Here is a 144,179-nt window from a genome sequence, read left to right as displayed (position 1 = left end):
TGCAAATGTAGCCAAACAAGGCTGAAATATTATGCCTTATGTAAATGTTTTTATATGCCCTGAAAAGTGGGTGTGGATGAATAAAAAATAAAAGATGATGTGTTCCTGGAAAACACAGCAGCAGTCTGGGAAGGATGACTTAATCTGTCAAAGTGTCCAATTAGTCTAAGTGATGCAGTGTGCTGGACTGAACTGAGCTCAGATTGCTTACTCCTGAAGGGTTTTTTTTTTTGCTGCCGATCCTACAAGGCCTAATGAAAACTAAATAAGAGATGATAACAGCTCAAAATTGCATTCATGCCTTTAATAAGGGACTTTCATGCTCAGTAAGATTTTTTTTCTTCTAAGCGCTATCAGCTTTTCTTTGTCTGATCAGGAAGAGTTAATTGAGCAGTCTTCCTGTCTCCCACTGAATTTCAATTACATCCTGCAGCTTCTTGTCCTGCCGCATTGGGATCCATTAGCAATGCTGTATGGACCTGCAGGACGTTTAATGACGCTTAACAATCCCTCACACACATCAATGTACCAAAGTTGGGAAAATGGAGAAAGACAGTGAGTAACAGCTATTGTACTGCTATGAGGAGAGCCACAATAAAGAACTCGAATAACAAGGAATTTCTCTAGGAACAGTTATTTAAAGGTTTAAAGATAATATGCATATCATCGATTCATTAATATGGTGTACAACAAAAGAATAAATACATAACTTACTCACATTTTGAAAACCAGAGACATGTATAGTTAATGTGTATGTATGTGCAGTTAAATGATAAATGCAATGGGTCTTGTGTTTGTATAAATTCTAGTTGTGTGTTGTGTGCACATTTTAATACAACTCTAGTCTCAGAGTTTGGATGTAGGAAGGGTTCATATGAAAGAGAGCAAAGGCCAAATTTTTATTTCTCCTAGGTTTTAAGTCTCTGGTTCTTGGTTAGACATAGTCTTTAAGGATCTATATTCGGTTTGTCTCAGCCTTTAAGGTACTAACTCTTGGTTTTGTCCATTATTTATGGCTCTCACTTTTGTTTACACCATTACTAAAGATGTTCATTCTTAATGATAATGATAATGAGTCTTTATTGGTCACATATACATTAGAGTACAGTGCAATTCTTTTCTTCGCATACCCCAGCATGTCAGGAAGTTGGGGTGAGAGCGCAGGGTCAGCCATGATACAGTGCCCCTGGAGAGAGAGTTAAGGGCCTTTCTCAAGGGCCCAACAGTGGCAGCTTGGCAGTGCTGGGGCTTGGATCCCCAACCTTCCGATCAGTAACCCAGAGCCTTAACCGTCAAGCCACCACTGCCTCACTCTCACAGCTCTCACTCTCACTCCCTTTTATTCTTAAAAGCTCTCACTCTTAGTTAATCACTCAGTCTTTAAGGGTCTAACTATTCCAATATATAAATATATGATTCTTGGTTATTCACTGTTTATAGGCTTAAAATCGCTTGATTAGATCACATATGAGGGTTTTTATATGTTCACTGATTGTGTTTTTATGGTTCGTTGGTAGTTCCAGTCTATAATGTACTTAATCACTTCATACATTAATCTCTAATTCCTGGTTAGTTTCAGTCTTTAAGGCTTTAACTGTAGGTTAGTACTACTCTTCAAAGCTCTTTACTGCTTCTCCACAGAACAGCATGGCTCACAACAAATGCAAACCCAGGGTTATCCATATAGGGTGCGTTTGTGTGTTTGTGTGTGTGTGTGTGTGTGTTTGTGACACTGTCCCATAGCGTAACCCTACCCGAGAAAGTAGGAGAAGTTTATCTGGACACTACCAGGTTATGACTTAAAAGGTACACTGTAAAATCTAACAGTGAAATTTACTAAATGAAATAAGTTAATTTTATTAAAATATTAGTCAAATGTTTAATACAAAAAAAAGCTATGTGAACTCATTAACATATTATATTAAGCGTCTCTCTGATGTTTTTATATGGACAACTGCAAATGAGCATTTTTTAAATTCACTTGGGTGGTGCTCACAGTTGTTTAGTGACATTAAAGTATTGTCAAATTGTCAGTTACTGGCTGTACTAAACATAGCCGTGTTACTGGCAGTACAAAACATAGCCATGTGCAAATTTTCTTTAGTAAAAACAAAGAGAGTGTGAGCACAAACCGAGTGCAGATGGTGTTAAAAACACACATAAGTGGCTGTGTATTTTCTGTGACTGAATCTCATATGTATTTCTACATTATTCATCAGCTCCATTATGTTTTATCACAAGTAGAGTGCAACCAAAGTAAATATAAAACCAATTTGGATTTGCCCCAACTAGAAAATAGCCAGGGTTTTGCTCAGATCACAGGGATGAGGGATGATAAACTGTTACTGCAGGTATATGAATAAAAATTAATCTGAAACATTACATTTCAGTTTAAAACTACTTGAATTATTTAAATCACTAGCATCGTCCATAAAAAAGGACTTTTGAAATGTGTCAGAAACTTTGGTAGGCACTACACTTGTCTGATATTGAAGATTTTTATATCGGTAGAGAAACAGTTTCAGCCAGAGACATTAATCAGGACAGCTGTGTGGTGACCAGGTTTGATATTCAGTGGTCTTCAGTATTTGTATCTCCACCTGTAGTCCCACCTTGGCTCACATGGCAACTGGGCAACAAGCATAACCAAATTCAGCATGGTTACTTTACTATGGCACAGCTCACTTGCTGGTTAAAACACAATATATGGCAAAATGTGAATTTGCTCATTGAACCAAAAGAGCATTAGTGAGTACAGCTTGCATGATGAGCTACAGCCTTAGTAAACTGAAGGTTAATTTCAGGTGCACAACATGTGCTGCACTTCCTGATGTACATACATCTAGCCCTGAGAGCTTTTTGCAATGAGCAAAAAAATTAAGAAAAATAACCAGATAATTCAATAGACAGAGAAACAATTGTAGCGAAGTAAAGCAAAGGGGAAAAAGTAAAAAGAGAGTGAGAAAAGACAGAGAAAAACACAGATAGAGAAAGAAGGAGATGGGCAGATAGCGAAAGGTACAAACAAGAAAATAAAAACAGAATAAAGAATATACAGAGATTTAGGAATGGACACATAAAATAGTAAAAGGGAGAAAAAGAAAAGACACAAAGGGAGAAAAAAGTTATTTGTACTGTGTAGACATTATTAGATTAAATTCAGATAATTCACAGTTCAGATCATTTTGGAAAATACACATAATAATACACAATGTGACTGGATGCTATGGACACAGTAAAGGCACACAGACAATTAAATGTTGCATTACGTTCATCTAGCGTTCTAAACACATTCGCATGCGAATTATGTAAATTGGGAGGAAGGGCGCGTCTCGTTATCCATGACGTTGTTAAATCTCCGGCTCTCAGCCGCTCACTGAACAGAGCAGACGCAGAGAGAGGTGTGAGTGCAGCGGGAAAGCAAGACCTCGCGCTTGCAGGACAGTACTGGTGATATTTGGAAAGTTGCTAATGTTTGTCCAAAAAGTCGCTATGCGCTTTTTTTTTCTTAAAAAAAGCCGCTAAAGGGGTCTGAAAAGTCGTTAAGGTGGCATCACTGGTCTGCACTGACCAGTAGATAAAAGGCAGGCTAAGCTCCGCCTCTCCCCAGCAAAACGAAAATACAGAGGGAGGGGGACTTTTTCAATTTATGCACATCCTATTTTAAAAGCAATAAAATACACCGAGGACCCAAATGATGCAATGTCTGTGAAATTTTTGCGCCCCCTTCCAACCTTTGCGCGCCCGCCTGGTTAAGAACCACTGCTCTAAATTACAAGTGTTCAAGTTCAAGTGGGTTTTTATTGCCATTCATGTACATAGCATGTATACATTGGAACAAAATTGTTTCTTCAGGACCATGGTGCAATACAGAACAGCTAGACTACATAAAGTCCAATGCACAAGAGCTCCGTAATATAAAGTGACTGATGCAGCTATGTAGTGTGCAATGGTACTGAGTCTTACTGGGTTAGTGTGTGTGCCATGGTATTAGTCTTACTGGGTTAGGTGACATATATATTAATTACATATAAGTGAATGCACAAAACTATTGATATTTTGTTCAAATGAAACACACAATACTTCAAAAACTTTGCGAGTGTTATCAAGTTTGCATGTCATTACATTTGCATGTGTTTTTACGCACAATATTTAGTAAGTCAAGGACCTATTGAAGAGGCATAGTGTCACTTTAACTGTACAACACTGCCTCCTAGTGGAAGCCCATAGTTGTTTTGGTATAGCCAGGTTGGTTATGGAGAGAAAGTAGGTCCTTTTGGTGCTAGTGTTACTGAATGTCTGTCCTGCAGGTAAAATTGGTAGGATTCAATTAAATGGGCCAAATTACAGTTGCCTTTTTGCCACTATCGATTCTGTCCCTATCGCCTGTGGAAGCCCAGTGAAGTTTTTAATGAAACTTTTTTCCCCCCATGGCCATGTAGAGTGAATTTCTGAATGATTTTGTGAAGAAAATGTCATGTCACTGTGAGTGTATGTGTGTGTATATATATATATACAGTGGGGGAAATAAGTATTGGACACGTCAACATTTTTTTCAGTAAATATATTTCCAATGAGGCTATTCCCATGAAATTTTCACCAGACATCAGTATTAACTCAAGAAATCTGGAAATATAAAGAATTCACAATATTAAAGTCCATAAATTAAGTTATGTGTAATAAAGTGGAATGACACAGGGAAAAAAGTATTGAACATGCTAAGAAAAAGCAGTTCTCCAAGGCAAGGTAAGGCAAGGAACCAGCTGAAATCCATAAGTAATTATACCCTATCTGTGCAAAATAATATCAGCTGGGCTAGTAAATTGTTCTATAAAAGGCTTTTCGTTAGCAAGGTGTCACACAAGAAACATCTCATGATGGGTAAAGGCAAAGAGCTCTCCCAAGGCCTTTGGAATCTTATTGTTGTGAAACATATTGATGGAATTATATACAGACGTATTTAAAAACTTCTGTATCCTCCAGTAAGCACCATTGATTTCTGACCAGAGAGTCAGAAGAATAGTCAGAAGAGTAACCGAAAAGCCAAGGACCACTCGGAAAGAGCTCCAGAAACACTTGGAGGCAGCAGGTGCCATCGTCACAGAGAAAAAGGCAATGCAATCCACCGCCATGGCCTCTATGCACGCTCACCCCACAAGACTCAATTACTAAAGAAAAGGCATGTCGAAGCTCGTTTAAAGTTTGCTACAACTCATTTGGAGAAGCCTATGAAATACTCATAGAGTGTTGTCCGTTCCGAAGAGAGCAAAATTGAACTTTTTGGCTGTCATTCTACACACCATGTTTGGAGAAGAAATGGCACTGCACATCACCCTAAAAACACTATACCAACAGTGAAGTTTGGAGGAGGAAGCAACATGGTGTGGTGCTGTTTTTCATTGCATGGTACTGGCAGACTTCATATAATTGAAGGAACAATGAATGGAGCCCTTTACCAGGAAATTCTTGAGAAGAATCTGCTGCCATCCACCAGGATGATGAAGATGAGATGTGGGTGGACCTTACAGCAGGACAACAATCCAAAGCATACAGCATTGGTTTCAGATAAATGGGTTTCAGATAAAAAAAAATCAAGGAATTAGAATGGCCCAGTCAATCACCTGACTTGAATCCAATTGAACAAGATTTAAAGACAATATGTTTAGAAGAATGGAGTAAAATCACACCTGAAAACTGCGGCTGATTAATTTTTTTCATACAGGAAGCATATTGAACCTCTCACTACAAACAAAGGCTTCTCCACTAAGTATTAAATAAATTTCAGTTAGCATGTTCAAGACTTTTTTCCTGTGTCATTCCGCTTTATTACACATAACTTCATTTATGTACTTTAATGTTTGGATTTCTTTATATGTGTGGATTTCTTGAGTTAATACTAAAGTCACGTGAAAATTTCATGTGTTTAGCCTCATTGGAAATATATTTACTGAAAAAAATGTTGACGAATTCAATACTTATTTCCCCCACTGTGTATATATACAGTATCTCACAAAAGTGAGTACACCCCTCACATTTTTGCAAATATTTGATTATATCTTTTCATGTGACAACACTGAAGAAATGACACTTTGCTACAATGTAAAGTAGTGAGTGTACAGCTTGTGTAACAATGTAAATTTGCTGTCCCCTCAAAATAACTCAACACACAGCCATTAATGTCTAAACCACTGGCAACAAAAGTGAGTACACCCCTAAGTGAAAATGTCCAAATTGGGCCCAATTAGCCATTTTCCCTCCCCGGTGTCATGTGACTTGTTAGTGTTATAAGGTCTCAGGTGTGAATGGGGAGCAGGTGTGTTAAATTTGGTGTCATCGCTCTCACACTCCCTCATACTGGTCACTGGAAGTTCAACATGGCACCTCATGGCAAAGAACTCTCTGAGGATCTGAAAAAAAGAATTGTTGCTCTACATAAAGATGGCCTAGGCTATAAGAAGATTCCCAAGACCCTGACACTGAGCTGCAGCACCGTGGCCAAGACCATACAGCGATTTAACAGGACAGGTTCCACTCAGAACAGGCCTCGCCATGGTCAACCAAAGAAGTTGAGTGCATGTGCTCAGCATCATATCCAGAGGTTGTCTTTGGGAAATAGATGTATGAGTGCTGCCAGCATTGCTGCAGAGGTTGAAGTGGTGGGATGTCAGCCTGTCAGTGCTCAGTCCATATGCCGCACACTGCATCAAATTGGTCTGCATGGCTGTCATCCCAGAAGGAAGCCTCTTCTAATGATGATGCACAAGAAAGCCCACAAACAGTTTGCTGAAGACAAGCAGACTAAAGATATGGATTACTGGAACCATGTCCTGTGTTCTGATGAGACCAAGATAAACTTATTTGGTTCAGATGGTCTCAAGTGTGTGTGGCGGTAACCAGGTGAGGAGTACAAAGACAAGTGTCTCTTGCCTACAGTCAAGCATGGTGGTGGGAGTGTCATGGTCTGGGACTGCATGAGTGCTGCCAGCACTGGGGAGCTACAGTTCATTGAGGGAACCATGAATGCCAACATGTACTGTGACATACTGAAGCAGAGCATGATCAGTATGCAGTATTCCAGCATGATAACGACCCCAAACACACCTCCAAGATGACCACTGCCTTGCTAAAGAAGCTAAGAGTGCAGGTGATGGACTGGCCAAGCATGTCTCCAGACCTAAACCCTATTGAGCATTTGTGGGGCATCCTCAAAAGGAAGGTGGAGGAGCACAAGGTCTCTAACATCCACCAGCTCCGTGATGTCGTCATGGAGGAGTGGAAGAGGACTCCAGTGGCAACCTGTGAAGTTCTGGTGAACTCCATGCCCAAGAGGGTTAAGGCAGTGCTGGAAAATAATGGTGGCCACACAAAATATTGACACTTTGGGCCCAATTTGGACATTTTCACTTAGGGGTGTACTCACTTTTGTTGCCAGTGGTTTAGACATTAATGGCTGTGTGTTGAGTTATTTTGAGGGGACAGCAAATTTACACTGTTACACAAGCTGTACACTCACTACTTTACATTGTAGCAAAGTGTCATTCCTTTAGTGTTGTCACATGAAAAGATATCATCAAATATTTACAAAAATGTGAGGGGTGTACTCACTTTTGTGAGATACTGTAACTCTGTACTACATGGTCAAAAAGTGCAATTGTGTATCCAGGAAATTCATTATAGTCTTCACATGAAGTCTATGTGAGGCCATCCTCAGACACACCAAGTAATTTCCAATTGATGAGAACTCCAACCAGAAATAGGGCATCAGGATTGATCAGGCAGGTTGACACCATCCAAACATCTCAGTCCACCATAACACTCTATATAAATGAACCTCTAGATCTGCTTCTTTACAGATAGATTTTGGAAAAAATCTATTCATAAAATGCTTGACTAAACAAATATGTTTTCAGTCTAGACATAAACACTGAGACTGTGTTTGAGTCCCAATCACTAATTAGAAGGTTGTTCTATAACTATGGGGCTAAGGAAAACTAAGAAATAAGCTCAGACCCCTGGTGTAGCCTTCGCTATTCAAGCTACCAACAAATAGCCTGCACCTTTTAATTGAAGTAGGCATGCGGATCATAAAAGCCCAAAAAAGACCATTCAGTGTCCAAAGGTAGTATTTTATAATCAATGCAAAATTTGATTGGGAGCCAATGAAGGGTGGATAAGATAGGGGTCATATCTTCTGATTCTAGTAAGTACTCTCTCTGCTGCATTCTGGACTGACTGGAGCTTGTTATGGAACTAGTTTTTAGCATTGCATGACATTATATTTCTTATCTCACCAATATTTCTGAGGAGAAAGAAGGCTAGTAATATTATCTACATGAGCTTCAAATGAAATTCTGGTGTCAATAATCACACCAAAGTTTGTTTTTTTTTTTACTACTGCACATGATGAAACAGAAGATCGTACATAGATACGATGTAATCAGAAAGCTTACATTTAGCTGCATGTCATTCTAATACAAGTACTTCTGTCTTGTCAGAATTAAGTAGAATGAAGTTAATAAGCATCCAATGTCTAATGTCCTTTACACATTCCTCAACTTTATTAAGCTTGTGGTCATCTGGCTTTGCTGAAACATACCTAATGCTAATATGTTAATTTACCCAAAAGTGTGAATGAGTGTGTGAAGGGGTGTGTGAATGGTACCCTGTGATAGACTGGTGATGAATTGCATTTGTGATTATATTGGGGATTTTAATACAAATGCTATAGATGTATTGCAAAAAAAAAAAAAAAAAAATGGGACACATTATTTCTTTGGAGGTTGGGATGTTCATCCTGTTTTCCCAAACAGGTACTGCTCATTTGCAAGCCATCAAACTACCTTTGATGTGTTTCCTTTGGACCAAAGAGGTCAAACCATTATAAAATAAAGTGTGTAGTCAGGTGGGCTGCTCTCCAACAAGTCATTATTACTTCTTATTTATCCATCCTTATTATTTTATGTCCAAGATCAAAGCTAACCTTACACTAACATCTGGGAGTGACTGTATAAATGAGACAGAGAGAGAGAAATATATACAGTAAGCAGAAGGAGACAGAGAGTGAGTAATGAGGAGAACAACACATTAATTTGCAGTTCTGTAAAAGTTGGCATATGGATAAAGAAAATATGTGATGAAGACTGATTGAGGATATGCAAGGCATTTTCAACATTGTGTAATACTACATCCTGGAACTTAAAAGGATGTAGTTTGGATTATACATAAGGAAACTCCACAAAATAATCCATAAAATTTAAAATGGGTATGGAGGAAGTGAACAAACAGTTGTCATCAAAAGTAATGCTGAATTAAGTTAATTAAAGTGATTTCAATTGAACTCTCTGCTGCATAAATTATTACCATTACCTCAAAAATGTTTTTATGTATTATTATTACTTGAATTAGTTCAAGTAAAAAAAAAAAAATGCGATTAAAACAATTTGCAATGGTGAAAAATATCATATAGTCAAAAATAACACAAAATGCATGAGAAGATTACAATTGCAATTACTGCATTTTCCATACTATAAGTTGCAGAGGTTTTTTTGCCACCTAGTAACCAGGTAAAAGTGATATCTTCTAGAAAGGAATTACAGTTGTAAAAAGTATGTGAATGGGTTTACTCACTCAAAATACATTAAAAAAAAAATTAGACCCACACATATTTTAGGTGAAGTATCTTTTTTAATTATTTCCCTTGAATTCTTAATTATTTCTTTTGAAACAAACAAACAAAAAATAATTAGAAAGTAAGGTGGAATTGCAAAATGTCTGAAATTACAGTTTTTCTTACTTTGAATGTAAAAAATGTAAATATAGAGAATATAGAGAAGTCTAGTGTCTTTTTTTGCTATGCAGACTTGTTTCAATTCATGAATGCACATATCACAGTTCCATTATGGTATGTTGTTGCCATATGGCACCAATTACATTTTACAATTTAACAGAATGCTCAAAATATATTAACTTGTTTAAATGACAAAAATAACTGTTAATTTATCTCAGATTTTTTTCAAATTTTCCCTTTAAGTAGTTTTGCCCAAATATTGAAAAATTCATCCAATTTTGAGAGCCCTCACCATGCCATGTGATTGCAGAAAAGGAAGTGCAAACAGCAGTTCCTGGTCAGTTGACATGCCATTTTTTAAAATTATTTATTTATTTTTATTTTTGCTATGTCAAAGTTAAAGTCCCCTTTTTCCAGTTACATAGTACAAGGAAAATAGTAGTTTTATATTATTGCCTATCAAAAAATTGGAGATAAATTAATTGCTGCCATATGGCAACACCATGTGGTAAAGGGATAAAGACACCATTTCCTGGAAGAACCCAGAGTTTGTTGGAGAGCATACCTAAGCAAACAACAACATAAAGACCAAGAAGCTTTTTAAACAAGGCAGAGACAAAGTTCTTTAAAAAAAAAAAAAAAAAAAAAAAAAAAAACAGCTTTTTTTTGTCCTGGTTATCCTATTATATATTATTTGCAAACACCTTAAAATTTTTTATTCAAAATTATGACTTAATCTGTTTTGATAAAACATGGTTCCAAATTAATCAGTGCTACTACACTTAAAGTTTAAGTGGTGTGAATTGTTATGCAAGGCACTGTACAGTCTGTGGACTGGACAGATATGAAAACAGAAACAAGACAGAGTAAAAAGCAGTATAGATGAGATGCAGATTATCTAAAATCTTTCTCAAAAATAAAATGCTGAATTTGGACTAAAATTAATCATTTGTGTAATTCATCAAATGCCCTAGTGAATCTAAGCTCTCAATTTTGAAAATAGTGCCTCTGAAAATCAAATAAATTCTACAATGTTGTACAATGTACAATGTTGCCAAATGCCCCTACATTGCTCATAGCTAACTGTGTTTAATGATACATAGTAAATAAACAATGAATATGTTATTTGATTTGTCTGTATTTATAAATGGAAGATATACAGCAACAATTGGGGTGGCAATGTTTTAGCTGTGAAAATGCTGACTGGAGGCTAAACTTAAAACAGCTAACCACAGTGAGCTACAATGTTCATTTAAAGCTCTGGCTCTAACATTTGGGCTGTTTCTTAAACTGGCTGATGCATTAGTTTTGAACACTAAATTCACATGATTTTGAGACAGTGCCCATGACTGTGATGATGTTGCTCCTCTTCAGAACATTCAACAGGACATGCTCTTTTATAATGTTCTAAACATTAGATAAGCATTTGCAAACCACTGGGATGAAAATAAAATCTATGACACAGTCACAGAAATACTGAAACAATATTCCTAAGAAATTCCTAAGAAAATCAGGCATGATAGGATGCAAGAAATAAAAAAGTCAGTCTGAAGGGATAAGAGTTCCATGGAAGATAATGGAATGTTCATGATGAGTTATTGAATCGAGGAGGGCAGAAACAAGCTATTGATGGGCTCCAGCATGTCAATCTATCTCCAAAGAAGGATTTTGTTCTCCACTCCTGATTAGAAAGCTTAGACCTGCTGATGGATTTTGATTTGTACAATATAGAGAACTGGCACATCAAATTGAAAAAAAAAAATTAACTGAATGATATGTGAACAGGATAGTTATATAGATTTTAGTTTCATTTGATGATTCCTTTAAGTAACAGAACTTTGAACTACAGTAGTTACCACAAAGCAGGTTTACAGAAATTAAGGCTAGACCATAGACATACAAATTAGAGACCTACTGTTAACTCCAGAATTATTGGCACTCTTTGTGAAAATGATCAAAAATGAATACCCAGCAAACAATTCGACGTCGAATAGTTGGCGAAAAGTCGCAAAGATTATTGTCGATATGACGTATAATCAAGCCGCTTTCAAGCCGTAAAACGGGGACACTTTTATACGCATTTTATTGTCGAAATCAAGCCTCTAAATGTAACGGCTCTAAGCGGACATTATACGTCGAAATGAAGTGCAATTTCGACAAAACCATCGTGTACCCTATTATCGCTCACATTCAAGCGCGATATTGACCACTATCAGATCATCTTTCATATTTATTAAACGCGATTTCGACCACGTATTAGCAACGAAGGGATTGCGACTTCAGAATTTTTTATTCAGGTATATAAAATAAACAACATTTTTCATGTCATGGAAATGCCTAGGGTATAATTTATTTAACAATCCTTTCATATATAACACAAACATACCAGTTCAAGATATAGCCTATATGTACAATGAAATCTAATGTGGTTTAGGGATGATATCTGTGCATGCGCATGCTTAGCTTCGTATGTTTGGTTTCGTATGTGCAGTTTCGTATGCAAGAGATTTGGTATTCCCGTAAATTGGAGAATATGCTATCAAAAAATGAAATAAAAAGAAATCTTAGTGAACAATGAACAATCACATCTAGATATATTTCTTTGAAATTACACAGCAGTAACTTCATTAATCAGTTTTTTTTTCGCATAATTTCAAAGTAATATAGAGTTTCAAGAATGTTAACATTGTTCAAGCTTCTTTTCTATGTATATTAGACGTCGATGATTTTTTTTCGTCGTGATCAGCCTGTAAGCTACAGCCATCAACTGTAGCTTTCATTTCAATGGCAGGGGTTCGCTTGACTTTGTCGAAAGCGCGTTTGTGTTTGCTGAGTATGCAGTATGAAAAACAAATACAATGAGTGTTATTTTCATCTTAACATATGCAGATGCATGTAGCTTTATTTTATTTTACTAGCTTTATTTAACGTCTTTGAAAACAATTTAATAAATTAGTACTTTTACAAAAATACTTTTAAGATTCCCCATACCCTTAAAGTTAATCTTTAAATTTTATATTGAAAGATTTTATTAAATATTTTAACAGTTCATGGTATTTTCTTGATGATATCCCAACAAATTTCTCTGTAAAAGTTTTTTTTTTTTATCTTAAGAGTGTCTTCACAGTGAAATAAATATTTCAATTCTAACAACAGTAAAGTCTAGATTTTTGGTTTTATTACCTAAGCAAATCACTGTAGCCAAATAAATAAATAAATAAAAATACAGGTGAAAGTGTTCTGCATTCTTTCAATTCAGTCACAGATCTTTAAGAAAAATCTTTTTAAAAATCAGGGAAAATCAGTATGAGACTTACTTACTTCTAGAGAGTATGCACCTCTTTCCACCATTCTAGAACTAATATGTAGATATTTGGTCTAACACATAAGTTGAAGGTAACAGTGGGGAAGAAACACTCCCTGACACAATCATAGACTCAAAGAGGGAGAACATGGATGTCACAGATAGTAAGAATACAGTAGGGAGAGTACAAGTATTGATTACAAGGGATATAAACAGAGTGACTCAACTCAAACAAGATAAAGCTCACTGAAGGACAAGGTTGGTGTTAGAAGTCTGGATCCAACAGTGCATTAGTGTTTGATAACAGTTCAAATAAAACAAGTTTATACTAGAAGACACAAAAGAGAATTTTTGCAACCTATTTTTCTTGTATTTATTCATTTATTTATTTATTTATTTATTTATTTTTACCAATGAATGAATTATGTTAGAAGTGCATGCCACCTCTGCCACAAGAGGAATGTAAACAATAACAAGAATGCAAAACAAGGTAGCATGGCCTCAACCTGATGGCCAGCAGCTCAACATCAGATTCTTGTCTTTGTAGTAATATGCCCTGGGTTACACCATTTGGAGTCAACAAAGACAGCAAGTCTGCCACACCCAATGTCTTACCACTCTGTTTCTCCCTGTGCACCCAAACTAGCGAGAAGCTGGCTAGTTCCACTGAACAGTCAGGAATTTTCCTGTTCAGCCATGTCTCCAACATTAGACATTGGCTTATGACTTCAATTATCAAATATCGAACTCCATTACCTGTAATATTAAATATTAATCTGATTTGATAAACTATATTGCAGTGTGCACATGAATTGTGTACATCAGTCTGAAAAACCAGGATGTCTGGTTACTTTAATATTAGTGGGAGTTCCATTCCTGGTCAGTCTTTTATAGTCTATCTGTGTACATTTAACTGCCATTGGGGCATGGGAAGAGCTTTTTGGGTTCCATTTAAAAAATCTATACCAAACTGATCCCTTGACTGGATATTTGGTAAAATTAATAATGTTATTTTAAATATTATAATACATCTGGAAATTATAGTTATTAATTTAAAAGCAATGAATAGAAAAAGTACATAAAGATTATATTTTGGTTTTGTGCTGGCAACTCTGGATACTGTGGAGCAAACGCAGTTTGTGCAAACACAGTTTATAGAGTACTAAACCTGACATTTATTAGTTGTGCATTTAAACAGAAAATCACATTTAACACTCTTGTGTGTATTGTCATAACTTCAGTTTGCATATTTGATTTTGAGACTGCATATTATGATGTGTTTTTTTGTGAACTCATTCCAGTGTCTTCCCCATGTACTGCACTCAATACAGAACAGCTTATATAGAAAACAGTGAAACTTAGTAAGGGTGCCATTTTAGACAAGGCATTAGTGTTCACCAGACACACATACACGTGCAGTGCACTGAGCTAAGTTGTACCTTACTTAAACATGTTCAAACATTTACGTTTATTTTATTTATTATTTCAACCTGACAAAATGTTTGTTTGTTTGTTTTTACATTTATTATTATTATTATTATTATTATTATTATTATTATTTTATTTTATTTTATTTTATTTTATTTTATTTTTACAAAAACTGCAGCTTTTGTTTAAAAAACTAAAAGAGCCTCTTTTTTTTTTACTGATGTTAAGGTTAGGGTTGATTAAGATTATAGTTTTGATTTGCTGAGTGTAATATTTTAATTGTGGAAATTCAGCTTAAATGAGCTTAAATGTAATAAATAAAAATGACAGCAGGAATAAACAAAAAGCAACACAAAAACACTTTGCTCAAAAATATGTATTATCTTTGTATGGCACCATGATCTCTGACAAAGCTTAAATTTTCAGTGCTGCTTCTTTTTTCCAGCGTTTCACCACTCCTTTCTTCTTCTGTTTTTTTTAGCCCAGTAATGAGAGGCACCTGTTAGGGACCCAATTTGGAAATCTTTTCTTCAGGGCCCATTAGGGTATGATGGGAATTTTGCTCATCAGAATTTTGCCACGCTTCATTAACTCTTCTCACTGTGGCACATGATTTGACACAGAGTGGACTAGATCGTCCTACAAACATGCTGCTCATCTACATTGCAGATTAATTGATTATTTGTTTGTTTACATGACCACAATAATCATAAATGAATTTCCCACAACATTCATTTCAATCTATTTTTTTTCTGTAAGACTGACATGCTCAGAGAAATTATAATAAATGAGTAGTTTTAGAGAAAATCTCATTTACATTAATTTTCCACTCAAATGTGGTCAATCAACCAAGACATGACTGGTGTACAAATTATGTTTCTATACTGGCGCTAGGAGGCCCATGGAGCTAACATTTCATTGAAACTTATGTTGAATTATCTGCATAGCAACATCAGAATCTCATCATTTTGTTTTGCAGCTGTAGCTATGAATGCAGACACATACATACAGTGCACTGATCTAAACAATCCAGGAAATTGTACATAATGTCACTTAAATAAATATGTTAAAACATTTCAATTTATTTTACTTATTATTTCTACCTGACAAAATGTTTTTCCATTCCAGTATGGAACTTACCTGGCCTGCATTGATATCACAATGATCCACTTTCTGATTGATTTTATAATCATGTGCCATTTTAATATTAATTAACAACTATAATTTAACAAGTAAGCTAGCTAGCTTTAGCTTGCTAGTAATTATGATATTAAAAGGAAAGGCTTGGACTATGTTGTCTACTGATAAAAAGCAAAGTCACAGCATTACAAAATAAGGTTAAATATTCCTAATATTAAATACACTTGACAAGGGATCAATGAAGTACCTAATTGTTAGAAAAAAGTTCATTCTAAATGAATTATATAGTAAGTCAGCATGGTCAACACTATAACTTGCATGGATCCTCTGGGATCCTGGGGGAGCTATGAATGCTGACATATGTAATGAGACCCATTAGCATTACTGTGACTGTGTTAAATCAACATCAACATGTGTTAATGCTAAATAACCTGTTTGGCTTCATATTGTCATTTGTACAGCCCATTTATTGTTCTAGATAATAATGACTCCAAACAAGAAAGCATACAGGAAAGACTCTAAACCTACTGTTTAAGGGTGGGTATGTGATTTCACTATGACCTTGCTACTAATTTATGTAAGTAAGCTTACTTCCATAGCAAAATTACGCTTATGTGTACGTATATGTTAGAGATGCACAGATGTATCGGTCGATAATCGGTATCGGTCTCTAAAGGCTATTTTTCCCGCTATCGGCCGATAGTATAAAAACATCCGATGATCAGTGCCGATTATAACCTGTCAATCAAAAGAGGGCAGGAAAACACAGCGATTTGGCGCACAAAAAGGAAAGAGCGCTCCTCCCGCGAGTGCCGCTGGGGTGCTGAAGAGACAGCACCGCTTCAGCACCCCCAATGTTTTGGACAGCCAGCGAGCGCATGGTGGCGGGGCGGAGCCGCCGAAACACACACACGGCTGGCAGCCGATATGCAGCGCGTTCGCTCTCCACCATCCAGCAGACGAGGGGAGAATATAAAAGGGCGATCCTCCGCTAGCAAAGAGAGAGAGAGGTCTCTCTAGGCGCGTATACTAACTTCTGGTGTGTTTCTTGCAGACAGCTCGCACGTGACCGAAGGCTCCCCCCCTTGGCTGTGTCCGCGACGAGGATGAAGGACTGAAGCCGACCCCGGGCACTTGGCAAACCTCCAGTGTGGCACTTACCACCCGCGGACGACCACGGCACTCCACATGGAGATGTAGCTTGCACCGAGGTTCCATCGGTTACAATGTTCATTGTACACTTCAGGCATGTACCATATCTAACCTTAACCAGTCATACACAGTTCCCTTTTCGGTACATCCAATCACAATCTTCCACACATATCCCAGTTGCATAATTTCCCATTATCTTTAACAGGCCCCAAGTTTTTCCATTTACTGTGGCCATAAGTTTCCAATTAATTTTTTCTTGGTTTACCTTTCCTCCTGCAAGCATCACTGTTTGCATCATTGCACTAGGGCTTATATGTTCTCTACCATTTTGCTCACTCTTTACTTACCTTTGAGACCTCCTTTCACCATGGATGGGTGAATACATTACCTTTACATTTTCCTACTGTGTGCCTGTACCATAGGTGAGTCTTTTTCCCCCACATTATCTACTCCTGTATGGTGTACTTATGGACTCTCATGTTTATTCTATGTGCTTTTAAGGTCAAGCTCGCATTTTTAACAGTCTTCATCTGTTTTCTGCTTCTGTGACTAGATGTAATGACCACTCATGTGTACATGTTTTCTTGACTGTTCATGGGGCCCCACTGCTCTCACACTTCAATGCACACACATGTTGCACAAACAGTTCACCTTATTCTTCCTTAAACACAGCTGTTTCCAAAGTGTCAGGTGATGTTTCAATTATTTTATATTTTATTACTCTAAATTTGTACATAATTTCCCAAAATGGTGGAAATGGGCATTTTCAGTGCTTTTGTTATATTCGAATAGACACTTCTCATTTTGTGAAGCTCAACAACCTTTATACTCCTGTGAAACACGAAGTCATGGTTGAACAATATCCTGTTCCTATTCAACCAGGTTTAATAAAGAAAATTTTAATATCAATGGGAATGTAGTTCAAATATATTTCTCTTATATGAATTCATAGGGGTGACAATAATTCATAATCTCATGAATTCATAGGGGTGCCAATAATTATTTAACAAAGTTTTTGCAAATCTTTGATATCCATGCGAGCAGAGTAGTTTTATGATTATTTTTAACAAAAGATCAAAAGGTTTAACAATAAAGACACTTTTTCACAGCCTTCTTTGCTCATATTTACCAAGGGTGCCAATATTAGTGGAGGGCATGTATGTATGCTGATCACCCTGATTGAATGTCCATACTTCAGGATCATTTGTAGGTTACTGTCTGTTGCAGTGGTCACTCTAATGGTCTCAAGCCATTGTGGTGTTGCAGGCATGTTGTAGCATTGTACATCTGAGTAGGTGTGTCAGTGTTCACATCCAGGGATTGGAGCCTCAGCTCAGTTGAGTGTGTTTATTTAATGAGCATTTTTGGCTGTTGCAGATTAACAGCAACCAGGGTTCAATTCTCAGCTCAGGGGGAGTTTCATTTTATTCAGGGTATTGAAAATATATGATCAAATCATGTTTGATGTACAAAAACTAATTATGTTAACGTATTTCAATTCAATGACATGGAACCGATGTATGCATTTGAATTAAGTAAATTCAGTTAGCTTTTTTTCAGTGTGTGGACTTCTGTGTTCACTTTAAACCAGTTTTTTTAATAGTGAAACTTTAAATCTAAGAAAAGTACAAAAGAAAGGAGAAAGTGGAATTCATTCAACACTACTTTACTTTATTTACACGTGTACACACAAGTCGTCCTTGTACACGGAGAAGAAATGCTCATTAAATGGGTACTATCAACTGAGCTGAGGCTCAAACCCCAGTTGCTGGTGTACCACTCCAAGGATATTACCACTGTGCTATCCTAGCACACATTATTTTTTGTACCTGTACTACGTGACTCGATCAGGCTTACTTTTTATAATCCATCCATCTTCTATAATGCTTATCCTCTTCAGGGTCACGGGGAAACTGGAACCTATCCCAGGGAGCATGGGGCACAAGGCGGGGTACACCCTGGACAGTGCAGGGCACAATCACATACACATTCACACACCACGGACACTTTGGACATGCCAATCAGCCTACCATGCATGTCTTTGGACTGGGGGAGGAAACCGGAGCACCAGGAAGAAACCCCCGCAGCACAGGGAGATCATGCAAACTCTGCACACACAGGGCCACAGCGGGAATCGAACCCCCAACCCTGGAAGTGTGAGGCAAACGTGCTAACCACTAAGCCACCGTGCGCCCACTTTTTATAATCGAATCTTGTAATTAAAAACTTGTTTAAATTAGTTTTAGAATACGTTTTGATGAGAAACTTAATATTTTTATGTGAACCATACATAATATTTTTTATTAAATCTAACTAACCACACATTCCATTTTTTTGTGTAATATGTGTTCAGATACAGTATGTTGTTCCATGTGCCACCTGGTGGTTTTTGTGTGAAGCACAACAAATGAATTTAAATTTAAGAAACCGGCCTGCAGGGTACCACATATCACATGTGACAAATTGTGTGAAAAAACATGAATTCTTAAAGGCCACATCTGTGTTCACCAGCTGGTTTGAATCTCTTAAGCCTCATGAGAAGTTGCTAGCAAGTACATTTTATTCACCTGGGGCACTAGACACTTGTGATCAGTCATGACCTTGAAAGTCTCCAGACCAGCCAGGTATTTTTCAAATCTCTTGCAGGCCTAAACACTGGCAAGACACTCCTTCTTGATCTGGGCATATCTGGTTTCAGCCTCAGACAAGAGTCTCTTTGATTCTGTGACATTCTGTTGTGGTAAAAGTTTATGGATAGCTCATACCTTTTCCGGGTCAGGACTCACACTTGACTCATAAGGTCAAGGTCAAGGACGTGGAGTTGGCATTGTCTCATTGCACACTTTTCTTTATTCAGCTTCAGTGGCTTTTTATGCCAAATGGAAGTTGGTTAAAGGATTATCTCCCAGAGTGCGTTGTGAAATTAATTGAACTGTTGCTTTCTGTATGTAGGGGTATTTGCCAAAACCCGAATGCTGCATCCAGTAATGTAAACAGTCTCAGTCATTTCACTAACTGACTTGGTATGGCACATCCATTCCCACTCCTGCCCACCTTTTTGCATTTGTCACAGGTAGACTTCATCGCTGTTGTTTACATTTTAGTTTTCCACATCTCCCACAGGTCTGGTTCACTCTCTGCTTCTGGTATTTTCGAATTACTGCTTTGATTTGCTGCTGCTGTCACACATAGTGGCCTGGACCTTCTTAAAGGGTCATACACTTTTATGCAATAGGTATTATATGACACCTGGGAGTTAATTTGTGCCTCTTTCCTGAACAATGCAATGTCTGTGTTACCAGAGTTACTACAGACTCCTTGTCAGCATTATAAAGTGGATGGTGAGTGTATAAAATAATACAATTATTACAATATCTAGTAGTTAATATCTGATAATGGCAATATAATTACTGTTAATAGATTTTAGGAGTATTTGTTTGTTTGTATCTGTCAGACTTATAGACTTGGAATTTTGAAGGACATTGTGTCCAGCATGATGTTTTTTTCTTTCTTATCATTTTCTCAGTCACTCTGTTTTCAATCAGCCACTGTCTGATTGCACTGGGATTACCAGGAGTCTACACACACAAACACACTCACAGACACACACACACAGAGAGACCATGCCATTAACAGCCTCCAAAATAAAACACTTTTACATCCAGCAATAAGTAACTGTACAGCAAACACCTTGCCAAACTAGATGTCTCACACATGCACACAAAAGAGTTATAAAAATACACCTATCACAGACAGAAACATGATTTCCACGAGGTATGTTCAATAAGTACAATCAACCTTATAATTCCTGTATTCCAATAAGAAGACATTTGACGGCAAATGAAGACATTTGCGAGGGCATTTTATTTGTATAGCTCTTTTACTAATGGCCATTGTCACAAAGCAGCTTTACAGAAATAAATATATTCAGTACATTCTATATAGCACATGGTCAAAAAGTGCAATTGTGTAAAAAGGAAATTCATTACAGTTTTCACATGTCTATTTTGTTGAACTTATCCACTGTTAACTGATGGAGATTTGGATGCAAAACTTTTCGTGGCAATTGCAGTCCTAAAGCTATCATAGTAATTGTATTCCTAACCCATCATCCAAGCATCCAAACATCCCATTTCACCACAACACTCTATGCCCATGAACCTTCCAGATCTGTGCCTTTAACTAAGAAAAAACTATTCACAAAAGGCTTGACTAAACAAATATGTTTTCAGCCTAGACTTAAACACTGAGACTTTGTCTCAGTCCTAATTGGAAGGCTGTTCCATAACTGTGGGGCTTTGCAAGAGAAAGCTCTACCCCCTACTGTAGCCTTCACTGCTCGAGGTACTAATAAATAGCCTGCACCTTTTGATTTAAGTAGGCGTGGAGGATCATAAAAGACCAAAATTTCACTCGGGTACAATACAGTGCTTTATAGGTCAATAGTAGTATTTTACTGCCAATGCAGTGTGGCAGTGTGGATAAGATAGGGGTGATGAGGTCAAATCTTTTGGTTCTAGTTAGGACTCCTGCAGCTGCATTCTGGACTAACTGGAATTTGTTTATGCAACTACTGGAACAGCCAGACAGTAAGGCATTACAATAATCCAACCTAGAGGTAAGAAAAGCATGAACAAATTTTTCTGCATTGTGTAGTGACATAGTTGTTATTTCAGCAATACTTCTGAGATGAAAAAGGCTATATAATATTATAATATTGTCTACATGAGCTTCAAATGAAAGACTGGAGTCAATATTCACACCACAGTCTTTTACTGCTGCACATGATGAAACAAAAAGGCCATCCAGAGTTATTATGTAATCAGAACGCTTACTTCTACCTGCATGTGGTCCTAGTACAAGTACTTCTGTCTTGTCAGCATTAAGTAAAAGGAAGTTAATAAGCATCCAATGTCTAATGTCCTTTACACATTCCTCAACTTTATGCAGCTGCTGTCTGTCATCTGACTTTGCAGAAACATACAACTGTGTGTCATCAGCATAACATTGAAGAAAATGCCATGTTTACAAATAATTGTTCCCAGAGGTAGCATATGTAAAGAAAAGAGAAGTGGGCCTAAAACTTTACCTTAGTATGCGTAGAGAAGTCACCATTTACATCTACCTGGTCTTTTGATTTTGTTATTCCCTCGATGTTGATTCTCTACCTTACTTAGTTTGGGTTGTTTGCATGATCGTTTGACCCTTGCCTCTCTATGATTATTGATTTCTGCCTAACCCTGTGGATTTGCCTTCTCATTAAACTGCCTTAACTGCATTTGTTTCCATTTCAGCCTCCATTACATGACACTAACTGTTGATCATTAATTATAAAACTGTCTGGTTTTAAATTAATAGTCTGAATTTTTTTGCATGATATTTAAAATTTTGATATTGAAAAAATTCATGAAGTCATCGCTGCTATATAATGATTGTGGGCATGTGTCTGTTGTGGCCTTATTCCTAGTTAATTTTGTTACACTATTAAATAACAATCTAGAATTGATTTTGTTATGTTCAATTAAGGTGGAGAGATATGTTGATCTAGCAGCACTAGATTTTCTATAGTTTAGGAAGCTCTCCTTCCATACAGTTTGAAATACTATCAAGTTAGTTTGATGCCATCTACGTTCTAATTTTCAAGTGGTCTGTTTTAAGATGCATGTGTGATGGTTATACCAGTGTGCTATAGTATTTTCTTTTTAAATGTTTTTGTTGAGCTACCTAACATAGCAGAACATTGTTTCCAAGCATTCAGTCACCTGATCAAGTTCTTTGGAATCAAATGGTGATCCAATCATAGTTGATAACTCTGGGAGATTATTGATAAAACTTTGTGCAGTAGCTGACATGAATGTATGTTTGACGCAGTAGCGTGGCAAGGTGCATAAACTACATTAAGACACATTTTATGAGATGAGATAATGATCTGAGATAGCTTCAGAGTGTGGAAATGTGACTAGATTTTCTACATTTAATGTTAGTACAGTGATGTGAAAAAGTACTTGTCCCATCCTAGTTTCTCGTGTTTTTGTGTGTAACTCATAGTAAATTGTTTTAGAAATTAAAACAAAATACAGTGGGGGAAATAAGTATTGAACTCGTAAACATTCTTTTCAGTAAATATATTTCCATTCATACATATGAGGCTATTCACATGAAATATTCAGCAGACATCAGTATTAACTCAGGAAGTCCACAAATATAAAGAATTCACAACATTAAAGTCCATAAATAAAGTTATGTGTAATAAAGTGTAATACATTTGGCATAAACCAAACACAGAATTCCACAAAAAGAACATCATACCTTCAGACAAGCATGGTGGTGGAAGTGTAATGGTGTGGGATGCTTTGCTGCTTCAGGGCCTGGGCAACTTACAATAATAATAATAATAATAATAATAATAATAATAATAATAATAGGGAAACATAAATTCTACTCTCTACCAGAAAATCCTAAAGGAGAATGTCTGGTCTTCAGCCCATAAGTTGAAACTCAAGCACAACTGGATTATGCATCAAGACAATGATAGGTGCATAGGAGTAAATCCTGGTCCTAGAAGTAAGTGAAAAACTGATCTCCAGTTATCAGATCAATTTATTGCAGTTATTGCTGTTAAAGGTAGCACAAGCAGATTTTAAGTTTAAGGGGGCAATTAGTTCTTCACATGGGTTTTATGTTGTATTTTGTTTCAAGTGTGGGTAGCTGCAGGTCAGAGTAATGGGTGTGTCGAAAGGTCTTTTCAATTGGTAAGCTTAAATGCTATTTTCCAACAGGTTTATTAACAGAAAGTGACAAGTCCGACATAGACCATGGGTGTGTACCTTGTAGTCATTATCCCTAAGCTTATTTCCCTTCTTTGACTGTAAGAATGGAGATAATGACAATAAAAATATTAAATCTAAATTTATCTTTGGAACTTCTGTCTGTCAACTGAGACGGCATGGCCAGGGGTTACTGATGTCATCACCAGCGCGTGTTTGATTTGGTCTTGGTGTACTAGCAGTTAATTCGGGCACCGTTGATCAGGATCATAAATAATCAAAACAGAATACAATTATTATTTGAAGTATACTAATATGTCTTAAAAGAAGACATAAGTTCGAAATTTGCTTTCTTGTCTATTACCATTGTATTGACTGCACGTGATAGCAAAAACATATCTGTTATAGAAGTGGCAATTTCTACTGTTTAACTTGTAATACATCTATGATTTACAATTGTATGTTTCTCTGTAATTTCACTGCAAGTGCATGCAAACTAAAAACTTGAAAGTTTTGTCTAATAAACCAATGGAAAAACTGGAAGTGTTGAACATAAAACATTGCAACATTAAGCACAGAATTTTTTAAAGGTAGACTGCTGCTTCTAGGTGACTAAGAACTATTTAGTAGCCTTCTATTAGTTGGCATTAAACAATTTAGCAAACACACACACAGTTTTAACCAATAAAGCATTTATTAACTTATTAGTGGCAGTAGTGTGGGCCATGTGTTCAGAAGATATTTTGAACAATTTTAGACAAATTCAACATTCACACACATGCACTGACATTCACACTGTACTAGCAGTCCATAGTACAAAAGCCATCACATTCTATCTTTGAATAAAATGCTGTGAACTGCCTTTCTTTCTATGGCCACAGTATCCCACTGTGTTTTTGTAGATGCATTCACATCCAAAACACTTGGTGAGCTTAAACTCTACTTTGTATTCTTGCCTTACTTCTGGGCTGACATACTTCCAGTCAATGATACCTACACACACTCAAAAAAATTTTTTAGAAACTGACAACCTCTGTAAAATGTGTCTGCCAAAAACAATAAAATAACTCTAAAGCAGCAGATATAACGCAAATGAACCAATGTATTAATTATGTTTGTATTTTAAACAGCTTTTTTAATATCACACCACTTACCTCCATTTTCTTCGTCTTTAATTTATTTATTCATTTTCATATGGTTTATTTACATGTGATTCATTTACGTATGATTCATTTACATGTGATTCATTTTCATGTGATTCATTTACGTATGATTCATTTACATGTGATTCATTTACTAATTTGCTTCTCTTTAAATCCAGTTTTAGACTGTGATATTACAAAGGTCTTTTCAGATTATTACTTGCTACACTGTATGAGATAACCCCAGTAAAATTGCCTGAATTCTATAATATAATTTGTTCACCATGTTAGGTTTAAATCCTCTAAAAACAGATTCGCAATTAAATAACATTACATCCTTCAAAGCATTGGCATGTTCTGCTTACTCTCACAATCCTCCAAACACCCACACACCCAAAGTCTCCATAAACAAATGAGACAGCAGTGTATCCTACAAAAACTGAACGTTGTCCACAATGTGAAAACAACTCGGAGAGTAAGCTGAGAGTAAGAGAGTAAGAGAGAGTAAAAGAGTAAGCTCCATTTTCTTCAAAGCAAATAACGTATCTATATGGTTAACGCTGACTGGCCAATGCAGTTCCAAGCAAGGAGCTCCTTTCACCAATGAGAATCCTTTAGACATGCCTATACCTTTAGACACACCCCTACCTTCAGATGCACCAATTTTCTCTGACCTACAGCTATCCATATCTCTTTTGTTTCAAGGTCTAAAACTATTTAGTATGACATATAGAGAAGAAATCAAATACATTCTGATTAACCCCGACTGAATATAGAACACAACCACCAACAATTAATGCTTTGTATAAAAGAACAACCAGGTTTGAGAAGAAATCTGCAAATTCACAAAGGAATTCAGAATTCAGCCCTGGGGGATCTGTAAATAATAATTAGTGGAATCAATTGGGTAGACTTATTATTTGCGGCTACATATATTAGGTTAGTATATAGAGCTTCAATTTCTTTAAAATTATATATATATATATATATATATATATATATGAATTCATATATGAATTTATCACTAGGTTTTTTTTTAAATGGCTATATTATCATTATAAACGATTATATATATATATATATATATATATATATATATATATATATATATATATATATATATATATATATATAATGCCAATAGTGGTAGTAGTGTCTTTTTCAGTGTATTAAAATCTGCATTCATAGTAATACTCTTTTGAACGTTAGTAAGACACTGAGAAAAAAGGTGTCCTCTTTTTGGAAAAGCAGAATATAGTCACCCTAACTTTGTGATGTTATCTTTTATTTATTCATTTATATTAATTTATTTATTTTCTTAAAACAAACATTAAACATGTTTTTATGCTCTAAAATAAGCTCTAAATAAAAGTATTTTAATTACATTTCAGATAATCAGATTGCATTACTTTCATATTGTAATACTGGATTACATTACTGATAAAAAATTTTATGAAGTAATTTGTAACTGTAACAGAATACATTTTTAAAGTAACCCTCCCAACCCTGAGCTTGTGTAATTGTCTAGAAATTCCTACTTTTATTTAAGTAGTTACTTGCCAAACTACTCTTACTTATACTTGAGTCATTATTTGTTAAGAAACTTTTGCTTGAGTAAGTTTATTTGGCTACGCTACCCACCTCTAAAGATGAATAACTTTGAAGACTGCTAAGACTGATGCCTCCAGAATAAAGTGCAACTGTTTTTTGTTTTGTTTTGCAAAACATCTATATATGAAATATATAAGACCTGTACCCTTGTGTCAGGACGTTGCCAATGCAAAAGAGCAAGACAGTGTGTGTGTGCCAGGCTGAAATAAGCTTAGCCCGCCAAGAGAATCTAAGCAGCAGCCAAAAGAAGGGGAAGACAAATCGGCAAATAGAACACACACATACCACAGAGATATGCATGCCTGCACACTCACACAGGTGATAAACATAAACCCAGGAGGAGGTTTTATCAGTGCAAGAGCAGCCTTGTTCTTTCTGCAGCCATAAACACAATTCATCACCTGCATAAAAAATGTGCCTTCACACTGGCTACATCTAATTAAGAAAGAAAATTTGATGACAACAAAGAAGTGGATTGAGCATGAGACTCCTGAGGATGAGGCTGGCAGTAATATAATAACTGACAATCTAGGCAATGTGAATCTCTCCATACCTTCCATCTCAGTCAATCTCCCTTTCCTCTGAACATATATTTACACTGGCAGCAACATGATGTGCTAAAAAGGCTAGCAGTCATTTGTTTTTAGTAAGACTAATCAGTTTCCATCAACAAGGGGTTTAACTTTGCCAAAACATCAGTGATTCCATTTGGCAACTATTAATTAGCAAGGGCATGAGGACATTAAAGTGCTTAAGGTACTACAAACAAGTACCACTCTGATTGGTTTCTAATTAAGATGGAGGAGGAACTGACTGTTGCCAAAATAAACTTTCCTGTCTTGCATTGTTAGTCAAAACAATGTGTTTTAATTTTGCTGCATTTGGCAGACAAAAATGCCTTGACCATGGATGTAAAGAAAAACATTTTCCTTTCCAGAATGTGAGACAACAAGACATCAGTAGGTTTTGTATGGACAAAAATGTTATCAGTGAAAATGTCTGGTAACCCTGTTCCCTAAGAAGGGAACTCCATGTTGCGTTTAGCATAACACTATGGGGAGCGCCCTTGTACGCGACCAGCATCTGAAGCTTGTGTAAAATCATGCCTATTTATAGGCCTGCCGTGATCAGGTAACGTGCCAATTAAGTGTGTCGCACGATATATATGGCACCTGTGAACCGCGCTGTCAGCCTCTATTATCTGAAGCGAAGATGCAATTCACAGGCCTACCCCAGTATGACAAAGCTACATAACATCTTGTTCTCTTCTCAGGGAACAGGGTTACATGCGTAACCCAGACATTCCCTTTCAAAGGGAACTGCATGTTGCGTTTAGCATAACACTATGGGAACGAGAATACCCACTCCGTCATTCCGAGGGTACGGCCTGTTCAAAAAGACCCATGCCCGAGGGTCACTGCAAGACACTCGAGCCCGGGGCAGAATTAATATCTAGGCTGTAATATCGAATGAATGTGTGTGGCGTAGACCACTCAGCAGCAGCACACAGAACCTGTTAGGATACCCCGTTGGACAAAGCCTTCGAGGAGGCGACCCCCCTAGTGGAATGAGCCCTTATGCCCAGAGGCGTAGTGAAACCGCAAGCCCCATAAGCAGTAGAGATTGCTTCCACTATCCAATTAGAGATGCGTTGCTTTGACCCAGCATCTCCTCTACTGTCGCCACCAAGCAGACCAGCAGCTGCTCCAACTTACGCCACTGGCCGGAGTGGTAGACATAGGTACAGAGAGCCCTTACTGGACACAGCAGGTGCATTCTCTCATGATAGGATTGACCCTGCGCATGTTGGGGATAGAAACACCCTCATCATAGTAGAATCCTAATAACCCCTAGAAAAGTTGTCCACTGCACTGGAGAAAGCATACTTTTCAGAGGTTCAACCTGAGTGCCAAGCTCTTCATGTGGGCGAGAACAACATCTCGATGTTGAACTGCCAGTTTCTTGGATCGTGCTAGAATTAACCAGTCGTCCAAGTAGTTTAGTACACAGATGCCCTGGAGTCACAATGGAGCCAGAATGACATTCATGCACTTTGTGAAGGTGAGAGGGGATAAAGCTAGCCCAAAGGGAAGAACCCGTTCTTGGCTATGTGGAAATATGAACCTTTTTGATCTATCGTCACAAACCAGTAACTGAATCTGTGGAACGATAAGTTTGGGCATCAGCATCTTGAACCTGTATGTCCGAAGAGTACAGTTCAGATGATGCAGATCTAAAATTGGGCAAATACATCTATTTTTTGTGGACAGGAAATAACAGCTGTAAAACCATCCCTCCCTAGGGGAACAGGGTACATGTTCTACGGCCCCTTTGTCCAAGAGGGATCTTACTTCCTGCATTAACATCGGGCTCTGGTCTGTACTGACTACTGTGGTAGTCACACCTCTGAACTGGGGGGCGGGGGGGGGGGTCGAGTTCTAAACTGGACCCAGTAACCCTTTTCTACAATAGACAAAACCCATGGAGACACATTTGGCAGTAGTTTCCATGCTTCCAGATGGTCTTTTAGTGACGTTAACTATTCCACATTCTATTGGAGGGAAAGCATCAGATTTTCGTTGTCCTGTGACAGCTTGGTGACCAGAGAATGCTGAAAACTTGGGACAGCCTTGGCTAGGGGAGGCCCTTCAGTAGCACTGGGGCTTTACTGCCCTAACAACCTCATGTCCCCTGATACGTCCCTCCACGGCCCTTCAGGACCGCTCCTCTTTGTCTGCTTGGCCTTTATGACCATTCTCAGATCAGGCCTAGTAGCAGGCCATGACTGTGGCTGCCCGGTTCCCCTGGCTGACTGCAGTGGTTGGCAGGCTGCCATACTCAATTTCTGTCTCCCTCGCACTAGTGCTGTGAACTCGACACAACAGGGAAGGAACTGGCTCACTTAGTCAAGCTCACTCAGCAGGTCTGCTTGGTAGGCCTGCAACACTGTCATTGTCTGCAGTGACTCACAAGCAAGACTACTACTGCATAGACCTTGTCCACCAATGCCACGGTGGCCTTACACGGTGGCTTGGATAGCAAAGGCGGCCCCCTAAATTACCTTCTGTCGATGGAGAGAGGTAGCTCGCAAGCGCCTCCTCCACTTTCAGCATAACTAAATAGCCATGCCGTTCATTCCCCACAATGGCCGAATAAGCCAACATCGTGGGGTTATAAATACAGTTTATGCATGGTTTTCCCTGAGAAGCTTGATATTTTGTCATGCACTTCTGGAAAAAAGGGGAGTTTTCTGCAGTGTGAGGGATTTACTTTCATTGGGGAGAAAAAAGCTCATCCAGCCTTAGTAATCACTTCAAGCAGCTCTTTATATGCTGCTCTCAGTTTTTAGTACACCCTTCTGGCTCCTCGGAGTCAGAGAGGAATTATAACTATTATTTTTGTGTGTGTGGTTTTTGGGGGGTTTTTTCGTGACGTGTGCTCTAAAATCCAATGGAGAGCCGGACCCGGAGGACAGAGCAAGAGATAGAGCAGCATTCATCTCCAGCTCCTCTTCCGGATCCATAAGAGATCCCCCGGACCTGAGACGGCTAGCTGCCTCGGCAGTGGCCGGCCCAGATCCGCAAGGCTCTGAAACCCAATTCACTTCGGCTTCCGAGAAGAGAGCGAGTCGCGAATGGAGCTGGCTAATGTAGGCGTTATAATGCACAGTCAGACACCTCTCGAGGGCTGCCGTTGCATGCTCCAACCTTAGACACTTCACACAGAAAGTGTGCACTACTCCCCATGATGAAACGGGAGCAAGGCGTAACACACTTCCTGAATTCTCACTCATTTTTTTCTCTCACTCATTCCTTTTTTTTTCTTCTCTTTTTTTAAAGGGATAGAAAAGTTTGAAACCCACTTTGAAAACCACTGCACTAAATTGTTACACTATACACTTAGTACCTAACTATTTACTAACTGGATCGCAGTATGATGATAATGTCTTAAATCAAGCAATAATATTTTGTACTGAACTGACACTAAAATGAACTAATAACACTAATGCTGGATTTTTTTGTAAAGGTGCTTTGCGTTGTATGATTTTCACCACAGACTGCATTATGAAAGTATTCTTGGGCCATGAGTTAAAATCTTTGGTCTTACATTGCTTGTTATGGTGTGCTCACTGGCAGACAATTTAGCAGTGTCAGAAATTTTGCATAAAAATTTTGGAATGTGAATGATGCTATGACAGGAGTCTAAAACATCACTTTGTTGAATCATAGGACTATTTTAAGTCTTATTTGTATAACCCAACTTGCAGTACACATGAACATAACTGAATTTGGCCAAGATTTGGTATCATATTGTCCAGTGTGACACACAGCCTTTAATTACTATTTATAAAAGTGCCTTAGTTAGCTGTGTGAGAAATCCTGCTGTGAGCTGTTGTCACTTAATGACTAGATCCTAATATTGACCTAGTTAGTACACTCCTCTACAATGTGTGCTCTCGGTTTTCATCCCTGCTTCTTTCAGACAGTAAGAACATACTTTTTAGGAGCATGCAATTCATCTCTAGAGGGGATAGTAGGCTATCTGTTCCTATCAACAAAACACCGATGGCTGAGATCATAGGTCAGAGATCACATCTGCTGCATCAGTCTTAAAAATCAAGATCAAGCAGAGGTGGTGTAATACAAAAAAACACATTATTTTCTCACAAGACAAGCCTAGACAAGCAGCGATAGCCCTCTAGGGAACACAGAGTGGGCATTTCTGAGGCAACAAAAGAGAGAGGTTCTCAGAGATGTAGATAAAAAGATTGAAAATAGAGAGACAGAATGATGGAGAGAGTATGGGAAGCAGGAGAATGGGATTTGAAGCAGATTATTTTTCTTTTATCAAACATCTTAAATCAGAATATTATGGAGATTTATGGAAGTAAGTGCAACAGAACTACAAATGTTTATACACGGAAAAATACACAGAATGGCATGAAGAAGCGAGACTGGGGCTGATTGCTTTCTAGCCCAAACTTCAGATTCATGACTGTGACGATTATGCCAAGTGATCCCACATACTAAAATTCCTCTTAGATTTCATGCAATTTTGGCTGACATTTTCTGTAAAAACTTCAGCAGTGTCTGAGAAAGCGCATGTGAAATAGTTGTGAAATAGAAGTATTTACTCTATTATCTCTTTTCTATTCAAAATGTATTTGGCGGTGAAACTACAAGTTGATACACAAAGCAAACAGTAATAAAATAAAACATACTGAAATTTCTACAATGTAAAAATAAAATTAATGAAAAAAATATACCCTTTATTAAAATCTGAGAATGTGTACTTTACCTACATCTGAATTGCTTGAGTACAAATTTAAAACATAAAAAAAGTGCCTTTGTCCCAAATATTATTGAGGACACTGTATTTTGTGATTGATGAGAGCTTGTGATATAATGCAGTGCTAATATGTTCATTGAGCTATTGATGGATATTAGATTTTAGCGCTTTCATCTAATATCATGGATTGTCATCACTGATGTTGAGATAGAATGAAGAGGAAAAAGAGAGATAAAAATCCCAACAAACCAAGCAAAGTATGTCACTGTACTAAACTTTTTTTATTTTTTTTATTTTAAGAATCAGCTTAATGCAGCAGATAGCAGAATCTCTGTTTTAGCTTAGCTTAGACAGCTCATCAGACCAAAGACTACCTACAAAGAGAGCTAGAGAGGTCAGAAAATATCCCGTTGTAACCCTCTGTAGCCTCAGGTTTCTGTTCTTGGCTGACAGGTATAGAACCTGATGCGATCTCCTGCTGTTAAGCCCATAGTTCAAGGTTTGCTCTGTGGTGAGTTCTGAGATGGTTTTCTGTTCACCACAGTTCTAAAGAGTAGTTACTGTAGAGTTCATATCAGCTTAAAACAGTCTGCCTATTCTCCCCTGACCTCTCTCTTCAACCAGGCATTTCTGCCCACAGACCCAATGCTCACTGGATGTTTTTGTTTTTGTTTTTCTGTGTAAATTCTTGAGATTGTTGTGCATGAAAAATTCCAGGAGATCAGCAGTTTCTGAAATACTCAAACTAGCCCACCTGGCAACAACTATGCTATGGTCAAAGTCACTGAGCTCACATTTTACCTCATTCTGATGTTTGATGTTAACATTAACTGAAACTCTTGGCATGTATCTGCATGATTGTATGTATTGCACTACCACATGATTAGCTGATTGGATAATTGCATAAATGAGCTGGTGTACAGGCGTTCCTATTAAAGTTGTAAGTGGGTGTAGATACAAGCCATTGAACATGAGGGGGAGTGAGATATTTAAAGGGAGTGTTATCAGCTGCAATCTGATCACAGGCAAAGGTGAGCACACTTTCCTATTCTATTGCTTTTATATAACAGCTTATAAATTGAAGGAAAAAGTAAAGCAGCCGAACGACTAACATTTTCAAATATCTAACAACAAAGTAGCAGCATAAATAAATTTTGCCTGTATACTAGCAGCTAGTCTGTAAGTTTCATTAGATGGCTTGTAAGCATAACAGTCAATATACATCGATGAGTAAAAATATTATGACCACTCACAGATGTAGCGAATAATGTTGAATATCTCGTAAGTCTTGTAGAGGCCACGGCATGGTGGGTTGGAGCTGTTTTGGTGGCACATGTTAGACAGGTGGTCATAAGGTTCTGACTCATCGGTGTAGATATCATGTTTCATAGAAGAAAAAGCTGATTATATTCTTTAAATACTGACTCACTTTAAAAAAGAAAGAAAGAAAGCAGGAAATACAGTATAGAGGTGTTTGGTGTAGCCTGTGGGAAGAGCAGACACACAGATAGACACACTTCTCCGAATCCTGTTACACAACACACAGCACAGTAACTAATACAGCAAAGAGACACACTTCAGATCACATGCCTGAAGCACAGATTTGCCCCTACTATTACACACACATACTAAAAGACACCAAATTATTTAAGCTTGCTTACATTTTATACCAAGTTACACACATAATTTGGGAGACACACATACAGCCCTAAGCCTGTACACATACACACGCAGTGCTATTTTACTTAACTTGTCGTGGTAAAGGGTTTCACAAGCATTTATTCAACTGAGGCCTTGAACTAAGGGAGGATAAGCAGAACATGAATACAGAGACAGAGGGATATAGACACAGAAAAAGATAGGAAGTAGGAAGAAAATCGGCACAGGGACACAGTCAGATGACTATTGGTACTTGAAAACAGTATCATGTGTGTCCTTTTTGTCTTCAATAGGAACTTGTGAATTTAGCAAGGTTCTTATTACTACTTTTTGTTAAAGTTGTTAGATTCTGGCTAAGCAACTGAAAAATTAGTCTTCTATCATAATGACTGAGGCAATTTAGATTTAGCTAGCTAGCATAGGGTCATATGGACAACATAAAAAGAAAGTGAAACAAAACAAAAAACAGACAGAATATTAACATTTCCTTGGAGGTGCTGATAAAATATTAAAATCTCCATGCAACAAATATTATAGTGCAATTACACTTAGCATGACCCACTAACAAACCTTCATGTATTCGGCCATATTGAGAAACATTAACATTGTGGCATTGTTCAGATTAGTAAATCACATGTATAACCCTGTCAGACCTTAGCAAAAGAGCTATTAGAAAATAACAAATATTAAAGTCCTACATATCAAAAAAGTGGCCTGTTTTAGTTACTAAGCACAGGCATCTGCAGAATATACAGCTGAGCAATCAAGGTTACACAATGTGCATTATCAATTCAAGCCAATCAAAAAATGTAATTCAATATGAGCATCTGGTTTTAAGATATGTGGCTAGCTAGCCTGCAACAAAGATTTTCCTTCTGATTGGTAAGGCATTGAAATTGCTACTAATGACATGCAGTTGTGGGTTTATGGTAACTGTGCTTTAAAAAAAAAAAGATTGTGCCTTTGTACCAAAAATTATGAAGGGCACAGTAATATGTCATTGATGAGAGCTTGTGATATACTAAACATATTTTTAAACACAAGTCAGCAGGTAGCAGATACCCTGTTTTAGCTTAGCCAATCAAATGCATTTATGTAAATTATTTAGCTAAAGGCAGCTCATCAGACCAAAGACTACCTACACAGAGAGCTAGAGAGGTCAGAAATGGACTTTTATTTTACTCTTTCTGGTGATATGAAAGTGACCAGGCAATGTGTCTTCAGTTGTCCAGTTTTTAAAATCTCCATACAACAAATATTATAGTGCAATTACACTTAGCATGAGCCACTAGCAAACCTCCATGGATTCGTCCATATTGAGAACCATGTGGTATTCTTCAAAGTAGACCTTAACAAAATATCTATTTGAATATTACAACTTTTGACGTGGCTCTATGAACAACCGTATATCCTATAGGAGCGGTAAATATCACCTTAATTCCTTCTTCTTTCTTGCATGCACACATGCCAAAACTTTCCAACAAAGTCACAACATGACTGTGTGATGTAATCTTTGCTGTAAACATTGTCATACAGCCATCTTCCATTGAAACCTTCTTGCGGAGTTCCCAGGAGATCAGCACTGGTTCCAAATGACAGGGAGCCCTGACAGTTATCGGGTGTTCATAGAACCACAGATAAATGCATACATTTACCTCCTGTCAGGGGTTGTACATGTCACCTGAATAGTGTGTGCCCTGGGATTGACTGGAAATAACATTGGCACTAACTGGAAAAAGTGTTTGGGAGGGAGGGAAAGAGCAATTGTAATCTTTTATGACCTGGAGAAGATTTACAGTGACACCCGGGCAGAAGCAGAGCAGACATCCTGGAGTAGTGCACCTTTATATAGTGCACTTGAGGAGGAGAAACTCCTCACAGCGTGGCATGTCACAATAGTGGCTAAGCATCTGGCTCACATGTAGGGCATGAGGATGATGTCAATCACTTAATAGGGATAAAATGCTAAATTCATATACTGAATTTATATATTTCTGTAAAGATGATTTGTGGCAATATCCATTATTAAAAGCACTATACAAATAAAATTGAAATAAATTAATACTGCCTGCAGACTTAGAAACATCCCATGTCTTTTCTTCTTGACAGATGACCAGTTGATTTGGTGAATTAACAGCCACTGTCTCGTCCACATAATACCATAGGGTGTGTATTGAGCATGACAAGGAACTTTTTGCAGAACACTACAAGGTCAATTGATTGGTGAATAAAATTAGATAAGTTTATGAGCCCTCAGTGAGACACCAACCATGGTGCTGCAATGCCTGCCATATGTGGTGTAGACAGGGACTTTTCACGATCTATCAGTCCCTGCAGGCAGGCTAATAATCGAACAACTGTGCAGTGCATTGGATCCAATGTAGTGAACACCATTTGCAGAAGTTTCCACCTGAGGGCATACAAGGCCCATGTCAAGAAGGAAAGATGTTGGAAGTTTCCCTGTCTAAATTGAGTCTGACCTATTGGGTGATGGACATCATCCCCATGTACTAGGGGCTCTTAAGTTCAGGAGTATTTCTTGGACTGCTAGATCAGACTCCAAGGAACCAAAATCAGGTTTGCAGGTAAGCTGACCAAGTGTGCTAAATCTTTATCCATTTAGGACTACAGATCTAGCTGAGGAAGAAGCTACCAGGGTGTTCCAACCACTAGTAAGCACAGCAGAGGAAACATCAGGACTCTGGGGCCTAATGGCTGAATTCTGTACAATATGGCCTGAATCAGCAGCAGATACAGAAATGTTTACAGTAGACAGTTTGACCAGTTTTGGACCAGTGCATTATTTCCCAGTGAGCTGCCTGGCATATACACTGCATCATCAGCACACCTGCTGCACCACTGTGCCATCCTGGGAGGAGGGTTGCTCTTAGTGTGGATGAGCCCAGCTGAGGAGCTCTTATGCAAGCTGGAGAGCACCATCCATCCTTGCTTATAACCCACTACTGAAAACCTTTTAATACCAATAAGCCCAAGGGAACTACTGCTGAAGCTGCAGTCAGTGGGTCTAGTGTCCTCAACAGGAGTCAGTACTGCACATAATATATGCTTAGATTCATCATCATCAACATCTACAAGAAATATTTTATTTATATAGTGCTTCACCCAACCAAAATGTCACTGAACATAGTGGAAATGTATATAGCAAAGAACATGTAATAAAGAAATATAAAATGGGTATGTAATGTACCAAGAGACAATAAGACACTTGATCTGTTATATGCCAAGAAGGCATACAAGTCTACTGGTATTTTGTGCATCTCACCCCAAATACTGGGACAAGCTGGAGCACAAGCAGCAGCAGAACAATGTGAATGAGGTGTGGAGTAGAATGTGGACCATCACTGGCTACAAACAGGCTGGAAACCAAATGGTGGAGGGGAGTTTGGAGAGTGTTAATGAGCTGAATCTGTTTGTTAACAGATTTGACACCCAGGCATCAGTCCAGCTGTCCATTAACACGTCTTCCATTAATGGCTCCCCCTCTGAAGGCACCATCTCTGCAACCTTTGCACCTTTCTTGTCTTTTAGTCTGACTATTACAGCTGACCAATTGATGCGTGCATTCCACCACAGAGAAGGCAGTTCCAGGCCAGAAAAATATGTTCTACTCGGCCATAAAAACTTGCTGGACTGGAACCTCTGAACTGGTTATGTCAGGGGGTGGGTGCGCTGCAGGGGCGGGGAAATGTAGTGTCAGCAAGAAAAGTTTTCTGAACAGCAACAGTGAGTAAGTAGTAAGTACAACAGAAAGTTCAACAGAAAAAAGACACAAAATGTCTGAAAAAGTAGTTCAGCAGTGGTCTACATAAGAAACGTGCACTCTACTGTCGATATGGTCTTAAACAGAGATCCATGACAAACTAGAGCTCGCAAAGAAAAGAAAGTTGTTTGAAGAAATATGGCAAGAAATGCTCAACATCTGCTTCAGTCATACGATTTTAAACTTGTAAACAAATTGTAAACAAACTCAAGAAACTTAACAAGGAGTACAGGGATCAGAAAATGGAGCTCAGCAAAAGCGGCAGTGGACGAAGCAATAAAAGCATGCAGTATAATGTTTTGGACTCTGTACTTGGACACCGACTGGATAATCAATTAAGTGGCGCATTGAATTCAGCAACAAGGTCTGTTGCCAACCTTGGTAAGTTATAAATTTTGCCACATTGGTGTTGCTTTGCAGTGGTGGGCAGAGCGAGGTTTCATGGAACACTGAAACAGTTGAAGCAAATGTGCCATATTGTGTTGAGACTTCCAAATACAATCTGACACCAATCTCCACGGTGACACCTAGTGGTCACTTGCAGGTATTGTTCTGAAACAACCTTGACAATGATTCAGACAAGCGTGGACGAATTATAACCTACATGTTGTTTGTGTCAAACAAGGAAGTGTGTGGGGGAGCTGATCGTTTTCTTGGGTTCAAATCCTGGGTGAAGTGTGTCTGTCCACATCATTGTAAGAACCATTTAAAATTAGTGTTTTTATTATTATTATTATTATTATTATTATTATTATTATTATTATTGTGGGTTTTTTAATGTGTTGCATTCTTAACATCTGTCTGACTACTACATGAGCTTGGTTTTGTAACCTCTAGGATCCTCATTGTGAATAGGTTATTTTGGTCATGAAAAATGAAGATTAATAAATGCAAAACTGTCCAAATTCTCTCTTGCCTACGTAATAACCCACAACATCTGTCCATGTCGTTTTTATTTTTATCAGGAAATTTGGTGGGCATCCTGAGGCAAACACTGACCATGGATCAGTCCAAACACTACTGAATCATTTCAGTTTTATAAACCTACATAATAAAACTGACTGGAGAACAGTTCAAATTATTTATTAAACACTGGTTCATTGATTCACCTGGAGATTAACACCCCCTAGTGGTGAACAATTGAAATTTCTAAATGTTTCGAAACAGTATGACGTAATAAAGGCTCGTTTGCTGAAATCATGTGACTTGGCTAGTTTGATATGCGCTCTGAACCACTGATTCAACACAAAAGATTCATAAAAGTTTCAAAGCTTAATGAAGCAGGGTTTTGAAAGCACCCATCACTATTGCTTTGTAGTTTTCCTTTTACAGTTCTAACATTATTTATGAACAATGTATTGCACATAAATATTATTTTGGCCTGCTACCCACTAGGTTGACATGTTACAAAAATTTGTTTGTAGTAAGCTAGCAGCTTAGCCACAAACAATGGTTTACTTTGGTTAGGATATAAATGCACACATAAGCATTTTTGGTTTGCTGTACTTTTATTAATTGTTTGGCATACAGACTGTTCGATCGAAGCTGATGAGGACATGAATGAAGCTCATCCTCTTCCTTCTCTTCCTCATGCCAGCAAAGGAGCAAAAAAGGGAAGAGGGATTCAAACCAGGAGCTGCTTGATTACTTACAAACTGCAGATGAGCGATTCATGGAACATAGCAAAGAACGTCATGAGTCCATGATGAAAAACAACGGGCGAAACAAAGACAATGCTTGCACTAATGGGCCGCATGGTTGCTGTGATAAAGGTACAGCAGGGACACTAAGCTTAAATGTTTGTAAAATGACACACTAACAACTTTTCCAGTAAAATTTTTGTTGATTGTGATGCCTTTGTTTTATTTCTTTCTTTTGTTTTATTTAATTTTTTTTTTTTACTTATTTTTGCATTGTACTTCGTGTCTTGTTTTGTTTGTACTTGTCTACCTCATACTTGTTCACCTCATTGTAACAGCTTAACTCATTGTTCTTGATTACATAAAAGACACAGTTTACATTTGCACATGTTCCTGTATATATTTTGATACACATTATACGAATAAATCTTTTTGCACAACAATTCTTGGAACAGTCATTTATTATGTAAAGGAAACAATGGCAAACAGTGAAATAGTAATAATAAAATACTAAACAATAATACAATAGCAAAATAGAAGCAAACAATAGTAAAATAGAAACAACAAGCTCAATTCAACAGTTTCACCCTTCCTGTGTGTTGAAGTACTGCAACAATGCAGTTCATACATCAGTTCCTTCTGGGTGTTCGTGCTGAGGTCATGCCTGGATGGGTATTCTGTTCACATTCACAGCTGAATTGTCCTCATAATAACAGTCTCCAAGCTATTCACAGATATTGTGTAGCAAGTCAGCACCATATTCATAATCAGCTGCAGTTTACATTTATCTATGTTCATTCCTTTTTTGTAGACATCTCCATTGTCCTTTTAACCTCCCAAAACTCATCTCCACAATTGACCTTGCTTGACCCTGTAATTGTACCTTTGCTGCTGTGGAGTTAATCGGCCAGTGTCAGAAAATAGTTTCATGAGCCAGTTCTGCAGAGGGTAAGCTGAGTCCCCAATCAAGTAGTAGACAACATCACAGCCAGAGATAGTGACTTTGTGTTGGCTAAACATATGTCCATTTCTTAACAAGTTTCACAAAGATGACTGTCTGAAGATTCTTGCATCATGCACACTCCCAGGATAGTCAACACACAAATCCTGAAGAGTACTTTCCCATCCACCACTGCTGGCAGTACTATTGAATGCCATCCTTTTCTATTATAATAGTCATGAGGACACTCTTCAGGTGCTATAATAGGTATGTGGCTGCCATCAATCATGCCGACATATTGTGGTACTCCCCAGCGATTTAAAAAAAAATGTGCCATCTCCACCAGCTTAGTAGAACCAGGGAATTGTATGTGTCTCACCATAAGAACTTAAAGTACTACATTACAGAAGCCCTGCACACAGTTAAATACTGTGATTATGCCTATCCCAAAAAGGTGACTAACACTTCTGTACTCGCTGCCGGTGGCCAGCTTCCAAAGGGCAATGGCGACTTGTTTTTTTGAGGGGCAGACACAAAGGATAACTTGTTTCTTTGTTCCAGGTCATGCCTCAGATGCTCACATATGTAATGAAAAGACTCTCTCTAGACTCTAAAATTCATGATGAATTGGGCCAGAGTGAATTCAGGAACAACACTGTTCCACTAATGAAGCTAGAATGGATATGCCCACACTGCAGAGGTCTGCCTTCTCATCATCTGTGAGACTATCTGTTAAATAAATATGAATAAACATTCCGTTGTTTTAATTTACAGTATCTAGCTCACTCACTCACTAGCTAGCAAAAGTGTACCAAAATAAATGCAAAATTAAGATTTAACACATTACCTTCCATCTTGAGCATAGATGTTGTCGATGGCAGTCGTGTTGAGCAATGTAGTAACGATGCATTACATTTCTCTCTGTTCATGAAAATTCTCAAAAACAGGAGTAACAGCTGCACACAAACGTTGTGATATGCCATGTTGGTTTTTGGACTGGTGACATAGTCATGTAAACAACACATAGCAAAGTAACCCATTCCAGAACTAATCGAGTTCTGGTACCTGAATGTGAACCGTTTTGGTGGAGAACTCTTCACAAACAATGGTGTGGAATGGAATATTTATGTACATGTGCTTTTTTTGTTTTTTATTTTTAATAAATTTGCAAAGGGGGTGCATGGTGGCTTAGTGGTTAGCACGTTCTCCCTGTGCTGCGGGGGTTTCCTCTGGGTACTCCAGTTTCCTCCCCCTGTCCAAAGACATGCATGGTAGGCTGATTGGCGTGTCTAAAGTGTCCGTAGTGTATGAATGGGTGTGTGAATGTGTGTGTGATTGTGTGCCCTGCAATGGACTGGCACCCTGTCCAGGGTGTACCCCGCCTTGTGCCCGATGCTCCCTGGGATAGGCTCCAGGTTCCCCCACGACCCTGAAAAGGAGTAAGCGGTTGAAGATGGATGGATAAATTTGCAAAGATTTCAAACAAACTTCTTTCACGTTGTCATTATGGGGTATTGTTTGTAGAATTTTGAGGAAAATAATGAATTTAATCCATTTTGGAATAAGGCTGTAACATAACAAAATGTGGAAAAAGTGAAGTGCTGTGAATAATTTCCAGATGCACAGTATATGACATATATGAGACCACTGCTCTATTCTCTAACACATCATGACCTCTCAACTGAAGAGAAGAATTTCAGTGCTAGGTGTACGGTGATTTATATAGCACACTAGGTGAGGGTCTTACACAGCCTGGATGGCAAAGCCGGCCCCCCTGATTTCACTGCCATTGATGGAGCAAGGTAGCTCGCAAGTGCCTCCTCCACCTTCTGCATAGCAAAATAGCTGTAAGGTTTATCCCCCATAATGGCCAAATAATACAACGTCATGGGGTTATAAACACGGCTTTCTCCAGAAGCTTGACACTTCATGGTGCACTTCCAGGAAAAAGGGGAGTTTTCTGCTGTGTGAGGGAGCGTTCTCCTTCTCACTGGCTTCCCCCTCTGACTCCTCGGAGTCAGAAAGGGTGGGTTGACTCTCCATACCAGAAGGAGATGTCGCTTTGTGAGCTCCAAAACCCGAAAGCAGAGAATCAGATCAGAGGAAAGAGTGAGAGAGCAGTGCTTGTCTCTGATTCCTCCTCCAGATCCATATGGAACCCCCAGGATCTGGGCCGTCTGGCTGCTTCAACAACAGACGGCCCAGAGTCATAAGGTTCCGAAACCTATCTTGCTTTGGCAGAGAAGTGAGAGAGCTGGGAGCAGAGTTGCATCTTTGCAGAGCATTCACAATTAGTGCAGTCACCCGCCTCAAGGCCTGCTGCAGCACGCTCTACTACCATATACTTCACACAAAATATGTGTCCATCCCCCTCTGTAATAAAGAGAGCAGGGAGTAACACACTTTCTGAACTCTCTTAGGCTCATTCTGTTGGCACAGGATAGTGACAGAAGAGAAAGGAAATATCTTTTTTTTCTTTTGAAAATAGAGAGCAGTGAAGAGTTTTAGGAATGTTCACACACACAACTGACATGCGGCTTCGCAGAAGACAAAAGAGCTGATGACGTGGTTTACAGGTGCGTTTTATAGTCACGCAAAATGCCATGTCACCTGACCAGGATAGGCCTATAAATAGTCATGATTTTATACAGACCGGTCACACGCACAAGCGCTTCCCACAACATGAGGATCACACAACATTGAGTTCCCTTTGAAAGGGAACAGGATGCCTCTGAACTATTAAGGACTACAGAAGCATTGCACTCCCTTCATACATCATGAAGACCTTGTAAAGGCTGAGCTAAACAGCTCAAACCATTGGTCATAATACATATAGTTTACCTGAACTGTTGGTGGTTATGTTAAGCATTTTTTCTATGATGTGGTCAGCTGGGGAGCAGCAACTCTGTAGGAAACACCAAACTCTCAATATGCTGATCAAGAAAGCTAACTCCATCAGAAGACTGACTCTGGATTCACCGGAAACAATAACAGAAAAGAACAGTTCTGTCCATCCTTGCCATGGCACTTTTCCAGGAGCACCTTTAACTTTTGGCTCATTCCATGCAGTGCACTAGGAAGTGCTATTGGGGGTGCAGTGATCCATTTTGCACTGTGCGTAATTTGTTAACATGTTGAATGTCTAACTTTGTCCTGTACATCAATATGTCTTTTGCTACTGTATCACCCAATTTTCCCATTTTTGCACAGCATTTTAAATGACAAAAGGTCAATTGAACCATGGAGATTGAGGGGAAATGAATTCCACAGCCTGGGAGCCATGTTGTTAAAAGTGCTACCAAAAGTTGAAATCAGTCCGAATGTTATTTGAATGACAGGAAGCTGAGTCAGGTAGGGTGGAACAAGGCAATTCTGGAAAAAAGTAGTATATTATAATATATTATATACAACTGGAAATGGTGAACTGAATAAGACCTCTTCATAGACGACAGAATGGGAGTGATGTGGTCTTATTTCCTAGTGTAGCTGTTAATTTGAAGGTGAAATTAGAGTCAGGTGTTTGTCATCCCAGTGATTGAAATCAGGTGTGAGTGAGCAGACTGTTTTATTTAAAGAACATGGATCTATCAAAGTCTGAGCTTCACAACATGTTTGTGGAAGTGTATCATGGAATGAACAAATGAGATTTCTGAGGACCTCAGAAAAAGAGTTGCTGATGCTCATCAGGTGGCAAAAATTACAGGTTATATACAAATGAAGGGTATTCAAGACCATTGTTACTGCAAGAGCAAGACATGTAATTGTCCACAAGGTCACAAAGGAACCCATGGTAACCCATAGTAACTAAGGCCTCTCTCACACTGGCTAATGTTAATGTTCATGAGTCCACCATCAGGAGAACACAATAACAATGATGTACATGGCAGGACTGCAAGGAGAAAGCCACTGCTCTCCAAACATTGCTACCTGTCTGCAGTTTGCTGAAGATCCCATGGACATGCCAGAAGGCTATTGGAAAAGTGTTTTGTGGATGGATGGGACCAAAAGAGAACCTTTTTGTTTAAATGAAAAGTGTTATGTTTGGAGAAAGGTAAACACTGCATTACAGCATAAGAACCTTATCCCATCTGTGAAACATGCTGGTTGTAGTATCATTGTTTGAGCCTGCTTTGCTGCATCTCAGCCAGGATGGCTTGCCATCATTGATGGAACAATGAATTCTGAATTATATCAGCAAATTTTAAAGGAAAATGTCACGACATCTGTCCATGAACTGAATCTCAAGAGAAAGTGGGTCATGCAGCAAGACAACGTCCCTAAGCACACAAGTTATTCTACCAAAGAATGGTTAAAGAAGAATAAAGTTAATGTTTTGGAATGGCCAAGAAAAAATCCTGACCTTAAACGATTAGAAATGTTGTGGAAGGACCTGAAGCAAGCAGTTCATGTGAGAAACCCACCAACATCCCAGAGTTGAAGTTGTTCTGTACTGAGGAATGGGCTTCCTCCAGGCCGATTTATAGGACTGATCAAGTGTTACCAGAAACGTTCAGTTGCAGTTATTGCTAGGTATCTGGGGGTCACACCAGAAACTGAAAATAAAGGTTCACATACTTTTGCCAGTCCCAGATACATAACATTGGATCATTTTCCTCAATAAACAAATGACGAAGTATAATATTTTTGTCTCATTTGTTTAATTGGGATCTCTAGTTTTAGTATATACATAATATATAGTACTCTGTGTTAATAATAGTTGCATTAGGTTTGAGCATGCATTTCACAACAGAGGGTTAGTAAAGGGTCAATTATTATGATATTGAGAATTAATATTTGCAAAACTTATTACATTTATATGATCAAAGACTGACTGTTATAAAAAAAAAAAAATTTAGTCATGCCAAAAAAGCTACTATATGGTTACAAAAATGTTATATATTTTAAAAAATCAGTCATTTTTTTATGCATTTTCTATTGTCTTCATGTCCATCTGTTACAAATAAATTTGGCTCAGCACTCATCTGTTTGAACTCTTCCTCCAGGGAGGCGATGGTGAGCAGATCCTCCTCATCCTGTTTGATGTGTGTGATCTCGGCTTGCTCCAAACTCTGAACCTCCAAAATCTCTAGAGCAGCGTGAGAAATGGGAAGAGATGCACACATAGGATGAGAAACACCCTGAGTGACTGGAGCAGATGCACCTAAAGGGAATGATAGGAAGATAAACACACACAGTGAATGGTGAGGAAAATAAAAATCTAAAAAGACAGTTAAAGAAAAAGGAAAGAGAGAAAAGATGTGATCAAAGGATTTAAAGATTCAGAAGAATATGAAAAAGAAGAGACAAGATTTATAGAGGAGAGAAACAGAAGGGAGGGTTGAAAAGGAGAAGGATGACAAAGGTAGGAAAATGAAAAGGCAAGGAGACAAAGGACAGGATAGGAAAAAGAAGGAGAGGACAAGGTAAGAAAAAGAGAGAGGAGGTAGGATAAGAAATGAAAATCAAATACAGGATATGAAAAGAAGAAAAAGGGAATACAGGATAATACAAATAGGAGAAACATAGACACATCATGAAAAAAGAAAGAGAAGACATAAGAAAAGGAACAAAATACAGATTAAGAAAATGAAAAACAACCATAAATGAGAAAAATGGGGATGATGATGGGATGAAGTGAGTAGAGTGAAGGTAGGATAAGAAAAGAATACAGAAGACAGCATTAGAAAAGAAAAGAGTGAAAAGATGGCATGAGAAATATAGAGGACAGTGTAAGAAATGGAGAGAAGATAGGATAAAAATTCAAAAGAAGAGATAAGAAAAGGAAACAGAAAACAGGACTGGAAGAGTAAATAAAGAGGAAAAAACATGGAGAGGAGAGGACGCGGGAGTAGAGGAAGAAAGATAAATCAGAGTGATGGTGAGTAGAGAGTGAGAGAGTAAGAGAGATAGATAGACAGTATAAAGTAGGAGGTAAACGAGTGGCAGCAGGTCAGCTGTGTTTTTGCCCCTCAGATCTAATCAAATAGAGCAGCAGGAGACTTCTGCCCCTCAGGCAATCACACACACACACACACACACACACACACACACACACACACACAACAAACTTGTTAGAGAGAGACTAGTGAAGGATGCACTACACATACACACACTTGCAAAAACATACTGTACAAGCCTGAGAGAGGCAGAAAGAGCAGTGTAAGATGTGGTAAACACACACACACACCAAATCCACCCCCCTCCCAACACAAACACACACGGCCACACAAACATTGTAGACTGCAAAAATGCCTTTCTTGAAACAAGCAAGACAAAAAAAAATCTAGTAAAAGTGTACTAAGCAAAAACATCTGCCAATGTGGTAAGCAAAACTGACTTGGTAAGAATTCTTGAAAATAGCATAAATATCTAGTCACTACAAATGCTATTGGATCTTAAAACCAGACAAAAATGACAAAATTTAAGAAATTCTTATTACAAGCAATGAAAACTCAGTTAGTCAAGATAGACTTACTTAAAATTAGTATTTTGGACTCTTGGTTATTGAGCTGACATTAAGAGTTTATCCCTTAATCTAAGATGAATAATTAGCACAAAAAAGACAATAAGACAACTTCATAATAAAAACAACAGTATAATAAAAACTTATTGAATTTGTCTTAAATTAAGGCACCAGAACCATTGTTATTTTTAGCTTTTTTAAAAAAAAAAAAAAAAAAACAGGGAAAAACTCTGCAACATAGTGTCAGTGATTATAGAAGCAATGGGCGGATGCAAGGGCCAAAACTGAAAACAAGAACCATGAACAAACCAATGGACACAAGGCAAAATCATGCAGACTGAGAGTGGCTTTAGGACACATGATAACACATGAACACGACAACAACAACAACAACAAAACTAGGGCTGCGTCCAAAATCACGTACTATGACAATATGTACTGCATTCGATGAAGTACCTAATGCATGGCCATTGAAACAGTACGTACTACTCAATATGTGTGTGTAGTATGAATTCAATCCCGGACATACTATATCCGCCATTGGCAGTCATGTAACCTTCAGCATTATCATAAACACAAAAATCTTAAAGGGACCACCAGAATAAAGTAACCACACTAATGGCAAAATGCACATCAGGAAAGTTAATTGAATTAGCAATTTAATGTGGGCAGTGTTAACAGGCTGAGGTAAATTCGTTGCAGTTAGCTTGGCTGGCTAAGGCATGATGGAGATCACAAAAAGGTTTCAAACGCTGTGAGAACTGTTTTCTTGTTTATACCTTCAATGAGTTAACGATTTATTTTAGTATTTAGTAGTCCTGTTTAACCAAGGTTTAATACTTAAAAAGAGCCAACGTGCTGTCTTCCACGATTTTTTTCTGAGCTTGTCCACACCAGTCCTGTTGCATTATGTGATTTGTGACTCATGTAGTGTTCATTGGTTGCATACTGCAAAATCTTGCCAGAAGAAGTACGCCACCCGGGTATTTCTTGCCTACTGTTTCTCGTCTACCGAGAATTCAGACATACTACCCCTCTGGTGTACTGCTTTTCACCTACTGTGTAGTAGGGTAGTACACGATTTCGGTAGCAATAGAACTTCTATAGGGGTGCTTATTTGGGGTAACACAGAACAGGTGTGAGTGATCAGTGACAGACAGCAACTGCATAAAGTTGAGGAATGTGTAAAGGACATTAGATGGTGGATGCTTATTAACTTCCTTTTACTTAATTCTGACAAGACAGAAGTACTTTTACTAGAACCACATATAGCTAGAAGTAAGCCCTCTGATTACACAGTAACTCTGGATGGCCTTTCCATTTCATCATGTACAGCAGTAAAAGACCTTGGTGTGATGATTGACTCCAGTCTTTCATTTGATGCTCATGTAGATAGATATTACTAGGATAGCCTTCTTTCATCTCAGAAATATTGCTAAGATAAGAAATATAATGTCACTACATGATGCAGAAATATTAGTTCATGCTTTCATCACCTCTAGACTAGATTATTGTAATGCCTTACTGTCTGGATGTTTTAGTAGGTACATAAACAAATTCCAGTTAGTCCAGAATACAGCTGCAAGAGTCCTTACTAGAACCAGAAAGTATGACCACATCACCCCCATCTGATCCACACTGCATTGGCTTCCAGTAACATTTTACATTGATTATAAAATACTACTACTGACCTATAAAGCAATAAATGGTCTCGCGCCACAGTATCTAAGCGAACTTTTGGACTTCTATGATCCGAGGCACCTACTTAGATCAAAAGATGCAGGCTATTTGCTGGTACTTCGAATAGTGAAGGCTACAGCTAACCAGCTTTCTCTTATAAAACCCCACAGTTATGGAACAGCCTTCCAATTAGTGTTCCGGACTCAGACACAGTCTCAGGGTTTAAGTCTAGGATGAAAACATATTTGTTTGCTCAAGCGTACCATGAATAGACTTTCTTTTACGCAAAGTACACAGTCCTATCCATCACAGGATAGTAAGCATATCTAATAATCTCTCCCTCTCTTTACCTCCCTCTCTCCATCTGTCGAGCCACACATGATTTTATGGAGATGCCAGTGATCCTAACCCTTTCTGCTCTCTGGACCTGCCTGATCCATCCTGATGCCCTACCTCTGAATGGAGCTCTCATCAACTGGAGGCTACAGCCTGGAGATTGCTTAGTATGGTACCGCTTGAAGTAAAATGAAATAGTTTTCACATGGACATTCTCACTGTGGTTGCTGGGACTATGGTTGCTTCTATGGCCTTGGGATTGCAATTACCACATGCAGTTTTGCACTCAGGTCTCCTTTGGTGAACAGTGGACTAGTTCAACAAACAGAATGAACTTTCCTTTACTTTCACATTATCCGTTGTTACCCAGATGAGGATGGGTTCCCTTCGGAGTCTGGTTCCTCTCAAGGTTTCTTCCTCATTTCATCTTAGGGAGTTTTTCCTTGCCACCGTCACCACCAGCTTGCTCAATAGGGATAAATTCACACATTTTTTTTTGTTAAAAGCGCTATACAAATAAATTGAATTGAATTGAATCAGTGGGACATGTGACATGGCCTTGTGCCCGATGCTTCCTGGGATAGGCTCCAGGTTCCCCGTGACCCTGAAAAGAAGTAAGCGGTTGAAGATGTATGGATGGATGGACATGTGACATGGTCATGTGACATGCTGGGGCTGATGGCTAATGTAGTTTAGTGTGGATTTCAGCATAAGCATACTGTAGCTGCTTCATTGAAAAATTTAAGTATGCAAGTGGTCTTAGTATTAAAATAAGGAATACCCATCTTGTTACTCTGCTGGTATATTATTCAAGGCATTGTTGTTACTGGTAAATCTTGCTCAATATTAGCTGGAATATCTTATTAACCCATTCATCCATCCATCTTCTATACCGCTTATCCTCTTCAGGGGCACGGGGAAACCTGGAGCCTATCCCAGGGAGCATCGGGCACAAGGCGGGGTACACCCTGGCCAAGGTGCCAATCCATCGCAGGGCACACTCACATACACAGTCACACACCCATTCATACCTTATTAACCCTTGTGTGTCAAAAAAGTCACACATGGGTCCATAGAGGACAAAAATGTCCATGTCCAAAAACTGTCAAAAAATATTATATATTAATATTTTTTTCCACTTTCACTGACTTCGATTTTTTTTTACCAGCATCGGTTGTAATCATGATTACCAAACATTCATTCATTTTCAGAATTGTAACCCTTTAAATCAGGGGTATCCAATCTTATCCGCAAAGGGCCGGAGTGGGTGCAGGTTTTCATTCCAACCAAGCAGAAGCCACACCTGAGTCTATTGAAAGCCGAGATCAACTGATTAAACAGGTGGAATCAGGTGTGGCTCCTGCTTGGTTGGAATGAAAACCTGCAATTTATTGGAATAACATAACAAAATGTGCAAAAAGTGAAGGGCTGTGAATACATTCCGGATGCACTGTATGTTTGGTTCCTAGTCTTTGTGTTTCTGCTATGAGTTCCATAGATACTGTTTTGTGATTTGTTTTGATTTGCATTAAACCTTATCTGCACTTGCATCCACCTTCACCGCCAAACGTGACAGAATGAAAAACATTCAAATGGATGCAGTAGATTTTTTTTTGTATCCAAGAGAAGATCTTGGAGTCCCTGAAGTTGGAACCGAAGGGGAGGGAATCGTGGATCGGGGCCACAGAAGAATGGCTGAAAGCCATGCATAAGATCTTTCCCCATCCTCCCTCCCCTATTGTGGATTCCTCTGGGCCTGCCTGTTTGACAGACAATGCCATTCAGCCTCCCTGCTTGATTGAGGATGTCGCTCAGTCTTCCTGTTCTGCTGAGGATGCTGCTTAGCTTCTCTCTTCCAATGAGGACGTTGCTCTGTCTCCCAGTTCAGATGAGAACTCCGCTTTACCTCCCTGCTCCACCTCGGACGTCACTACGCAAGGCTCCACTTTGGACATCACTCCACTTTCCTACCACGCTGAGGATGTCGCTCCACCTTCCTGCTCAGATGAGGACATTGCTCTGCCTCCCTGCTCAGCTGAGGACGTTGCTCTGTCATCCTGCTCCACTGAGGACATCACTCTGCCTCCATGCTCCGCTGAAGACATCACTCCATTTCTCTGCTTCACGCCGCATGTCACTCCCCTTTCATGCTCCATGGAGGACATCGCTCCCCCTTCATGCTTCACGAAGCGCACCCTCTGGTCTCGTGGAGAAATTCACTCCCTCCTCTGAACTCCTCTAAGTGGGGGATTCTGTCATGTAAATACCGGAAAAAGACAGAAAAGGTTATTATGCTATACCGAAGGTGGAGGAGGCGCTTTGTGAGTTAACTCCATTGATGGCAGCAAAACCGGGGGGGTAGCTTTGCCATCCAAGACATGTAAGGCCATGTAAGGTTGGTTGGCAAAGCCTATGCAGAAGTGGGTCTTGCTTGTGGGTCTCTGCATACAATGGCAGTGCTGCAGGCACAGAAGTGAGGGAGGCACAGAAGGTGAGTGTAGAGGCCTGCCTCCCCCTGCAGAAGGTCAGCGGGACTGGGTGGCCACAGTCACAGCCTACTAGTAGGCCTGATTTAAAAAATTATAATCAGTGCCAAAAAGGCAGAAAGAAGCAGTCCTGAAGGGCCATGGAAGGAGGTATCAGGGGATGAGAGGTTGTTAGGGCAGTTAGCCAGTATTTCTGTAGGACTCCCCTAGTCATTGTCATCCCAAGTTTTCAGTTTTCTCTGGTCAGCGAGCTGTTACAGGGCAATGAAAATCTGATGTTTTCCCTCCAACAAAATGTGGAAAGTTAACATCACTAAAGACCACCTGGCAGCAGGGAAATTATTGCCAAATGTATCTCCATGGGTTCTGTCCTCCATAGAAAAGGGTATTGGGTCCAGTTCATAGCTCGACCCCCCATGGCGTGCTCACCACAGTAGTCAGCACAGACCAGAGTCCGACGTTAGTGCAGGAAGTAAGATCTCTCTTGGACAAAGGGGCCATAGAACATGTACCTCTTTCTCTGAGAGAGGCAGGTTTTTAAGGCCATTATTTCCTGGTGCACAGAAAAGATGGGAGTATGGAGCCAATTTTAGATCTGCTTCATCTGACCCATACTCTTCGGATATACAGGTTCAGGATGTTGACGCTCAAACTTATTGTTCCACAGATTCAGTTTGAGGAATGGTTTGTGATGATGGATCTAAAAGAGAAGCATATTTCATTGCCCAGTCAGGAAGTTCCTGAGGTTTGTGTTTGGAGGCAATGTGTATCAACGTGCTGTGGCGGGGTGGTCTACGCCACACACATTCATTCGGCATTAAAGTTTGGTCGAGGATCTTACAGTGACCCTCAGACACAGACCTTATTCTCAGTATGACGGATTGGGTATACTCATTCCCACAGTGTGAAGCTCACACAACGTTGAGTTCCCACTGAAAGGGAACATCTGGGTTATGCATGCAACCCTGTTCCCTGAGAAGGGAATGAGATATTGCGTAGCTTTGCCATACTTGAGTATGTTTGTAATTGCGTTTTCGCTTCAGACAAAGGGAAGCTGATGACATGCTTATAGTTATACGACGCACGTAATGCCACATTACCTGACCGCAGCAAGCCATAAATTGGTGTGAGTTTACACAAACTTCAGTTACCAGTCACGTGCAGAGGTGTTACCACAGCATGAAGCTCACGCAACATCTCATTCCCTTCTCAGGGAACAGGTTTACATGCGTAACCCAGACATTCTTACCCTAGATAACACCTTTCCTGATCCTTTCTTTGACCTACTGTAGCGTCAATCCTGCTTAGTCCCAGTAGTAGTTCTAGGCCTCTAGGTTCTGATCCTATGTCTAATTCTGATCTAATTCCTAGTTCTAATCCTAGCCATAAATTAGTGTGCATTATAGAACTCATTTGGGTGTTAATTCTAGTTATAAATCTTTTCTTGGTCTTTATACTACTTCTTATTCAAGTGTTCAGGAATCATGGAGCAATGATGCCTCTACAGTGTATGTGTGTGTGTGTGTGTGTTTGTGTGTGTGTGCGTGCTTTGGCCAGTGTATTAATCTCATCAGCTCTGCTTTAATCACAGAGGGCTGTAAATGTGTTTCAGTAAATCACACCTACAGTGAACATTTATGTGTTTCTTGCTGTTGTCTTTGGTGTTATCAATGTCATCAGTGCACTGATCAACACACTGTCTGTCTAAGTGGACGAGGCATGAAGTAAACAGTGTATTCAGCCTTGTTGAGGAGCTGCTGCATAAAATATTAATCAGATTTTGACACTATAAATAGATATAGTGGTACACTCTAGATTTCATCTCATGGAATGTTTAATCTGGGTAACAGTTCAGGAAGGTGGAGGAGCCTTTTATTATTATTAGTTATTATTTTGGAAAGATGTGATATTTCTAGCTGTCTGAAGAAAATAAGAAAAGTTGTCATGTGCTCCCATGGGCCTCTTAATCTTTTAGTAAAATTGTGTGTAAGTGTTTGCATGAGGGTTAGGGTTAAAAATATGTACAGTATATCTACTGTACCCAGGTGACACTGGATACCAAGCACAAAGAGATTGCTGTGTTTAATTGTTTTGTTTGTTTGTTTGTTTGTTTTTTTGCTTTTTTTTTTTATTATTTTTTTTTATTTTAAGCAAAGTGTCTCCCTGATACCATATTTGAAAACCAGAAGGGGCTTGTTTCTGCAGGAAGCAAATGGTCTGCAGCACACTAGGGAGTATGAGACACATTGTACTGTAGCTTAAGACATACCAGATCAGTCACTTATCTGTCACTTAGTGCTGGCTGTAATGAAGTTTTTGCACTGCATTAAAAGATGCCACCTCAGCAAATGTAACCAACTTATAAAGTGCTTGGGCCCATCTACCTGTTCTACAGTGACATTCTTAATGGAATGGCTGGTTTTATTTGTCTTAATTTATGGATTTGTGCTGGCCTGCTTTATTTAATATTGCTTTAGTTAATACCATTAATATGAAATGAGATTTACTGTATATGATTTGAAGCTGATCAATTGAAGTTTACATTAGCTAGTCACGTTATGCATAAATGTACAACACATCTGAAATTATGGGACTTTCGTGAATACCAACTGCTCTCATGACTGCTAGCAAATTTGACTAATTTACAGTTTACAATAGCTTTAATTTGCTAGCTAACCTAATGAAACCCAAACTAACTAGTCAGATGTCAGATGGCTACATTCAGATGGGTAGAGATGGACACATAATGTTAATGTAACCATTACTATTTGGTTGGCTAACTTTAGTGTAATGTTATGTTTAGGTGGCTTGGTAGGTTAGCTACAATTTCTAAAACATTGTACTGTTTAGTTACAAGGAGTAGTTTGTGCTAAGCACTACATAGAAGCAAAGAAGAAGAAAAGAGAAGCTAGTGGTAAAGTCAGACATTTGTGTTTGCAATTAAAGCTGAATGTGCAATTAAAGCTTAACTTTACTGCTGTGGCTGACTATGATTTTGTAAATGCTGCAAATCTGTAAAGCTGTAAACATGTATGCTTCTCATGTGATTTTTACAAATAACTATTCACACCATTAGTGTGTACCTTTGGATGTCACCTTTTGGCCCTGCCCCACTCAGCTCAATTGTCTCTGACTGTCTGGAATTACTTCAAAATAGTTCAGGCAAAAGTTGCAATTACAAGCTTTCACAGTATTTCTGGTAGCAAGGTGTTTCTCTATATATATATATATATAGAGAGAGAGAGAGAGAGAGAGAGAGAGAGAGAGAGAGATGCAATGTTCGGCAACCGAAATTAATAAGTGAAAATGCAGAATAAATTTGACCGAACAATGACGTGTTTGATGACGCGACCAAATAGCCTAGCAACCAGAGTGAGACACGCGAACGTCATGACCTCGATGAGGGGGCACGCGCGTGCACGAGCTACGTGCTCTTCGGATGTTTACGTTTTTGTTTCTGTTCTGGAGTATTCTGTCACGTCGCAAGACGTAAGGGAGTAGAGTACGGAAGCAGGTAAACACGTATTTATTTAAGGGCAGGCAGACAAATCCAAATCGTAATCCAAAGAACGTTGTCAAGACAGGCAAAGGGAATCAAAGTCGCGGTCACAGAAAACAGGGTCAAAACAAGAAACATGAACTAGTACTATGGACTGGGAGTGGAAAAACCAGCGGGGACTAAATGAACTAACCTATAGTTTAAACTAACTAAATCTTATCAAGGAACATAACATTAACAACGTAACGAACTATACTATATCTACTATAATACTCCGTGAGGTGTACAGGGACGCGAGCGGTATATATGCCCAATATAATCAGCCGTATAGAACCAAATAGAACCATTTTTTGCACTCTTGTCAATGCACTTTTTGTTGTAGGCTACGGTGTGTTCCATTCTTTCAGCAGTCAGTTATAGGCCTAACATAGGCTATTCAAGGGGGGCTCAAAGATGACCACATACAAATATTTTTATTTTACTCATTTATTTATTTAAAGTTATATTGTGCCTTGTTGGTAGCCTATGCCTGCTGGAATGAAAAAAAAAATGTTCAGTGTTAAATAAATATTTTGAAATTGTAGTTTTTGTAATTGATTTTTTTCTTTGAAAAGCAAGACAAAATAGTAAAAAGCACATTTTGACTATTTAATTTATGCAATGGTGAAAAAAATGGCAAAATAAATGGAAACAATGCGAAAAAAAAAAAAAAAACGTGTTCGCTTCTGCCCTTCGGCTTTCGGCCAAGTTTTTCATTATATTCGGTTTCGGCCAAGAATTTTCATTTCGGTGCATCCCTAATATATATATGTAAAGTAGTGAGTGTACAGTTTGAGTAACAGTGTAAATTTGCTGTCCCCTCAATATAACTCAACCGACAGCCATTAATGTCTAAACCACTGGCAACAAAAGTGAGTATACCCTTAAGTAAAAATGTCCAAATTGGGCCCAATTAGCCATTTTCACTCCCCGGTGTCAAGTGACTTGTTAGTGTTACAAGGTCTCAGGTGTGAATGGGGAGCAGGTGTGTTAAATTTGGTGTCATCGCTCTCACACTCCTTCATACTGGCCACTGGAAGTTCAACATGGCACCTCATGGCAAAGAACTCTCTGAGGATCTGAAAAAAAGAATTGTTGCTCTACATAAAGATGGCCTAGGCTATATGAAGATTGCCAAGACCCTGACACTGAGCTGCAGCATGGTGACCAAGACCATACAGCGGTTTAACAGGACAGGTTCCACTCAGAACAGGCCTCGCCATGGTCGACCAAAGAAGTTGAGTGGACGTGCTCAGCGTCAAATCGAGAGGTTGTCTTTTGGAAATAGACATATGAGTGCTGCCAGCATTGCTGCAGAGGTTAAAGAGGTGGGGGATCAGCCTGTCAGTGCTCAGACCATACGCCGCACACTGCATCAAATTGGTCTGCATGGCTATCGTCCCAGAAGGAAGCCTCTTCTAAAGATGATGCACAAGAAAGCCCACAAACAGTTTTCTGAAGATAAGCAGACTAAGGACATGGATTACTGGAACCATGTCCTGTGGTCTGATGAGACCAAGATAAACTTATTTGGTTCAGATGGTGTCTAGCGTGTGTGGCGGCAACCAGGTGAGGAGTACAAAGACAAGTGTGTCTTGCCTACAGTCAAGCATGGTGATGGGTGTATCATGGTCTGGGGCTGCATGGATGCTGCCGGCACTGGGGAGCTACAGTTCATTGAGGGAACCATGAATGCCAACATGTACTGTGACATACTGAAGCAGAGCATGATCCCCTCCCTTCGGAGACTGGGCCGCAGGGCAGTATTCCAGCATGATAACGCCCCCAAACACACCTCCAAGATGACCACTGCCTTGCTAAAGAAGCTGAGGGTGAAGGTGATGGACTAAACCCTATTGAGCATCTGTGGGGCATCCTCAAATGGAAGGTGGAGGAGCACAAGGTCTCTAACATCCACCAGCTCCATGATGTTGTCTTGGAGGAGTGGAAGAGGACCCCAGTGGCAACCTGTGAAGCTCTGGTGAACTCCATGCCCAAGAGGGTTAAGGCAGTGCTGGAAAATAATTGTGGCCACACAAAATATTGACACTTTGGGCCCAATTTGGACATTTTCACTTAGGGGTGTACTCACTTTTGTTGCCAGCGGTTTAGACATTAATGGCTGTGTGTTGAGTTATTTTGAGGGGACAGCAAATTTACACTGTTACACAAGCTGTACACTCACTACTTTACTTTGTAGCAAAGTGTCATTTCTTCAGTGTTGTCACATGAAAATGTATAATCAAATATTTACAAAAATGTGAGGGGTGTACTCACTTTTGTGAGATACTATATATATATATATATATATATATATATATATATATATATTCATTTTGTCAAATTGCTGCTATTTCCATGCTAGTTTTTCTAATGTGCACATGAAAAATTTCCATTTAAGTGCATAGAAACTACATAAGAAATATCATACCTGATTGACTCAGCCTCCAAGATGGTTCCATTTTACGTATTGGTGTAAAAGATCGTGAGTTGATGCTGATTGGCTGGTTGTTAATTACTACACCAACAAGCTTTGCCTCTGCAGGATTTAGAAGGCTACTCTCTGGCCTCCAGATACTGTTACCTACAGAGAGAGAGAGAGAGAGACAGAGTGAAAGAGAGAGAGAGAGAGAGAGAGAGAGAGAGCAGAAACTTTGGCATTATTCGAACAATGTTTTGTGTGTGTGTCTATGTCCATCCATCCATCCTTACATGTATATATCCATTCATGTGTCTGTCTCTTTATTTGTCTTTCCATTCACCCATCCATCTACCTGTCTGTCTGTACATTTACTGTCATCCTATCTGTCTATTCACCTGTCTATGTTTACTTGTTTTCTATCTTGTTTTCTATCTGTATGTGTCTGTCCATCACTCTTTATCTGCCTTTATGTCTGGTGATTTACCTGACCATCTCTTTGTCTGTCTGTCTGTCTGTCCATTCACCTGTCTCCCTATCTATGGCATTTACTTAGATCTGAATTCAAACTAAAGCAGTTAAGCCATAGATAACATCAAAAATCACTAGAATCTATCACATAATTCCTTGTGTTCCAAGTGTGCTGTTTCCAGTATCCTTTTTTGTGAACATATTAGCCTGATAGTCTATACTTGAGTTACAGTTGAATACTCAAAGAGCAAAATGTCAAAGTGCATAACTTAGATTAGCTTTCGCTAATGAATTTATGTCCCTAAGTCATGGACATACTAAAGTTATTTTCCTGAGTTTTAGAAAGTTGAAGACAGCCAGACACTACATATTAAGGGAGCAGCAGATGCATGCATACTGAGAGACATGTCTCTGGGGTTAACACATGTCTCCTTTCTGTGTCTTAAATGAAGGCTATAATTAAGCCATTTTCCAGCTCAGTGGTTGCTGCCCTTGTCACTGTGCTCAGGGGAATGCGAGCTAGAGAGACAGACCAATAAACCTATTAGATCATGGCACTCTGAGGAATAAAAAAGGATGAGAAAAAAGAGTGATGGCTATATGCTGCAAAGAAAAAATGAGCAGAGGAAAAGCAGACACTGCTGACAGGGAAACATCACTCATATGACCTTTCCTGCCTCTCATTAAGGAAACATTTTGATATATAGCATCTACAGTTGAAATCAAAATTATTCAACCCCCATTGCAAATCAGGTTTATTATCAAAATCTACAGACTTTCAGCTGTTTGCAATGAACAAATCAAACAAAAGCAATTGAAATAGTTAAACACAACGAATGCTTCAAGTGGTTTCCCCAAATTCAACTGAAAATGCAATTTATAATGACTTCTCCAGTCTCAAAATTATTCAACCCCTTCATGGCAAGCATTTTTAGTACTCAGTAGAGCACCCTTTTGCTGTTATGACCTGCTGCAAACAAGATGCATAGCCAGACACCACCTTCTGGCAGCCTTCCTGAGGAATCTTAGCCCATTCCTTATGAGCAATGGCCTCCAGTTCAGTAATATTCTTGGGTTTGTGTGCTACAACCGCCTTCTTCAAATCCCACCAGAGATCGTCTATGGGGTTCAAGGCAGGTGACTGTTATGGCCTTGTAGGACTTCTTCTACAACCATGCCTTGGTGGAATTTGAGGTATGATTGGATCATTGTTCTGTTGGAAGGTCCAATGAGGCCCAAGCTTCAGCTTCCTCACAGATGGCATGAGGTTTTCTCCTAGGATTTCCTAATACTTCATTGACATCTTGCCTTCCACACACTGCAGGTTTCCAGTGCAGACGTGGACAGGGTGCTCTTCATTCTTCTTCCTCCAGACATGCAGCTGATCCATCGTGCCTAAAAGTTCCAGATTTGTTTCATCGTTCCACAGAACAGAATCCCAAAACTTCTGTGCCTTATTTATATGATTTTGAGCCAACTTTTCTTGTGCTTTTGGGTCAGTAGTGTTGTACGTCTGTTAGGGAAACCTTCTGCGTTTAGTACACACCTTACTGTGCTCACTGAAACCTCAGTGCCTGTTGCCATCAAGTTTTGCTTCAGGTCTTTTGCAGTCACTCAAGGGTTTTTCACAACCTGCCTTCTCAGAAATCTGGTTGCATTCATTGTGTTGAACTATTCCAATTGCTTTTGTTTGACTTGTTCAAACTTGTACAAACAAATGAAAGTCTGTAAATTTTCACAATAAACGTGATTTGAAATGGGTGTTGAATAATTTTGATTGCAACTGTAAAAATGAGGCCATTAGAGTTCTGTTTGTCTCCACTGACTTCCTCCATACTGTATTAATGGCAATCTTAGAAAGTACTAATGGAAATATTAGTGTTTACATTCTAACTTATGCTCTCTTAAGAGTAACTCATTAAGTGTGGGGAAAATGGAACAGGGGAATAAATGGATATATGAGAATGGCATAATCTGTGCAGTGGCTGTTACCCTGCAGTATTTTATTGGGCCATTCATCTAAACACAGAATAATTATGGTCTGAATAGCATAGTGCTGTAAAAATACAGGTTTTATATATTTTTCATTTACTTACTTTAAAAAAAAAAAAAAAAAAAAAAAAAAAAAAACACCTGGAGGAAAAACTGGCCTGATAATGCAATACAGAAAGCTGTTTCAATTTCAGTTATGAAATACAAATATACACCGGTCAGCCATAACATTAAAACCACCTGCCTAATATTGTGTAGGTCCCCCTTGTGCCACCAAAACAGGACTCCACAAGACCTCTGAAGGTGTGTCATGGTATCTGGCACCAAAATATTAGCAGCAGATCCTTTAAGTCCTGTAAGTAGCGAGGTGTGGCCTCCATGGATTGGACTTGTTTGTGCCGCACGCACCCAGCCATCCAAATGATGTAAAAGAAAATGTGATTCATCAAACCAGGACACTTTCTTTCAATGCTCCATGGTCCAGTTCTGATGCTCACATGGCCATTGTAGGCACTTTCATCGGTGGACATGGGTCAGCATGGGCACTCTGACTGACTGATCTGTGGCTACACAGCCCATATCCAGCAAGGTGCAATGCACTGTGTTCTGACACCTTTCTATCACAGCCAGCATTAACATTTTCAGAAATTTGTGCTACAGTAGCTCTTCTGTGGGATCAGACCAGACAGGTTAGCCTTCGCTCGCCATTCTCATCAGTGATCATTGGATGGCCATGGCCCTATTGCTGATTCACTGGTTGTCCTTCCTTGGACCACTTTTGATAGGTACTACCCACTACATACTGGGAACCCCCCATAAGACCTGCCATTTTTGAGATGCCCTATGCCAGTTGTCTAACACTCACAATTTGGCCCTTGTCAAAGTAGCTCAGATCCTTACATTTGCCCATATATATATATATATATATATATATATATATATATATATATATATATATATATATATATATATTTTTTTTTAATTACACTACCTTTAAGCACATTTGTTAAAGATGAATGAGAATCAGACCAATAATGGCACTATTGGGTTAAGATACAAAGCAAATCAGAGCTAGGATGAGCTTCCTAAGCTTAAAAAAAAACTCCATCCGTATTGTATTATTGTCTCATGCCTCAAGCCTCAGGTGGACATAAAGTCTTTATTAACTCATCTTCTACCGTTTTTTGCCAAAAATAAGAAAAATCTTGAGGACAGGAATAGTGTAGAAAGGAATAAAGAAAATCCAGCTTGTACCAAACTCCACTGGGTTACACATATACACACACACACACACAAAAAAAAAAAAAAAAAAAAAAAAACATGACAGTGAGTACAGGAAGCGTTTGAAGTGCTCCCTTAGCTAATGCATCCTCCATTTATATCATAGTATTATCTCCGGTGGACATAATCTGTCCCTCTTGACTGACAATAAATGTCTTTCATTTTCTACATTACTTATTAAATGGTTCCACTCCATATGGAACAATAACACAAATGAAAAGATAACACTTTTGGCAAAGTTGTAGCCTGGATTGCATATATAATCCATTATAACTACTGACAAGGAGTATAAAGATTTTCCACTTTGAATTACTACACCAATCTCAGTATCTATAACATAAATAAACTTAAATAAACTAAAATTAAATAATCTAAATATAAACTAAACACTTACCATTAGGTATGATGAAATACATTGTACTGATTGAGTATTGACATAGAAATCAATTTTATTCACCAGAGAATTTTGGACTGTTTGCATTAGTACTGACCTAACATAAAGGCCTCTGAGTTTGTGGGGTGTGTATGTATCTCTGGAGGAGCGTGTGATGGAGCCGGACTCAATGGAACAGACCTGGAGTCTAGCCCCAGCGTGAAGAAGCCATCCAGGCCTTGGTAGTTTGTGGATACACCGTTGTATCTCTGCGCTAATGAGCTTACAGCCTGTAATACAAAGAAACATTATTAATATCATTATTAACTTCATAATTTTTACCATATATTTCCTTACACCTAAAGCACCACTAAAACCATGATCAGAAAACTCATTTACTAGCACAATGTTGAGCATAATTATCATATCACAGCCAAGCCAAGACTCAGTTTCCCAGGAGGCACCGCTGACTACAAACATGGCCGCTGAGAACTACACTTCCCACACATGCATGCGCTCACCTTCCCCGGAGTTCTAATCGCACACAGCTGCTTCCAATCACACACACACACTCCCACTACAGCATTTAAGAGACTTTAGAAGCAAACAGACTTTGTGAAGTAATACGTTTAGTAGACTTGCTCTCTGCCGTTTTGCCAACCCGTTTTCTTGTGAGTTTTGATTAAGTGAATTTGACCAGTGTTTACGTCCCCGACCTCGATTTCTGCCTAGCCTCGTTTTGTTTGTTTGCCTGATCGCCTGACTCCTGCCTGTTTTCACGACTACGAACTTTGACTCTTCCTTTGGATTATTCTGCTTTGATTCGGTCACTTGCAACTGCTTCCGTCTCCACCCTCGGAACGTGACAGTAATGGTCCAGAAAAATTTTAAGCTGGATAAAGCTGATGCAGCTGTGTGCATAGTTTTTTGTTTGCTTGTTTGTTCTTTTAGATGTGAAGCACCACACACACCTGGTTTGTACCTAGATAGCCAAATGAATTTTAAAAAAAATCTCACTCATCAAAGCCATCTGTGGCTGGCAGCCAAGGGGGCAAAATTGGCCGTATTCTCTGGATGGGAGGGATGGCATTTTCTCTCTCCCCCCTGTCAATCACAGCTACACAAGCCAATCCTGTGCATTGGCATCTCATGTATGCAGAAGAGGGTAGATAGTGCTTTCCTCTGAGTATTTTATGCTGTCCTGTGATGCAGAATGAGCAGTAATTCATGTGATTGGGTGGCTTTACATGTCCCAGAAGCACATTAGTCCTCACCATTTCCAGTTGGTAGCAGTGATATGATAGGGGAGAGCTGGCTGCTGGGTGGGAATTGGCAGGTGATCAAATTGGGGAGAAAAATCACTCATGCCAAAAATTCTGAACATTGTTTCTGTTGAATGTTAGGAACCCACACCCGCTGGATGTATCAAATGAATACTTTAGACTAATGCAGGCTACATTCAATTTCTGCTGCCACTGCAATACAACAGTTTAATGCTGATGTGAATTGTTGATTCTGTAGAAGTATAAAGGTAGATACCGAACTACATTATTTACGGTAGGTTGGGTTTAAATAATTTTTTGGTGAAATTTTGTTATCTGAGTGACACCCTAATGTTTGGCACTGACCTACTGTATGCACTTTAGTAGAGATGACCACAGGCAAAAAACACCAGGGTGCTTTGACAGTGGTGCCTCTCTTCAATGATACCTTGTGTCATAGTTGAAGAAAGGAAATGAGAAATGTCCATTTTGTGATTGTTATCAGGCCGCTGTAAATTTGACGCAAAATTAATTTAGATTAGATAAAAACCTAAAGAACATGAGCCAGACAAAAGAGTGGAAATGAATGTCCTCTGACTAGATATTTAATTTATATTTTAGCTTACCACTTTTCTCACTTTCTCCATTAATTTTTGGCAGGTCAAAAAGGCTATTTATCACACAGGAAATTTGATTCACAGAACTAAATTTCTCAAATATCAGTAATATTAAACTCATTGGGTCAATAATTAAAAAAATATTGGATCTTTGCAAGAACAACATTTGTTTTTTCAGTTTTGCTTCCCCCAAAAACAAAAAAAATATTTCTGCAATTTCAATCCTACTTTCTATCTGCACATTCTCCATTTCTATCAACATATGAGAACTGAAGCACATTGCAGTGAAACAGACACGTTTGCTATGCTCACCAGGGATGGTTTGGTAAAGAATGCTGACTGCTCTTCAATCGTGGGGCTCTGAGAGGGGAAAGGAAAATCTGCAATGGGAAACAGTGATGGAGGGAATGAGAATGTGTTTCTCTCCTCCTTTTCCTCCATGTCCTGCAGTGCACATCTCCTCATTTCTTCATCAGAAGAGTCTTCATCAGTGGGCATCATGCCAACACTGTCACTTGACATATCTGAATCTGCACAAAAACCAACAGAAAAATTTTAGTGTTATTAGAATTGTACTACTGATAGTGAAGATAGCAATGTAATTTTTTAAAAGTTATTTCTAGATGATGGCACATAAACACTTCTTGAAGTGTTCACCAAAAAGGAATGTACAGTTTCTTCCACAAATGTACTCCATTAGCCAAGACATGTTTGGTGTCTGAACTTTACTGTAACAAAGGTTCAGTAAACAGTATGACCAGTTGCATCATGTCTAAATTATCCTACACTCAGATTAAAAGACATTCCTCAACATGGTTTGAGGTAAAAGTGTATAAATGTGTGAAGCTACCCTTATAGTAAGCAATATTAGCCTTTGATCCAGTGAAAAAATAAACATGTTAATATCTAAAGAAGCAAACAACTCTGGGATAATGTAAGAAGGAAAATTTCGTTAATTTATTTTTTACCAGATTTATCACTTTAATGAGGTGAAAATCTTGGAAAGTTGTCTATATTGTTCTATTAATGTGCAAAAAGCTGAGTTTCCTTTCAAAGGCCAACCAATTGAAGGACACAACTGAACAGACACTATGACAATTTGGAAATGCCAATCAGCCTACAACACATGTTTTTGGAATGGAGGAGGAAACTCCCAAGAACAGGGAGAACATACAAGCTCTCTGCATGCACCCTGCAGGAGACGGGAATTGAAGTCAGGAATCGAACCACCAACCCCAGAGGTGTGAGGCAAACATGTTAAGCCATGTTCCCCCCATAGATGGTTCTGTAATAAATAAATAAATAAATAAATAAATAATCATTGGCATATTCCTGTGGTACAAGAGGGAAAAAAATCAACTTCTGCTTCGCATAAGGCCACATCACACCACCCTGTCATGTTTTATTCCTTTCTTTATTATTTTCATTCACAGTGTATTCCTAGTGTATTGCCAATGTTTTTTTGTTTATTTGTTTGTTTGTTTGTTTTTTGAACTGCTTCCACATGTCACATGACTTGTAAGGCAAGCAGCCTATATAGCTAAACAGGGACATGCACAGACATTTTGGGGGGTAGGGGCTCAAGTGGAAAAAAGTTATCATAATTGTTTCTTTTTTTAAAAAAAAACACACAGAGCATAACTGATGGTGACAAGGACTTAGTTTCACATTTGAGGGGGGGCTGTCTGTATCATTTAAAGCTCTATCAGCATACACCAAACTAATAGAATGGATAGTTATTAGATGAGGAGTCTACAATCAAAATTATGAAGTTACTGTTTAAAGCAGGACACTTTTTTCATGTAGTAGTCAGTTTTGAGATTTTGGTCTATTTTGCTTCCATGTCTTCTTTTACTCTAATGGAAAGAAATTTGCCAAAATACACATTTAGATGGTGTTTATTTTAAGCCTACTACCCTCCGTCTGTTTGCATCTGTAGATTACTTCTAAATTAACCAAAACAAGCTAATCTGCATATTTAAACATAACATTTCAGGGGAAAAGACTCCTAATGTAAGTCAATAACTGGGGAAGATCTGTGGTGGTCTGCTTTAGTTATTTTGTTTATCCTATTCACCTGTAGTGTCTTGTCAAATGTATGCAAATTAGTGCATTTGAATTAGTTAACACATCATTTGTATATCAATCTGGTGATTGTGATGACGTTATTAGACACAAATTTTATGGTATTCACCTGTAGTGTCTCCACTGAGTACAGTACATTAGCCTGTATGGCCATGATATATTGCCTTAGCTAAACTTTAGGTAACTTATTACATTAGCTAGTAGCTCATGAGTAATGCATATTTTCAAGACACAAGTTAACTATATTTGTCTTTTGGCAAATTAGCTGTAATGTCATTGGTAGTAATTGGACATTGGTAGCTTAGTCTTTTGTTCATCACTATGGGATTAATTTTCCATCAAAAGTATTGCAGTCATGGAGGGAGGGAAGGCATCTAAACTCGACAAAATCTCATCTCCTGACCTGATATTTTGATTTTTTATTCAATAAATATATTTGTTTGACCGGGAAGCTGTGCCATTATGAAATTATACATACAACTATGTCTGTATTTCTTGAAGGAAACTGTTGTCTGTCCCATAGATAAACACAACGACCGCCAAATGTGAACGCGATTTTATTAACACAACTCGTGTCACAAACACAACACATCACCTATTAACATAGCTCATGTGGGTTCCTAGTACATGTGCACTGAGGGGCAAGGGTGTTCTTAAAGAGCCCAACACATTTAGAGCATAGCATATTGGAATATACAAATCATGTTGTACTTCTGTACAGATCATTTATCACAATGATCTACATCCCTTCCTTTAGCTGAAACTTCCTATCAAAGAAAGAAAGTAAACATACTTAATGATCAATAATGGAATATGACATTGATCAATATGATCAACAACCAAGAATATGAATGACTTCTATTATAAGAATAGAAGTGCTTAAAAACCCGTCACTTAACCCTGCTGCGGTTGACAACTACAGACCTGTTTCCCTCCTCCCTTTTCTTTCCAAAATCCTTGAAAGGGATGTTTTTAATGTACTCTCCAATTTTCTCACACAGAACAACCTCCTGGACACCAAGCAGTCTGGCTTCAAAAGCAATCACTCCACGGAGACTGCTCTGCTTTCCGTCACTGAAGCCTTACGACTAGCAAGAGCAACCTCTAGATCATCTGTCCTCATCCTACTCGACCTCTCTGTGGCTTTCGACACTGTGAATCATCAGATCCTCCTGTCAACTCTCTCCAGCCTAGGTGTCACCGGAACGGCTCTGCACTGGATTGAATCCTATCTCTCAGACAGATCCTTCAAGGTATTGTGGAGGGGAGGTATTTCGGAAACTGGGGTTCCTCAGGGGTCAGTTCTGGGTCCACTGCTCTTTTCTATTTACACTACATCTCTGGGGCAGGTGATTGAGTCTCATGGCTTCACATATCATTGCTATGCTGATGGCACCCAGCTCTGTTTGTCCTTCCAACCTGATGATCCATCTGTCTCTACACGAATGTCTGCTTGCCTGTCTGACATCTCAAACTGGATGAGGGAACACCACCTTAAGCTTAACTTGGCAAAATCTGAGCTTCTCGTCATCCCAGCCTGTCCCTCAATCAAGCACAACCTCACTGTACAGCTCGGCTTAACCACACTCAAGCCAACCAGGACAGCCAGGAGCCTTGGGGTGATTCTTGATGATAGCTTGACATTTACAGACCACATTTCAACAACTGCACAGTCTTGTAGGTTCATTCTGTACAACATCAAGAAAATCAGACCCTATTTCACCAAACAGGCTACACAACTACTAGTCCAGGCTCTTGTCATACCAAAACTGGAATCAAGGTCCCTTTCCAGAACCTTCACACTATCTGTCCTTCAGTGGTGGAATGAACTTCCAACCTCAATCCAGACAGCAGAATCTGTCATTATCTTCAAAAAAACAGCTAAGGACCCACCACTTCCGTGAACACGTAACTAACCCCTTAAAAAAAAAAAAATCCTTACTCTGGTTCTTACACCTCTACTCTGCGCACTTTGCTTCTTCTAGAACTCAATTAAAGATCTTGTATAGTAGCACTGCTTATATTGTTCTTTGCTTGTATTTCCTCATTTGTAAGTCACTTTGGATAAAAGCGTCTGCTAAATGAATAAATGTAAATGATGTAAATGTATTATAACATGTATCCATTACAGTGAATAACTGAACAATAATAGATACAAATCTGAAGATGATCTCTGTAAGCATGAAGAAAACACATCAACAAAGAATGATACTACCAATATGGAAATGAGCATATTAAACACGTTTAGCAGGCATTCAAAATAAGAACCAAAGTGTCACTAAACATCCCATTACTGGAACTCGGCTTGCGAATGCGACCTGAATGTGTTCTGTAAGGTGTATTGCTGACCTTATTGGGAGACTGTGTGCTTTGGCAGGTGAGTAGATGTGTATTCTGGTTGTGGAATGTGTATTTGTGGTGAGTGTTGTGTAGGGGGAGCAAGGTCCTCTGCATGTGTAGTGGTGTTTTGAGTGTTCTTGGGGGTGAGTGATGATGGAGGGGACTCTGCAACAGGTAGGATGTGACGTCAGTTCCTCCAATATGTTCTCCCATTGCATTGGATAGTGTATAACCGAGGATCCTTATTCACCTCTTTCACCATGCCAAGGTGCGAGTATCCTTTTGGGGTTTGCTGACATCCTGTCCCTCTACCAATGGCTGCAGTGGGTGACTTGATGTGTTGTACTATTGCTATTGGGTCATCCTCTTATTAAGTAGCGGTGCAGGGACTTGCTGGGCATGTTTGGGTACTGTCTCCAACAGTCTAGAATTAACAGTAATGGCTGACAATGTCTGTTGTGACAGCAGGTGTTGCGCGGGGAACCCAACGTTGGATCACGGAGAATGTTTCTCAGGTTTAGGAGCTTAAGGAATACGTCTGTACCAGCTCTGTGAGATTTCTCCATCAGCTGTTTTGCACTGCGAACCGTTCTTTCTGCCAGGCCATTCGACAGTGGGAACACTGGACTGCTGGTGATGTGGATGAAGTCACAATGTTTATCAAAGTCTCTGAATCGCAGACTCATGTACTGACTAGTGTTTTCAGAAATGAGTGTGTGAGGTGTTCTGTGCACAGAAAAATGTCTCTTTAGTTTCATGACTACAGCTGTGGACATTGTGTCACGGAGAAGGTCAAGCTCATATCAACCCAAGTATGAGTCCACAAGCACTAGATAATTTTGGCCATGCCACTCAAATATATCTGTTGCCACTGTAGACCAAGGCAGATCTGGAACTGGATATGGTTTTTGTGGTTCCTTCTGTTGATGTGGCTTTGTGCTATTGCAGCCTGAGCATGAGAGGAGTTCTACTGTGATATCAGCCATCATTGTTGGCCAGAACATTATACCTCTTGCTCTGTGCTTGGTAGCGTCCACACCAGGGTGGCCTCTGTGGTCTATGCCGATATATTCTCTCTGCAGTGAGCGAGGAATGACTGTTTTGTGGCCTTTCATCACTATTCCATTTTCCACAGCTAGCTCATCTCTGTAGGGAAAGTATATCTGCTAAAAGGATCTGCTTTTAGGCCTTCACTTATAAAGATATGGCCCACATAGCTGACTTGGTCCAGGCGAAATTTGCATTTTGACAGGGTTTCGCTTGGGCGTGACTTCTTGTGCTCTGTTCAACACCCTTTTCAGGTTAATGTCATGTTCAGCAGCGTTGCAACCTCTGATGATGATGTTGTTGATAATAATTGCACTGGGGTATCCTAAAAAACGACTGCTCCATAGAGCACTAGAACCCCTCGCTTGCTGAGTTTTTGCCAAAGGGCATATGAAGAAATCTATAGCACCTAAATGGAGTGCTGAATGTGGTCAACATGGAGAACTTGCGGTCAAGGCAAATGTGCCAGAAAGAGTTCTTTGCGTCCAGCACCGAAAATATGGTTGCTCCTGTCAACTGGGAAACTACTTCCTCTACGCTGTGCATAGGCTGATGCGGTCTTTTTAAGGCAATGTTAAGATCATTTGGGTTAATACACAGCTTGATTTCTTGCCTGACCTTTTTGTGTGTAACCACCACGGATGAGACCATATTACGCCAAGGCTCTGCATACGGACCAGCTCCGCTCTGACATGGCTTTGCATTGCCAGAGGAATACGATGAGTGGGGCGAACTACTTGCAGTACACTGGGGTCCACTGTCATGGCATACATAATTTGAAGCTCTCCGAGCTTATTGGTAAATAGATTTTTGTTTATGTGTAAAGTGACAAATCCCTCCTCCAACTCTGGCATGTGTGGGCTAACAGTGTTGATGCACTCGTCAAACTCTATGCCATCAACATAAAAGGTGTCATCATGGTTAGGGTGTTTGTCTACTTCAAGTTCATGTACCGCTCTTCTGTTGTTAAATTTCTTATGACCGAACTGACTACATGCTTTACAACATTTCTTGTAATGATTCATTTTCTTGTAATTATGACGCTGTTGTCCCAAAGCTGGGCGTTTCTCTTTCTTTGCTTTTATGTATGCGACAAATTGAGATGGCTTTGGTCTCTGTCTTTCCTTACTTTCCTTAAATTTTTAGCTTTAGTCCTGAGATCACTGATGAATGCCTCAATAGTCTCAACTTGCTTCTGGTTTCTACAGTGAAATTTGTGACTCTCCATTGTTTTATTTTGTTGTGGGTTGCATATTTCACAAGATTTCCTCTTCAGGCACTCCAGATATTCTCTGGATTCAGCGGGTGTCAAGATCGCGCCGTTCTCGCCCAGTGCATGCACCTCTGCTGCAGAGACAAATGAATGCTCTCGTTGAATGACTTTCGGCCCTGCGAGATTGAGGAGGATATACGCCCTTGTCTTGGCAGGCTAATCATAGTGGTGATGAAAATGTCAGACTCTTGCTCAAAGATTCGCCCATTGTCGGTGACATTTCCATCAAAAGCGGGTCTGGTCTTCGAAAACAGTCAGCCATACTCACTCACTGCATGGTCCTGAGAAAACTTTCACAAGCAGTTCAGTCTCTGTTTTCTACAAAATTGGTTCACTCACAGGTGAAAAGTCCGTGCCATCTTCTGACACTATGTTGTTTGTCCCATAGGTAAATACAGCGACCGGTGCATGTGAACGCGATTATATTTTATTAACAGAACTCGTGTCACAAACACGAAACATCATCTATTACCATAGCTCACGTGGGTTCCTAGTACATGTGCACCGAGGGGGCAAGGGCGTCTTAAAGAACCCAACACTTTTAGAGTACAGCATATTGGTATACACAAATCATGTTGTATTTCTGAACAGATCATTTATCACAATGATCTACAGAAACCCTGGGTTTACAAAACCCTCAAAAGTTTGGAAAGTGTTAATGTTCATAATTAAAGTGATACATGAATAGTCTGTCAGTGTATTGTAATGATTACATTTGACACTAAAAATATATTTTAACCTTGTTGCCTACAAAACAAAGCTTGAACCGGGTCTGTATTCAATCTGTTTCAGGATGGGATCATCACAGAAAAATGAAGACAATGAAAAAGAAAGACCTCTGTGATTATCTTGCAAATATTGTTTTGTATGGATTAAGAGGGAAATGGGATTATAATTATTATTTTGGTATTTGTTATATATTTTATAAATTAAGAATTGCTCCAAAAGCTGCCAGTTGTGGGGTTCTCTCTCTCTCTCTCTCTCTCTCTCTCTCTCTCATCTTTCTCCCCAATGCTCTAATAACATTTATAATACACAGCTTGATGCCTGCATGGTTCTGCTAGTCAGCAAGTAAAGCTTAAAGTTCCTGCTGTGTGGGAACGATGCAGTGTATGTGTGATTCTTAGTCAGAGCGTGTGTAAGTATATGTGTCTTTCTTTGCATGTCTCAAGTCAGCAGAGTTCCTGCTGTGCTGTGTGCATATCTGCATTTCAATTCCGATTGTTGGGAGCCCCAGGTGATGGTGGTGATTAGGTTCCTGCCTTGTATTCCTGTAGTTTTCCTCCGTGTGTAATTGCCTGGCTTAATGCTATGGTGCACTGGGTATTTATTTAATGCTCTAATCGATATCTAAAGAGAAAGGCCTTTATTGCTCTGTCTAAATTAACTTTGGCAAGCAAACAGGGAAAGTGCAGAGGGTCTGTGGAATCCAGGACTAATCAAAAATGATGCACAAACTTGCACATCTTGATGTTGTAAACAGCGTTCCGGATAGCTACTTAAATTAGCTATCATTTTATAACATAACTATGTCTCACACACACATACACACACACACTATATATACAGTATGTCACAAAAGTGAGTACACCCCTCACATTTTTGTAAATATTTGATTAGATCTTTTCATGTGACAACACTGAAGAAATGACACTTTGCTACAATGTAAAGTAGTGAGTGTACAGCTTGTGTAACAGTGTAAATTTACTGTCCCCTCAAAATAACTCAACACACAGCCATTAATGTCTAAACCACTGGCAACAAAAGTGAGTACACCCCTAAGTAAAAATGTCTAAATTGGGCCCAAACTGTCACTATTTTGTGTGGCCACCATTATTTTCCAGCACTGCCTTAACCCTCTTGGGCAAGGAGTTCACCAGAGCTTCACAGGTTGCCACTGGAGTCCTCTTCCACCTCTCCATGATGACATCACGGAGCTGGTGGATGTTAGAGACCTTGTGCTCCTCCACCATCCGTTTGAGGATGCCCCACAGATGCTCAATAGGGTTTAGGCCTGGAGACATGCTTGGCCAGTCCATCACCTTCACCCTCAGCTTCTTTAGCAAGGCAGTGGTCATCTTGGAGGTGTGTTTGGGGTCGTTATCATGCTGGAATAATGCATACTGATCATGCTCTGCTTCAGTATGTCACAGTTCATGTTGGGATTCATGGTTCCCTCAATGAATAGCCGTATGAGTGCTGCCAGTATTGCTGCAGAGGTTGAAGGGATGGGGGGTCAGCCTGTCAGTGCTCAGACCATACGCCGCACACTGCATCAAATTGGTCTGCATGGCTGTCATCCCAGAAGGAAGCCTCTTCTAAAGATGATGCACAAGAAAGCTGGCATACAGTTTGCTGAAGACAAGCAGACTAAGGACATGGATTATGAGACCAAGATAATCTTATTTGGTTCAGATGGTGACAAGTGTGTTTGGTGGCAACCAGGTGAGGAGTACAAAGACAAGTGTGTCTTGCCTACAGTCAAGCATGGTGGTGGGAGTGTCATGGTCTGGGGCTGCATGAATGCTGCCGGCACTGAGGAGCTACAGTTCATTGAGGGAACCATGAATGCCAACATGTACTGTGACATACTGAAGCAGAGCATGATCCCCTCCCTTCGGTGACTTGGCCGCAGGCCAGTATTCCAGCATCATAACAACCCCAAACACACCTCCAAGACGACCACTGCCTTGCTAAAGAAGCTGAGGGTGAAGGAGATGGTCTAAACCCTATTGAGCATCTGTGGGGCATTCTCAAATGGAAGGTGGAGGAGCACAAGGTCTCTAACATCCACCGACTCCGTGATGTCGTCATGGAGGAGTGGAAGAGGACTCCAGTGGCAACCTAAGGCAGTGCTGGAAAATAATGGTGGTCACACAAAATATTGACACTTTGGGCCCAATTTGGACATTTTCACTTAGGGGTGTACTCACTTTTGTTGCCAGTGGTTTAGACATTAATGGCTGTGTGTTGAGTTATTTTGAGGGGACAGCAAATGTACACTGTTACACAAACTGTACACTCACTACTTTACATTGTAGCAAAGTGTCATTTCTTCAGTGGTTTCACATGAAAAGTTATAATCAAATATTTACAAAAATGTGAGGGGTGTACTCACTTTTGTGAGATACTGTGTGTGTATATATATATATATATATATATATATATATATATATATATATATATATATATATATATATATCAGTGTCATTGCATTACACCCTTTGTTTACTGTATATAGTTAACTGTATTTAGATATATTTTACTTGTTATTTTTAGATGATAGATGATGGCAAAGGTACAGAATATTGCTTAGTAGTGAACAAAACAGGACGCTAATTTTACTCACTTGATGATCTCAGGTGAATAGGATATGAGCTTTGCAGGATTTCTGACTTTGATGATGATGATCCTAAAGGAAGTAAACATGGTTCCTCGTTGTCTGAGAATAAAGGTGATTTCTTAAGTTCTGAAGGTGGCTGGAACTGTGATGGAGTGTTACCACTTTGGGTCTGAGAGGATGATTTAATAGACAGTGGGATCAGAGCTTTAGCTCTAATATGATCGAGTTCTGAAGGCGTTGGACTCAATTTTATCCTGGAGGAAATGGATAAAGCTGGCGAGAGGCATTGAATTGATGTAGAAGGCGATGGGCCATGGGATTGAGCATAAAAAGAGGAATCAAAGCTCTGTGTCAATGTGGCTTGGAGTTTCTGAAAGTCAACAAGTCTTGGTGATTTTAAGATTTGAGTAAACTTGTTTTTATCCTCTTCTTCTTGGACAGTCCTACACAACGGTGGTTTAGGAACTTCAGCATATACAATGGTACACTGGTCTTCTGGAGGTACTGGGCTCAGTTTTGGCATGAAGGAAGCAGGAAATGCTGCCGATGAGGAAAGCAATGGACTGTGGGGTTGCAGAGAAAGAGACACGGAGGAATCCCAGTCTACTGCTGACTTGTATTGTGGTGAAGAAGGCTCTTTAAGTGTCTGTGGTTTGTGAAAATCATTGTGTCTTGGTAACAGAGTTCTTTGAATTGTGTGTTCCTCTTGTTGATGTGATGTTATTAAGGCAGGTGCTGAACTGTGTAAAATAGCTGAGATATCTGATTTTTGACCTTCATGAGAAGTGAAAAGTTTATCAGATTTTGGTGATTGTGAGAACTGACTTAGCATTGTTTCATTAGCAGGTTTAAAACATCTTTGTGAGAAATCGAGTGATTTTGTTTGACACTCAACCTCTTCTGATTGGGAAGGCAATGGGGGATTCAGAGTGTTTGATCTTGTTTGATAGCTTTCTGAATGAGTCAGACTCTGTTTTGGATTGGACAAAACAGGGAATGCTGGTGTTTGACTCTGAATTGATGTGGAAACTAATGGACTATGGGATTGAGAAGAAAGAGAAGTAGAAGAGCAGGAATCCCAAACCTGTGTTGTACATTTGAGTGTTGACTTGGATTTTGATGGATATCTTGATATCTGTGGTTTGAGAAGTTTTGGTGATTGTGCTTCTTGAAATGTGTGTTCCTTATACTGTTCAGTGTTTAGTATATCAGAGTCTGTTAAAGTGGAGATATCCACAGATTTTTGGAGCCTATGGAACGTGAGTGATAACAAGAGCTGGTCAGAAGGTGGTGACTCTGAGAATGATTCTACTGACCCACTCAGAATTGTTTCATTATCCAGTGTTTGAATTTTTAGTGAGAAATCCAGTGGCTTTGTTGGATTAAAAACTTCTTCTTCTGCTTGGGAAGGCATTGCTAAAGCATCTCCTCCTTGATTCACTCTGTAGGAGAAAAAATACAGCTAAATCCACATCAGAACCCAAAATACAATTAAGAAATGAAAAAAAAATATTAACACATACCAATTTTTGAGCATCATGTCATTGGCTAATACCTCTTCATAATTATCCCCTTTGTTTCCATTGTGTTCTAAGTACATTTTTCATCCCTATCCCATGTATTAATTTTCAAAACAATCTGCATCCAGTTCCCCTGTATTATTACTTCAACTGATCTGTGTACTATGTTGTTGTATGATCTGCAGCCACTGTATCATGTACCTGAACCTTACACCACATGTCATTACCCGATCTGTATCCCACCTGATCTGGGTCGCAGTGTCTTAAATCTGATCTGCACTCAGGATCATTATACGTTATGCATCCTTTATGTCATTGCTCATTTGCAATCTAATTAGCTATCCAATCTGCTCCCCCTGTGTTCTTACCCAATCTGTATCCTTAGTCATGGTGTAATCTTCAGCCCATTTATTATTACATGATTATTTTATTCTTTGTGTGGTAAGCATACATTACATTTTCTGGAACTGCTCAATGCATACCAGAAATGGAAACAAATATTTTACACTATTTTTTGCAAAGTTATTTTACTATTTTATGCTAAATATAATTGTACACTGTATACAGTATTTTTTCCATTACCTTGGAAAAATAAGTTTTAACTTAGAAGTATAAATAGTACAAGTACAAGACGTTTACAACAGAAGTAAATTAATACATAAATAAATACAATAAAACAAACTGATAAAACAAAATTCCATCAGGTTTCCTGTTTTAGTTTTCAGTCCAGTGTGTTTGGGTTTTCATTTTCATTTCATTCAATTACAGAATAAAATAAATATACAATTCCATTAAAATAGAATTTATGGCACAAGATGAGACATACTGAGAACTTGTTTATGTTGTTGAATATCTCTTTTCTATGTAGCATGACTCACTTTTTATAATTTCTCTGCTTGACTCCAAAGGAAGCATCCACCAGAGGGTCTCCTGCTATCTGGATAAAATAAAAACCAGAAAACAACCGATGGGAAAAATCTGGAGAGGAGATTAAAATGTAAATGCATAGCTTACAGCCATACACTAGTTAAATAGCGGATATCTCAGTGCCTACAGGTGATATGGGCAGTAGCCACAGAGAGCACTGAATTACCTCATCTATCTCTGTGATACTCAGGCATGATTTGAAAATGTTATTCACTTTTTCTGCTTCTGCTGAGCTGGAGATAGCAAAAAGAGAGACGCAGTAATGGTGCAGATCCATCTCCTCAGCTGCAGCAAATATGAAAGAGAGACAGAGATTATGTGACAGGTGGAGTCTGACGGATATTTTATCAACTTGCAAAATGTAATCAGTGTAAAACAAAAGTAAGAGCATGTTTCAGACAATACATTTGAGACAGGAAGGATTTAATAATGCAAAAAAAATTTAGTCAACTATATTTACAGTGCCTTTTATTTACCCCCTTGAACTTTTCCACATTTTGTAGTGTTATAACCTAGAACTGATATTGACAATTTGAATATTTACCATTTGATTTACACAATATGGCTAAAACTTGAAAGTGGAAGATAGTCTTCATTTTGACACAAATTTAATTAAATAAAAAAGCAGACAATTGGTGGTTACATAAGTATTCACTTTGGGTCAATACTTGTTAGACCCACCTTTGGTTGCAGTTACAGCTGTATTCTGGAGCATGTCTCTATAAGCTTTGCTCATCTGTATCCTCATATTTTTGCTCATTCTTTTTGGCAAAATTGCCCAAGCTCTGTCAGATTGGATGGAGACTATTGGTGAGCAACAAGTCTCGCCACAGATTTGACTGGGCGATTCTAACACATTCATGGTCTTGGTTTCAAAACACTACAGTGTAGCTTTGGCAGTATGCTTAGGCACATTGAACTGTTGGAAAGTGAAACTCTGCACAGGTCTCAAGTCTTTCGCAGACTGGAACAGTTTTCTTCTAGTATTGCCCTGTATTTGGGTCCTTCCAACGTGCCCTCAAACCTGACCAGTTTCCCAGTCCCTGCTGATGAAAAGCATCTCTACAACATGATGCTACCACCATCATGTTTCACTGTGGGGATGATGTTCTTGGGGTGATGAACAGTGTTGTGTTTCTACCAAAAGTACTGCTTTGTAGCGAGGCCAAAAAGTACAATTTTGGTCTCATTATAGCAGTCTCATATTCCATGTCTTCTGAATTTGGAACAAATACATTTAAATGTCTTTTTTTCAATAACTGCATTCTTCTCACCACTCCTCCAAAAAGTCCAACCTTGTATCATGTCCAGGCTGCAGGCTGTGACTGTCCAGTGAACAGGTTTTTCCATCAGTCTCTCCAGATCCTTCATAGTTACACTTGCCTTTTTGATTGATTCTCTGACTAATGTCCTCTATGCCCAGTCTCTGTCTGCCTCCTCTAGTTGGTTGTGCCATATTTTTTTTTCTCCATGGATTTAATAGTTCTCCATGGGATGTACAAAATTTGGGATTTTTTTATCACTAAACTCTGAGTGATGCTTTGTCCAAGACTTGTTTTGGAATGTATGCAAGTATGCAATCAACAAGACCACTTTTAGCTTGGTTTTGCTAGTTAACTAATCAACATAAACTAGCTACGAATACATTTTTTGCAAGTCTAAGCTGTTGCTTTTTAGTGGGAAAGCCACAGAATGGAAGCTTTAAAGAAACAAGCCAAATATAACAGTGAACAAACAAAACAAGTGTCATGTCTATCAGGGAATATTCACCAACACACCAGTACAGGGCATCTTCCCCTGAATTCTACAACTCATCTTCAATTGTTGCAGACACTTCCCACTCCAAGAGTATAAATAGCACATGGGCAGTTCGAGTAACTGCAAAACCCAGCCGAATAGTTATTGTGTAAGTTCTGAGCCTTTGTTTGTATGACCCCTGCTTCTCATCCTTTTTTCCCTGTTCTTTGGACATTCCTCTGGTTCTCGCAATCCTGTATCTGATCTGTACTCTGTTCCTTGCCTGTTCTATTGACTGCGTTTTCATACTGTATACTATGGATTGTTAATAAACCTCTTATACAAGGATACGAACCACCCCTCTGTGTCCGTTATATTACAAGGTTCTGAGAATAAAGAAGTACAAGACAAAAAGGATGTAGAGCATGAAAAACAGTATAAAACAACAAGACTTTGCAGAGAACACTGCAATTTCAAAAGAACAAAGTGAGACAACTAGAAAGGCGATACAAATGATCAGGCACCATGAACAAAAACAGAGTAGGAATGAAATAACCAGAGCTATGTCTCAGATCATATACTTCTCAATTTTTTTGTACGTTCACACTGGAAAATGTAGTGAGAGGTTCCCTATGAACACTCAGACAAACATAAAGAAAATGTATGTGAAATGTGCTTCCTGGTTTTAGCCTACTTTCTGTAGTGCCAGCAGAGTTTGATTTGAGTTGTTAGTATCACACAAACATCCAAGTACATCCCCAATTCTGAAAACGTTGGGACAGTATGGAAAATTCTAATTAAAACAAAGAGGAGTGATTTGTAAATGTACTTGGACTTGTATTTAAACAAAAAACATATAAAGGCAACGTATTTGATGTCTTACCTAATCAACTGCATAGTTTTTTGAAGATAACATTTATTTTGAAAATGATGCATGCAAGAGGTTCCAAAAAAGTTGGTACAGGGGCAATTTAGGACTAATAGCAATGTGACAAGTTGAAATAAGAAGGTGATGTAAAACAGGTGAGGCAATTGTCTAATCATTGTATATAAGGTGCCTCCAAAAAAGGCCTAGTCCTTCAAGAGCAAGGATGGGTTGAGGCTTGCCGATCTGCCAACAGATGTGTCAGCGACTAATTTAACAGTTTGAGAAGAGCATTCCCCAAAGACAAATCGGTAGGATTTTGGGCATTTCACCTTCTACAGTGCACAATATAATTGAAAGAATCAACAAATCTGGTCAAGTCTCGGTGCGTAAAGAGCGAGGACGAAAACCACTTCTGAATGCATGTGATCTTCAATCCCTCAGACGTCACTGTCTTAAAAACCATCATAAGTCTGTAATGGATATCCTGACATGGGTTCGGGAATACTTTGGTAAAACTTTGTCAGACGACACCATTCGCTGCTGCATCCACAGATGCAAGTTAAGGCTTTACTATGAAAAGCAGAAGCCATATATCAACACTGTCCAGAAGTGTCACCGACTTCTCTAGGCTCGGTCTCATCTGAGATGGACAGTAGCACATTGGAGTCATGTTTTGTGGATAAAACAGCCATTGTGTTCTCCAGGCCAAAGAGGAAAAAGACCAAAGAGGAAAAACACCACACTTATCAGCTCAGGTCCAAAAGCCAGCATCTGTCATGGTATGGGGGTGTGTCAGTGCCCATGGCATGGGTATCTTGCACATCTGTGAGAGCACCATTAATGCAGAAATATATGTACACATTTTAGAGCAACATATGCTGCAATCCAGAGCAGGACAACGCCAAACCACATTTGTAAGCAGAGAGTGCGGGTGCTACCATGGCCTGCCTGCAATCCTGACTTGTCTCCGATTGAAAATGTATGGTGCATTATGAACCGAAAAAATAAGGAAACGAATTCCCCATACAGTTGCACAGGTGAAGAAATGCATAATGGATGAATGGGGAAAAATTCCGCCTGCTAAACTTAACTAACTGGTGTCTACAGAGCCCAAATGCTTAATAAGTGTTATTAAAAGAAAAGCTAATGTTTCACAGTGGTAAACAGTCAACTGTCCCAACTTTTTTGGAGTGTGTTGCAGTCATCAGATTTGAAATGTGTGTGTATTTTCAAAAATAAATATAATTCACAAAGTAAAATATTAAATAATGTGTTTCAAATTAAGTACAGGATGAACTGAATTTGCAAATGACTTAGTTTTTTTGCATTTTCCATACTGTCACAACTTTTTCGGAATTGGGGTTGTACTACATAGTCAGGCACATGGTGTCTCGTCCAAGGATATAGTGTATTGTGTAAGATTTAAGAAATAGCTCGCAATTCAAATGGGAAGTGTTCATGACTGTAATAAAAAAGCTAAATCCTCAGAAGAATAATTTAAATATATTCAAGATCTTTTCAATCAACGTAGTGACAAACTGTCAGATTCACAGAAGAGGTTTAAATCTGCCCATTTCTGAAGTCATATTTTAAGCTTGATACACCGTAGGAAGACATGTACATAGTACATTTTCAATCAGTTAGCTGTGCATGATAATGTTCAGTCTCAGAAAATAATTAGTGTACACATACAAGGTGTGAGTAAGTGTTGGGGGTGATGCTGGAACCCAAAGTTACAGTGTTTAAGTGAGATGCAAGCTTCATCACTCTTTTTTCTACTCTTTTTCTTCTTTCCACCTGCAGAATCTCAATGTGTACGTGTTCCTCTGCTGTCAGAGGCCCCAGTCAAGCCATTAGACATCCTCTCCACTGTGATAAAAGCTCTGAGAATAGCCTTCAGTGGTGTAAGTGTGATTGATTGGCAGCACCTGCTACAGGAATTCCAAAGGCCTGAGCAGTGAGGGGGTGAAACGAACTTTTTTGAAATGTGTTTGAAATTCTTGGTGAGGCCATTTAGTAGGCATGGTAGGTAGGATTTCATTTATTGATTGAATCACTGCCTGTGGCTAACACACATATATGCATAACGGTTTCCTTTGCAATCTTTCCATTTTTGTGTGGAATGGAACAGTGCTGACCTGTCAGTTCATGAGTCTCATGGGTCTCTTCAACAGGCCGTGTGCAAGTGTCTGTAATCAGGTCCTGTGGGGATCTCGGGGTGGAAAGCAACTGGAAAGATTCATCCTTTGTTCTGAAGAAGATAAAGAAGATGAGAATCAGTGTACAATCTCATAATCTGATCTCATCACTACAGTGTCGAGTCACTGATTTTATATATATATATATATATATATATATATATATATATATATATATATATATATATATATATATATATATACACACACACATACACACACGCACACATACACACAGTGGGGAAAATAAGTATTGAATGCATCAACATTTTTTTCAGTAAATATATATCCAGTGAGGTTATTCACATGGAATTTTCACCAGACTTTGGTGTTAACTCAAGAAATCCACACATATAAAGTAATCCAAACAAGTCCATAAATGAAGTTATGTGTAATAAAGTGAAATGACATGGGAAAAAAGTATTGAACATACTAAATGAAATTTATTTAATACTTAGTGGAAGAGCCTTTGTTTGTAATGACAGCTTCAAGACGCTTAGTGTATAAAAAATGAAAAAATTAATCAGCCGCAGTATTCAGGTGTGATTTTGGCCCATTCTTCTAAACATATTGTCTTTAAATCTTTGATTGAAGTCAGGTGATTAACTGGGTCATTCTAATGCCTTGATTTTTTTTCTCTGAAACCAATTGAGAGTTTCCGTTACTGTATGCTTTGGATCGGTGTCCTGCTGGAAGGTCCACCCACATCTCATCTTCATCATCCTGGTGGATGGCAGAAGATTCTTCTCAAGAATCTCCCGGGAAAGAGCTCCATTAATCGTTCCTTCAATTATATGAAGTGTTCCAGTACCATGTGATGAAAAACAGCACCACACCATGATGCTTCCATCTCCAAACTTCACTGTTGGTATAGTGTTTTTAGGGTGATATGCAGTGCCATTTCTTTGTGAAGCTCAACAACCTTTTTGACACAAATCAAAGTTGTATTCCTTGGTCTTACCCATTGTTATAAACGACAAGGGGAATTTTGCATAATTGTTACCTCATATTTATACCACTGTGAAACAGGAAGACATGGTTGAACAATTTCCTTTTCCTGTTCATCCAGGTGTACTAAAAAAATTAAATATCAGTGGGAATATACTTCAAATATATTTTTCTAATATGAATTCATAGGGGTGCTAATAATTGTTGCACACCTATATTTACCAAAGTTTTTTTTTTAAACCTGTGTTGTGTTTGCAATTGTTTGATATCACAATATCTGTCACATAATAAATATTAGTATATATATATATATATATATATATATATATATATATATATATATTCCTGTGTCATTCCACTCTATTACACATAACTTTATTCATGGAATATATATATAAAATTATCATTTTAATTATGATAAATGTATTTATAGATTTATTTACCAATAATTGATTGCACACCGCAAAATTATTGCTCTACCACAGCAATTCACGAACACTAAGAATTTTCTAGTTATATAAGAAGAATATGTCTTCCCAATTTTTGAAAACTTAAAATTATGGCTTTACCGCTAACTCTTAGAGGTAACTTTAGTGCTGACACTGAAGACTCCTAGCATGTCAGGAATGCTAAACAAAGTTCTTACAGAAAACATCACCATATAAACAATAGAACACATTTTTATTAAATTTATGTGGATTGTCTGCCATAGAAGTCCCTGTGTAAGAAACATACTATAGAATCTTAGTAGACCAAACACTTGAACAAATCTTGTGATATTCCCCACAGCCGAATTACAGCATTACAGTCTTTGATCTTCCTTAGAGATTAAATATGTGACTCTCAGCAATAATGATCGCAATGAGCTCCCCTTCCTGCCCACGTCAGTGAATTTGCTATGCTAATATTTGTACTATACTATAACCTAATCAGGACAGCTGGAATGTTGCTGGGTAGCTAACTCAAACAAACAGCAGAGGGTGGGTTAGCTAACTGTGTGTAGGTACAATAACGAGATTCGCATAGCTAGCCAAACTTGCCATAAGGTATGTCAATGTATCTCAAGCATGTTGTGAAATTGTAGCCAACTGAAAAGCCAAACAGTGTGACAAATAATGGCTTATAGTCTTAAAGAATAAAAATACAAGCAAAAAATATTAAAATTTAAAAAATAATTATTTGATACATTCGTTAGGCAGAAGAAGAAACACACAGTCATCTGAAAAAATAAGCACATCCTATGGAAATTGTTGGCTTTTATGACATATTTGGACAAGAAAACATTTTATCCTCTTTGAAACAGTGGCTATTAATAAAGTTGATGCACGTAAACAAAACTACAAGGAAAATTAGCGTTTTCAAATATTTATTCAACAGAAATATCACTAGATATAATATTCTTCTGTGGAAAAAAGTAAGTACACCCTTGGCCTCAGAAGCTAGTATTGCCCCCTTTAGCAGAAATAACTTAGCTATGATTTATCAAGGACCATCAAAGAAACTAAAATAGAATACTTAAACCTGCAGTATCAAACTTTTTTGGTTCAAAATTAACAAAAATCAATTATTGAGCAAGTATGTAAAAAATCAGTGTTCAAAACTGTCTCCTTACCTTACCCCAATTCGCAATGGTAAGTTTATAACAATGATTTATAATTTTAGCTGTCTGGTCCGATTTCATGGGAAACATCAGTCTGACATCATTTGCATGGACTTTGCATGGACTTTGTGTGGTTATGTCACATCTGTAAACAGAAAGAAGACGCAGCTTCTAAATCGCATATGTAGGGGCTGAGGATGGTGGTGTTTGTGGCTTGTCCTTACAAGAGTTGCTTAGAATTGAAAATTGTCACCTAGATGGATGCTTTTAATCTGGATAGTTCTAAATACAATCACAGTTGACATCTGGGGAATCAGTTGTCAAAACTAAGAAGCCTCAAACTACGCAGAGCATGCAGTCAAAAAAGTAAACCTAGACAAAAGCAGGAAGCAGGACCTTATGATGTTTCATCAAGGGTATTGAAAACAACTGCATTACGCATGTAACCCTGTTCCCTGAGAAGTGAACAAGACATTGCATGAGCTTCACACTGTGGGAAGCACCCTCACGCGTGACCGGTATCTGAAGCTTGAAATCACGCCTAATTATAGGCCTGTTGTAGTCAGGTGACATGACAATTAAGCACATCATGTGATATTTTTAAAAATGCACCTGTCAACCACGATATCAGCCTCTATTATCTGAAGCGAAGACACAATTCACAGACATGCCCCAGTAAGACAAAGCTATGCAATGTCTCGTACCCTTCTCAGAGAACAGGGGTAACCCAGATGTTCCCTTTCAAAGGGAACTTAATGTTGCGTGAGCATCATGCTGTGGTAACGAGAATACCCACTCCGTCATACTGAGATTATGGCCTGGTCACTGCAAAACACTCCAGCCCGGGGTAGGCATGTCCTGACTGTAATATCGATTGAATGTGTGTGGCGTAGACCACCTCACTGCAGCACACACACCCTGCAAAGGTACCCCTTTGGATAAAGCCTTCGAGGTGGTGACCCCGATAGTGGAATGAGCCCTTATGCCCAGAGGCGTAGCAAGACCGCGTGCCTCATAAGTGATAGAGATTGCTTCCACTAACCAATTAGAGATGTGCAGCATCACATCTACTGTGGCCCCCAAAGCAGACCAGCAGCTGCACCGACTTATGCTACTGGCTGGAGCGGTGGAGGCAAGTACAGAGAGCCCTTACTGGACACAGTAGGTGCAGTTTCTCTTGTTTCGGTGTGGGGAACGGAGGAGGGCAGAAAGCCTGCAACACTACTGGCTGGGCAGCAGACGTAGGCACTTTAGGAATATAATTCAGCCTAGGATATAGGAAGGCTTTGGCTAATCCAGGGGCAAAGTCAAGGCAGGAAGGGGCAACAGAGAGAGCTTGTAGATCTCCTACTCACTTGAGAGATGTCAGGGCCAGCAGAAGAGCAACCTTTGGAGTCAGAAGCTTCTTTGAGGCTGACTCTAATGGCTCAAATGGGGCACCTGACAGACCTTCCTGGATCACAGACAAGTCCCAGGAAGGTATGCATGGTCCACAGTTGGACCTCAACTGCCTGACACCCTGCATAAACCTAGATGTTGGAGGATGTTACCCCACAGAGGCTCCATCAATAGGGGCATGGCTGGCCAAAATGGTGGCCAAAATGGCGGCCACATAGACCCTGATTGTAGAAGGAGCCAACCCTGCTAAGAAACGTCCTTGTAAGAACTCCAGGATTGTAGTAATTGCGCAGTTTACTGGGTCTAACTGACGTTCCTCACACCATGAGACAAAAAGTCGCCACTTGAGTGCATACAATTTTCTTGTGGATGGTGCTGTAGAATTCAACATGGTCTCTACAACCTCAGTTAAGAGACCAGAATCTATGAGCGTGTGCCCATCAGGGGCCAGACCCACAGTTTCCAGACCTCAGGCCGAGGTTGATAAATCAACCCTCTGACTTGAAACAGTAGATCCCTGTGAATGGGAATCTCCCAGTGAGTGACGTATAGCAGGGATATTATCTCTGAGAACCATATTTGAGATGCAGACACAGACAGTCTTGGTGAACTCTCGCTAGAACTTGTGGGAGCAGAGTGATCAGGGGAAAAGCATACAGACATGACCTCGGTCAAGTGTGCATCATGGTATCCAGCCCCAATGGTGAGTGTGGAGAGAGGGCGAACCACAGCAGGCGGTGTGTTATCTCCTCGAAGGCAAACACAGCCACTTCTGCTTGGCCGAACCTCCGCCATACAGACTCCACCACTTGTGGATGGATCCTCCAATCCCCAGGCCTCAGCCCCCTGCCTTGACAGGATGTCTGCCCCCACATTCCGGTTGCCCCTAGAAAAGCTGTCCTCTGCATTGGAGAAAGCATACTTTTCTTGAGGTTCAACCTGAGCCCCAAGCTTCTCATGTGGATGAGAGCATCTCGATCATCTGATCATCATCTGAGTCAGACCCGGGAGACGGAAGCAAGAGATAAAGCAGTGCTCATCTCCGGCTCCTCTTCCAGATCCATATGACATCCCCAGGACCTGAGCCGGCTGGCTGCCTCAGCAGAGGCTGGCCCAGATCCGTGAGGCTCTGAAACCCAACTCCCTTAGGCCGAGAAGAGAGTGAGCTGCGAGTGGAGCTGCCTGATTATAAAGTGCTCACAATGCATGCAGTCAGCCCTCTCAAGGGCCGCTGTGGCATGCTGCACCCCCAGACACTTCACACAGAAAGTGTGTCCATCCATCCCCGTAATAAAACGAGGACAAGGCATGACACACTTCCTGAATTCTCCCTCACTCATACTTTTCTTTTTTTTCTTTTTTTTAAAGGGACAGAAAAGTAAAGAGATTTTTTTTATTGGAGAAGAAATGAAGAGTCTTTTTGCGACCATTCACACAAAACAACTGACATGCAGTCTCACTGAAGATACTAAGGCATGGTTCACAGGTGCCGGTTTAATAATCACGCGACATACTTAATTGCCATGTTACATGACCAAGGCAGGCCTATAAAAAGGCATTATTTCTTACAAGCTTCACATACCAGTCACAGGCGAGGGTGCTTCCCACAAGGTGAAGCTCACGTAACGTTGAGTTCCCTTTGAAAGGGAACCTGTGCTGCCCAGTTGGGGGGAATATAGGTAGACACATTTAATATTTCACTCATGCAAAAGACCACTCTACACTCTTTTAAACACTACTATAATATTCAAAAAAAGCCTGAATAACAGGTTTCAATGATTATAGACCAGTTGTACTCACAGCAGTAGCCATGAAGAAGCCAAGAAGCTAGAAACATATCAACAAGCAAATTTCATAGTCCCTTGAATCCCTGCAGTATATCTCCCATCCAAACAGGTCTGTAGACAATACAGCATACATCACTCTTCAATCTTCCCTCAAGCACCTGCACAAATGGAATTCCTGGACTTCTGGACTACAGCTTCAGTTAACCCCACTAAGCTAGTAAGGAAACTACCTGACAGTGGTCTACCCACTAACACCTGCAACTGAATCTTTGACTTTCCATCTAATAGATCTCAGGTGGTGAGTGTGGAATCTCTCGTCATATAACACTCAGCACTGGCATTCTTCAAGGTGTTATAATGTTCTCACTATACACACAGTTACTCATCACTTCCTGACTATAACCTGATTATTAAATTAGTGGTTAGCACGTTTGCCTCACACCTCCAGGGTCCGGGGTTCAATTCCCGCCGGGGCCGTGTGTGCGGAGTTTGCATGTTCTCCCCTGTGCTGCGGGGGTTTCCTCTGGGTGCTCCGGTTTCCTCCCACGTCCAAAGACATGCATGGTAGGCTGATTGGCGTGTCTAAAGTGTCCGTAGTGTATGAATGGGTGTGTATGTGATTGTGATTGTGCCCTGCGATGGACTGGCACCCTGTCCAGGGTGTACCCCGCCTTGTGCCCAATGCTTCCTGGGATAGGCTCCAGGTTCCCCTGCGACCCTGAAAAGGAGTAAGTGGTTGAATATGGATGGATGGTACACAATGGACATGAGTCCATGAGTTCATAATTAAAATTGTTCAGTAACCTAACTCTGTACAGCAGTGGTCACCAACCCTTTTCCTTGAGATCTACCTTCCTGAAGGTTTCATCTCCAACCAAAATCTAATACACCTGTTTTAGCTGATTAGAACTTCTTAAGGCAATGATTAGATGGTCAGGTGAGCTTGGAGCTAAAGTCTTGACCCTAATCACCCTGGTCACTTAGTTCACATGCAGGGACACCAAATACAGCCTCAGGAGTTATATATCTGAAAGTGTCATCACCCACAGAAACCACTTTGCCAAAAGTTTTTTTTTTTTAGGAAAGATTAAACTAATATTACATTAACAGTGAATTTAAAATAATAATAATAATAATAATAATAATAATAATAATAATAATAATAATTTGTGATGAATGCTACCTTGCCTAATAATCTGTGTTTGATCCATGCTACCTGAGGAAAGAGCTCAATTTGTATTTAATTTGTTTATCCTAGCTTGAGCTCCTGAGTTTACATGTGCCATTACAAAATGGCATCCCATAAACCTAGACCATGCATAGAATGTTCATTTATGAAGAAAGCATTATCTTCTTCACAAAATACAAGAGAAAATGCATAAAATACATAACAGAATCATAGAGTGTTACAATTGAGTAATGTTGCACCTTATAGAGGCTAGGTGCATGTTTTCAGTTATAACCTAAGGCCCAAAATGTTAAAACAATGCTACTTGGTAAAATTCTAAATAATAATAATAATAATAATAATAATAAATAAATAAATAAATAAATAAATAAATAAATAAATCTTTGTAAAGGTACTAAGCCAGGAAAGATGTTCATTAATTTCAGCTGTCTGCTAAAATTAAATGTGGTGTGTTAAGTCAAGTAACATACTAAACATGCAAACTAATAAGGACAAACTAAGTAAGCAGCAACCGAACACACTCTCCAACATATTCTAACCCATTTTATTCTCATGAAGTGTTTATTAATGAGCTAATGAGTTAAATGAGATCTGCAATGGTCTGGAATTGAAAACTGCCTAAGTGTTTATAGCAATGCAGATATGAAAATGCAATGTGTTTCTATTATAATAGAGGAACCGAGAGCTGCAGTGGCTGAGAGACAGAAATCCAAATTTGATTCACTACTCCAAATCCTCTCCTTACTCTAAAACAGCAATTTAACACACAACTGTGTTCAGCCTTCTGGCTCATTCTATCCTTTTTACTTTATTTGTCTTTATTCTCTCTATTTCAAGCTACCCTGAAGCTCTTCTCTCTCACACACACACATAGAGAGAGAGAGAGAGAGACCATGCCATAAACAGCCTCAAAAATAAAACACTTTTACATCCAGCAATAAGTACACACACACACACACTGTACTGTCTTACTGTACTTATAATTCCTGTACATAAATCTAACCCAGGGGTCTCCAACCTTTTTGTGAGTGAGAGCTCCCTGAAGGGATAAAATAGTCTAGAGGGCTACTTGTTTGATATACTCAAAAAATATACAATTTGTTATAAATTCGAGTTGCCAAACGTCAGCCTCGAAACCTTAATGACTTGGAGAAGATCTGCAAAGAGGAGTGAGACAAAATCCCTCCTGAGATGTGTGCAAACCTGGTGGCCAACTACAAGAAACGTCTGACCTCTGTGATTACCAACAAGGGTTTTGCCACCAAGTACTAAGTCATGTTTTGCAGAGGGGTCAAATACTTATTTCCCTCATTAAAATGCAAATCAATTTATAACATTTTTGACATGTGTTTTTCTGGATTTTCTTGTTATTCTGTCTCTCACTGTTCAAATAAATCTACCATTAAAAGTATAGACTGATCATTTCTTTGTCAGTGGGCAAACGTACAAAATCAGAAGGGGATCAAATACTTTTTTCCCCCTCACTGTAAATATAAACACAATGGTGCTTTTTAAACTTTAAATTAACAACATTATGTCAAAGGGATAATGAAATATCTTGATATCCTGGCTGTCATGTCACAGCAAACCAGTGACTACATTTCCCATCCTGCACAGCAGCCTACAAACATGGCCACCATGGACTACACTTCCCACACACACACATGTTCACCTTCTTCAGAATACTAATCACACACACCTGTTTCCAATCTCACACACACTCACACCACAGTATATAAGAGTATATGACTTTGCATAGTATTGAGTTTAATGCTTTGCCATGCGGTTGTTCTTTGTTCTCATTTCGTTTCATGTTTATTGACCTCATTTCTCGCTTACTGACTCTGATTCAAGCCTCGTCCTATTAATGCCTGTTTGCTGATCGCCTGACCCATTGCCTGACCCATTGCCTGTTTTGACTACGCTTCTGCCTAATGATTTGGATTTGTCTGCCTGTCATTCCTAAATAGAACATCTTTATCTGCACTTGCTTCCGCCTCACATTCCGCTACGTGACAGAATACTGTGCCTAAATATGGAAGCAGCAGGAAGACGGAAGAGACGTCACACAAAGAAAACTCAGCAAACCATCCCAGCTGTGAATTCGATCCCGTTTCCACTGTGGACTAGAACCGATCTCCCGGAGCTGTTTGATAGCTTGTCAGGTGCTCCTGAATTTTTTCTTGAGGACTGCCAGATATACTTTTCCAGCATAACGGACCCCAAGCCTGGCGAGAAGCAATGGCTAGGGCTCTTGTTGTCCCGGTTTTGAAGCCCAGCGCGCCAGTGGGGACAGCGTTCAGCATCCATGGGATCTTGGGGACTGGAGAGTGTCAATCTGTTTGTGGGACTTGTCATGAGGTACAGTGAGGGAAAAAAGTATTTGATCCCCTGCTGATTTTGTACGTTTGCCCACTGACAAAGAAATGATCATTCTATAATTTTAATGGTAGGTTTATTTGAACAGTGAGAGACAGAATAACAACAAAAAAATCCAGAAAAACGCATGTCAAAAATGTTATAAATTGATTTGCATTTTAATGAGGGAAATAAGTATTTGACCCCCTCTCAATCAGAAAGATTTCTGGCTCCCAGGTATCTTTTATACAGGTAACGAGCTGAGATTAGGAGTACACTCTTAAAGGGAGTGCTCCTAATCTCAGCTTGTTACCTGTATAAAAGACACCTGTCCACAGGAGCAATCAATCAATCAGATTCCAAACTCTCCACCATGGCCAAGACCAAAGAGCTCTCCAAGGATGTCAGGGACAAGACTGTAGACCCACACAAGTCTGGAATGGGCTACAAGACCATTGCCAAGCAGCTTGGTGAGAAGGTGACAACAGTTGGTGCGATTATTCGCAAATGGAAGAAACACAAAAGAACTGTCAATCTCCCTCGGCCTGGGGCTTCATGCAAGATCTCACCTCATGGAGTGCCAAGGATCATGAGAACAGTGAGGAATCAGCCCAGAACTACACGGGAGGATCTTGTCAATGATCTCAAGGCAGCTGGGACCATAGTCACCAAGAAAACTATTGGTAACACACTACGCTGTGAAGGACTGAAATCCTGCAGCGCCCGCAAGGTCCCCCTGCTCAAGAAAGCACATATACATGCCCGTCTGAAGTTTGCCAATGAACATCTGAATGATTCAGAGGACAACTGGGTGAAAGTGTTGTGGTCAGATGAGACCAAAATGGAGCTCTTTGGCATCAACTCAACTCGCCGTGTTTGGAGGACGAGGAATGCCGCCTATGACCCCAAGAACACCATCCCCACCGTCAAACATGGAGGTGGAAACATTATGCTTTGGGGGTGTTTTTCTGCTAAGGGGACAGGACTTCACCGCATCAGAGGGACGATGGACGGGGCCATGTACCGTCAAATCTTGGGGGAGAACCTCCTTCCCTCAGCCAGGGCATTGAAAATGGGTCATGGATGGGTATTCCAGCATGACAATGACCCAAAACACACAGCCAAGGCAACAAAGGAGTGGCTCAAGAAGAAGCACATTAAGGTCCTGGAGTGGCCTAGCCAGTCTCCAGACCTTAATCCCATAGAAAATCTGTGGAGGGAGCTGAAGGTTCGAGTTGCCAAACGTCAGCCTCGAAACCTTAATGACTTGGAGAAGATCTGCAAAGAGGAGTGGGACAAAATCCCTCCTGAGATGTGTGCAAACCTGGTGGCCAACTACAAGAAACTTCTGACCTCTGTGATTGCCAACAAGGGTTTTGCCACCAAGTACTAAGTCATGTTTTGCAGAGGGGTCAAATACTTATTTCCCTCATTAAAATGCAAATCAATTTATAACATTTTTGACATGCATTTTTCTGGATTTTTTTTGTTGTTATTCTGTCTCTCACTGTTCAAATAAATCTACCATTAAAATTATAGACTGATCATTTCTTTGTCAGTGGGCAAACGTACAAAATCAGCAGGGGATCAAATACTTTTTTCCCCTCACTGTAGCCCAGACTTCTGGGCGATCTTTGAGGATCTTGTAGGGGAACCATGACTCAAAGATGAACCAGATGTGCCATTTACTACATATTATCAGCAGACTTGCATTGCAACCTCCTTCCCAAAGCTCCTGCCTAAGACCCACTATGTGGTCTCAGCAGCCAAGCTCCAGCTCAAGACCCACGAGGAGGTCTTACCTACTGAGCTCCAGCCAGAGGTCAACGTAATGAGTTCGGCACCAGAGATCAAACCTGAGACCCACGAGGTGGTTTCACCTGCTGCGCTCCAGCCAGAGCTCAACGTGGCGACCTCAGAGCTCCAGCTTGAGACCCCTGAGGATGTCTCACCTACTGAGCTCCAGCCAGATGTCAACATAATGACCTCAGCCCCAGAGTTTCAACCTGAGACCCATGAGGTGGTCTCAGCTCCAGAGCTCCAGCATCAATCCAAGTTCCTGTACGAGGCCGAAGAGGCAACCTTTCAAGCCAAGTTCCTGTCCGAAGTTGAAGAGACTGCCAACCCAAGCTCTGCTAACGGCAAGTTCCATCTAAAGGTCGACGATGTGACCTTCTACGCCAAGTTCCAGTCTGAAACTGATGCCACGACCAACCAAGTTATGCTTACACCAGAGTCCGCTGAGGACGCTGCTCTGCCATCCTGCTCCACTGAGGATGCTGCTCTGCCTTCCTGCTCTGCTGAGGACGTCACTTTGCCCTCCTGCTCCGCTGAGGATGCTGCTCTGTCTCCTGGTTCATGTGAAGACATTTAGCCCAGAGGGCCAGGACCACCTGGGGAGGGAGTGTATTTGGGGTTCTGTCATCTCACAGCAAACCAGTGACTACATTCCCATCCTGCACAGCAGCCTACAAACATGGCCGCCATGGACTACACTTCCCACACGCACACATGTTCACCTTCTTCGGAATACTAATCACACACACCTGTTTCCAATCTCTCTCACACACACACCACAGTATATGTGACTGCTCTAACACTATGATTTTGCGTTGTATTGAGTTTAACTCTTTGCCAAGTGGTTGTTCTTTGTTCTCGTCTTGTTTCATTTCATGTTTATTGACCTCATTTCTCACTTACCAACTCTGATTCAAGCCTCACCCTATTTATCCCTGTTTGGTGATTGCCTGATCAATTGCCTGTTTTGACTATGCTTCTGTCTAATGATTTGGATTTGTCTGCCTGTCGTTCCTAAATAAAACGTCTTTATCTGCACTTGCTTCCGCCTCACATTCCACTACGTGACACTGGCATAAAAAATGTTAATGATTTCTCACAAGCAGTTTTAATATTTTTAAACAATCAATCCTGAAAAACATTCCAAGAAAATGTATTGAAATATGTACCTTTTTATAATCTTTTCTTTCACATTTCACTGAACACATATCCCTACATAATTTAATTCCATTTAATTTCAAGAGTCACTTGTCAGAGTTTAACAATAACTTTGACAATAAATCTTCTTTATAATGACTGCTGTATTCTGTCCAAATCAGCCTACTTTATTAGGCAGAAAAAAAATACAGTGGTCAACTAATAGCCTTTTATTGGGAAGCTTGGCATTGCATAATGTCTACAAGTGCCCTATAATCAGGAGTTTAACCTGACACTGCAACTCCAAATGTGCATCAGTAAGGTATGTTCTGTGTTTGTTCTTAATAAAATTCATGTCTGAAAATGCAGATTCACACAGGTAAGTTGAACCAAAAATACAAGCTACTTTCATGGCTGCTGTGCAAATGTTTATGTATTTCTCTGGGTCAACAAGTTTCCAAAAGTCTGCGGCCCCCTGATGGGCTTTGAGGTTAATGGCACGTTGCATAGTGAGAATATCCATTTCAACATCACTAGAATCCAGGTTCAATGAATCACTTCGTTTCTCAGAAATGTACAATATGTCCACTGGCATGAAAGGATTTGCAATGAATGACACGCATGGTTGCAGCTTATCAAAGTCATTGAATCTGTCCTCAAATTTTTGTCCAAGCTTTGTCAAGCGTTCAGAGTACTTATTTAATACTCTGTCAAAGACCTCAGATGCAAAAGCCTTGTTGCTTAGCATTGACTGCATGGATGGAAAGTGATACAACTTTTTTCCTCTGTAAATATGTGGAGAAAAACCTGATCTTGGCATTAAATGCATTCACAGCACTGATCATGTCACTGATTGTCTTACCTTTACCTTGCAGTTCACAGTTCAAATTATTAAATTTCCCAATGATGTTAGTTAGGAAAGCAAGGTCCAGTAGCCACTCAGCGTCCTCAAGCATGGAGGTGTCCTCCCCTCTGGATTCCATGAACACTTTGATTTCACTCAAAAGTGCAGAAAAAAGCTGCAAAATCCTTCCTTTGCTCAGCCACTGAATTTCAGTGTGAAGCAACAGGTCAACATATTCAGCTGAGAACTCCTTAAGTACCTTGAATGACCTGTGATGTTTACCTTTTGACCGGATGATGTTAATTATTTTCACTACGGGGTCATTACATGATCAAATCCCATCACTTTGGCACACATTGCCTGATGGTGTATAATGCAGTGGTAATGTAGAAACTTTGGGAAATCCAGGCCCCCTCTGCATAGCGCAACGAATCCAGTGTGGCGACCAGTCATCATAGGGGCTCCAACAGCTGTCACTGATACCAGCTTTTCTAATGGTACGTTTTTGTTGATGAAGTAACCGCATCATAAATATCAACACCCCTTGTTGTTGTCTTAAGGGGTAGTACTTAGCAGTTATTAAACCCTTGATTAAAAAACCTGATCTTGACCCGTCTCAATTGTCCAGCTATAGACCAATATCAAATCTCCCCTTCATCTCTAAGATTTTAGAAAAGGTTGTAGCAAAGCAGTTATGCTCGTACTTAGATAGGAATAACATTCATGAAATGTATCAGTCAGGGTTTAGACCTCATCATAGCACAGAGACAGCATTAGTTAAAGTAGTAAATGACCATCTACTGACCTACGATCAGGGTTGTGTCTCTCTGCTTGTGTTACTCGACCTTAGTGCAGCTTTTGATACTATAGGTCACACTATTCTCCTTGATAGATTAGAAAATGTTGTTGGTATTAAGGGAACAGTCCTCTCCTGGCTCAGGTCTTATCTGACCGATCGTTATCAGTTCGTAGATGTAAATAGTGAATTCTCCATGCGTACTGAGGTTACTTTTGGAGTTCCACAGGGTTCTGTTTTAGGCCCACTGCTCTTTACTTTATATATGCTACCCCTAGGTCAAATTATTCGTAAACATGGAATTAGCTTCCACTGTTATGCTGATGATACACAGTTGTATGTTTCAGCGAAGCCAGAGGACAGACAGAAGCTTAGTAAAGTTGAGGATTGTGTAAAGGACATTAGACATTGGATGTTAACTAACTTCCTTCTACTTAATTCTGATAAAACAGAAATACTTTTATTAGGCCCACGTGTAGCTAGAAGTAATCTTTCTGATCACATGGTTACTCTGGATGGTCTTTCTGTTTCATCATGTGCAGCAGTTAAAGACCTTGGAGTGATTATTGACTCCAGCCTATCATTTGATGCTCATGTAGATAATATTACTAGGATAGCCTTCTTTCATCTCAGAAATATTTCTAAAATAAGAAACATATTGTCACTACATGATGCGGAAATACTAGTTCATGCATTCGTCACCTCTAGATTAGATTACTGTAATGCCTTACTGTCTGGATGTTCCAGTAGGAATATAAATAAGCTCCAGTTAGTCCAGAATGCAGCTGCTAGAGTCCTAACTAGAACTAGAAGGTACGACCATATCACACCGATATTATCAATACTGCATTGGCTCCCAGTAAAATCTCGCATTAACTATAAAATACTTTTATTAACCTATAAAGCACTAAATGGTCTCGCGCCACAATATCTAAGCGACCTTTTGGTTTTATATAATCCGCCACGCCTACTTAGATCAAAAGATGCAGGCTATTTGACGGTACCTCGAATAGTGAAGGCTACAGCAGGGGGAAGAGCCTTCGCTTACAGAGCCCCACAGTTATGGAACAGTCTTCCTATTAGTGTTCGGGACTCAGACACAGTCTCAGTGTTTAAGTCTAGGCTTAAAACGTATTTGTTTACTCAAGCCTACCCTGACTAGATTCTGTTCTACTACTTCGCAGTCATAATTATCTTTTTTCTCCCTCTCTCCTTTCGCCGAGCCCCACATGAATTTATGGAGATACTAGAGATCCAGATCCTTTCTGCCTCTGGATGGAGCTCAAATCTTCTCTAATTCCAGACTGCTGGGACTACGGCTGCTCCTAAGGCCATACAGACTTCATATAAATCCATAATGAACTTTTTCACACTATCTGTTGTTACCCAGATGAGGATGGGTTCCCTTCTGAGTCGGGTTCCTCTCAAGGTTTCTTCCTCTTAAAACATCTTAGGGAGTTTTTCCTTGCCACCGTCGCCACTCAGTGGCTTGCTCAGTTGGGATAAATTCGCACCTTTAATATCTGTATACCATGTTGATATTTCTGTAAAGTTGCTTTGAGACAATGTCTATTGTAAAAAGCGCTATACAAATAAAATTGAATTGAATTGAATAGAGTACTGTCAGGAATTCCTCGTTCACTGTAAAGTCACAAACACTCTACGGCTAAAATCTACAGACTCATCACATGGTGTGGAAAACCATTTGCACGAACCCTAAGTCTTTCTCCAGTTGCTTTGTTACATCCACGGATATAGCCATGACTCGTCTTGCATTTGTGTTTGCCACCAGTTGAACATCGGAGAGTGCAGACATGATTTCATCTCCATTCTTGTGATCTTTAAACAGTATGTTCGCGATTACAGTCATTGCTACCTTGACAATTTCACCATCCGAGAATGATTTTTTGTGTTTTGTCAAAAAATGAGCAACCCTATATGAAGCTTCAGTTACAGTCTGTGACTTCTTAGTGGGTCTGGTAAAAAATTATTGATACCTTCTTAATATTCCTTTCAACAGGTTAACTTTTGCTTTTCTAAGTGATGTACCTGGTGGATAACTGCTTTTGAAGGTCTTGTGGATTGTGGTGAAATGTCTCTCTGCGTTGTGCCTCTTGGATACCGCAATGCTAGGTGCACAGATGAGGCATGCACTTTTGCCTTTGACATTTTTGAAGATAAATTCTCTCTCCCACGCCTCATTAAAGTAATAAGTCTTTTTCTTTTTTGCAGTACCTGGTGCACCATCAGCTATAATTAATCCTTTGTTGTTTTTTTGTTATAGTTGATTTCACCTTGTTTATGGCACCAGCTCACTACCACCTCAACTCACAGAATAGCCTACGAGAAATGTACACTACGTACGTTAACAATAAGATGCATTAACTTCTAAATATTATTATTATTTTTTTAAATGTTAAATATTTTTTGTGGCCACCATTATTTTCCAGCACTGCCTTAACCCTCTTGGGTATGGAGTTCACCAGAGCTTCACAGATTGCCACTGGAGTCCTCTTCCACTCCTCCATGACGACATCACGGAGCTGGTGGATGTTAGAGACCTTGTGCTCCTCCACCTTCCGTTTGAGGATGCCCCACAGATGCTCAATAGGGTTTAGGTCTGGAGACATGCTTGGCCAGTCCATCACCTTCACCCTCAGCTTCTTTAGAAAGGCAGTGGTCGTCTTGGAGGTGTGTTTGTGGTCGTTATCATGCTGGAATACTGCCCTGCGGCCCAGTCTCTGAAGGGAGCAGGTCATGCTCTGCTTCAGTATGTCACAGTACATGTTGGCATTCATGGTTCCCTCAATGAACTGTAGCTCCCCAGTGCCGGCAGCACTCATGCAGCCCCAGATCATGACACTCCCACCACCATGCTTGACTGTAGGCAAGACACACTTGTCTTTGTACTCCTCACCTGGTTGCCGCCACACACACACTTGACACCATCTGAACCAAATAAGTTTATCTTGGTCTCATCAGACCACAGGACATGGTTCCAGTAATCCATGTCCTTAGTCTGCTTGTCTTCAGCAAACTGTTTGTGGGCTTTCTTGTGCATCATCTTTAGAAGAGGCTTCCTTCTGGCACGAAAGCCATGTAGACCAATTTGATGCAGTGTGCGGCGTATGGTCTGAGCACTGACAGGCTGACCCCCCACCCCTTCAACCTCTGCAGCGATGCTGGCAGCACTCATATGTCTATTTCCCAAAGACAACCTCTGGATATGACGCTGAGCACGTGCACTCGACGTCTTTGGTCGACCACAGCAACCATGTTCTGAGTGGAACCTGTTCTGTTAAACTGGTGTATGGGCTTGGCCACCGTGCTGCAGCTCAGTGTCAGGGTCTTGGCAGTGTTCTTATAGCCTAGGCCATCTTTATGTAGAGCAACAATTCTTTTTTTCAGATCCTCAGAGAGTTCTTTGCCATGAGGTGCCATGTTGAACTTCTAGTGACCACTATGAGGGAGTGTGAGAGCAATGACACCAAATTTAACACACCTGCTCCCCATTCACACCTGAGACCTTGTAACACTAACAAGTCACATGACACCAGGGAGGGAAAATGGCTAATTGGGCCCAATTTGGACACTGTCACTTAGGGGTGTACTCACTTTTGTTGCCAGTGGTTTAGACATTAATGGCTGTGTGTTGAGTTATTTTGAGGGGACAGCAAATTTACACTGTTACACAAGCTGTACACTCACTACTTTATATTGTAGAAAAGTGTCATTTCTTCAGTGTTGTCACATGAAAAGATATAATCAAATATTTACAAAAATGTGAAGGGTGTACTCACTTTTGTGAGATACTGTATATAAAATGTGTGTGTGTGTGTGTGTGTGTGTACACAGTGGTGCTTGAAAGTTTGTGAGCCCTTTAAAATGTTATACATTTCTATATATACATGACCTCAAACAACATATTTTCACACAAGTCCTAAAAGTAGACAAAGAGAACCCAATATTTAAAAATATTATATTTATTGAGGAAAATTATCCAATATTACATATCTGTGAGTGGCAAAAGTATGTCAACCTTTGCTTTCAGAATCTGGTGTGGCCGCTTGTGCAGCAATAACTGCAACTAAACGTTTCCGGTAAGTGTTTATCAGTATTGCACAGTGGCTTGGAGGAATTTTAGCCCACTCCTAAGTATAGTACAGCTTCAACTCTGGGATGTTGATGGGTTTTCTCACATGAACTGCTTGCTTCAGGTCCTTCCACAACATTTCTATTGAATTAAGGTCAGGACTTTGACCTGGCCATTCCAAAACATTAACTTTATTCGTCTTTAACTGTTCTTTATTAGAACAAACTTGTGTGTTTAGGATCGTTGTCATGCTGCTTGACCAACTTTTGAGATTCAGTTCACGGACAGATGTCCTGACATTTTCCTTTAGAATTTGCTGACATCATTCAGAATTCATTGTTCCATCAATGATGGCAAGCCGCCCTGGCCCAGATGCAGCAAAACAAGCCAAAACCATGATACTACCACCACCATATTTCACAGATGAGATAAGATTCTTATGCTGTAATGCAGTGTTTTCCTTTCTCCAAACATTATGCTTCTCATTTAAAACAGAAAGTTCTATTTTGGTCTCATCCATGTATAAAACATTTTTCCAATAAGCTTCTGGCTTGTGATCCATGTGATCTTTGAACTGCAGATGGGCAGCAATGTTTTTTTTTTTTTGGAGAGCAGTGGCTCTCCTTGCAACCCTACCATGCACACCATTGTTGTTCAGTGTTCTCCTGATGGTGGACTCATGACCAATAAAATTAGTCAATGTGAGAGAGGCCTGTAGTTGCTTAGACGTTACCCTGGGTTCCTTTGTGACCTCACAGACTATTACATGTCTTGCTCTTGCTCTTTGTTGGTCGACCACTCCTGGGAAGGGTAACAGTGGTCTTGAATTTCCTCCATTTGTACATCTGTCTGACTGTGGATTGGTGGAGTCCAAACTCTTTAGAAACTCTTTAGAGATGGTTTTGTAACCTTCTCCAGCTTGAAGAGCATCAACAACTCCTTTTTCTGAGATCCTCAGAAATCTCCTTTGTTTTTGCCATGATAAACTTCCACAAACATGTGTTGTGATAGATCACTTTGATAGATCACTGTTCTTTAAACAAAACGGGGTGCTCACTTACACCTGATTGTCATTCCACTGGTTGAAAATACCTGACTCTAATATCACCTTAAAATAAATGCTAATCCTAGAGGTTCAAATACTTTTGCCACTCAGAGATATGTAATACTGGATACATTTTCCTCAATAAATAAATGACCACATACAATATATTGGTTTAATTGGGTTCTCTTTATCTGCTTTTAGGACTTGCATGAAAATCTGATGATGTTTTACCTCATATTCTAAAGGTTTCACAAACTTTCAAGCACCACTGTGTGTGTGTGTGTGTGTGTGTGTATGTATATATATATATATATATATATATATATATATATATATATATATATATATATACACATGCATATAGTCCTGTGTCATTCTACTTTATCACACAACTTTATTTAATGACTATTGTTGTGAATTCTTTATATTTGCGGATTGATTGAGTTAATACTGATGTTGTACATCATGAATACCATATGCCAAAAGAACTTACACTTATACTGCCTGACTTAATAAAAAAAAGGAATGATTGGTTTTTTGGCACTCTGTAAAAAGATAGCTCCGAATTCTTGTTGAATCTGTTAGCACAGTCGATGGCAAAACAGCTTTTTCCCATTTTATATGTATTTTTTCTGTGTTTTTGCAGAATTCACACAGTACACTAATGCTGCCGTTCAGTCTTTTTGACACTCAGTGGGCATGACCGCGGCGAGTTCCGGCTACCGTGATGTCATGTGCATACACTCTATACAGTTGCAATCAAAATCATATGTTGATCACCTGTATGTAACATCATATACAGTATATCAACATATGTGGAATCAGGATTTGGGAACTGTGTCACATTAAGTTTAAATATGGCAAACATACCATTTTTTGTTTTGCTACAATCAATAAAGTAGGTGTTCTTTTTCTGTTTGTTAAATATATTTGTCAGCTGGCCAAAACTAAAAGACATGGAATCTGCTTGTCTTAGGCACCCTGGATAGTGATTTGTCCACTAACTAGTAATAATTAATTTTATTTTTACAGTGCCTTTCCTACACTCAAGGGCATTTTTATCTGAAAAAAAGAACTAATGACATTCTTCTTAGCACACTAGGGTTTACTCTGCAGGCTGGGGTTTTTGGAATTAACTAGGCATCTCCAGTGACCTCAATGGAAAATTGAGCTATTACTGAACTCAGTAGGGGGATGAGCAAGAATAAAATCACATTCTCTGTCAAGAACATCCTTCATGTTGAAATTATATCTTCCAGTTGTGACATAACTCAATGTATTAGCATCAATGCAGCATCAAAGAACACTGTTACATGTTTGATTTCCATTCCTCAAGGAAAACTGCCTAATAGGGTTCAGGGGGATTTTTAAGCCTGGGGAAAGTCATTAACTGGTCTGTCTTAATTAAGGCCCAGGAGGTTAAGTGAGGCTATTTAGCATCTCCTAGGACAGTAATTTATAGGCTAAAGAAGCACTACAGACCTGCGGTGTTTCTTCAGCATCAGCCTTTCCATGTAGCTTAGACCATGATCCCTAAATTCAATACGTATGTGAGTTCTTCCTCCAGTCTGGGTCCCCATCACCTCCATGCTTGCTATAAGAGAAAAGACAGAGTAATGTGAGCAGGTTACAGATCTTTAGTTTTGGTTTTGCTACTCCCAGAAATGCTGTTAGTTTATTTTTGTGTAGTCTTAATTAGTGATGCACTAATGGCTTTTTTTTCCAGACCAAATACACACGTATTTTGGTACACATTTATATCAATGCTGATATTGATTGTCGTGTAACGTGGATTGGAGATGGCTGCAAGTGCAGTTAAAGCTTTTATTAAAAGATATAGGCAGACAAATCCAAATCGATAGGCAAAAACATGGTAAAAAAAACAGCCGTGGGTCAGGCGATCTACAGGCATAAACGGGCATAAATGGGCATAAACGAGGCAAGGCAAAGCACAAAATGAGAAACTAGGGCCAAGATCAAGAATCGGAAATGAGAACACAGAACAAAGGCTTGGTAACACACTGGCGGCAACACACAGAAACGCAGTACTTCGCCTGGAACAAATACACATGGGGGTTTAAATATACAAACTAATCAAAGAGGGAAACAAGAACAGCTGAGACATTAGGATATAACCAATTACAGAACAGGGGCGGAGACAGGACAGAAACAAAATGCATGTGTCAAAAGTAAACACAGTCAGTGCAAACCTGGAAGTGCTTGTTGTCATGCTTTGGGTAGTTCATTACTACTAGGCTCATTATTTATAATATTGACTAGTTTATTGTAAATGAAGTGCATTAGCGGGCTACATTAGTTACCTTGGATAGAGAAGGGCTGCAACGGTGAAGTGCGGGCTTTGTTTCACTTTGGAAATTTTATTCTGTACCTTTATAAGAAAAACACATTTCACCTTCCTATCACTTATTGCAGTACTGGTTGTTGCTGTGTGCTGCTACCAGTGAACTCTCCTTGATGAGTTTTATGTTTAAGATGTTTTATCAAGTTGCTTGTATGTCGAATATGCTGTAGTTGCTCTTCTCAACATATTTACAGAGTTTCACTTCATGTTGTCTATTCATTAAATCAGATACACAATATGGCCAAAGGTATGTGGATACCTGACCATCACATCCATGCCATGTGGCCTTCTCCAAACTGTTGCCACAAAATTAGAAGCACACAATTCTCTAAAATGTCTTTGTATGCTGTAGCTTTAAGATTTTTTTTTTTTCCACTAGAACTATAAAGCCTAGCCAAAGTCTGTTATATGACAGTGCCCCTGTGCACAAAGCAAGGTTTGCCAAGGTAGGAATGGAAGAAATCAAGTGGCCTGCACAGAGCCTGACCCCAACACCACTGAACACCTTTGGGATAACCTGGAATACAGACTTCACCCCAGGTTTTCTTTCCCAACATCAATACCTAACTTTATAGATACTCTTATGGCTGAATGGACAATTTCCCACAGCCAAGCTCCAAAATTTAGCATAAAGCTATCCCACAAAAGTGGACATTTTAGCAAACAGGGACACACTCTGGAATGGGATGTTTAACAAGCACATACAGTGCATCCAGAAAGTATTCACAGCGCTCCACTTTTTCCACATTTTGTTATGTTACAGCCTTATTCCAAAATGGATTAAATTAATTATTTTCCTCAAAATCCTACAAACAATACCACATAATGACAATGTGAAAGAAGTTTGTTTGAAATCTTTGCAAATGTATTAAAAATAAAAAACAAAAAATGCACATGTACATAAGTATTCACAGCCTTTGCTCAATACTTTGTTGAAGCACCTTTGGCACCAATTACAGCCTCAAGTCTTTTTGAGTATGATGCTACAAGCTTGGCACACTTATTTTTGGGCAGTTTCTCCCATTCTTCTTTGCAGGACCTCTCAAGCTCCATCAGGTTGCATGGGGAGCATCAGTGCACAGCCATTTTCAGAGCTCTACAGAGATGTTCAATCAGGTTCAAGTCTGAGCTCCGGCTGGGCCACTCAAGGACATTCACAGAGTTGTCCTGTAGCCACTCCTTTGTTATCTTGGCTGTGTGCTTAGGGTCGTTGTCCTGTTGGAAGATGAACCTTCGCCCCAGTCTGAGGTCCAGAGCGCTCTGGAGCAGGTCTTCATCAAGGATGTCTCTGTACATTGCTGCATTCATCTTTCCCTCAATCCTGACTAGTCTCCCAGTTCCTGCCACTGAAAAACATCCCCATAGCATGATGCTGCCACCACCATGCTTCACTGTAGGGATGGTATTGGCCAGGTGATGAGTGGTGCCTGGTTTCCTCCAGACATGCCGCTTGCCATTCAGGCCAAAGAGTTCAATCTTTGTCTTGGTCTTGGTCTGAGAGTTCTTCAGGTGCCTTTTGGCAAACTCCAGGTGGGCTGTCATATGCCTTTTACTGAGGAGTGACTTCCGTCTGGCCACTCTACCATACAGACCTGTTTGGTGGAGTGCTGCAGAGATGGTTGTTCTTCTGGAAGGTTCTCCTCTCTCCACAGAGACACGCTGGAGCTCTGTCAGAGTGACCATCGGGTTTTTGGTCACCTCCGTGACTAAGTCCCTTCTCCCCCAATCGCTCAGTTTGGGCGGGTGGACAGCTCTAGGAAGTGTCCTGGTGGTTCCAAACTTCTTCCATTTATGGATGATGGAGGCCACTGTGCTCATTGGGACCTTCAATGCTGCAGAAATGTTTCTGTACCCTTCCCCAGATCTGTGCCTCAATATGATCCTGTCTCGGAGGTCTACAGACAATTCCTTGGACTTCATGGCTTGGTTTGTGCTCTGACATGCACTGTTAACTGTGGGACCTTATATAGACAGATGTGTTTCCAAATCATGTCCAATCAACTGAATTTACCACAGGTGGACTCCAATCAAGTTGTAGAAACATCTCAAGGATGATCAGTGGAAACAGGATGCAACTGAGCTCAATTTTGAGTGTCATGGAAAAGGCTGTGAATACTTGGCAAATGGTGCACTTATATAGCGTTTTTATCCAAAGTGCTTTACACTTTCACCCATTCACACTATTCATTCACCCATTCACACACACACTCACACACCAATGGTAGCAGAGCTGCCATGCAAGGTGCTAACCTGCCATCGGGAGCAACTTGGGGTTCAGTGTCTTGCCCAAGGACACTTTGGCATGTGGAGTCACGTGGGCCGGGAGTCGAACTGCCAACCCTACGATTAGTGGACAACCCTCTCTACCACCTGAGCCACACGCGACACCCTGTCAAGTGTGTCATCAATTCCCCATTATTTCTGACTCTACAAGTGTTTTTGACACTGGAACCAGTAATTTTAGGAAAGACCCCATCAGAACCCGTGACAAATCCCTGCATCACAAAAAGTGCATTGGTGCCCAGTCTGCAGGTCTTTCCCAGAACAAACGTCAATTGCAAAAAACATACTAAAAATGAACTAAGCACAACAAGAAGTCTTGAAAAAACTTTAATTACCATTTTAGCAGTCTTTGTAAACTTCAAACAGCAAATGGCCTAGACCTTGGTTCCACTTATCACAATGACCATGCTTGTAGAGAGTTTATTGGAGCAATAGCACAAACCTTAAGAGACCAGATTGAAAAGGAAATTCAAGAAAGTTCTTATCAATTCTTGCAAATGGCAGTACAGACACTGGTATCATAGAACAGGAGTTGGTTCAAGTCAGGTATGTGAGAGATAATGGTGACATATCCACATACATGATCAAATGTCAGCCAGTCAAGAGCTCAAATGCTGCAGGTGTTTTAGAAGCTATCGATGAGGCAGTGAACACCATGGGTATCGGGGAAGACACATGGAAGGAGAAAGTAGTGTGTGCAAACTTTGATGGAACTGCAGTGATGATGGGTGAGAAAACAAGAGTAGCTGGGAGACTGAAACAGGGGATACCCTACGTCATAACAATCCACTGTGTGGCACAGAAATTAGAGCCAGCCGTACTGGATAGTGTGAAAGGTTGTGAGTACCTGGTCAAATTTGAGGACATACTGAAAACCATCTTTAAGATGTACTACTATTCCCCAAAGAAGCAAAGATAACTGACTGAAATAAATGAACTGCTTAATGAGAAAGTGGCACATTCAGTGGCCTGAAAAGCACATGGTAGCTCTCAAGCAGGCTAAGATGTCTGAAGGCTGTGGAAAAAAATTACACTCCCACTCTTGTGCATATGGAGAATATGGCAGGAGGAAGTGACATTAAGTCAAAGGATGCTGCCAAAGCAAAGGGTGTGGTGCAGTAGATGTTAGCTTCCTACATTTCATGTTGGACTACAGCACCATATTATCCAAGTGCAGTACTGGTTTTCAGCATGACATCCATCACGTGAACAAATCAGTTAGTTGAGAGCACCACGTAACGCTTACTCAGCCTGAAAACAAAATCAGGAGAATACCAGAAAGCCTTGAACACAAAGTTCACAGTGAAAGATGATAGTAGCATTTGCTACTATGGAACTCAGCTCACAAAAAGCCAGCGACCTGCTAGAAGAGGTGAGGGCACAGACAAAGACACCATTGGTGCAGAGTTTCAGAGGATTACTGACAACACAGTTAAGTACATGGACCACAGATTTAAAAATCTGTCTGAAAAACCTCTCTCTTGTTTAAAAGTTTTTGACCCTTCCACTCTTCCACACCCCAGAGAAGAGCTGGCAAAATATGGGGATGAAGACATGGATTATCTTGTCACACAATTTGCCAGTTTGCTAAAGGAGGAAGAGAAGGAGAAAATTCCACAAGAATGGATGGATCTAAAAATGTGGCTTTCAGAGCACCAGGGTAGAAAGCTGTGCTTGTACACAGATCTCTTCACTGAGAATCCAGAACACCTCTCTCATATCTTGTTGTTGGTGAAAGTAATGCTGACAGTAAGTCCATCGACAGCCATCTGTGAGAGAGGATTTTCCTGTATGAACCGAGTGAAAACATCATATCGTACTTCTCTACAGTCTGAAACACTGAATGACGCAATTCACAACTCTCCATAAATGGGGAATCAGTTGAATCTTTTTGCCCTCACAAGGCAGTTAGTTCCTGGATGTTTTCAGGAGGAGGTTCAAGACAGGTGGAACATAAAATCCCAGCAAGGACAAAAAGCAGAGAGGTGGAGTCTGGTGCACAGGAGGAGAAATGAAGATGAAGGAGATGCTATGCCCTCAACACCGAGTGGCATTTTCTCATCTGTGACATCAGTTGATATCTCAGAATCTGACATAGACTGATTCATACTGTTCACACAAGTTCCTAGAAATTTCAATTCAGTTAGAACCAGATGCATATTTGTATTGATGGTTGTAATTTGATTATTTTATATCCAATTGTTGATATTGTTGTTTAGAAAAAGTTTTTGATTGATGTTTTGACCAATTTTCTACATTAAAAAAAAAAAAATTATTTGGGCTAATAAAAATTCCTTTCAGGGGACCAAAATCTGAAGAGTGAGTGCCTGCCCGAAGGGCTACCAGAGATTTTGAAATTTTGCGAGCCCTTCTCCCCATTCCCTTCCCCACTTTAATTACAATTAAAAGAGCACTTTTTTATCCAACTTTTGTCTCCTGCGTGTCTCCTGCGTGTCTGTGTTCAGCCCACCGCAGCTTTGAGTAACTACAGACGGAAATAAGACATTGGGTGCATGAGAGATGGAATGAGAAAGTGAACAAAGAGACCAATAGGGAAAGAGAGAGATGACAAAGACACATTAGACACATTAGTAAAATTAGACACATTAGTAAAACCTTGTTGACAGGATAGCAAGTGAATGATAAATTAACATCTGCTATGTGGTGACCAAAGAAGATGATTTGATCAGGAATATGAAACACACAGTCATTCATTAGTGGACATACATTAATCTGTTTTCCATCAAATCTTTTAATTTGTGCATAATAAAAATTGATTGAAAACCAGAGATTAAAAATGGAAAACTGTGTTATGTCACTGATGGCCCGGGTAGCAACAAATTGCATATGATACCAACAAATTGCATATGATGTCAGCCAAATGTGTGTGAACAGGATATAGCACTGTGGTGTGTGTGTGTGTGTGTGTGTGTGTGTGTGTGTGTGTGTGAGAGAGAGAGAGAGAGAGAGAGAGAGACTGTCATATACAGTGGTGCTTGAAAGTTTGTGAACCCTTTAGAATTTTCTATACATCTGCATTTTCACAAAAGCAGACAAAGAGAAACCAATTAAACAAATGATACAAATATATTATACTTGGTCTTTTATTTATTGGGGAAAATGATCCAATATTACATATCTATGAGTGCCAAAAGTATGTGAACCTTTATTAGCAGTTCATTTTAAGGTGAAATTAGAGTGAGGTGTTTTCAATCAATGGAATGACAATCAGGTGTGAGTTAGCCTCCTGTTTTATTTAAAGAACAGGGATCTATCAAAGTCTGGTCTCCACAACATGTTTGTGGAAGTGTATCATGGCATGTACAAAGGAGGAAAAGATTACACAATCATCTGTAAAGAGTTTGGACTCCAAAAATCCACAGTCAGACACATTGTGTACAAATGGAAGAAATTCAAGACCATTGTTACCCTCCGCAGTAGTGAAGACCAACAAAGAGCACTCCAAGAGCAAGAGATGTAATAGTCCGCAAGGTCACAAAGGAACCCAGGGTAACTTATAAGTAACTAAAGGCCTCTCTCACATTGGCTAATGTTAATTATCATAAGTACATCAACAGGAGAACATTGAACAACAATGGTGTGCATGGCAGGGCTGCAATGAGAAAGCCACTGCTCTTCAAAAAGAACATTGCTGCTGGTCTGCAGTTTGCTAAAGATCACATGGACATGCAAGAAGGCTTTTGGAAAAAGTGTTTTGTGGATGGATGATACCGAAATAGAACTTTTTTTTTTTTTTTAATGTGAAGCATTATGTTTAAAGAAAGGAAAACACTGCATGCCAGCATAAGAACCTTATCACATCTGTGAAACATGGTGGTGGTAGTACGATGGTTTGGGCCTGTTTTGCTGCATGTGGGCCAGGACAGCTTGCCATCATTGATGGAACAATGAATTCTGAATTATACCAGCAAATTCTAAAAGAAAATGTCAGAACATCTGGCTATGAACTGCATCTCATGAGAAAGTGGGTCATGTGGCAAGACAACGACCCACACAAATCGTTTTACCAAAGCACACAAATTGTTTTACCAAAAAATAAATTAACAAAAAGAGCAGTTATTGTTTTATAATGCCTAACCTTAATCTAGTAGCCAGAAATGTTTCTGACCAGAAACAATTAGTTGCAGTTACTGCTGCACAATGTCACACCAGATACTAATAGCAAAGGTTCACAGACTTTTGCCACTCACAGATATGTAATATTGGATTATTTTTTTCAATAAATAAATGACCAAGTATTATATTTTTCTTATTTGTATAACTTTTAGGAATTGTGGGAAAATCTAATGATGTTTTAGGTGATATTTATACAGAAATATAGAATATTCTAAAGGATTCACAAACTTTCAAGCACCACTCTAGCATGTCATTGTCCCATCTGTAAACATACTTCCCCTCATACTACTTATTTACCAACTGATCTTTAAGCAAAATTAGGGACTACCTACGTTGTGTGTGTGTGTGTGTGTGTGTGTGTGTTAGTTACCTGGTCGAGCAGTTTGTACATTGTGGTTGGGTTCATGATGTTCTCTGTCGCCATGTGTGTTTCCTGCTCTCCACTCATTCAGAGCCTTCTGAAAACTTCTGGAAGATTCCTCTTCATCAAAATTGCCTCTCAGAAAGGAGTCTTCATTCTCCTCATCCGCATCATTCACAAGCAGCACCTAAAGCCAGATATGGGTACTTACAAATTCAATGCCATTTACTTAATTAACCTTTAAAAGTTTGTTAGTTGAAGTTTGAAAACAGTGTGCTGTATTCAGAGATATATGCACGTAATGAAGGTTTAATATCAAAAGTTTGCTGAAAACAGAGGTGTGTACCAGTTAAGTGTGATTCTGACCTCGAACTTAAGGCTATATTTACTCTTCTAATGTTGACTTGAGCAAGGAGCACTATTACATCCAGTGAAACTGTCTAACAGTTTGTTATAACTACAACATTTCCTCCTGAAACTTTTGGAGAACATACATAAATGCACTCAAAAATTGTGGAATTTGTGATTTTTGCGTGCCTTTGCGCGCAACCAATATCTGAAGTCTGTGTGAAATCACGCCTATTTATAGGACTGCCATGGTCAGGTGACGTGGCATTATGCGCATCGCTTGACTATAAATGCCGCCTGTAAACCACGTCATCAGCTTTCTTTGTCTTCAGCGAAGCCACGTCAGTTGTCTGTGTGAACATTCCTAAAACTCTTCACTTCTCTCTATTTTCACAAAAATACAACCCAATTCTGAAAAAGTTGGGACAGTATGGATAATGCAAAAAAAAAAATTCATTTGAATTATTATTATTACTGTGTGTGTATATATATATATATATATATATATATATATATATATATATATATATATATATATATACACACACACACAGTAATAATAATAATTCAAATGAATTTTTTTATTTTGCATTATCCATACTGTCCCAACTTTTTCAGAATACACACACACACACACACACACACACACACACAGTATCTCACAAAAGTGAGTACACCCCTCACATTTTTGTTAATATTTGATTATATCTTTTCATGTGACAACACTGAAGAAATGACAATTTGCTACAATGTAAAGTAGTCAGTGTACAGCTTGTATAACAGTGTAAATTTGCTGTCCCCTCAAAATAACTCAACACACAGCCATTAATGTCTGGCTGGCAACAAAAGTGAGTACACTCCTAACTGAAAATGTCCAAATTGGCCATTTTCCCTCCCTGGTGTCATGTGACTTGTTAGTGTTACAAGGTCTCAGGTGTGAATGGGGAGCAGGTGTGTTAAATTTGGTGTCATTGCTCTCACACTCCCTCATACTGGTCACTGGAAGTTCAACATGGCACCTCATGGCAAAGAACTCTCTGAGGATCTGAAAAAAAGAATTGTTGCTCTACATAAAGATGGCCTAGGCTATAAGAACACTGCCAAGACACTGACACTGAGCTGCAGCACGGTGGCCAAGACCATGCAGTGGTTTAACAGGACAGGTTCCACTCAGAACAGGCCTCGCCATGGTCGACCAAAGACGTCGAGTGCACGTGCTCAGCATCATATCCAGAGGTTGTCTTTGGGAAATAGACATATGAGTTCTGCCAGCATTGCTGCAGAGGTTGAAGGGGTGGAGGGTCAGCCTGTCAGTGCTCAGACCATACACTGCACACTGCATCAAATTGGTCTGCATGACTGTCGCCCCAGAAGGAAGCCTCTTCTAAAGATGATGCACAAGAAAGCCCGCAAACAGTTTGCTGAAGACAAGCAGACTAAGGACATGGATTACTGGAACCATGTCCTGTGATCTGATGAGACCAAGATAAACTTATTTGGTTCAGATGGTGTCAAGTGTGTGTGGCGGCAACCAGGTGAGGAGTACAAAGACAAGGGTTTCTTGCCTACAGTCAAGCATGGTGGTGGGAGTATCATGGTCTGGGGCTGCATGAGTGCTGCCGGCACTGGGGAGCTACAGTTCATTGAGGAAACCATGAATGCCAACATGTACTGTGACATACTGAAGCAGAGCATGATCCCCTCCCTTCGGAGACTGGGCCGCAGGGCAGTATTCCAGCATGATAACGACCACTGCCTTGCTAAAGAAGCTGAGGGTGTAGGTGATGGACTGGCCAAGCATGTCTCCAGACCTAAACCCTATTGAGCATCTGTGGGGCATCCTCAAACGGAAGATGGAGGAGCACAAGGTCTCTAACATCCACCAGCTCCGTGATGTCGTCATGGAGGAGTGGAAGAGGACTCCAGTGGCAACCTGTGAAGCTCTGGTGAACTCCATGCCCAAGAGGGTTAAGGCAGTGCTGGAAAATAATGGTGGCCACACAAAATATTGACACTTTGGGCCCAATTTGGACATTTTCACTTAGGGGTGTACTCACTTTTGTTGCCAGTGGTTTAGACATTAATGGCTGTGTGTTGAGTTATTTTGAGGGGACAGCAAATTTACACTGTTACACAAGCTGTACACTCACTACTTTACATTGTAGCAAAGTGTCATTTTTTCAGTATTGTCACATTAAAAGATATAATCAAATATTTACAAAAATGTGAGGGGTGTACTTACTTTTGTGATATACTAAATATATATATATACATACACATATATTTCTTTTCTTTTCTGTCACTATCCTGTCAAACAGAATGAGCCATAGAGAGCTCAGAAAGTGTGTTACCCACTGGTCTCATTTTATTACGGAGGGGATGGACACATTTTTTGTGTGAAGTGTTTGGGAGAAGAGCATGCTGCAGCACCACCTCGAGGGGGCTGGCTGCACTCATTGTGAACACTCTTGGCTCCCTCTCTTCTCAGCTACAGCGAGATGAGTTTTGGATCCTTAGGGCTCTGGGCCGGCCACTGTCGAGGCAGCCAGCCGGCTCAGATCCTGGGGTCCCATATGGATCTGGAGGAGGAACCACTATCTCTTGCTTTTTCATCTGGATCACACTCTCTGGTTCCAGTTTTGGATCTCGCAAAGTGACTTCTCTTTACAGTATGGAGAGTCAACCAACTGGGAGCCAGTGCATCAAGAATGGAGAGCAGCTCTCAATCCTATAAACAGATGTTCGAAGTGATCACTGGGGCAGTTGAGAAACTAGAAATTAGACTGGCCCAGGGAAGAAGAAGTGGCTCGTGGCAGGCTGGATGAACACTTTCTTCCAAATAAAAATAAAACTCCATCACACCACAAAAAAAAAAAAAACTTTTTTCCAGAGGTACATCATGAAATATCATGCTTCTGGGGAAATCCATACACCAGCCATATTTATAAGCCAGATTATTTGGCAATCATGGGGAATGAACAATACAGGTAAAGATTTTCTATGCCAAAGGTGGAGGAGGCGCTTGTGAGCTACCTCTCTACATCAACGGCAGCGAAATTATGGGGACCAGCCAGGCCATGTAAGACCACCTCAGCATTGGCTGGCATAGCCTATGCAGCAGCGGGCCTCGCTTGTGGATTGCTGCATACAATGGCAGTGTTGCAGGCCTACCAGGCAGACCTGCTGAATGAGTGTGGAGTGGAGCTTCACTGGGCCACAGATTTGTCTCTTCGGGTGATCAGGCAAAAAAAAACCATCATATCATCATCATATCATTCTATGGGTAGCTTGGTTGCGGTGAAGAGGCACCTATGGCTCAACCTCTCAAGCATGGGGGATAAGGATAAGGTCTCCCTTCTGGATGCTCCTGCTGAACCTTCCGGCCTGTTCAGCAGTGCAGATAACGTCATCGCCAACAGCTTTCGGGAGGCAAAGCCGCAAGTGGTGGCATTCAGACAGTTCCTTCCCTCTGTTGTTGAGTTCACCTGGGCATCTATGAGCAGAGCCCAGACCAGTACTAGTGTGAGGGAGGCACAGAAGGCGAGTGTGGTGGTCCGCCTCTGCCCACAGAAAGCCAGGGGGACTGGGCGGTCACAGTTGCAGCCTGCTAGTAGGCTTAATTTAATAAATATTATCAGTGCCAATCAGACAAAGAAGAAGCAGTCCTGATGGGTCGCGGAGGGAGGTATCAGGAGATGAGAGGTTGTTATGGCAGTTAGCCCACAGTATTACAGTAGGGCCCCCCCAGCCAATGTCATTATTTCCCAGTCTGCAAAAAAGCTGGGAGTATGCAGCCAATTTTAGATCTACATCATCTGAACCATACTCTTCAGACATACAGGTTCAAAATGTTGACACTCAAACATATCATTCCACAGATTCAGTTCAAGGACTGGTTGGTGACGATAGACCTAAAAGACACATATTTCCACATAGATATATTGCCCAGTCATAGGAAGTTCCTGAGGTTTGCGTTTGGAGGCAACATGTGTCAATACCGGGTTCTTCACTTTGGTCAAACTTTATCCCTTTTCACCTTCGCTAAGTCCATGGATGCCGCTCTGGCTTGCTTGTGACTCCAGGGCATCCATTTACAAAACTATATGGATGATTGATTAATTATACCACAATCCAGGGAGTAGGGCTATTCACTATCAAGATGTTTTTCTCACCCACATAAGGAGCTTGGGGCTCAGGTTGAACATCAAGAAAAGTATTCTTTCTCCAGTTCAGAAGGCTTTTCTAGGGGTTATATGGGATTTGACTACAATCAAGGCATATCTATCCCCAACACACATAGTGGATAGATATGCCCTATCAACATTGTGCAATCCTATTAACATTGCACAAGAAAAAGTCTCCCCTCCAGTCTCTACGACAGATTGTTGGGGCTTATGACGACAGCAGCCAATGTCATACCACTGGGCCTATTGCACATGAGACCATTTCAGTGGTGCCAGAAAGGTTGGGGGTTTCATCCGAGGAAGAAACCCCTGCAAGTAATCAGTGTCATGCAATGATGCCTACATGCTCTGAGAGTTTGGAGGTGGCCCCGGTTTCTAGCCTCAGGTCACACTCTAGGGGCATCTCCTTATCGCAAGACGGTAATGACAAATGCCTCCCTCATGGGCTGGGGCACGATCTTAGATGGCCAGCCAGCTCACGGTCTCTGGAGCGGCCCTTATCTAGAGTGGCCTACATAAGGTCTGTATTCCTAGCACCAAAATTGATTCTACCTCAGTTCAGAGGTCACCATGTGTTACTTTTGACAGACAATAAAGCGGTGGTCTAATATATCATCCACCAGGGAGATTTACGTGCATGCCCCCTCTTCAGGCAGGTGCAACTGAGTGGCGCAACTTCTCTGAGCGGAAACTTCTCTGTGTGTGTGTGTGTGTGTGTGTGTGTGTGTGTGTGTGTGTGTGTGTGTGTGTCTCACTCGTATGCTGTGCATCTGGTTATCAGAAACAGGCTGGAGAATTGTAGAGATTGTTCTGCATTCTGGATTTGTTCCTCCATCACCACTGTCTTCGTCTTCTCCACCTTCAATCTTCATCTGAAAACGATTCACCACATCAATTGTGCTGATGGAGGTATGGAGCTCAGCCTGGAAAGAAATATTTTGCACAATATTAAGATTCTTCACTAATTTAATCCAATAATGCGGGCTAAATAATGAGGAAAATATTGGATTTGTGAGTACTGAAATAAAATCAGTTCTTATTAGGTGTTTAGACATTTGCATACTAAAAGCCCTCCAGTCAGGTCTGCCCTGTTTTTGTCCCTGTTGACCCATCCACATGTCGCATCATCATCTGTTCCCAATGTTGACTGGAAGATTGTGACTTATATTTGCCAGAAACCAAATATAACTGGAAGGTTATAAGAAGTTTATACCCAGAAAGCTGTAAGTGCAAAAACTAATATTCTCAGAGATCCTCAGGCTTATGAATTAAAATCTTCCACATATCCACTAATGGCTGGAAGATGCTGAGCTTAAATATCTGTCAGAGACACACTAGTGACCAGAAGGTTTTGAGTTTAAATACCAGGAATACCAAGGTTTATTAGTTCAAATCCTAGAACTGTCAGAGAGTCACTGTTTACTCTTTACTGCTAGGCTATATGCTTGGTTTGGATTTTGCCTCAGTTTAAGTCATAAAAGTGTCTGCCAACAATACATGAATAAATGTAGCATGTAAATCTAAAACACCATGCAATCTAAAAAGAGAAAAGAAAACTGATGACTGCATCTATAGAGAAACAGGACTCACACCACAGGGATCAAACTTGAGAGCAAATCCATGGGTGGTGTTGTGATTATTTTTTTCCTCATGTTCCTTTTTCTCATTTTTTGATGAAGGCAAATCAAACAGGATTAGGAGTGCCGAAACCTGCCTCAGTGGTCACATTCCTCTAATCCAGATTCAATGTGGCCCGCCAAGCATTCACCTTTGATTCTGGCTAAGCTTTTTCTCTCTCTCACTCACGCACGCACGCACACACACACACTTTTGTCTTACTATCCTTATGAGGATCTTCTATTGACAAACAGTAAGTATTACTGCAGCTAATTAATGATATGCTACACCTAAATTTAACCCTAACTCTAAACTAATGTAGCTGTATTTTAAAAGGCTTGTAAAATTGAATGTACTTACCAAAGTGATACAAGCAAAACAGTACAACATCTTCCAATGCCACTTTTATTTTAATGGATAATTTTTATAATAGTGTTGCACTCATTCTGGCTTTATGCTTTGCCTGAAAATTGCTGGCCCACTTACATTAGAATTCAGTCTGTACTCTAATCAATCCTGATGATATTGTTTTATTATGGATCAGACAGGAGTTCTGGGCAGAGCACACTGATATGGCATTCCAATCTTTGTGATTAGCTGCCATGGCATGATAATCAAAGCACCAATTCTCCAAAGAATGCTTCATTTGAACCTTCAATGCTGCTAACGGAATTTTTATTCATTAATTTTCAGTGAGTGCTTTACCCTGGTCTGGGTCCTGGTGGATCCGGAGCATATCCCAGGAACACAGAGCAAGACAGGGATGCAATGCCAGTCCATAACAGGGCATCACACATACAGGACAGACAAGTACACACACTCACATCTAGGGGCAATTTAAAATAGCCAATCCATCCATCATCAAGGATTTATGTGGTGACAGAACACAAGAAAACCTAGAAGAAACCCATATAGACACAATGAAAAAAATGAAAAAATCTGCAAAGACAGTAACGCATGCTCAGGATCAAACCCTGTACCCTGGAGCTGTTAGGAAGCAATCTGACCATACAGCCCACAGTTTTTATGAATTTTGTTATGCATTTCAGTTATGCCCCAAGCCAAGCCTTCCAACAAGTGTAGTTTATTTAATGCCTGCTAGCAGCTTATCTAGTTTCCCTTGTTTATTTTGTAAAATGAAGCTGTCACACTACATACTGTCCCATTATCTTCTACTGTAAATTGTTCTACACACCCAGTGACTGTTGTTGCACTGTTTGCTTTTAAAATTGTGATTGATTTCTATGCAAATATTTAATTTGGAAAGACGCAGCGGTGCTTTATGACAATACAGGTGCTTTATGCCACTGTCTAACAAACACATTGCACATGAATACATAACATATTTATGTAACACAGGCATAGAGGCACACACATTTTGGCTTCGGCTGTAATGTACTGTATTCCCTGACGGTAAGACCACAAAGTGATCAGTTGTCTGTGTGTGTGTGTGTGTGTGTGTGTGTGTGTATCTGGAACACTGAGTATAATAGGAGCTGACACCTACCTCCATTACAAATGTGGATGTGTGTGTGTGTGTGTGTGTGTGTGTGTGTGTGTGTGTGTGTGTGTGTGTCTTGGTCTATGGTTCATTGGCTCTGAACTAGAGCAGCGGGAGGAGAGCAGCTCATTACAACCACCTCACAACCAGCACAAGCAAAGCCTAATCCTTACACACACACACACACACACACACACACACACACACACACAGACCACACAAAGCCCTGGTATCACCAGTAGTGTATCAGAGACTGATATTTTTTGTATATGGTCATCAAGAAGTCTCTCTCTCTCTCTCTCTCTCTCTCTCTCTCTCTCTCTCTTTCTCTCTTTGTGTATGTTCATTTGTTCCAACATACAGTGCAACTACTTCAGGTCTTGATTGCATCAGTAACTACACACTCTTAATTTAATAACAATGCTGTAATATAACACCCACCCACACACACACACACACACACACACACACACACACACACACACAGGTAATTTCAAGGTAATAGAGACATAAGAAGGGAATATTTTATCTACTTTCAATTACTTTTTTAATTTTTCTAGCAAAACAGGTACACACCTCCTCCTTTAATGCCTTACTTTACTGAAGCTAACTACCAAACTAGTTGGCAATTGATCTATTTATGATTAACTGCTAATAATAGTTATTATTATTCTGACTGATTACCTTTATCCTATGATGAAACATTTCTGTCCTGGTGGTCTATTCAGGGATGACTCCACCCTCATCCACAGGGCACGAGGGCTCACTGAATAGTTTATAGAGTATGAAAATTCATATGCTATAGTATTTACAGTCACCAGTTCTCAGTCTAATTGAACACCTATGACATTAGAGTGACTTAGAGCACTGTCCACTACCAGCATCAAAACATCAGCTGAGGGAATATCTTTTGGATGAATGATGTTCTTCTCTCCAGTACAGTGCCACAAATTTGTAGAACTGCTTCCAAAGCAAAGCTGTTGGTAGTGGTCAAACACCTTACTAATTCACTTTATTTAGTTTTTCCTTTCATTTGTCATCCATCTGTATGTTGAAATGGTTTTATACACATTGTATTGGAAATGATGAGCTATAGTTTCTAACTGTAGATCTACATGTTGCTAGGATAAGGTATACGAGTAAGTGTACAGTGTTTATAAAGGAAGATCTAGTGTAGCCGGAATGAGCAATCTATATAACTCACACTGCTTTTTATGACTAAATTTCTGCCACACCACTAGCTTGGAAATTAGATCAGGTCAGTCATTCAGTCATCGTTGTTGTCAGCCTATGATCTTATTATAGTGAACATCTATCACCTGCCTTAAACAGCAAAGAAAATTAGGGAAATTGAAATGTCACTTATACTAGAGTCTAAAACAAAAAGCTAAATACAGTACATGCCAGTATCAGGAGTTCACTACGTGCATACAGTATCAGCAATATTTTAATCACATAGCTCATAGCTTCTATAAATGGATAATTTAAAAAAAATAGAATATACTGAACAAAGATATCAAGCTTAACAATGCTATTTTATATTTTACCCCCGTTTTCTCCCTGATTTGGCAGCCTGCCAATTCCTACCCTTCAGTTAACTCTCCCCTATGATCTGACAGCTTCCAACAGGGAGAGTAAAGGCTATCAAGTGCTTCCTCTGAGACACATGTTGTTAAGATAAGATAAGATATAACTTTATTAATCCCCCGTTGGGGAAATTTAGGAACCTCTGTATCTTTTGGAGTTGCTGCTCATGTTACATCACAGGGCAATGTAATACACTCGGAGGAATGGGTTATCAGCCCTCTTCCACATTCATGAGCTGAAAGATGTCCACAATTAGCTAGCGTCACTGTGACTGACAAGGGGAGCAAGTAATGCAATCCCTTCCACCCAGAGATCATAGCCAATTTTGCTCTCTTGACTTAATGGCTATGGTATTCAAGCTCAAATTATATAATAAATTCAATAATAAAGATATGAATACTTACATTTTATTAACTTAAATGCTAAATTGAATAAAGTTTCAAAAACCAGAAGATAAGCTAGCTTCAATTGTAAGGTCAACTTTCAGTTCCACAATGCCCCCTGGTGAAACCATCTGGGAGAACACCAACCTTTACCCTTCATGGGGAAAAACTAAAGTCTCCACAATGTCAAAACTGGATTCATATCATTATTGGTCCATATGGTCCTCCCTAAAAGCTAAATACATGCTTGTGTCAGGGCTGGACTGTAAATACACACACACACACACACACACAGACACAGACACTCTCAGACATATGTCAATAAAAAAAACTTCAATTCAAATACTGTGCAGCTTCTGCAATCTCTAAAACAAATGCCTGAAATGTTTGTCTTTGAACTCATCTGCACCACTCTGATGGCCTGACTGTCTGTGTGTGTATGTATGTGTTTACTCTCCAGTCCCGTATATAGATGTGTGTAATCAAAGTTGGATGCAGAGAGAGAGAGACCGTTAATGGCAAGATGGAAAAGGACAAGCACAATTGCTGCTGGTGTTTGCGGAAAGACACGCGGATGTGGTGTGTGTGTGTGTGTGTGTGTGTGTGTGTGTGTGTGTGTGTGTGTGTTTGTGTGTGGATATGTTTTCCTTTGTGTGTGAACTGCTTCTCACCTGCATGGGAATGATATGATGGACCCTTAGTGCCCCCTTCTGGTGGAATTTGGCAAAGCAGCCGACACAATAATCCTCTGTGCATTCTGCACACACCTTTTAAACAAACACATAACCACAAATGGTCAAATTTGAAGTTTTAAAAACAGAAACAATTACAATACATTATTCTTTAAAATGCCCCCCAGAGATTAATTTGTTCTTCTATAACTTTTAAACATTTGCTGTCTTATAATGAGGAACATGCTTGAATTTTCCTGTAATACAAGTCTAATAATAAACAGATTAAAAGTGTTATTTAACAAAAGAAAAATACATGTAATTATTGATATGGTGAAGTTTTCTGTTAGGAGTCATTTAATTATCATTTATGGTTTCAGTCTCAGGTCTCAGCATGTTGTAACAGTCAGTAAGTTTTCCGCCACATTACAGGACAAATCCTTTGTCTTCAGGACAAAGGATTCTTTTCCCCCAGTTTCTCAGTAATGTGAGAAGTTTTTTTTACTTATTACCTTCAAGAGTGAGAAAAAAGCAGAGGCTGGTGAGGGAAAGATTGTTTATAGTTGCTATAACGTACGTTACAACAGGAATGTTCCACAACATTAAATGTAATTATAAATCACCCTACCATTGTGGATGGTTTTTCTATAACATCACATATCATATGTTATTTCTTTACATGTTAGGCTTTAGTATTCTCTTCCAGGATGGTAATGCCCCAATCCTAGAGTGGTCACTGAATGGTTTGATAAAATTATTGATAAAATGATCAGTCATATGCTATGATGTTCACAGTCACCAGATCTGACAGCTAATGGTGACCCACCACCTTCCTAAAGCAACTTATGTGATTGATAGACAGACAGACAGACAGACAGACAGATAGATAGATAGATAGATAGATAGATAGAAAAGAAGGTCTAAGAAATGAATTCAAGCCACTCATCTCCACCAGCAATCAAACTCCACCCACAACCAGACACCAAACCAAACCATGTGATCATATTTAGATAGCAAGCAATGTGTAAACACATGGCCAAAGAGCCTCAACTCTCAGCCAGAGGTGTGTGTGTGTGTGTGTGTGTGAATGTGTTATAAACATACATTAAAATCAAGCTAACAAGGAGCAAAAAAACTTCAGGCTTCATGCAGACTTCATGCAGGGAAATCTTGTGCTTTCATTTCGGCTTGGCCTTAATAAATATTGAAATGAGGGGAAACACTAGATGTCGGTATCTTCAGGGAGCTCATTATTTGTTTTCAAAAACGAAATGAGTGAAGAAGACGAGATGAGGAATATGATTTGAGACAAGGCCGAAATGGTTATAAAAGAAGCAAGCCAACTTTGTTTATTACTTTTAATGTATGCTAACAGCAATGCTCTCTCTCTCTCTCTCTCTCTCTCTCTCTCTCTCTCTCTCTCTCTCTCCCTCTCCCTCCCTCCCTCTCTTCCTCCCTGGCTTTTCAACCCAATTCCAAAAAAGTTGGGATGCTCTATAAAATGTAAATAAAAACAGAATGCAATCATTTGCAAATCTCATACACCCATATGTTATTCACAATAGAACATAGAAAACATATAAAATGTTTAAATTGAGCAAATGTACCATTTTAAGAAAAAAATAAGGTAATTTAGAATTTGATGGCTACAATAACTCTCAAAAAATTTGGGACGGGGGCAACAAACAGCTGGAAAAATAAGTGTTACTAAAAAGATGATATATAAGTTTTGCCTTTTATTGTTTTCCTGTTTTCCTTGTTTGCTGTTTCAAAGTCCTGGTATCAGGGGTACGAGACTTAAATATCTTTCTGAAAAATGAAAATGGCATGAAAGTAGCTGCAGCCATCTTGACTATGCTATGATGCTACAGTTTTTTGGGAAGCTTAGCTTTGCGGAACATTCAGACCCGAATTACTAACGGTGTGATTTTCAGTTTGTTTGCGCTCCCCCAAAAACATTTGGCACCAGCCACCACTGGCCATAATAACTGTAATTAGATCAAGTACAGCAGAAAAGACAGCACCTACAACTGAAGCTATTGTACGGAAAGTAAATCACATACTGTACTGTTATAAAGGGTAGAGAACTTTGAAAACTATGCTATAGAGCCAGAGCAAATAAGGACTTAAAATGATGCAGACTGCAGATTGATGCAATATGCATGGATGAAGAGTGCCCAGTGATCTCAGCTTGATCTCAGTCTTTAGATATTGATGAGATATACAGCACTGATCTTGAGGTCTTCTGATATGAATTAAATATAAATCTCTAATCTTTGGTGTTCAATGGCACATTCTCATCCAATCCCTATACGGGAGGGTCAGGGCTGTGGTGGATCCTGAGAGCACTAGGCATGAGGTGCAAATACATCCTAGATGGGATGCAAATACATCCTGGATGGGATGTCCATCGCAAAGCACCATGCACACACTCATTCAGAAAAGGGGCAAATTAGCAAGCCAATCCACCTACTGGAAACTGGAAAACCAATATGTAACCAACACATAGGGACAACATGCAAAAAAAACTCCCATGATCAGAACTAGGGACCCCGGAGCTGTGAGGCAACAGTGCTACCTACTGCATCACAATGTCACTGCTTAGAATTTCCTCTTAAGCTTACTGGATCAGAGGATGGAATTAAGGATTTGGTTAAATTCAGAAGCCAAGATTATGCATTTTGAATGGCAAGTGAGATAGCAAATAAATAGCATCGGACTTATCGATATGAACATCTTAATGACCATATGGGTAATCGCTAAATAATCAAAGTGGATTAAGATTTCTTAGTCCATTCATGCCCCAAAAAAGGGCATTGATGATGGTGGAGTATAGCTTCCACAGGTTTTAGGAGTTACATGAAGGGTGATTTTGATAAGGCTAGTAAGAGGGATGCCATCCTGTCTCTTGGTTTTTTTGTATGAGAGACAAAACCAAAGTGATATGTAGAACTTGATGTGCTGGACAATGTTTATGTAGGGACTGATGAAGTGATGCTGAGGAGATGGGACTTGGTCACAGCAAAAATAAGCATTGTTTTTGAAGCACTTCTGAAACAACATTGTTCCAAAGAAGACCTAGAGATGACAGTACCTTAACTGTAAGTGAGCAAACAAGGAAATACTCCCTTGGACTCTGTTAGAAGGAAGGAATCTTGGGGAAACCAAGATTCAGGGTGTGTGTGGGGCATGGGATATCATTCTCAGGCAGGCACTGAAAACTGTCTAGGGAATAGATTTTAGCAGCTAGCAATAGACATAAATATTCTGGTCATCTCTGTGATCAGCATAGCTTCAACTGAAGCAGTCAATAAAGACTCATGGTTAGCTGGAGTAGGACCCGGGTGTAAACCCCAGGATGGTGTAGTAGGAAGCTGTTGATGTGTGACAGAGCAATATATGCATGATAGTTTCAGGATGAACTGAGGACATATGCTTAGGAGTATGCAGAATGTAGGAGAGAGAAAGCGATATATTTTTTAAAGAGAAAGTGATATATTGCAACAAAATCAGTAGAGGAGTAGAGTGGCTCATCAAAGAACAGATGCCATTGTGATGTGGGTGTGCCATGGTGATGACGTACAACAAAGTGGGCAAGTTGACGAGTTGATGCCATGATGACACAGCTGTGTCAACGTGACAAAGCTATAGGCTGAGCCACAGGGCTAAACTAACTCATAGTAGAGGACTTGCATATTATAGTGCATGCAGTTAGGACTAATGGGACAAGGAAAAGTAAACACATTGGTTAGAGTTGTTGGCATTGTCATTCTGGAACAGGTTTGGGCCCCTTAGTTCCAGCTAAGGGAAATTAGAAATTCTAATGCTACAGCATACAAAGACATCCTATAAAATTGTGTCCTATACAATATGGGTGTTATAGTCAGGTGTCTACAAACTTTTGGCTATAACATTAGTGATCACCATTCATTATCAACATTAGTGAGCTACACTACAGTACTTTCTCTCTCTCTCTCTCTCTCTCTCTCTATGAATCTATCTATAATGATACTGAAGTATCTTGCTGTACAACATGATGTTGCTCAGCTTAACCTGGCTTTATGTGCCAAGTCAAAACTGTACTGTCTCTCTTTCACTTGCTCACTCTCTCTCTCTCACACACACACACACACACACACACACACACACACACACACACACACACACACACACACACACACACACACAGAGGACCAGTGAAAAAAATTAGGTGACGGGTTTTAGACAGAATAGTAAAACTGAGCTCCACAAGGGCTATGAGAGAAAAGAGTGACAGGGATTGAATCTGTAGTCTAGGAAGAAGTTGCAGTGCGGAAGTGTGTGTTTAGAGAAAGATAAAAGTGCAGAGCCATCATCACGCTTTCTGTGAGTATGCATGTGGGTGTAGTAGTAGTAGAGAACACGGGCCTCATAACACCACAATCCACCACGGTGATAAGAAAAGAGAAGGCATATCTCTTTTTCACAGCACACACATAAGTCATTCCATTTCCTCTGAGTCAGACAGTCAAAGAGTCCCTGAACTTTGCCAGGGTGAGTTGCACACAGACTTATCACTGTTACTTATATATGTGAACTGCACTGACAGATGGATGGATGGAGCATCTGGATGGATGGCTGGTCTAGCAAAAGTGAGTCAAGGCAACTGCTACATACAAAATGTTTCTCCAATCATCTATGGAAGTTTCTTTTCCTTCCATTGTTTCCTCTTTCTTTCTTTCTTTCTTTCTTACTATAATAGTTTATTGTAGTATACTATAGTAAAGACATTGTAAAAAGAGGGGGACAGATTGATAAACAAGAATATATATATATAGAATTGGATAAAATGGGTTTAAAGGTGGGATACCCATTTTGTGGATGGATGGATGGATTTAGAAATACAGTTTAAAGATGCATTTGGTCTCATTTTTAATTGTTAAAAATGAGAAAATCTAAGCAAGTGAATTGGGAAATGTGTGACCTTTTATTTTATTGTAAACAACCTAGAGCGAAATGAAAAAGGCCTAAATCATTATCACCTAATTAGATACTAATCAATCCGATATTTGTTTTGCTAGTGTGCTGTGTATTTATTATCACTTTATATCTATATATAAAACCCTAAGTCTTTTATCTATAGACTTACTATTCAAGTGTGTCTTTCTTTATCTATTGTAAGGGGCGACATTTAATAGATAGGCGAATATGAATAAGCAGGTACAGTAGATGGATAAAGATATCTAGGTGGATAGAAGGTTGGATTGCTATATGATGATTGGATTAAACAGTCTGTTTCATGTAGAATATGGACGAATTATGACTCACCAGTCCAGCGGTTCGAGCTTCACACTGTCCACACACTTTTCCTTTTAGCCTGGATTTTCTTCTCCGTCCATCCTTTGGAGGTGGAGGCTCTGGCACCCTTTCACCTAGAACACACATACATACAAACACACACACATCTTAAATACTTTACAAATCTATGCCTGTTTAATAGAAATAGTAGTACTTCTGCAAATAAATTCCAGACAAACATAGACCTTCTCCAGAAAAGTAATATTCATCACATTACTGATTTAGTTTTAGACGTGGTTTCTAAAAAGTGACAGTGAATTTGAGTTTAATGTAGATCAAGATCAAATATAAATCATTTTATAAAATTTAATTTATCAATAATAAATGGTGTGCAACCTTGGGAAAGTTTACCTCCTTTCAGCTGTGTTAGCACATATTCTGCTCCTTTTAATGCAGGCTACAGTGTTCAGCATGATAATGTAGCACAACAAAAGTATATTAAACAATCATGCACATCATGCAAATTGACATTTATTGAGCCTAATTTTTATGGAATTACACAAGATTTATAACTGCTGCCTTGTAATTTATCCTACTTTATAGAATCATCACTGGCAATACTCATACTGAATGAACTGTAAAGGTTGAGAAAGCTGGTGGTAGCATAAGGAAGGCCATTTTTAACACTTATTTTTGTTTACATAAGTGTCAATGATTATATGACAGCAGAAACAATCCGGTTTGAAAATTGCCATGAGTTGTACTTCACATAGCTGCTATATTCAACCCATACAAAAAGAGAACATTCGGTAATCTTCACTCTTACTATGGTCTAACTGTATTGACTGTCTATGACATACTACAGTGCTCTCTCTAGTTTTTTATTTTCCTTCTATATGCTGGCATTTGGTCAAATTATCGGTGAGCATGGGGTCTATGCAGACAGCAAATTTATATATTTCTGTATTGCCTGGGTATTATGTAGTAATCTTATATTTTGAATTGAATAAACTCAATAAATTACTTATTAAAAACTAAATAAAAAAAAGCAAAAATATTTATTAGAAGCAACCAAAATAGACGCATGCTATAGTAAGTAAATGACTCAATCTGGCTCTACAGACCAAGATGGTAAGTCTTGGAGTAACTCTGATTGCACCTTCATTCATTCATGATGGTCAGGGTGACGGTGGATCACACATACACACACACACATACAAACACACACGCATTCCAACAATCATTCACTCAGGTGTAATTTAGCTTAACCAATCCACCATATTTTGGGAGGTGGGAGGAAACCAGAGAACCCAGAGGAAACCCAATTGGACATGCAGAGAACATTTGAACATCCAACTACCCTGCTTTCACTTAAACACGCGCACGCACACACACGCGCGCACACACACACGCGCACACACACACACATACTTACGCACAGAAACACACTTACCAGGCACAGATTTCAGCACCCTTATCTTCATCTTGCTGGGAGAATTCTGCCCGTAAACACACACATAATGTACTAGAATAACTTATATGCTTTAATTTTAAATTAATTTACTGTCTTCATTAATTTAATCACTGTTGTGCTTAAAGTTGCCATATATCGAATGCTTAACTGTCCAGCTACAACACTAAGAATCTTGACTAAGGATGCATTATTTAAAACCAATTTTAGCAATAAATAAATAAATAAATAAATAAATATTTTTTAAAAAACCTGAAATCTGTCAAATCTTGTACACTGCAAGAATATATATATATATAAGCAAACAAAATATATTGAATATAGGCAAATCCAACTAATAGTTCTCTTTATTAGATTTGTTTTTAAACAAATATAAGATTATTACGTTTATTTCTAGAAATTGTGTTTAATTTTTGCTTGAAATATACTTATTCTCTTGGCAGATATAATTTTGCATTTATGTTAAGCATTTATTAACATACAACACGAGTGGCACTATGCCATACATGCAAATCAGCACCAAAAAGTCTAAACAGCCATGTTATGTTTTAAAATTGATTATTGTTTTGTGTTCTTGTGCAACTAAATAACATGAGAAAATGATCTGTCATTTTCATTTAGTGCAAAACAAAACTGATTTAAGACACAACCCTATAAAATCCACGCACTATGTAGTCAAACAAATGGTGTTGATGCATAATTGAGAAATATACACTGCTTTGGAAAAGTTATTAATAACGACTTTCAGAGCTGTATGGTAGAGTTAATCCTCACTTTATTGAGATTTTTGTCTTTGTCCCTTGTCCCATCATGGGTCTGAGCAGATTTCCAGCGAAAAGCACCACTCTTCCTGTTAGAAAGACATCAAACCATGCGATCTTTTAATGTGCAACCATTGTAATGTTCCAACACTCAGGTCAGGTTTATTTAAAACAAGCCAAATGAGAAACAGAATGCTGGAGATGCTGGAGAAATCACAGTTAAAGTGGCAGCTATAATCTTCAGTAAATATAAAAAACAAAATATATTGACATCAAAAGTGAATGAGACAGAAATGTAAGGAGAGAGTCAAAGAGGGTAGAGAGGAGAAAGATAGAAAATGTGATTAAAAAAGAGATAGAAAGTGGATTTGATAATAAGAACAAGAAAATCAGGAGAGAGACAGGAGAATAAAGGATAAGCAGGAGAGAGAGAGAGAGAAAGCAAATGAACAGAGAAGGAAGAAAAGCTTGCAGAGAGGTAAAAAGGATAAGACAGAGAGCCTGTGAGAAAGAAAGAGAAAGTAGAATTATGAGAAATGGTGAAAATGAAAAAATAGAAAATAAAGTGAAGGAGAAAGTACAAGTGAAAAAGAAAAAGAAGAAAGAAGTAAGATAAAATAAAAAGTGAAAGAGAGTAACAGGAGAGTGAAAGTGAGAGGAAGAGGGGATGGCAAGACAGATGGAGACAGGTAGTAGCAAGAGACAGAGAGAAGAGTGTGTGTGTGTGTGTGTGTGTGTGTGTGTGTGTGTGTGTGTGTGTGTGTGTGTGTGTGTGTGAATGAAGATTAGGAACCGAGCTCAGTCTGGCACTTATTACTTATTAAATAATTATTATTATTAAGATTTCCCTTTGGTACAGCAATGGTTAGTGTTTAAATGTAATGAACATCTCATGTAAAAATCCACTGAAGCTATATAGTTAACAAAAAATATTTACAGCAAAAAATGTAAGTTATGATTGCAGAAGTATTCACTCCATTACTGTGAAACGCCTATTTTTTTTTTTTTTTTTTTTTTTTTTTTAAATGAGACATGGTTTATTGCTCCCCTAGTGGAATAACAAAGTTCTTTTTTTGACAAAGTTCATTTATTTACAGTCCACAAGACCATTTTTACTTTAGACTGAATTTAAATTCGTTTGGTGGGCTGGATTAGGATCTTTATCGGGCCAATCCATATATTTGACACCACTGATCTAAATCTTCTTCGAGATTACATGTACATAATAAATACATTCAAGTATAAGCTCATATTGTGATTTAAAACAGGAGGTTGAACATCACATTTTAGATCAGGGTTCTTCAAAGTTATCTACAACAAAACAAAATATGTGAATTTAGCAGCTTCCTTCAGTTTGGACATGTTTTAGCTTAAAAGCACATATGCTGCCCAAAAATGCACGCTATCTAACTAGCCGCATCCCTAAAGGAGCACAGTAAACAGTATAATACAGCACAGTACCCTGAAGAAGCTGCATTATTTCAGATGATGCATGAGGCCTTAATTGACAATGTGCAACCTGCGTGAAGAACAACTTACCGAAAACATTTTCATTTTATTACACTATATTAATTTTCCGCTGTCATTACACCATTTTAATTCTTGGATGAGCTGCAAAACACACACAACGCCAAGATATTAAGACATGGCTAAGTTCATCCCAACCCTCCCTTCACCTCAGCAGTGATTCATAACGATGGAGTGTGTACACCACAAACATGCCTCTCCTTCACACCAGATGAGTTATGGAGCTCATATATCCTGATTTAAGCCCCTAAAAGGGCCACACTATAATTCCATACCCAGGTCGCATCTGAGTGTTATTAATTAAATGTTGCAAAGGGGTTTCTCTGAGGAGGGAACCGCCAAAGTAATAACCTCAAAGTTTGTTTGTTTTTTATGGAAAGCTAATATTCCTGCTTAAATTTGGTTCCATTTACTGGAGCTGTTGCTCTTGCTTTACTGGCACCAGAGAAACGCAAACTTTGATTGGATTTATCACCATTTTGTACTTTTGAGAAATTTAAGTATGAAATCCTGTCTGTCTATATGGTGGACAAAGTGAAAGTGGTATATACGTGTTACTAATGGATTTAAATATTCATTCATCCATTTATCTTCAGTAACCTTTTTCTCCTGGTCAGGGTCTCGGTGGAGTGCAGCTTGGACACAAGGCAGGAATACAACCTAGAACAGGATGCCAGTCCAATGCAGGGCACAAAAATACACACACTCAGACATTCATTTATATCTAGGGATAACTCAGAGTAGCCAATCCACCTTCCACCATGTTTCTGGGAGGTGGTAGGAAACTGGAATACCAAGAGGAAACCCACATGGAGATGATGGGAACACACAAAAACTCAGGATCGAACCACAGACCATGGAAATGTAAGGCAACAACACTACCTATTGCACTACCGTGCTGCCCTCATTAATATAAATGGAATGTAAAAAATAAAGAAACACCTAAATAGCCACTTGTGAAGGTGTGTAAGCGTGCTGAGATGTATGTACCATGTATGACATGGTATAGCATCATACAGCCATCTTCCTGTTCTTGTTTTCACCTGTGCACATGTTAAACTACATATGATGACATATTCAACTAGAGAAGGACCTAGTTCAACTCTTACCATCTACAAGCAAGCACCTATGATGGGCTCTAAGGGCTCTAAGGCTCTAGGGTTGGATGGTGCAATACAACCCACAACTTTGAATTCACTCTTTCACACAACACCTGTTCAAGTTCACAATGCCACAATGCAAGAATTTTATTGATAACTTTCAAAGGGGTAGTCAGGCAGGCCCAAGCTCACCCATCTTCAACCAGCTGCAGCTGAGGCAGTTCACCTGGCCCTGAAGTTCTTGTTGTTGGTTCTGAGATGTCACCACGTTGTGGTCCACTCAGAGAAGGTCATGATGGCCAGCTATAATCAATGATCAGGGGCAGCATGAGGTCCATGACTGGCCTCAATGACAGTAATTCAATGGTGCGGCAGAGGCACTGTCAACACAGTGCATATGTTCAGGTGAGAGACATATGTTATCCAGTAGATACATCATCCAGGTGTTTCACACCACCCCTGTCAGTTAGCAGGAGTGAAATTGGACTCTGGGGTTAAAACTTTCCTCTAGACTTCCAGATGATTGTGAGAATCCCTTGGCATTTGGAACCAACATTGGCTCAGCAAAAACGTGCTGGGGGAAAAGGCTGTAAGAAGTAGTATTTATTTAAGTAGTAACTATTTATTGCAAACATTCCGTTACATATCAGTACAATTTCATTGTTGGAAGTTCTCTGCAACAATTTGTCTCTGTGTTAAAGTGCTAACGTATCCATCAATAATGTGACTGAACTTGGTGTTTTACATTTTCAACAGCACATTGTTTGAACCATGATGTACTAGACATGTTGTGGTTGTATCTTCATAAAAAAAGAAGCAAATATATCAGGTTCCCCTTTTCCACTCCCTCCCTCTACTGCCACCCGTATGTGTGTCACTTACTCTCTCTCCTCTTTCTCATGACTCATGACCTCCCGGAGTTGCTGCAAGCGAATCTCCATGTCCTTGTTGTCCTGGCTGAGCTGTGCCGTCTCCATACGCAGCTCACGCAAATTCCTGCAAGGCACACAACATATTTTACCCCACAAAAAATCCTAATCAGAGAAGCAATGTGTCAGCTGGTCTCAAGACAAGAAGCTTCAAATCTGGCAAATTAATTAACATCAGTTTGTTACAGTAGGATGAAGATCTATCTGCCACGTTCCAGAGATTAACATAAATGTGACTAATACACCAGACTCAATACATAATTTACACTAATAATAATAATAATAATAATAATAATAATAATAATAATAATAATAATAATGTAAAAACAAAACCAAAGAGCCAAAGTGGAAAAATACTCAACCTGACATTTAGCTTTACTGATTTGGGCTTGTTGGGAAGGACCACAAAGTTGTTTAAATTCATTGTTGTTGATTTGGCTTCCCCCTGTAAAAGAGAAAAAAATATCTACTATGAATGTGACTAGCAATACAGAAATGGTAATAATAATAATAATAATAATAATAATAATAATAATAATAATAATAATAATAATGTAAACTAAACAGTAATTATATATTACAGTATATACTAAATAGGACAGTACAATATAATGTAACAGTACGAGGCAATGTATACTATAATTCTGTATATAAACTTATTTTTATATTGGAAATATTCATTTAGAAATATAAATATTAAATAAAAATTGGACGACTGTACATTCAGAAAATGTATTTAATACTCGTTTAGATTCTAGTCATCACTTGCGCCCTGCAGTTAACATAGTATCTAACGTTACATGTCGGTAAAAGTGTTGTCATACCTGAAAGACGTGCCAGAGAGATGAAACTGTAAAATTGAAAGAAAAAAAATTAAAGTACAATTCTTTTCTAAAACGAGTTAATTTCTGACTCGTTCTAATCGAACTTGCGCTTCGATTAACTGTGTACTAGCGACACCATGGTAACGGCAGCTGTCGCGAGAGTAGGACGATATTTCCGCTACACGAAGAAAGCATGGGTCATGATTGGCTGATAGAAAACGCGCGCTTTAAATTGCTGTTGCTGATTGGTTCGCATTGTTCCGAGTATATTCTGTTCAGCAGTGTGGTTTATTAATAAGCTGATTTAATTACACTTAAATAATTAATTAAATGACTGGCTATTTGATTATGTATCTGGTTAAATGTGTGTTTATCTATGTGTTTTTTTTTTTATACATATATATTTTAGTGTAATTCTATGAATAAGTACCTTTTTTATTCTGGCTCCTAAAAGTGATGAAAATTACAGTGCAAATGTTTTAGGTAAGCCTACATGCAATATAACGAAATTAAATGTTTATTAATATTTCTGAAACTGCTTATCTTCTGGGGTTTTCACTTAAAACAGTCTCAAGAGTTTATGCAGCATTATGTGAAAAACACATTCAGTGAGGGGTGGAAATGTCTTGGAGAGGTCAAAGAGAATGGACAGATAACAGCACAGTGGGCACAAAACTGGGCAGCTGAAGACCTGAAAAACATTGCCTGGACCTTTCAAATATATGCATTTGTATGTATTATGTTTATTTATTTAAATGTATTATTCATTTAAATAAACACACGTAGGCTAATTATATATTAATTCATTTATTCTTTTTTATTTGTTTACAGACTATTACTATAAATGAAAAGCTTGCTGCTAAGCTAGTCTAGGTAAGAAAAAGTCTAGTTTTTTAATGGTGGGGGGGGGGGGGGGTAAAGGGCTACAGTGCTGTGAAAAAGTATTTGCCCCATCCTGATTTCTTCTCTGTTTGTGTATATCTCATACTACATAGTTTTCATAAATTAAATCAAAGGCAACCTGACTAAACACAAAATACAGCTTTTAAATGATAATGTTATTTATTAAAGCAAAAGGGTTATCCAATACCAGCTGGGCCTGTGTGAAAATGTATTTGCCTCCTTACTTACTAATTCCCCAAATCTATGAAACTGCATTCATAATAGGTGTCAGCTGAACTAGACACAACCAGGCCTGATTACTACAAACCCTGTTCAGTCAAATCAACACTTTTTCAACAGCATGGATTTGGTTAAAAGGTCTTACCCAGTGACACACTATGCTGAAATTGAAAGAAATTCCAGAAATGATGAGGAAGAAGGTGATTGTAATACATTAGTCTGGGAATGGTTACAAAGCTATTTCAAAGGCTTTGGGACTCCAAAGAACCACAGTGAGAACCATTATCTCCAAATGGAAAAAGTCGGCATAGTAGTGAACATTTCCAGAAGTGTCCAGCCTTCCAAAATTTCTCCAAGACAACAGCAACTACTCATCCAGGAAGTCCCAAAAGACCCAAGGACAACATCAAAAGACCTACAGGCCTTTACTGTATCAATAAAGTTCACTGTTCATGACTCCACTATCAGAAAAATGGCATCCAGGGAAGAATAGTGAGGTGAAAACCACTGCTGACCCAGAAGAACAATAAAAATTCAGGCTCGTCTGAATTTTGCCAAAACACACCTTTATGATCCTCAAACCTTTTGGGAGAATGTTCTGTGGACTGTTGAGTCAAAAGTGGAACTATTTGGAAGACAGGGGTCCCATTACATATGGTGTAAACCAAACACAGAATTCCACAAAAAGAACACCATATCTATGGTAAAGCATGGTGGGGGAAGTGTGACTTTGTGGAGATGCTTTGCTGCTTCAGGGCCTGAGCAACTTGCAGTAATTAAGGGAAACATGAATTCTATTCTCTACCAGGTTATCCTAAAGGAGAATGTCCGGTCTTCAGTCTGTAAGGTGAAACTCAAGCGCAGCTGGATTATGCAGCAGGACAACGATTCAAAGAATAGATGTAGGTTCTAGTCCTAGAAGTAAGTGAAAGTCTGATCTCAGAAGTGTTTGGTTGCGGTTATTGCTGCTAAAGTTGGTACAACCAGATTTTAAGTTTAATGGGGCAATTAGTTTTTCACATTGGTGATGGGTGTTGGATTTTTTTTTTTTTTTTTCTTCAATAAAAAAAATTGTATTGTGTGTTTACTCAGATTGCCTTTGTTTTATGTTGTACTCCTTTGAAGCTCTACAACGATTTTGTATGAGATATGCACAAAAACAGAAGAAATCGGGATGGGGCAAATACTTTTTCACAGCACTGTAAAATGTGGGCCAAAGATCTGAGCTCACACTTGTGTAGATTTGTGTCTCTCTAATATGAACTAGACTCTAGCAGTGTTGCTTTTGTACGCTGATGTAAACCTATACAAATGAGCCATAATTAGGTCTTACTAATTTCCCCAGGCAACAATAAGCCATATTATTGAAGTTTGTACCTAATTAAGAGCTCATTGCTGCTAGAGACAGTGTGCCGGAAACAAGGAAAGAGATTCTGGACTTCCAAATAATATTTTCCCACAAAGTATGGGACCTTGTCTACAGAAAAACTGGAATTGTGCAGGAAAACTGGAACTATGCTTTTCCTACCAATTATTGGACCTATACAAAAACTGTTTAAGGAACAAGGTTTAATTTCTTGTTTTAAAATTAAGGAAACAGATCCATAGAGTGATGAGGAAACACTGTGCTAGTCCTATCTAGGGGCGTCAGTAGACCCTTTTTTTTAAAAAGAAAATCTGATAAATTATTGTCTGATGAGGTAGATTATAGTAGATACGTTTGAAAATAGGCTTTCCTATTCATAGACCATTATCATTTACATAATTTGAATTAAAACATGAAGGTTGATTGTAATGCCAACTGAAGTGAAAATATCTCACGCATCCACTTCAATCACCTCCTTTCAATTTTCCCAGTGGAAACCTGAACTTGCAGTCAGACGATAATTCAAAATAGAACATTGTAGCTGAGGAGAGGTAGCTACCAGGCTAATGCTTATCACTGTGTTAATGAGTAGTATGTGAATTTGCATTTAGTTGAATGAGGACATCCAATTTTCCAGATCTAATTTACTTGGCACAGATTTGATCAACAAAGTTAGCTTGTTAACTGCTAAAAGAATGCTGTCTTATCTCTTCTAACTTTGCATTCTGCCACAGAGATGTGATTTAGGGGTTGTTTACACCTGCTCACTTCATGCGTTTTCTCTGATCGATTGTGAAAAGACCAGGTGTAAATGCCTTCCGAAACGGATTTCAGACGGACTTAGATCCGATCACTCAAACCACATCAAGAGGTGGTCTGGGACGCATTTTGGACTAAACTGGACAAGTCTAAACACATCTGGATGTTGAAACTACATATGTCAGCACATTTCTCCTCCCACACGGAAGTATGTCACTCGCTTTAGCCATGCCAGCAAAAACAACTTATCGACTGGTATAGCCTGATGGAGATGAGTGTGCCTCCTCATTAAATTGCCTTTCAGGCTGACACAAGGATGACCGAAGGTCTGGCGCCCCATTTGGAAACTGATTAGCCAGTCTTATGTAAAAAAAGCCAGCACTATATTTTCCCACCAGTGTTGACTCCAAGCTTTCATCCAGGTATCTCGGTGGGTTTTAAAGTTTAGTACTGCTGACAGCAAAAATGCTTCACATAATAAGTGCTGCCTTTTGTTGCATAAGCGTTGTAGCAAGCATTTTTGTTTGGTTTTCGACTGTATTCGCAAACCCAAATAGAGCAAAATAACGCTGGCTTTCATTTCAGTTCAATGTAAATTTGTATTTGCATTTTGCATGGGAATAGAAGATCGGATTCATATCCATTTATCAGTCAATGACACTGATAATTTTCTGTGGCTACCTTCTTTCAGATAAAGCCATATTTTCCGCTTAGCATACTGTGGTCTCACTCTGCTGACCAACAGGTGGAAGGCTGTAATAACAAAAGAATAATGCATTTTGCCACAAAGTCAGTGCAAAAATATCCTTGCAGTTCATGAAATAAATTGCATTTAAAGTTAGTTTTCGTTTAAATCAAGCTGCTCATAAAGCATCCAAGTTTCTTTGAATTTTCATTCAAATGCATGAAAACATTTTCATTTTACACATTTTCAGATTTGCATTTGAATTTTGAGTATGATATGTTTCCACACAGTACAAGTGAATTAATTTATTCACAGAAATCTACATATACAGTACGTATACAGGGTTGGAAGTTCAACACTTTAATAGACTTGTACAGGTAAGTCTAATGTGATCAGCACAGATGTGTACTGTCAATAAGGTATTGTATATTCATAGTGCACATTGTAAAGCATGGTTGTAAAGAGTGGCTATTTGAGTTACCATAGCCTTCCTATCAGCTCTAACCAGTCTGGTCATGATCCTCTAACCTTTCCACCTATAGAACTATCACTTTGTGGGTGGTTTTTTTTTCCCTAGGGACAGTTGTGTGGATATCAGGATATCAGCAGTTTCTAAAATACTCAAACCAGCCCGTCTGGCATCAATAACCTTTTGGCTGCATAGCAACATCATATTTAAGCATATTAGATCTACAACAATCTATCTACCAAATCTACAACTATCTACAAAAATAAAACTAAATAAAGTATTTAGATGTCCTCAGAATTATTTGAAAATTGAAAAAAAAAATAATAAATCTAAAAACTGAATAAATATTCACTCCTCAGTGTTGTCTTGGATGTGCCTCTATGATTTGGGCTTTTTTATTCCTTAACATAAATTTTTCCAACTCTGTCAAATTAGATAGATAATGTTGATGGACAGCAATTTTCAGTTCATGCCACAGATTTTCAATTGGATTTAAGTCTGGGCTTTGACTCAGTCATTCTAAAACCATTTCCATTTGTTTATATAATATATATTTCAGCCATGACAACTCTTGGAGTGAAATTGTGAGCTGTTATAGATGGGGATGGAGTGTAAATAGGTTTGGTCTGGCAGACTAAATCTGCTATAGTACTGCTGCTGAGCGAGTACAAATACTTGCTCTGATAGTCATGGACAGATATAGAAAAAAAGAGAAGTATGCTGTTGATGCAAAGGGTATGGAAGGAGGACATGCAGTTATGGGGGGGGTCAAGATAAAATGAAAGAGAGCGCACGTGTTATTGCAGTAATGAGACAGAAAAGCCGGTGAACAAGTATCAATATTTTTTCTTTGTTGTATTTCATAATAATAAAAACTTAAAAACCTGTGAACAAGTAGGCTTACTTATATTTATTTGTTCTATTTTTATATTATCAGCATGAAATGAGAAAAACAACTGTCTTTCTCTCTCTCTCTCTTCAATAACTGCATATCAACTCCATTACTAGCTCTGACGTAGAAATGACGTTAGAGAGAGAGACATTAGTGCAGTAAAACATTTAAAAGAAAGTCTAAAACAAAAATAACATCAGTGCATATAGTGCTTATAATTCTTAAAAGAATGGATGGCTGAGATGGAAGTTATGCATCAAGATGATAAAATGTCTCTGATCAGGATAAATAATCCATTACCAAAATACATTAAAACACTCATGATGCACAATCCATCTTGTACATTTATAAATTGGCCCAGTAGTGAAAGCCTTTACCCACCTATTATGCCTTACGGATAGCTCATACTGATAGCCCCATTCATTGAGCAAGAGAGGGAGAGGGATACACTCCATAATTTTGTGTCATTGCCTCAGCCTATTTTGTTGTATATGTCATTTTTATATATTGACAAAAATATGATAAAAGTAAAATGACAAAAACGATGTTACATTGCACCTCATTGTCCAAACTGAACTAAAAGATGCCGAATCATTTGTGCTGCATTGCTGCAGGATGAAAAATAGAACAACAAATGTTCCTTTCAGCAGCATACAATTTTACAGCACAAACCCAGCAGAAGTGGTTTTTAAAAAAAAAAAAAAAAAAAAAAAAAAAAACCACCACAAAAAACATTTATTGGTTTTCTATTCATATGGGTGCTGCTGCAGAGAGGTTGTTTTTCAGGTTGCATGGTTTTCAGGTGGTCCTGTAGTGAATGAATACAGGCATTTCAGGCAATATAGAAATCTCAAACACATATTTTATATTTTGTGTTTATATTCTGTGTGCAACCACAAAAAAATGTATAATTTAAATTGTTTAATTTCAGTTTCTTCAGTTAAAGTTTGACAAACGTGCACATACTTGTTCATTGAAATGTAGTTATTTTTATTGATTAAAACAATGCTATGTTACTCAAAATAAAATGGACTACAAATTAATCAATATTACATGAGTAATGACTGATTAAAGTTTAAAGAATATTTTTTCAAAAGAACAAAATTTATGACAATAAATGTGAAAATTAACATGGCACCAAGTTCACATAGTTCACATACACTTTCTGACTTTTAAACACACCAACAGAGAAGGGGTCAAGGGAGATAAGGTATGAGTGAGGGATTATGCGAGAGAAATATCAAGAACATAGAGAGCAGACAAGCATGAAAGGCACTGTGATCTAGGACTCAGGTTTATTTGGCCCCAAGGGTTGGCACACTGGAGTCTTTCACAGATAGAAGCGGCTGATTGAGAGATGGAATGATGATCTTGGAACTAGCAGGAGGGAAATTTCTGTTCCAATAACAAAATCAGAATGAAGAGCAAGGGCAAGAAAAAAAAAAGTATAGAGAACAGAGCGATGACCAAGAAAAGAAAAAGGAGAGTAAAGGAGACTGAATTACATGTACAATACTGTATGTGTAGATGGGACCACACACTGTTCTTCTGTGTACATATAGTTCTTCTTACCACAAATGTAGTTGATCATGTAAAAAGTTTACTTCTTAATTTTGTACTGAAGCCAAGAGTACAATGGTTGGGGGCCTTGCTTGGTGGCCTGATGGTGGCAGCTTGGCGGTGCTGGGGTTTGAACCCCTGGCCTTCTGATTAATAACCCAGAGCCTTAACTGTTGAGCCACCACTGCCACCCACTTTATATTGGTCAGGGTCGGGTTGGAATCCGGAGAGTAGATCATGGAAACACTGGTTGTGAGATGGGTTCCCTTTCAAAGAGAACGAAACGTAAAACACATCAGCAGCTTTATTTGTCTTCAGTGAAGCCGCATGTCCGTTGTTCGTATGAACATTCCTAAAAATTCCTTTCCTAAAAATTCCTGAAAAGTTTGCATACCCCTTGCAGAATCTGCTAAATCTTAATACTGTCAACAAAATAAGAGGGATAATAAAAATCCTATGTTTTTTATTTAGTACTGTCCTGAATAAGCTATTTCACATGTTTACATATGTTGTTTACATATGTCCATAAGACAAGATAATAGCTGAATTTATAAAAATTACCTGCCAGTCAGCTCAGGTTCTGGGGTTCCCGTATGGATCTGGAAGAGGAACTGGAGACGAGTCAGGATCCGACTCTCCGCTTCTGGGTTTTGGAGCTCACATAACGACTTCTTCCGGGATTGGGTGTCAACCCACCCTCTCTGACACTGAGGAGCCAGAGGGGGGAGCCAATGCACTAAAAATGGAGAGCAGCTCTCAAGACTATGAAGAGCTGCTTGTAATGATCACTAGGGCATTCGAGAAACTAAAATTAGACTGGCCCGGGGAAGAGAAAGTGGCTCGTGGCAGGCTGGACAAGTGTTTTCTCCCCAATGAAAATAAATGTCCCTCACACTGCAGAAAACTCCCCTTTTTTCCAGAAGCGCATCACGAAATACCCCGCTTCTGGGAAAAACCGCACACCAGCCGTGTTTATAACCCTGCAACGTTGGAGCCACCTATGGCTCAACATTTTGGGAATGGGGATAAGGATAAGGTCTCCCTTCTGGACACTCATGTTAAACCTTATGGCCTGATTGGCAGCATGGTTAATGCCATCGCCGACAGGTTTAGGGAGGCGAAACAGCAAAAGTTCCTTCCCCATCATGTCGAGTTTGCCTGGGCATCCGCGAGTGCGAATGCCAGGGGGACCAGGCAGCCACAGTTGCAGGCTGCTAGTAGGCCTGAATTAAAAACTGTTATCGGTGCCAATCAGGCAAAGAAGGAGTGGTCCTGATGGGACACGGAGGGAGATATTCAATTAAATAAAATTTTATTTGTATAGTGCTTTTAACAATGGACATTGTCTCAAAGCAGCTTTACAGAAACATATAAACAGGATACAGATTTTAAGTGTGAATTTATCCCTACTGAGCAAGCCAGTGGCGATGGTGGCAAGGATAAACTCCCTAAGATGATATGAGGGAGAAACCTTGAGCAGAACCCGACTCAGAAGGGAACCCTTCCTCATCTGGGTAACAATGGATAGTGTGAAAGTAAAAGAAAGTTCATTATGGTTTTAACATGAAGTCTGTCTGTTGAACTAGTCCACCATTCACCACAGGAGATCTGAGTGCAAAACTGCATGTGGTAATTGCAGTCCCAAGGCCATAGTAGCAACCGTAGTCCCAGCAACCACAGCAAGAATATCCATGTGGAATTGAGGTCCAAAACCATTTCCATGGTACTTCAAGTGGTACCATCCTAAGCCATGTCCAAGCTGTAGCCTCCAGTTGATAAGAGCTCCATCCAGAAGAAGGGCATCAGGATGGATCAGGCAGGTCCAGAGAGCAGAAAGGGTCAGGATCACTGGCATCTCCATAAAATTATGTGTGGCTTGACAGAAGGAGAGAGGAATAGGAAGGTAAAGAGAGGGAGAGATTATTATTAGGTATGCTTACTTTGCATAAAAGAAAGTCTATTCATGATAAGCTTGAGTAAACAAATGTTTTCAGCCTAGACTTAAACATAGAGACTGTGTCTGAGTCTCGAACACTAATTGGAAATCTGTTCCATAACTGTGGTGTTTTGTAAGAGAAAGATCTTTCCCCTGCTGTAGCCTTCACTATTCGAGGTACCAACAAATAGCCTGTACCTTTGGATCTAAGAAGACCAAAATAGGATTATAGAAGACCAAAAGTTTGCTTAGGTCCTGTGGCGCGAGACCATTCAGTGCTTTATAGGTCAGTAGTAGTATTTTTTTTTTTTAGATATGAGGGGACAAGAGGTTGTTAGGTTAGTTAGTCCCCAGTATTACACTTTTCTGTGGTCAGTGAGCTGTCACAGGGCAACAAATTTCTGATGCTTTCCCTCCAACAAAATGTGGAAAACTTAACATCACTAAAAGCCCATCTGGCAGCATGGAAACTACTGCCAAATGTGTCTCCATGGGTTCTGCCCACCATAAAAAAGGGTTACCGGGTTCAGTTCAGAGCTCGAATTCCCTGGTTTAGAGGTGTGCTCACCACAGTAGTCAGCACAGAGCAAAGCCTGGCATTAGCGCAGTAAGATCGATCTCTCTTGGACAAAGGGGCCATAGAGCATGTAGCCCTTTCTCTGAAGGAGGGAGGTTTTTACAGCCATTATTTCTTGGTAAGCAAAAAAGATGGGAGCATGCGGCTAATTTTAGATCTGCATAATCTGAACCGTATTCTTCGGACATAGAAGTTCAAAATGTTGACAAACAAACTTAGCGTTCCACAGATTCAGTTTGAGGACTTTTTTGTGATGATAGATCTAAAAGATGCATATTTCCATGGGAAATATTACCCAGTCACAGGAGGTTCCTGAGGTTTGTATTTGGATGCAACGATTACCAATACTGGGTTCTTCCTTTTGGTCTAGCTTTATCCCCTCAGACCTTCACGAAGTGCATGGATGCCACTCTGGCTCCCTTGTGACTCCAGGGCATCCGTGTACTAAACTATTGTATGACTAGTTAAGTCTAGCGTGATCCAAGGAGTTGGTGATTCAACATCAAGATGTTGTTCTCGCCCACATGGAGCTTGGGGCTCAGGTTGAATCTCAAGAAAAGTATGCTTGCTCCAGTGGACTTTTCTAGGGGTTATATGGGATTTGACTACAATGAGGATATATCTATCCTCAACAGATGTAGGGTCAATCCTATCAACACTGAACAAGATAAAGCTGGGTCTGGGCATCCCCTCTATTCACTGTGACAGACTATTGGGGCTTATGGCAGCAGCAGCCAACGTCATACCATTAGGCTTATTGCACATGAGACCAGTTTATTGGTGTCTGAAAAGTCAGGGGTTTCGTCCGAGCACTCGTCCGAGCACAAAACTTCTGAGAGTAATCAGTGTCACACAATGATGCCTATGTGCTCGGAGAATTTGGAGGTGTCCCCGGTTTCTTGCCTCGGGTCACAATCTAGGGGCATCTTCTTATCGCAAGAAAGTAATGATAGATGCCTCGATCACGGGTTGAGGCACGGTCTTAGACAGCTGTCCAGCTCACGGTCTCTGGCCGTCATCTAGAGTGACACATAAATTGGGTAGAAATGTGTGCCATATTCCTAGCACTGAAATCTGTTCTTCCTCAGTTGAGAAAGGTCACCATGTGTTAGTTGTGACAGACAATACAGCAGTGGTCTCATATCAGCCACCAGAGAGGGTTACATTCACACCCCCTGTTCAGGCAGGCACAACTAATTCTTCTCTGGGTGAAGACAAAGTTTTGTCAGTGAGTGCAATGTATATTCCAGGCAAACGGAATGTGGGGGCAGACATCCTGTTGAGGCAGGGGCTGAGGCCCAGGGATTGGAGGCTCTATCCACAAGTGGTGGCGTCCATATGGTGGAGGTTTGACCAAGCAGAAGTGGATGTGTTCGCCTCTGAGGAGACAACACACTGCCCACTGTGGTTCACCCTCACTTCTCCTGCATCATTAGGGCTGACGCCATGGTACACGTGGCCAAGGTCACGTCTGTACGCCTTTTCCCCGATTGCTCTGCTCCTAAAAGTTCTAATGAGAGTTCTCCAAGACCATCTATATCTGCTGCTAGTAGCACCTTATTGGCCAGCTCAAATATGGTTCTCAGTGATAATATCCCTGCTAGACTGCACACATTTGCAGGGATCTACTGTCTCAAGCCAGAGGGTTGATTTATCACCCTCAGCGGGAACTATGGAAACTGTGGGTCTGGCCCATTAGGGGCACCAGCTCATAGATTCCGGTCTCTCAACTGAGGTTGTAGTGACCATGCTGAACACTAGAGCACCATACACGAGAAAATTGTATACGTTCAAGTGCCAACTTTTTATGTCATGGTGTGAGGAACGTTAGTTAGACCCAATAAACTGCGCAATAGTTACAGTCCTGGAGTTCTTACAGGGACATTTCCTAAAGTTATATTATTATATTCCGAAAGTGCCCACGTCTGCTGCCCAGCCGGTAGTGTTGCAGGCTTTCTTCCCTCTTCTATTCCTTACACCGGAACAAGAGAAATTGCACCTACTGTATCCAGTAAAGGCTCTTTGTACTTACGTCCACCGCTCCAGCCAGTTGTGTAAGTCGGAGCAGTTGCTGGTCTGCTTTGGCAGTGACAGTAGAGGTGATGCTGTGTCAAAAGCAGCGCATCTCTAGATAGTGGACTCAATCTCTATCGCTTATGAGACATGCAGTCTCGCTATGCCTCTGGGCATAAGGGCTCATTCCATTTGGGGGGGGAGGTCACCTCTTCAAAGGCTTTATCCGAAGGAGTACACTTACAGGATATGTGTGATGCAGTGGGGTGGTCTACGCAGCACACATTCATTCAGAATTACAGTTTGGACATGGATTCCACCCCAGGTTCAAGGGTCTTGCAGTGATCCTCAGGCTCAGACCTTTTTGAATAGACAATACCCTCAGTGTGACGGAGTGGGTATATTGGTTCCCAAAGCATGAAGCTCACGCAATGTTGAGTTCCCTTTGAAAGGGAACACCTGGGTTATGCATGTAACCCTGTTCCCCGAGAAGGGAATGATATTGGAGTATGCCTGTAAATTGCATCTTCGCTTCAGACAAATAGAAGCTGATGACGTGGTTTACAGGCGCCATTTTATAGTCATGCAACACGCAAAATGCCACTTCACCTGACCACGGCAGGCATATAAATAGGCGTGATTTTAGACAGACTTCAGATACCAGTCGTGCGCAAGGGTGCTTCCCACAAGCATGAAGCTCACACGTCTCATTCCCTTCTCAGGGAACAGGGTTACATGTGTAACCCAGACAAACACACCCTGGATGGGGCACAAGTCCATCACAGGGCATCATGCACACAATCACACACCAGAAGCAATTTAGTACAGACAATCCACCTACCAGATTTTGGGAGTTGGGAGTAAACCAAAGAAAAACCCACAAAGTCACAGGGAGTTTTTGCACAGAAACTCCTCAGAGGCAGTAACTCAAGCTCAGGTTCAAACCAGGGACAATGGAGCTTTGAGAACACAGTGCTAACCACTGCACATGCCACCCTGTATTTAAATAATTTCAGAATATAGAAGAAAAATCATTTTATTTAATAAATATATTTACACTGCTTTTTTTCCGGTGAATCATATCTATCCTTCTGTCAAGTTGTATACATAACATTGTACTACAGTGTTAGAAACTACATTAACAAGTCTGTTTGAGATACTGAACAACTTATAAGAATAGAGTGTGTGATGTTTAATGTCTGCAGGTTGAACAATACTAAAGGTATTCCTTTCTCTTGCTTCTTATCTAAATATCTAAATATTTTGGGGGTAATGGGAGAAATAGATTTTTTTAATCAAACTGTTACAGTACCTTGTTGGAGGCAAGCGCGGACGAACAGGACTAGAGTGCTGTCAGGCGATCGGGTGAACGATCCAGACTGGGCTAGGCAGGGAAACGTAATCCAAATACTGGCGATAAAGCCAAAAACTGTAAAACTCCGAAACAGCGACAAAGGCTTGGTGACCGTCAGAGGTAAGGCAGCTGAGCATTTACTTCGCGAGGTGCTGAAGTTAACGGGGCCTTTTATAACCTATGATGAAGCACAGGTGTTTTCACTCAGTACTCTGGCGAACATGATCACGTGCATGGCCGGGAAGTGTAGCTCTCGTCAGCCATGTTTGTAGTTGGCACTGCATTCTGGGAACTGTAGATGCAAGTTCGCCTCGACGTGACACAAACAAACTCTGTTCTTACTATTATTAGCATTATTGTTATTCTTTAAGACAATGGGTTCTTAAAGAAATGCTTGAAGAACTTTTTAAAAAATTACTTTACTTTGATTAACCAGTATCTCCTGATACCAATTAGTATTCAAGCCACACAAATATTATCCATTGGTGATATTCAATTATCTAATAGAATGAAGCCTAATGTCAACACTGCATTACATCACTGTAATCTTCTTACAATAATCTCTTAAATCCCTCATTAAGAATTATGTGCCGATTTACCTTGAAAAAGCTAACTAAATTAGCCCTATAATTCCAGGAAAATATCAGAGTCTGTGTGTGTCTATGTATGTGTTCTGACCTTAAAAGTACTGTAATACAAGAGGGACAGTATATATGGAAGAGTGTGTAATGTTAATGTGTGTAAAAGGTGCTGACACTGCAGCACTTTCTCCTGATTGGATTTAATCTCAGGGCAGATAGATGAACCCGCATACAAGAGGCCCAGCCTGTATTATTACAACCAGAGGAGAAGAGCAAGAGAAGAAATAGAGCAAGAGAAAGACAGTAAAAGATAGACATGGAGTTATGATGTTTGTTTGTTTCACTCAATAACATAATAAGAAGAATAATGGAATATTGTTTGAAAATCATCATTATAGGGCTCCACAAAGGTTAACATGATCATCACAATTATTGCTCATTACTGAGATTATGGTTATTTATTCTAAATGGGTAGAGTCTGTGTGTGCTGCATCTGTAGGGTGATTTATACTGTACTGAGAAAAAGGATGGGAAAGCTGTTTACTCAAAGTTCATTTATAATGGAATACTAATGGCAGTCATTGCGGAACTCAATAAACAATCTGATTTTTTGTGCAATGCCTTCATGAATTCGGCAGTAAAATGTATTCATAA

At 39.5% G+C, this 144,179-nt stretch overlaps 2 protein-coding genes and 1 long non-coding RNA gene across 11 annotated transcripts; 2 read left to right on the top strand and 1 right to left on the bottom strand.

Annotated features, from left to right (window-relative positions):
* The first annotated feature begins 37,073 nt into the window (after window positions 1-37,073).
* On the top strand, window positions 37,074-39,377 carry si:dkey-261j15.2 (uncharacterized protein LOC794828 homolog). Its single transcript, XM_053622278.1, is given in 4 exon segments — window positions 37,074-37,241; window positions 37,243-37,449; window positions 38,658-38,767; window positions 38,769-39,377. Coding segments are annotated over 4 exon segments (567 nt in total). The 3' UTR covers window positions 38,851-39,377.
* A 4,781-nt stretch (window positions 39,378-44,158) lies between these two features.
* zbbx (zinc finger, B-box domain containing) lies at window positions 44,159-130,348 on the bottom strand. 9 transcript variants are annotated; one of them, XM_053623432.1, is made up of 20 exons: window positions 130,212-130,285; window positions 129,755-129,832; window positions 129,341-129,454; window positions 128,301-129,045; window positions 127,959-128,018; window positions 125,845-125,920; window positions 125,053-125,098; window positions 123,630-123,733; window positions 118,323-118,418; window positions 113,319-113,486; window positions 108,041-108,218; window positions 100,371-100,482; window positions 79,837-79,949; window positions 75,260-75,378; window positions 75,045-75,103; window positions 72,653-74,088; window positions 62,871-63,088; window positions 60,798-60,969; window positions 56,575-56,727; window positions 44,159-44,801 (listed from the first exon to the last, which is right to left on the bottom strand). In XM_053623432.1, the coding sequence occupies exons 4-20, from the start codon at window positions 128,468-128,470 to the stop codon at window positions 44,554-44,556; spliced, it is 3,528 nt and encodes a 1,175-aa protein (XP_053479407.1). In that variant the 5' UTR covers window positions 128,471-129,045; window positions 129,341-129,454; window positions 129,755-129,832; window positions 130,212-130,285; the 3' UTR covers window positions 44,159-44,553. The 9 variants fall into 9 exon arrangements, with proteins under 9 accessions (XP_053479407.1, XP_053479409.1, XP_053479413.1 ...); XM_053623434.1 differs by having other exon boundaries at window positions 128,301-128,838; XM_053623438.1 differs by lacking the exon at window positions 128,301-129,045 and having other exon boundaries at window positions 130,212-130,284.
* Window positions 130,339-133,046, top strand: LOC128606895 (uncharacterized). Its single transcript, XR_008385764.1, has 3 exons — window positions 130,339-130,941; window positions 131,043-131,084; window positions 131,379-133,046. It is a non-coding gene; the product is annotated as an uncharacterized LOC128606895 (long non-coding RNA).
* Window positions 133,047-144,179: the final 11,133 nt, after the last annotated feature.

Source organism: Ictalurus furcatus, chromosome 4 (assembly GCF_023375685.1).
Source record: "Ictalurus furcatus strain D&B chromosome 4, Billie_1.0, whole genome shotgun sequence".
NCBI classification, from domain to species: domain Eukaryota; kingdom Metazoa; phylum Chordata; class Actinopteri; order Siluriformes; family Ictaluridae; genus Ictalurus; species Ictalurus furcatus.
Note: the sequence above shows the minus strand (reverse complement) of the source record. Positions and strands in the feature narration are given on the sequence as shown.

Coding starts and splice junctions, on each gene's coding strand:
- zbbx (XM_053623431.1), bottom strand. CDS start 129,811: ATGAATTTAAACAACTTTGTGGTCCTTCCCAACAAGCCCAAATCAGTA. Junction 129,455..129,749: donor TCAGTAAAGCTAAATGTCAG/GTTGAGTATTTT, acceptor TGTGCCTTGCAG/GAATTTGCGTGAGCTGCGTA. Junction 60,970..62,870: donor TCTTTACCAAACCATCCCTG/GTGAGCATAGCA, acceptor TTTGTATTACAG/GCTGTAAGCTCATTAGCGCA.